Below are 125,851 nucleotides of genomic sequence, written 5' to 3'. Positions count from 1 at the left end.
CTGTGGGAGGAAACCAGAGAACCCAGAGAAAACCCCCACACACACAGGGATTTTTTCAGTGCTAAAAACAAAACTGCAAAGTGTTACATCATCATACTGGTGAAAATGGCTAAGGAAAAATGTAATGGTCTCTAAAAGACAAAATATTTGTATTCCAGGAGAATTCAAGAAGAAAAGCTTGCAGAAGCTCAACATGATCTGCCATGTTGTCACTGTTGTGTTCACTTCAGGCCCACAATTAACGAGGGCTGGAAAACTGGTTTGGTTTAGCTGGTGTGAACGTGGGCCGGACACGTGTAGATCCCGAAAGAAAACCATGCTGGTGCTTGCCAGTGTGAAAGCACTATTTGTTTTCTCATTCATACTCCAACTGTACACATTCCGACACAGGAATGTTGCCTGGGGACACGGGATCTAAGAGACATGCAGGGAGTGTGTGTGTGTGTGTGAACTAAATTGACAATGGTTTAAATGTAACAGTCAGTTTTAATATGGACAGAAAATATAACACAGACTCTGGCCTTTCTGCATGGAGTTTGCATGTTCTCCCACGTGTGTGCGTGGGTTTTTTTTCCGGGTTCTCTGGTTCACTACCACAGTACCAAAACATGGGGATTAAGCAAATTGGACCATCTGAATTGACAATAGGTGCGAGTGTGAGAGTGAATGGTTGTTTGTCTCTATGTGGTCCTGTGATTGACTCGCGACCTGTCCAGGATGTACCCCGCCTTTTGCCTTTTAGCCCTATGTCAGCTGGGATTGGCACCAGCGCCCTCCACAACCTTCATGTGGAGATAAACAGAGGGAGTGAGTGAGTTTGTAGACTGATACAAAGCTGTGTCCTGTTCCTTTAAGAGAGTAATACATGATGGCAGCGGAGTCAATGATTCATATGACAAATATTATTCTTTATAAAATATAAGGAAACTAAAATACCACACAAACAGGTGCGTCCTGTTTGTCTCAGAGAATATCATGTCTGGGGTGGGTCACATGACATGGAAGACGTTTGGGGGAAAAAAAGGTATGATTTAATATCAGTATTCATGTCATCTAAAAGAAACACCAATATTTGTATTTTTAAAATACACTGAATCACTGACATTCAAAGCAAAGACGTGGGTCCAATTCTACATGGAGAATAACACAATGGAAGCTATTAAAGTTGTTAACAAATTACAATACTCGTAATATTAGCATCTAAAATATCCTAAAGATGTACATACAAGCACACAAACTGTGTGTGTGTGTGTGTGTGTGGCAGTCAGCTGGCAGTGAATGACCTAGATGAGATTGATTTAGCTGCAGGACACATAACCGTCTGTGCAGTTCATCCTGGTCTTGTAGATTTAGTACAAGCTCACATGTGCTTTTTTTTAATCTTTCTGGTCCCCAATCACCCTATTCAATCAATCATTCATTCATTCATTCATTCATCTAACATCCACAGTCACATATACCTGCGTTGCTGTCTGCCAGGCTGGATATCCATTAAAAATACAATTTGCAGTGGTAGCACATAAAGGGACAGCGGTGGTGTCATAAGTGTTCTCTACATGTTGCCATGTATTCGAATTGAATGCCTGTGTGTGTGTGTGTGTGTGTGTGTGTGTGTGTGCGTGCGTGTGTGTGCAGACTGTGACACAAGCCATTTCCCTCAAAACACAGAATCTAATCTATTCCATAGGGTTCCTGAACTGGGGCGAGAGTCTATGTGGAGCAGCAGGTTTCATGTGTGAGATCATGTGAATTAGAGCAGGTATGTACTGGCATTCCTGTCGCCTCACCAAGGAAATCACTGTTACAAGCGATTGAATCATTGTTGAATGCACCTGTTTCTTTTTGTTTTTTTTCAGTGGCAACATTTCTTTAAATCTGCAACTGACGCATTTAGTTGCAGAGTAAATCTAAAATGTGTTCATTATGATTACACACCACTGTTTTTCCTGTAAGGGATGACATTAAATTACCCTGATAACATGCCAAGCATTGCAGTTTATTTGTAAAGACACTGCTGTCATGTCTCCTCAGAGAGCCTGTCGAGGCCAACATGGTTTGAAGGCACAGTGTTAAAGGATTTATTGTGGCACTTTTTCCACTATACAACAACTCGGCTCAGCTCGTCTCGACTCCGCTCGTTTTTTCTTTCCCCTCTGAGCATGTAGGAGAACATAAGTTAACATTTAAACTCAAAAGGGGTTTATTTTGTCCATTAAAAGAACTTGGTTGGATGTGGATTCCCACTGCCATAAAAACAAAAAAAAGTCTGATATGAAGAACAAGAGAACAAGAGGAAGGAAAAGAGGGAATGGAAAAAAGCAGGTGTGCAACAAGCAGGATACACAGTTGTGCCAATAGAGAGTGGATACGCGAGGCAATGTGCCATGCACGAGGTGCTGAGTCAGCTGAATCCTGAGATGCTCAGCTGGAAACGTGGAGCTGTAACTGACAGGAAGAATGAGAGACTGGGGCGACGGTAAAACAGTTGGGTGGATGATTTAAAGGTTGCTGACGATGTACAGAACTACATTTGCCTTTGAAACCGAATAGTGATGATTCTGTTCGGGCTCTGCTACATGGTCTCAAAGATGTCAAAATCCTGCATGAACAGGAATGATTATTTTTGGACACGAGGCACCTGACTGTCCCACTGGTCTCCTTGTCCTCTTTTTACCTAACATCCTAACACCTTAGCGTGAGGAGCTTTTAAATTTAAGTGAGTTCTGCAATAAAGAAAAGATTTTATCAACATTTAGCAAAAGGCCAACACTCCCTCCCCTCAAAAGACCTGAAGAGAGTAATCCAATCCTTGTATTTTGGCATCGACCAGTCGCTGATGCATCGTCTGCAGCTCGTGCAGAACGCTGCAGCTATTGGCCTCGCTCCACTGGCCACCAGTACATTTTAGGATTGATTTTTAAAATCCTGCTGTGTTTTCCAAATTGTTATAATTCAGATTGAGCCAGAACTCCCATTTGTTTGCTTTGAGTATGCACTGTATCGCTTTTATTTTCATGTTGTTTTTTAACGTTTTCTATGTTTGTGATTTCTATTGACGTCATTCTGTACAGCACTTCAGCTCCATACATAAAATGTGAGTTGGGCAAGGGAAACGAGGACTGCACTAGAGGACCTTTACTACATTTGAGACTGCAATGAATGACAAGAAGATGAGACTTGAGAGATGAGAGGATGAAAAGGACTGAGATAAAGAACTTGGAACTGTGATGAAGAACTTTGAACTGTGGAGGGCAGCATTGCACCTTTTAGTGTACACCCCTGCAGCAACAACAACAATAAGTACAGTATATTCATTTTATATTCATCAAAACCTTACACAGTTGACTTTTACCTCACAGATTTGGTGAGAAACATAAAACATTACAGTGTGCACACACATTATAGTGTGGAATCGGGCTCTTCTGCATCTGCATCAGTGGCTCCTGTTCAACTGCGCCTGCCACTTTGTGTGTCCTCTGTACCTAATAAACTGACAGATGAGAAATAGAGCATTTACATTGTCAGGTCATTGTTTGCATTGTCCAATGTAGGTATTGCATGCATATAGTAGATAAACACAGACTTCCTTTTTTTGCAGCATAGATGTATATAGGCGTTGGTTAGTGCACAGCAGTGTAAACACGTTTTGATTAGATCTTTGAACTTCAATATGAGAAACTGCGTTGAAAAAAAGACAAAAGATTCATCACACACTGTTCTGAGAGTGAAAGAACGACTGGATCTCATGGGATGCGGAGAGTGCGATGTGGATGGAGGGAAATGAAGTGTGAGGGGGAGCACAGGGAGAAAAAAAAAAAAAAAACAGCGAGAAAATAGACTTTCTACCACCAGCCTGGTGGCCATCTCCATCTCCCATCTAGCAAAATACACCCACACAACACCTTATAATGACCTCTCTGAGGCACACAGACCGAGAGAAGATGACGAAATGGTGCGCTCTAGTGGTCGTTAGGTGTATTTCTGATCTTATTTAACATCGCTTAAGCCTTATGGAAAGTTTTAGTGCATTTTCAGCATCTATTTTGCCCCATTTCCTGTGTTTCACACTCCACATTATGTACCATTGTTCTATAGTAACAGTAGCAGTTTGATAACCGTGCACTCAAAGACACACAATCCACATTTTCAGTGTTATATGTGAGATTTTCAGTGGTGGTGTATTTGTTTTTAACAAAGAAAACACACAGGATAAAAAAAAAAAGTTTGGAGAAAGGTGGCCAAATCCCTTTCAACCACTAGAGGGAGACAGGGCGACATAGTTAAAATGATTATAAATGGCATGCATGCATTTCTCGGAACTGAGGTTGTGGCCTAACAAACAGACTGGGTTAAAGAAGATATAAAAGTCATAATATTATTTATTTATTTATTACTAGCCTTCAAGATGACTTGCCAGGTCAGAATATCATTCACATAACAGTGGAATGACCTGCAGTGTCTGATCACTTATTTATTTTTGTTTCATTTTCAGTAGTTTTTCACAGAAATGACTATTATACTATGGAATCCTACAAATGCAAATTAGCCATACAGATGTTTTTTTTTCTTCCTCTCTCTAGAGCTGTGTGTATGTAATAAGTGGATTCTTAATAAAGACATTATCACAACCAACATTTTCCTTCAGGAAATCCCTTTCATCCAGTCTTTTCCAGTTATAAATAATGAGACACCATTGCAATAAAAGGCCGGGGCCCACAGTTAGGTCATGAGAGATTTGTTTTTAATAAGGAAGCCAATTAAATGTGCAATACATTGGTCTCCAGCTGTAGGTTTCAAATAACTTGAACGTTGTGATACATCTCCTGAAAATGGCTGCTTTGATTTCTCTATGTTTCTCTATGTTACAGAAATGGCAGTACAACCGGTCAGAGATGTAACATTATTATTGTTAGAATTAGAGACATGAACATGGAACATGAAACAGAGGATTCCCCTGCTCACCGCTCACCCTTTCACCCTTTTTTAGCGTACCAGGGAACTATGGGGGCTTTTGCATATCAGAAAGAATGTGTGTAAATGTTTGTGCCTTCAGGCTGCTGTAGAAACATGGCGTCATGTCAGGGCAGCCTCTGTAAAGCAAGGCCCTCACGTGAAGAACATATAAAAGACTTATTCTTTTAATTAAAAAGGAATTATACACTTGCACAAACATATATTATACGTATATAATACAGTATATTACATTTCCACCAACACTTTCTGCCAGTTTTTTTCTTCACACCAGGCAACACTTTTTCAGCATCACCACTACACTACGACCACACCTTTTCACAACAGTGCCACCACGTTTTTTGGAAGTGGGTGTGACTGATAGATACAGGAAAACAAAACTACTGGATTTGTATTCGGGTCTTCCACATGTATCTGTATTATTTTCTTTATTTAACCTTTATTTAACCAGGTCGAACCTATTGAGATCAAAATCTCTTTTCCAAGGGTGACCTAGCCACACTTTCACCTTTTCATTGTATGTCGTCTTTGCCACACTCATGTTTCAACACACTTTGTGTTGTCAGTCACAACAGGCATTGTTGTGCTAATGTCAGCTGTTGGAATAGACTCATGTTTGTTTTCTTAGGCAGCGTGCGTGGAGCAAATCTGGTGCCTGGTTGTAAGATGACAGACATCCACATTTCCAGTAGACACTGTCATTTGCTCGCTGCTTGTTTTTGTTTTGTGACTTATGACTGCTCTAGTTCTCATTTCTGTTCTGTTCTACCTACCCATCCAGCCATCCACCTACCAACCGACCGACTGACCGATCGACCGACCGACCGACCGACCGACCTACCTACCTACCTACCTACCTACCTACCTACCTACCTACCCATCCAGCCATCTACCTACCAACCGACCGACTGACCGACCGACCGACCGACCGACCGACCGATAGACCGACCTACCTACCTACCTACCTACCTACCTACCTACCTACCCATCCAGCCATCCACCTACCCACCTACCGACCTTCCTACCTACCCAGCCATCCATTCCTGTTTGTGTGTATGTGTCCGTACTTACTGTAAATGATTTACACAGATCCTCTTCTTCTGAAATACTAAGTTATGATCGAGAAGTCTCACTTCCCTCTTTCGGAGGCTTCGTTGGCCCAAACAAAGTCAAACACACTTCAGTGTGTCATTGTTTGTCTGAACAGCTTCTTTTCTTTTTTTTGTTTTTTGTTAAATGACTGGCAATGTGACTTTCAAATCATCATTCACTCTATTTGAAAGTGAAAGGCATCATTCCAAACAGGTTTCTGCAAAGATATATATATATATATAAAGCAATACACACCAGACTTGAATGAATGAATGAAAAAGTAACAGGCCATCATATAGAAATGAACACGTGATAGAAATATATGTAAATGTAAATAAATATCAATTATTCCTTTTATTTTCTTAATGTGTGAATGGTGTTTTTTTAGCTACTTCCCTGTACGTTTAAATAGGGGACAAAAAATTGTCAGACAGGACTATTCAGTTACATCAGTTGGGCCACATTTTCAAGCCAAGAAATTGAGCCAGTCTGGTGCAAAGAGTGTATCATAGCATGTTGGCAAGGTGATCCTGTTTTCTGTTGACATGTCGCGATTCAATCCTCTCTTTTTTTACTTTTGCTTCCATCAGCAGCTTGACTTCACTTCCAGTTTAATGTTGATATGGTCCATGTGTTCACTTTCGTTCTCTGGAAGTATACCCTGTTTCTTATTTAATTTTTTTTTTTTTTTTTAGAAAAAAAAAAGACTGCGTCAATGAAATATCTCACAGCAGACCAGAGACAAAAGAGTAAAAGATAAATCAGACAGAGATATCAGGTGTTTCCTCCTGAGATCTGATAATGACCAACATTGGAAACTATCTGTTCACACAGAGAGGAGATCAGGCCTGATAGTTGGGACGTGCTGTTCATGGTGCTTTACTGAATGCAAGTCAATGCTAGAAATAACCATTGTTACCGCTAACTGCTGTTTATGTGGAAACATCTCAAAATCAGCATCAAAAGCATTCCTTTAACTCAAAACAGCCGTCGCTTTACCTCAGTGTGAATTCATTATTCTTGTGACGGCGACACAGACTTTTCAAGGGAAATCATGTCCTTATTTTTCTAACATCTCACCAGGACCTCATAGTTCTACAATTTGACTTAAAAGGTAAAAGGTTTAGAAGATGAGAGCAGCATAAAGGAAACGAGCCAATCAGAAATTATTTCTGGGTCACATCATCTGTTGCTGAGCTTCACGGTGCAGCTTTCACTTTCACATTCCTAGAAAATGGAGCGCTTTACAGTGCAGCGGCTCAATGCAGAGCCACGTATCAGAGCATGCTGCAGCTTTAAGGGTCTGCCGCTTCTTGTGCTGCAGACCCTTTTCCAAGAAGGGAGAACAGGAAACGACAGCTCAAGAGGAATCATGTCCTCATTTCAACAAACTAACTGAAAAGCAGTAAACCAGGTGTGGCTCAATTTCTGTTTCACTCTGACATTCTCATCTGGGCGAGATGTTGTTGTTGAATCCACATTTGCACATTGTGAAACCCAAAAACCCAAGAACGCTTTGCAGCAACACATGTGAATCAAGGCAGGGTTTATATCGGCTGACATCTGATGAGGGTGGAGGAACAATTATGAGAGCGATACACTCAGGAGAGTGCATTTCCTTATTTACATATATACATATACTTATTTATATATATACTTTACCATTGATCGATACAAAGTCAGTCAGTAAAATCTAAATAAAGAACGAATGGATAAAACATTCTTTAAAAGTCTGGACAACAGTGAAAAAAATGCTCAGGGGACCAGAGTCGATATGTAGGAAATATAGAATTCCCACCCTCTGTGTGGGATAGCGGGTTTAGAAGGTGGGCCGATAAGGGTCTATGTACAATTAATCAACTTTTTAAACAGAATTCAAACCATTCTATCAACTTCAAGCACAATTCGACTTCCCATCACAGGATTTTTATAGGTACCTCCAGATAAGGCACTATATCACAAGCCATAAGGAACGAGAGCTGGTCAGCAAAAACCCAAATGAAATAGAAGAGTACGTTATTAGTGTTCTGGAGAGGCATTTCCCAACGAAAAAACACACATCTTACATATATAAGAGGTTAACGACGACATTAAGGACGAATGGGTATTATAACTGAATGTCATAATTGAAGATTCTACATGGATCGACGTATGGACAAGTTGCCATAAGGGAATTAGTGGTCAACTGTGGAAAGAATTTGAATGGAAGGTGAAGGTCAGATTTTTGAATACTCCCTTTATCATCTCTTCCTATGTGAAAAGCCCCAACGTGGCGTTATGTTGGCGTAAATGTGGAAACATCGGAGACACCACGCACATTTTTTGGGATTGCCCGGTTATACAAGGATTTTGGGATAATGTTAAAAAAGAAATTGAGATTATTTTGGAGGTAGAAAGTGTGGAAGCTGAACCAAGGGATTCAGTCTTTCTGAAATAGTGCAAACAATGTGGCTATTCCACATCTCAAACCGTTAGAGGAGGACTGTGATCGCTCAAAGGCGGCGCATGTTGGCACACTGTGTCATCTTCTGTCACTGTTGGCAACGCTCCAACTTCAAAACACATCTGGATGACGGACAAACAGGTCTGCGAACACGTTTAACCACTGCATGCAATTTGTCAAGATGAAACAAATGGACAATGATGACGCCCAATGTGCCAACACCCTGCACAACACAATCCAGAATTACCGAGTGCTACCAGGACAGGGGCAGGGGACGTCCCTGTCTCCTATCTAGTGGATTTCTTTCCAAGACTTCTTCAATGTAGCTTATTCCTCTTTTTATCAATCTCAATCTGGCACATTTACACATAAGACGTAGTTGCACTAATTTCACTAAAAGAGAGGATTAATGTCCCAAGTCCAAATATATGAGGTGAAGATGTTTTTAAAGTAGTGGAGCTTTAACAGTGATGTAAGTGTAAGGGAGAAGGAGTGTGGAATAACAACAGAGGAATTGGTGAGTACAGAAATAATACAATCGTCAACATACAGAGATCAAGAAATCATACTTTAAACAAACTGGAGCATTCGGAAGCCAAACAGGATAATGTTCAGATGAAGCATGAGGGACTCATGTGTCTTTCCTTAACTGTGAACTGTATCCTACTGTCGTTGGGCATTGGACATGTTCTGGCATGCGATAAGCCTCTGTAATGAAAGGATTTGAGCCAACGGGATCATATAGAGCAGGAGTACGTGAAGTAACAGGATGTTTAGTTCTGTCGGAGCAACTGCTAAGTAATTCACTCTGGGGGGCGTGAGAGGCAGGGCAGGACAACTCATACAGTGGTTTATATAGATAAATAAATAAAAAATATCAGGTTCTCAGGGGGGGAGCCAGAAAAATAATCTCAGCAGCTGAAAACGGCAAAAGCCAGGACATAAGATTACCACCCATTGAGAATCAGCGGGCCGAGCCGTCCAGGATCACCTGACTCACTCTACGTTAAAACACAGATTACATTTTCCAGAAGTGAGTCAAAGGGCAGAACACACGTCATACTTCTGCTGCAGACAGCATGACTGCAGCGACAGTGTGACACAGACCAAAAAAAATGTTATCAATCAACAGGAGTCTGACCTTATGACCACATGAAGAACATCAGAACTTATTTAAAAACGCACTGGTTTGTCAGTGTAAATAATACTCATGTGTCACTGTACACACGTGAAGCCAAGAGCAGGACACAACTCAGATCATCATGTAATACAGGGACAGTCACACGAGGCACAATTCTGAGCTGAATTACAACAAAAGCAACTGAAACAAGACACAGTGACAAAATAAAACAGGAAGTCTAGCCAGGGAAATATACAGGGAGGGGAAACTACAAAATAAGACCCTTTTCCTTTATCTTACTTTACTCTCCTATACCATTACATTTCAAAGTGTTTTTTTGTGATGTTTCAGATGTGAGTGATGTGTGAAGAGGACTCAGCTTTCAAGGGGAGTTCTGGCTACTCTCACAAACAACAAAAACTTTGTTCTAAAATAAGAAAATGAAAATAAAATGGTTGACAAACCATAGTCCAGGAATCAGCCAATTTTGTTTTTGTAAGCATTTGAATATTGGGCCAAAACATCTTGGCAAAGCGCCTTCAAACGTGTTCAGTCAGAGACAAAAACCCCACATCTGCAGCTTTAAATTAACAATAATGTGGACGTTGTCTTTAATCAGCAGCTTGTCACGAAGACAAATGTGTGTGAGACACTGTACTGTTCATATTTATTGTGCATCATTTCAATTTTAAGAATTACTGCTTCCTCTTTGAGCCTCACATATGTAAGTAGTTATTTCGCGGACATTTACTCCCCAAACCTGGCTGTTTCCATGACAACAGCAGTCTTTTCATTTGTATTCTTCAAACCAAACATTTAGTTGAGGTTAACTGTGAATTCTCGCAACAGAATCTATGAGAATAAGTTCATATCTTTTTCAGAATAAAAGCTCTGAACTCCATATGAAAGTCCGAGCCGACCACCAATTCCTGACCACTGCCATAGACCATAATACGCAAGAAGAAAATGTAGTCTTCCAGTTTGCTGGAGGGAGTTCATGGTCTCATTTTCTAGTTTTAGGTCTTCAGCAGAACATGATGTCAATGATGACACTGAGTGGACACCAGTGTGACTGACAGCTGGTGTCGTTCAGGAGCCTGGCGACAGGTGATGAACGTAAACATGGTGCTGGTCAAATTAACTTTAACATGAGAGTTCAGATTCTTAGGGGTGATGTAACGAGTTGCCAATTGTGACAAATTAAACAAAAAAACACACAAAAAAACAACTAGTTAATGACTCATGACAATGAATTAAGGTCATTCAAAGCAAGTCAGTTACACACATATAAAATAACATAAGTCTGAATTAACTTCATTCATTTGTGTGGTTGTTGTTTTTTTACATTTGTCAACCAGGTCTATTTAAAACTGAAATCTGGCTAATTTGTACTTTCACAATGTTTTGGCAACTGGGATACACTTGATATAAAGATGTGCCTTTATATGACGTATAAGTAACTGCATTATTATGTGTTCAAATCACGGCAAAGAAGAGTCTGTTATGCTGTGATGACATCTCCACCACAATAAACCCAAACAACACTATAAAGGAAAGTGCTGTGTTGTTTCTTAAAGAGGTTTTACATGTGTGACTGATTTTTACTGGAAACGGTATCACAGTATAATAGTAGACATTAACTCTTCCTCTAAAACTGGTTTTGAGAAGTTCTGTAGTATTAATGCGCTTAGAGGAAACTCGAAAGGCCTTAGAGAAAACTCTAAAGGCCTTAGAGGAAACTCTAAAGGCCTTAGAGGAAACTCTAAAGGCCTTAGAGGAAACTCTAAAGGCCTTCCCTGGAATTTCTCTCCTGCTGCAAATGACAGCCACGTGAATAATAACAATCAACAGTACTATGTTTAGCTCCTCAACAAGCCCAGAGTTGTTGGCTTGTTTTTACTCCTGAGTGTTGGTTTTTATTTGCCAGTGCAGCCAGTGAATGCTGCAATATCACCTGATCAAAACTAACGCCATCCCCTATGGCACCACATTAACAAGAAATGAACGTCTTTCTTGGACCCTGTAATTGATTCTTGACAAGATGTTTCATCAGAAACATTCCTGATGGGAAGTGATTGTGTTATTATTTGACTTTATTCTTTCACTTTCTGTGACCGTTCTACCATACGCTCTGTGTCTCAGATGTTAAGATGAACCTTTGCACCTTGTCTCAGCAACTGTTCATCATTTCAAAGAGCTTTCCGTCAATTATTTGTGCGGGAGATGACTCCAATTACTCATTCTAAGGAGTGAGACGATGAGCTCGAGAGAGAAGAAAACAAACACGTCAAGTCATTTCTTTCTTCATGTGAACAGCTGCATGTTGTCAACTAAGGGACAACTAAGGAGAGCACCAGTTTTTAGTGGACTAAACGTTTTTCCACATTTAATTTATACGTACATAATAAATGTGCATGAATTCAGGGATGAATGGTTTAAAAACATTTGGGTTTTTTTTGAGGAAAAAAAGAGTAAATATGTCATCTCTAGATTAGAATTATATATATATATATATATATAAATACATATATATATAAATCAAGAAGGTCACATGATTGGAGTTAACTGTTAAGATGCAACACTGGAAACTATTATGGCCTTAAATGATTCATTAACTCAAAGTCCCGTTTTAAAAGCCTGATATCCTTCCTATAAACATCAGGAGTTAAAGGAAGACGTGGTTTTTTTTTTTTAGTTTCACATTTAGCTTTATGGTCCCATTCCCTTAAAATGACTTTATATTATTGCACAACAGATTTGGTAACAAGATCTGTCTGTGTTTTCCACTTTGTGGATTTGATAACAATAAATGACCCCAATGCACATCCACATTTTCATTATTATAAGTAGGGACAATTTGCTGAAAGACAGCTTCTCATTTCACTGCAACTCTAAACTTCCACTTTCATCCGTAATGAATCATGTTTTGACAAAGGAATAAAGGAACGACTCGGCTAAATTGGGTTGGATTACAAACAAACCAGGTGCTGCCAAGTTCTTGTCAGTTCTTGTCTCGTCCTCTTGATACACTTTCACTTTTTGCAATGATAGAGCTGCAGTTTTAGGATCTGGGCTACCAGTTATTAACTGACTGAGTAGATTCACAGATGAAAACCAAGCAATGTCATTTCTACACACAAGCTCCAGTGTTTAACTTCTGTCACCAGGGTTAAGGGTTAACTCCTTAACCCAAATCTTTCATTTGTTTCACCTCACTCATGTTTCGTTGATCTCAAGTTTGTATGCATGCAGCTTCCTTCTCTCCATCAGTCAGTCGAGAGGTGAAATGCGTCACTCTGTGTGTCACCCGAGACACAAAAAACACACAAACAAAACACCGCTGCACTGAGAAACACACAGAGAGTCGAACGGCGCTGACAGACTTCAATCTCTGTTGTGGGAACTCACTCAAACTACGGTTTGATTCTGTTTTCGTGACACACTGAAGCTTTACTGGGATCCGAATAATATTTCTCATCTACTTTTATTATCTGCTGCTGGTCTATCTCTATCTCTTATTGTATCTTTGTGATGATTTCTCCTAAATTATATAATAAACAAAAGGTAAAAGGTCATTCAGAATAATAATAATAAAAAGTTTTATTTCTAAAGCGCTCACGAGGTAGATAACGCTGGCTGTAGTTTATCGTGTCTTAGCTGATAACACCGGAGAATTCCTGTAGCAACGATTCTTTATTTATCACTGTCAACACCAGTAATATAGCGTGAGTAAAGTGGCCTATAAAACAACCAGCAAAGTGAAAGTGAAGCGAGAAGAGAGAAGGCTTTATCTCATTTAAACATGACCCTGATGGTCATCATATTGAAAGTAGAAAGTATGTTCTGCTCTGCAGCGAGACTTCATAACGGCTCGCTCTTGGAGGAATGAAGCAGCACTTACTGTAATACACATGACCGCATGCATGAGTTTAAAGACAAGGAATGAGAATGAGGGAGAGGAGGTTTTCAGAGGACGAGCAACGACGCACTCGTTTCCCATCAGCACAAATGTTAATAGAGCAAAAATGATTATGAAGACAAACGCACGCACTGGTTTTTGCTTTCCCACGGGGAGGTGCAGACATGGCTTAGAAAACAAATAGAATGAGCTAAGTAACTGAATACTTAAGGGGATACAAAGGTTTCACATTACCATACACAAAGCCTCACGAGGACATACCCACAGAAACACTGGCCCTGCTCCGCATCATGATACGTGTCTGCGACCCTGTAAAACTATATATGTGATCTTTGAGACACTTCTTGAGTGCAAAGCAGTATCTCTGCAGAGAGGTGCGGGATACAATTCTATCTCTCCCAGATGTAAATAAAGTAGTAAAATAATCAATAATCACACTGAGTCATTTCATCTCCTACTTCTACACATTATGATGATAATAATCACATCTCAGGATGCACTACACATGCAAACATTGCTGCAGGACGACAAACATCAATGCTCTGCATCCATCCCCGAACCCTGCTACACTCAAATGATTCATGCAAAATCGAACTAAGAGTACTAAGACTTTGAAAACGACTGCTGAAATAACCTGTTTCACGAAATGAAACTGCTTCCAGGTCATCCTGGACACAGGTTTTTACGTAAATCTTATTTTTTTTTCATGCATTTTCTTTGCACAACACAGAAGAATCGCTGCATTCACACACGCACACGCACGCCTATTGTCTGCCGTCAGCAAGGATCTGCATGTATACACAACAGGCTCTCTGTTTATCTGGGTATGTTTCTGTCTCCTGTGTGTCTCCCTGTTTCACAGAAATGAAACTCATGGAACACGACACACATGTGCACCAGCAAATATGCGACATGCACAGGGGTACACGTCGCATACTGCGTACTCCACAGTGCTACATGATAGAAAATGTAAAAAAGATGTGCAGTGCATGTAAGAAAATACCAAACAGGAGCAGGGAGAGCAGCTGCAGGCAAAACAGCACCAATGTGTGTTTTTGATCAACTCTTCAGTGCAACACAACAGCACAGAAACAGAATCGAGCAGAACAGGGAACAACGCTTCACCCGCCTTACATGGATCAGGCAACACTGATCCGTGTGTCTTCCACAAGGACCATATTTGCATTATAAGCACGGCATTCAACACCCCAGTTACTGTAAAAACATGCCGGCAATCAGGAGTCAGGCCCCTGCGACGTTATACGCAAATCATTTCTTCATGAAGCGTTACAAAATAGAAATGAGTGAGTGTCAGGCGTTAGAAACAACGGAAAGTTAGTTGCAAGAAGAGACACACGAGTACACGAGCACATGTGTACCTATCATTTAAGACGAACATAAGACAAGCTGTGTCTATGTGGACATTAACTGAGATATGCAGTAAATAGAGGAGCTCACAGGTGGTGGTTAGTTGACTAAGTCCTGATAAAATGAAACTAACCAGGATGTGGACGTTATGACCTCACACAGCTTCTCTAATTGTGGCCCTCACCTGTTTGCCTGTCTGTGATCTTGAAGCAGTTTAAACATGAGCATTTCCTTAACTTTCAGTTTGTCTGACTTGCTCTTTAGTAACCCGACAGCATGACCAGCAAAGGCTTAGTCCACCTCTCTGTTGCTAAAACTGTGATGCCCATGTTTGCCAGCAGCAGCAGCAGCAGCAGCAGCAGCAGCAGCAGCAGCAGGCTGTTCTTAATTTTCATTTCTCCTGAACTTGTAAAAGAGCAATGCATGAAATATTTGGCACCAAACCCACAGTGACAGTCAAAATATAGTGCAGCCACACTACAAGCATATGCATCATGCACACATTACTGAATACTGTCTATATTAAGTATGACTTAACTGTTTTCTTTTCAGATACTATTTAAAAAAACAAACACGCAGAGGTTTTAATCCCGCATGAGTTCAGTGTACTTCATTCTGGTGCAAACCGATTGCACTTCATATAAATAGAAATCATTAAAAATAGATTTATGATGGCCTTCATGTGAAACAGATGACACTCACTCACAAATAAAGTCCGTCTCAGGAGTGAACAGACATAAGTCAAGTAACCAGAGTGGAAGAAACATATGAAAGAGTCTACAATGTGTCATCTGTCATGCCACTAAAACTCTGGGCTGCGTCTTTTTGGAGCTGCCATAAGAAAATAAAGTTCTGGTGCGTTGTTTTTCAAATGTTTCCCGGAAGTATATAACTGTGATATTACACAAGATCCATGCATTGCAGTTCTCGGCAGAACTTGACACCTATCAGCAGCACCCAGTGACAACACAGTGCCATTTTCATGTAAAAAGGAACATCTTCATTTCAGAAAAAGAAGGACTATATTATGGAGACACTTAAAACACATAATGCTTCTCTCAAATCTACAACATTCAATAAAACGTGGCAACCATTTCTGTCCTATTTGTCGGGCGTGACCTGGGGAGCTTAAATATGCATGTGTTTGTATCCTGTACATGTTATTACTACTATTAATATTAGTATTTTATTATTTGCTTTGTGTTTTTCTCCACCGTTTGTTTCTGGCGTGCGATGAGGGGTGGATGACTCTGCGGCGTGTATGTTGTTTGCATTATTTGGAACCGAAGTTGCATCAATACACTGTGGAAATGGCCCAGCGAGGACATGTGATGAAATAAAATGCTGGAAGTCAAAAGAGTGAAATGACTGTCACGATGTCACAAGATGGCTATCAGAGAGAAATTGCCCCAAATGTGCCATGAAACCCTATTTTTTTTTTTAAAAAGTCAAAATAATTAAACACTGGGTGCTGAGCAGGACCGAAACATTTACAAATAGCTAAAAATGTCCACACACAGGAACTTAATCATCAAGAAATTACTCAGAGGGAATTACATGAGTGGACGAGTCGCAGAAAGTGTCAGCACCCTTTGAGTAATCTGATAACACATTTTCTTATTAGAAATTAATCTGTCAACTGTTCCATTCAAACCACTGAGCTCACACAACACCGATTAACCCTATCAGCTCCACATGACTCACTGTTTTCTCAGTATAGCTGTGTTTTTTTTGTGTGCCACGACCGCGCGGGTGGGAGGAGGATTCAGTTGGACGATCATATCTTAAACAGAACCACAATTTTGGCCTCATGTGAACATGATCGCGTAATACTGAAAATGTTTGCCAATCACAGCTGCTGCTGTTTCGTTCACCAAGCAGCTCCAATGTTTCAGGACAAGTAACTGTCGGCCCTAGGAGCAGATTATCTGGCCAAATTATCCTGTAGTGGGAGGAGTTAATGGCTGAGATTTTGACGCCATCGGACGCATCCGACTCTTCGCGATTTCAGATCGTAAGTACTGAAGATGTTTGATGTTGACCGGGAAAGGGACGTTGCGTACTTCATCCACAGTTTGTCATCCTCCATGTCTGTTTATCTTCTGAAGTCACGTTAAATCACGCACATTTCTGCGCGATCCCAAATCCCTGGAATCTCCTCCCATGAAATGGTGCGATTAAAACGCCTAGTGTGTGGTCCTGTGTCTTGACTGGATCGTCTAGTCTGTGATTTCTCAGGATTACTCACTCATCTTCTACCACTTTATCCTCCACATGGGGGTCACGGAGGTGCTGACATAGGGTGAGAGGCGGGGTACATCCTACATACAGGTCGCCAGTCCATCGCATAGAGACAAAAAAACCACCCACTCTCACACTTACAGTCATTTTAGAGTGTCCAATTGACCTAATCCCCAAAATATGCATGTTTTTGGACTGTGGGAGGAATTTTTAAGATTAAACCTAATCTGGTACAAAGTTTATTGTGTCTGTGGGCGCCCATGTTCTAAAAACAAGTCAGATTTGAAAATCGTCTAGTGTGGGACAGGCGTTATCAAAGTTTCTTTTTCTCTTCTCTGTCTGTGTGAGAGAGTAGGTAGAAGATCGAGGGGGAGAGAAAACTAGGTCATGCACCGGGTAATACGTTCTCTTTTGGTAGATACTCAGAAACCAACAGGGGGCTGAAAGAGATTCCACTGTAACTATTGTTTAAAGGTCTGTCTAGTATCGGATTATTATTTTAATGAATCAATCTGGAAAGTTTTTCATTTAAAAAAAGCTCCATCTACTTTATAAACTGACAGAGACGTCAGATAAGGACCTTTAACTTTGATATGTCAATCTGATAAAGTGTCTTCTGATGTGACAAAGGTCATCCCACGACATACCGGGCACAGTCTGTTCTCGTTTGCTTTGATTGACGCATGTTCATGTGCGTAAATATTTAGAATAGAAAGCTGAAATAAAACGATAAGGAAGAAAAAAAAGAAAAAAAAACATGATGTGAGAATGCTTTATTGTTACCTTTGAGGGCTCCGCGATAATAAACGTAAGCAGGATTAACTAAGTCGTTAATAAACGCCTCCAAGAGTCGAATCTGTCACCTGTGTTTCTGTAAACGTCCCGCAGTCATGTGGCTTTGTGGCTTTCTTGAAATTCTCCTAATAATAGGAGTTCAAAAGAAGTGAAAAAGCGCACGGGACGATCTGAAGCTCAGAGTTTCACTTTCGGTTCCGTTTAAGAGAAACTGCCCGTCTGTGGCGTTCGAGGAAGAGCCAGAGCCGCGAATGCTCCTCCTCCTCCTCCTCCTGCTCCGTCTCCTCCCACTGTGCTCTCCTTTAAAAACAAAGTGTTTACCTTTCATCCAACACTCACTCTCTCTCACACACGGTCACAGCATGTTCGCACAGCCTCAGTGACGGACTGTAAATCATAGCCAGCGGGTGTAACGTGTCCTCCGGACGGTCAAACGTGACCCGCGACACTGCGGATTATCTCTGCGCTGCACGGACACACCGAGTTTGGCGCTGTGGAGTTAATACACACGAACGGATCTTTAAAAAGCGCCGCTGTTGTTGCAACAAAACGGTAAGATTTTATTTATTTATTTTTTCCAAAATGGTTGATGAATGATGCATATGCAGTTTTGCTTGCAGGTCAAACTTGTTAGTGCATTCGTGGCTGTATTCGTTGCAGTTGTTTCAGGCCCAGTGCAGAGAGAGAGGAACGTTATTTGATCTAAAATAATGTCAAGGTTAATAAAGGGTGAGGTGTTCATATAATCCCTGGTTTAATGTCATCAGAAATGCAAGTGTCAATGACAGACACGTGAAAAGAACTGATCTGAACTCACCGATATCAAATTTCATTTGAATTTGAATGTGGTTGCCATGACTGACCATGAGGGGCGGGGGGAAACCCCCAAAACAAACACACACGCACACACACGTCATCGCCTAATCATTACCAGGTTTTTTGGGAATCATAACTTTTCCTTGAATTTAAAGCAGGTTTAAAACAATTAGTTTAAGGAGGATTGCGCCGTTTTATGAACAGTCATCTTTGCAGGGTTTATGTGCCCTTTGGTGCAACTGTTTCTATCTTTAAAAATAAAAAAATATATATATATATATACACATATGTATATATACACATATAGTATATTTATTATTTATTCTATTATTATTCAGGAATTGTTTTTATTCTACTCCAGTCAAAAGAGCTTCTAAAAGTTTGATTAGAACCTGGCTGTTCAGTTATTGTTGCACAAGTCACTAAGAAAAATACAGCTGTTAAGCCGTGTGTGTGTGTGCGTGCGTGTGTAGACATACAGTAATTACGCTGTGGCTGACATGTTGTATTCATTCCATTCATAACAAAGTACTACTCACTGGAACAGACACACATCCACACACTCACAAAAGTGAAAGACCATTTACTTCCATTGTCTTTGATTTCCATGGAAATGACATGAGTAATGGCACCTGTTGAATGACGACTGTATTCTGGATGATAATCCTTCTGTCTTCCTCTCTGTGTCTCTCAGGATGACAGTGTGGTGGTCAGAGATGGGAGAGGGTTTGGGGCCACTCTCCCCTGTAGGATGGTAGCCGACAGCCCAGTGGAAGGTCATGACAAGACACCCTTGTCCGGCTCATCATCATCAGCGTCATCCTCTTCATCAGCGTCATCCTCCTCCTCCTCCTTCTCCTCCTCCTCGTCCTTGTCTTCGTCGTCGTCCCTGTCGTCGCTCCGCGCAGAGACCGAGCCGCTTCCGCCTCAGGCTTCTCCAGAGCCGGGTCCGAGACTAGCGTCCGTCCTGTCTGTGTATCGGACTCACTTCCCCACCTTCACTTGCAAGGAGGACTGCAAAATCATCACAGACACCGCTGCTAAGCTCGAGCACAGTGGCTTCTACTGGGGCCCCCTGGGTGTAGAGGATGCCCACCGCATGCTGCGGGACGCACCACTGGGCAGCTTCCTCATCCGCGACAGTCGGCAGAAGGACGTCTTCTTCACTCTGTCCTACCACGCCAAGAGCGGGCCGGTCAGCGTGCGCCTCGACTATAAGCAGCAAAAGTTCTCATTGGCAGGCAACGCGCGCTCCTTCCCGACGCTATTCGCCCTGCTGGAGCATTACATCAACTCCCCCAAAAAGAGCCTTAGTGTCCCGTACAGGAAATGGAAGCCAACGTTGCAGGAACTGTGCAGGAAGCGCATCATGGAGCTGTGCAGTGGTGGAAGCAAGGTTTCAGAGCTGCCGGTCACGCACGTCGTCCACGGCTTCCTCTCGGACTTCCCGTACAAACTATGATCGGCTTGCCGTGTAAAGTTCTGACAGTACTGTTTCTTATTTCAAGAAGTCCCAGTTCACTGGAGCCGTGGCTTAAACCTGTCCATGATGGGACGCAGGTTAAGACTGCAGTCGTGTGGCTACATCATAAATCAGCTCCGTGTTCCGAGCTGGAAAGCTGCAAAATGAGACACTTCCACAGACGAGCAGAGGCGGTCTTCGGCCGGACGGGGTCCATACCGGAAGTTTCACCTGACATTACCTCGAGAGATTCCTCTTGCACATGGACACGTCGCCGTTTGATCACGAGAAGGCACAAACAGTTGGAAAAAGTTGCATTAAGTGAAAATCTAGTAAGCAATAGAGAAATAAACTTTTGCACATTTGTGGCCACCTACATATTTAAAAGTGGATTGTGGGAGGACATTAAGAGTAAAAGAGAGGACTTTAAGGCGCGTGGGGGCCTTTTGGAGATCATGGTTGAATCTGTCACCGGCCGTGGTACCAGCAGGATTTATTTTTGTAGCAGATTATAAATACTCTAATGTTGTCGGAAGTTTACATCCCACATGAATGTTTGCCGGCACCGATGGCTCAGGAACCACTGTGATATTGTTCTGAATTCTGAGGTCTGGCGTTATTGTACTGTATGTCGAGGTGGGTCTCACCTCGCGTTCAAAAAGTCTCTGCCAGGCAGATAACATGTTTGTCGTTACAGATTCATTGATAATATTTTTTTTATTATTATTGTTTTCTACCACTTTATTTGAAATAAAATATATTTAAAGTGACCTGGTTGGATTTGCACTTCTGTTTTTCATAACGTGGAGGAGTCGGCGAGGGTGGAGCAGGGGGGGTGAGACGGACACACGCCTTCACTCGGTACACACTGTGTCTCAGACAAAAAAGACAGACAGACAGACAGACAGACAGGAAGCGTTATAAAGTAGAAGTACAGTATTTTCACCACAGTGATTCATCTCTGGAGGGTGAAGTGGCAGGTGGGTGGCTTTTCTTTGGTTGTAAATGGAGTTTTACACTTAGAAACACACACACACTTACCAGAAACAGGCGCAGAGGTGACACATAATGAGGCATGTGATTGTTTCTGTGTGAGTGCGCGCGTTCGTGTGTGTGTGTGTGTGTGTGTGTGTAGTAGTGAGTGCACTTATCTAAAGGAGAACCCAGTAGAGATTAAAATTTCCTACCGAGGAAGTGGGAAATTTTTTTTTTCTATGAGTTGGTGGTTAGACAGAAACATTTGAAATCGAGGTCAGGGTTACAGTCACAGATCACATCTATATCTAGAGTTATGAATAATGTATGATGTACGTAAATTACACTCATTTAAATAAGCGGAGTGGGTTTCAAGTAATGCGGGCGATTAAATGTAAATGTGATAACATAGGATGTACAAAAAGAGAGGCAGTACTTGAAGAGGAAGTTCAGTGCTGTCATTGTTTATTATACAAAAGGCTGAAATATCAGCTTTCTGTTCTCGGCATTGTGACATATGACCTTCCATTGTATGTGTATGAGTCATACACGTACAATGGAAGTGTTTTAAAAATTACAGGCTGCTATTTCACAGTAGGAGCTTCTCAATTGTGTAAGAAAAGCTTGAATGGGTGGGTAAAAATAAGCACGCGAGATGCAGGAGTGTGTTTAACAGCAAAATACGCTCATCTATCACACAGGGGCACGTGTACAGGGGCCTCTGAGTGTGCCCTCCTCCCCCCCGTACCAATGGATGATACATTTCTGAGTGTGCTTATGTGGAAGGCAGAACCAGGCTACACGGTAGTGTGATGCCTCAGGGTGTACAGTAACAAGAAATGGTTGGAAATTAAACCTTTGAATCATGTTGTCTCTATTGTTTTGGGTCAAAGGGTGCCACTACCCAATAAACTGTGGTTAATTGCAGCCTAAAATCAGGATTATCCAGTTCAGACAACATTAAATTGGTACAGTTCAGGACGGTACAGCACAGCCTATTTTCTTTTTTAAGGCCTTTCATGAACACAGGTTGAACTCTTTATTTACATTTGTTTATTTGTACGGATTAAACCAATAAGATATAACTCCACTAAGCAAATAAATAAGGTTCACTCTAAATCTTCCAGTAATTTATTTAGTAATAAAAAGATGCATTAGCATTAGTAACAAAATTAAAACTAACACTATCAGAAGACCGGTGTAAATATAGAAGGCTGAATCATTTTGAAGTTTCATGACATAATTATGAGACTATGGGTCACTTTTTCCTTGTTCCTAATCTGAGGTTATAATCTGAACTGGCCACTAATCCTTCCCTCACACCAAACCTGAACACCGATGCTCTAACCAAACCTTACCATCAGGCTTCTGATCTTTTTCTTGGGGATTTTTTTACTTCATTCTCTTGGGTCTTGCCAAATGTAGCTGACATACATGCTGAGTCATACTGAGTATAATACTAAGAGCCCGATTCAAGTAAAGTCTGACTAGTTTGAGGATATAATTATCTTGAGGAAGAAGGTGACAGTGGAGTATGAGTCAGTGATGCAATGATTACAATATCTTTTTTTTTTTTTTTTTTTTCAACCATCACATTTTGAAGCTTTACCTAGAAACTGAGATGAGCGAGTTAAGTGTTCTTCAGCGCTCTGTGTTCTGAAGGGCATTCCTGACTATTTTGAGAAATGAAAGGTGAAGTGCGCCGTTTAGAGACAGCTGATTTCTCTAGAATCTTGCACCACTGGGATTTTTGTGTTCTTTAAACACATACACTCACACAAACAAACTTGTCTTTATACCTTAGTGAGGACACAGCATTAACATCATGCATCCCTGAGTACCTTACCTTAACATCACAACTAAGTGCCTAAACTTAACCCTTAAACCAGGTCTTAACCCTGAAAAACATTAAAAAATTGGACAGAATGTCCCCACAAGATCAAAATGTCCATTTTTTTTGGCACACACACACAAACACAAACACAGACGAGACCTCATTACTCAAATTTAATATATAGCATTGTCTCTATGTGGCCCTGGTGACCTGCCCCGGTTTTATCCCTATGTCAGCGTCCCCCGCGACCCTCGTGGAGGATAAAACGGTAGAAGATGAATGAATGAATGAATGCATGAATATATAGCCTTTCCACAGATGATTCACTCTGTATCTAGCAGTCCACTCTTGGACTTGCTTTTCTTGGAGATGTCCTTCTTATGATCTATGCCTGAGTTTCTTGTAAATGAGGTTATTTGCGAGTAATGGAGAATCAGACTTCCCTGTATCCCATCATTAGTCACCAGATTTCTTCAGGTTAGTTCACAGGATATCTTTAGCCACCAATTCTTGTTCAAGGGACTTTTCAGAAAGTACAGAATGATGACCAAGAATGAATGGGAGACAATACAATTTAAAACAAAAACGACAGTCATCGTATAAAAGGAGTGCTTTGTATGAATAGAATAGGGGTAGTATTTTTGAAAAGTTGCACTTCCCAACCTCAGTTTCCCCCGAATTTCCCCATTTTTTTGTTACGCGCCCACCAGTGACACTTGACTTGAAACCACAACACTAATTCAAACAGCCATCTTTGCAAACAGTTATGCTAACAGGACCAAGTGTCACTGGTGGTCACGTTACAAAGAAAAGAAGGAAGACATTTCTCAACTCAGGGGAAACTGAGGCTCATCAGTGAAGTATTCCTTTAAGCTTAGTTCTGAGGAACTCCATTAGCTACACAACTGCAGCAGCTGCTCCTTCTGGGGAAAAAAAAAACCCTTTTAATTTTAGAATCTTTACCATTACAACAGACAATGTACGTAGTACAAACAGGGATAAACAAGGATTGTAGGTGTTAAAAGAGTCATTTAGATCTGGTTTCAAAAACCTCATCAGCGACTTGAACAAGACGACGACACAGACAGCCCTACTAATCAGTCTAAATGTCAATATGATGCTTTGACAGTGGTTTGTCAAGTGTGCAGATGCGCGCACGCACACACAAACATAACCATATCAGTGCTGTGGCAATACCAGGAACCCATACACATTTACGCACACAGCGGCCAGACTTCCCTGAAGTGAGAAACCGCGATAAAAGAAACACTTACAGACCATGAGATGACAGAGGGGCTCCTGCAGCAGCCACAGACACACAACTCAAGAGGTAGAAAGTGTAACATCAACATCCTGATCTTATCCTTCCAACCGTCTGGCAGACACACTTTTATTTGGAGCCAGATGAATAAATGTGTATCATTTTTACACCTTCAAAGTCACGTTTGAAACTCGAGATCACAACTGCAGCGCAGGAATTGACAGATGTTACTTTGGTAGAGTTTAAAGGTTTTTTTTTGTCTTTGTTTTTTTTTGTTTTTTACAACCCCATTCTAATACTGATTAAAGTGCATCAAACTAAATTCATTTTTAATAAAACTTTGATATACTCAAACCTTCTGTTAATGTAAATGCATTGAAATAAATGCATTGAAATAAACTATAAATAACAGTAAACCAAATGTGAGGAAGTTTGCACACACTAAAAAACAGTTTTCTAATATTTCCTGTGGTTTTCTTGCTCACACACACACACACACACACACACACACAGGAGAACCTCGTCTGCTGTTACTACTGGAGTGTGATTGTGTGAAGAAAGGGAGGAGGAAAGAAAAACCCTATACTGTCTGCTAACACAATGAAAATGCCCATGCTGTAGTAGCACTGTTGTTAAGTAGAATAATTTATTGCAGTTCTTTATTTATTCCTCTGTTTTAGATCATTAACAATAATTACAGTTTTAAAAGCCAAAAGCATTTACAGAGCATAGATACAAACAAAAGAAAATATCACATACATACACACACACACTACAATCCGAGACCTAATCGCTGAAGCTTGTCGTGGCGTGTTTGCAGAGGTGAAACTCAGGCACGTCGGAGCACAACAACGGGTCGACGCGTTCCTACAACCCCTCACAATCAGCTCTACAAACGGTGCCAATGGATTCTCTTCAGCGTATCAGCGAAACACCACTGTCATTCCTCTGTTATTTACAATAGCGGGATGGAAATATGAAGGAGAGATTGTATTGCTTTGAATTTCTCACTTATAAAGTTGTCGATGACTGTACAGTGTTAAGAAAGTAGAATGACCCATCGTTAAGACTTCAGCTGTACCACCACGGCACAGAAAAGAGTGAGCGAGCTGGAAAACAAAGGCGGAGGCGAGAAAAACAAATGAAGGACTGAAAAAAAAGACAAGTGGACAAACGGTCTGCGTGTGCTTTGTTTTCCTACAAGTTAAATATCAAGTCAGAAATGAAGGTAAAATACACTGACGGCATTTTCTCTAGGTGATCAACTAACACTGCTGTTCTTAAAGATAAGTTGCTCATTACATTCAACCCCCCCCCCCCACTGATTAGCTCTTAACATTATTGCAGTTGTTAAGCTTAATTTAACTGATCAATCTAATGAAGAGGAAGAGGAAGAGGAGAGGGTTTGCCCCTAGTGGCTGACCTTAGTTCTTAAAAATTGAACTTTCTTTGGGTTTTTCCCTCAGTATCACACAGCCGTGGGCTCATGTTGGGATTAAAACTATCATCCACACCTCATGCTGTAAAATGTTTGAGGGGAATTGGCCACAAACTTCTACTTGTACTGATTTACCGACTGGAGCTTAGAAGAGTTCATCAAATTCTAGAGAGGAGGCTGACATTTAAACACATCCCCATTTACATGGAGAGTAAACATAAGGTCAGGTCAGTTCGGCAGCACCTGAGAGGCAGCCAGCAGGTACATTCAACAGTGCTGTTAAGATGTTACTTCTCGTGGTTTGTCGCAAGTCTTTGAAGTTGATAAACATCACAGACTCCACACGAGTTTCACTCAATCAAGCAAATTAACGTTTCACCCATTTCAGAGAAATATGTCTGAAACGTCCGCGTTTTTTTCAAACTATAAAAACATGCATAAAATGAACAAATAAATGAAGTGACTGAAGAGATCGCCAATCTCTACTCAATGAACTCATGTGTTAATACTGTACCACTTACTTAGCAGCCTATGCTCCAGTCGGCTCTTTAAAACCCAATTATTTTGCCGGCAATTCTGCTGATTATTGAGTCACTGAATCATTTCTGTGAATGCGCGCACGCGATTTTATCTCCACAGTCATTCCAAAACCTTTCGGTTCTTGGAAACCAGGGACTCGTCTGTGATGGGAGCAGAAATAGAAGCTTTTACACACTTCATGTCACAACTGCCCACATATGAAGAAGCTATTTAGTCGCAGGACACAAGATGACCACCTCCTCGCTAAAGGTGTTGCAGATAATTTAATATATAATCTATGATGGGCACCGATTGGAAAATAAGAAATAAGCAGATCATTATTTTAGATTTACATTACACACACACACACACAAATCCAGCGGCAGTTCTTGGTGGCAGTAACTGCTAATGGGTGTGACATGCAGAGAGAATAAAAGCCTGACTGTGTGTAGCTGACTGTGTGTGCACTGTATACTTAGCATTATAGCACTGTTGCATGAACATAAGTTGCAAAACCAGTGTGTGTGTGTGTGCGCTTTAATAAAGCTGACAATCGATCAGGATGAGTACAAAACATTGCTGGTTGTGCGCTTTAACACGCACTAAAAACAATCTCACACGCGCGTGCACACACACACACGACAGGACACACTCGAGTGCACAAAAACCCAAATGGGCTTTGAGCCTTCCTTGAGTTTGACCAGTGTCCGTTATCTTGCGTTCTCTCTGTGCATAAAAAAACGAGTCTCTCTCTTCATGTGCAAAGACAAATGTTGAGAAAGACGCCTCCACATCACACAAGTCCAACACATCGCAACATGAAAATATACCGCAGCCAAGCAGGATAGTTACACTACCTCACTTCACTGATGCCCACTCCGAGTGTGTCGGAGACGATTTTAAGTGCATAAACATGAACGTGTGTGATGTTTAACACGTTTAATCCAGCTCAGGTGAGTCTAGTGTTTCAGTGTGCGGCTCTGTATCTTCTGCGTTCTCTATGGAGTCATCGCTCGCCTGCAGCTGTGCGGCGGAGATCGAGTCGCTATCCACCTCTGAATGTGTGTCCTCACCTTCTGCTGCCTCGTCAGCGGGTGTGACAAACTCTGTCGTCGTGGCTTCCTCTTTTACGGTCACGTCTGTCTCCGTCTCATCCGTCAGTGACTCCTCTTCTTCTCTTGACTCTCCTTTCCTCTCGCCCTCCTCCTCCTCTTCCTCCTCTGCGATGGAGGCATCTGGTCTCTGGAGGGAGTGCGTCGCTGGATGGTGGCTGGTGCACGGGTGCAGATGCGGCGAGTCGGCAGGCGGCAGCAGCGTGAGCGACTCCACACTGAGGTTGTCTGCGTTGTTGTCGGTGAGGAGGGAGATGGTGGGCTGCGAAGCTGGCGTGAGGCTTGGGGCGAGGGCATGAGTTGGGACAGGGGTTGAAGGAGTAGATGAGTAGCCTAGAGTTACTTCTCCACCCCTCCCTTCCCCTCCTCCACCTGAGGATAACGGTGGAGTGTGCTCCAAAAATGTGCCATCATCTAGTGGAGAGGAGGAGAGGACAGATTGAGGCACAGATTTGCATTAAGGACTCGCACAACCTCAAAAGATATGTTTCTTTTTCTGAATAGAGAGAAGTGAGGGCTTCGTCGTATACCAAGTTTTAAAATGATCAAATGTGAAGTAGAATTACACAATAATGTTTATACCTTGTTGTAAATCCATGCACGCGTTTGATTCTCTGCAGAGGAGAGGAAAGCAAAGTCTCCTCAATGTAGAGAGAGAGCGAGGCTGACCTGCTCTGCTCCAGGTGGAATATTCAGCAGCATCCGTATTTTAAAAATGTGTCACTACCACCAATGTATTAACACTATTCTTGTTTCCTGACTCTAACTATAATTTAAATGAAGACTACTGGTCCTGACAAGTCAGTATTTAAGCCAGAAGAGTACAAGTACGAGCACTAACAAGTACAAGTACACACACACAGACAAACACATACCCCAACAACAGACACATCTGCTGTCAGACTTGTTAAAACATGCTTCAATTGGTGAATGCAAAGATGCAATTAATGAGCATGACAAAGTTTCTGGAGCAGTCTGCAGTGGCTGTGTGTGTGTGTCTGTGTGTGTGGTGGTTATTGTTACCAAGATATATTGTGTATACCATCAGTCATTTAACAAAGGAAAAAGTATGGTTGGCTGATAAGTTGGACAACAGATGACATGTACCAATTTATGCAACTGAAACTATTTCAAAATAAACCAGTCAACATTCCAGGGTAAAATAAATTTCCACATCATCTTCAGAATTTTGCAAAACATTTCACTTCAGGAGAACTTAGAAAGCCCATTCATTCTTTATAGTGTAAAGAAGAAGGCTGAGCTTGTTTTGTGTCATCAGTGTACAAGAGAAGCAAGAAGCAAGAAAAGAGTTAGTGGGTGGACACGTTGCACAAGAGTAAGACACAAGAAGCGGCGGCAACAACAGTGATACTAGCTATTATACTAGTTAAGCGTAGTTTGTGAGGAGCATGACAACAATGTGGTATTGCGTCATGGACCATGTAAACATACTGTATATACTTCGTCGGAGTAGAAGGGTGCAGTAGAAACTACACAACACAACCTTTTTTTTTATACAAACTTAGAGCAAACCCTTCACTGTTTAATTTAGCTTTTTTCCAGTTATTAGGCAAAGACCATTTAAAGTGAAGATAGTCCCTAAAACAATGATTGACAGTGATTGACAGTATTTGAAAAGATCTGGCTCCTGTGAGTACAACCAAATAAGAGTCAACTCAATAAATTAATTTAAATGTGAACCATTGTCTGAAACACTGTCTTCACAACACACTGCACACCAAGTACTGCTCATGTGCAAGAGGTTTAGCACTTAAAACTAAAAGATTCAGGATTCCAGTTCCACTGCACTTAACTTACTTTAATTTTCACCCTCTTGGTATAAGTTTACTCATTTACTCCAACACATAAGAGTTAAAACAACACAGGCTCTGGTAGTCAGTGGAGTTAACATGAGACTGACAGCTTCAAACTAAGTGTTGTGTACATACAGTATGACCTGAATTATCAATGGCAGTAATCTGCTGTGATACAATTTTCCTCTATAACCAGTTTAACAAGTGCAAACATGTGTGTGAGCATTTGCATATACAAAGGAACAGCACAGGTAAACACAAACACTTGCTTACTCCTGTAACATGCATTTTTGGCAACCTGGGCTAATAAATGCATCTCAAGTGATTACTTGTGAATTTAATTTCAAGTAATCACTGGTTGAGTGCTGGAAGATAACCACATAGAAATGACTGTACGATAGTGACGGCCAATACTCGGGTGTGTGACTGTGGTATAGTGCTGACGTTACATTTGTGATGTAGCCATCACAAGGCTCTTCATTTTTTTTCTGTGAGATATCTGTTTTTCCAAAAAACTGAATAACTCTTTAAACCAGAATCTGTGTATTATCATTAGAACACACAGATTCTGGACTATGACGCAGTGAGTAGTTACCATATGTGCTTCTACATGTAAGTTTCTATCAAAGAAGGAATTTAGTCGGGGCAAAATGCCCTTGAAATGTCCAAAATAGCCCTTGAAAATTTGCAGGATAGGGGCTTTTAATGCCCCTGAAAAACAGATGAACATTTATAAAACCTAAAACCAGGCCAGTATATATATAGTTTCAGAACTATAATACTTTTATAATAAGATTCGAAGTGAAACGAATAATCGAATATTGGTCAATGCAATTCGACTTTCACTTTCAGTAATTTCAGGTTTAGAATCTATACTGTTACTATATTATGTCCATATTGTTATGGTAGTGCAGGTCACATGGAAGTTTATTCTAAATCAGAGACATGGTATTTCCCAACATTTGACAAAATTGCGCTTGAAGCATTTAGAGGGGGGCAAAAAAAAAGCTAATTTCTAACTTTGATTTCTATAAGAAGGGACTGTAGACGTAACGTGAGTGTTACCTGTGGGGCTTTGAGCGGATATAGTGCTTGCAGTTACAGAGTCACATCTTCCTGTGCTTCCACTACCACTGGAGGGGGGCGAGGGCGAGGACAGGGGCGAGGGACTGTGCTGCGACACACAGTGAGCCACCGCAAAACCTGGGGACATATTGGCTACAAATAAATTTGGATAAACATTGACCAAATGAAATCTCCACTTCACCCAGTGCTGAAACTTGAACTTGAAAGCAAGATTTTCTTTCTGTTTAGAAACGGCAGCAGGTAATGTTAAGCAGAGAGAAGGATTTGTTAGGAACTGACTGCAATTTACACCTATTGATATTTGACATCAAAAAGGGTAATGTCATTTACAAAAAAAACTAACTTTAGAGGACACTACAGATCAAATCACAAACCCTTTTCCACTTCACTTCCTCCATCAATAGTTGGTTTGAAGATAAGGGAACATTTCTGACTAAGTTTCCTCTAAAACTCATGATGACAATTCTTAATACAGTAACATTTACCACGCATGAGTCAATAAGGGGTCTAAAATTAGTGCCAATGCTTTATTGTACTATTGACTATATTGACTGAATTAGACTCTGGTGATCTGGAAGTTACCTGGTACTTTATCCACGGAGGCAAACACCGATCTACTTGCTGTGGGGTCATTCGGGGCTCGTCTTGACTGCTCGTAGAATCGGAAAGGCAGGCCACTGGGTGAAGCGCTGGCTGTTTGACCAAAACCTAAAACCTCTGTTGAACCGGGCTGCACTGGCAGATCCAACAGGGCTGCATACACAGAAAGCACAGGAATATACAGAACGTAATTTAAGTAGATTAAGGGGAAATGTCACAGTAAGGGACTAATTGGAAGAGCAAGTGTAATTGGGAGAAAAATGGTGATTAATTAATTACTTTTGTGTGAACAGAGAGACGACAGAGAAGGACCAGGGACTTTGGGGACAAATGGGTCAAGAAAAAAGATTTTCTGTGTAAAGTTGTTGCTCACCAGCGATCCTCTGCATCTTCATGCGTCGGGCCTGGATGCGACCTTTGGCCAGTCTCTGTTTGGCAATGATGCAGCGGATGTGGTCAGCAAAGATGAAGTTGGCCTGCAGGATGGGCAAAGGCTTGGCGTGTGGGTTGGAGCTGGGCTTATGGATGACGATGTTCAACGCTCTGCTGTCATCTTCTACACCAGACACCTGCATGTCCTGGTGAGAGAGGTGATACGGGCAGACAGATGGGGTTTGTGAGATGGAGCAGCAAGTAAGACATGGAGAGAGAGCGAGAGAGAAGGAAGAACATGAGATATAGAATGTAAAACACACAGAATATAGCAGAAAATACATAGCTGGGGCAGGAAATAAGGTACATTCACAAGTTTAGGAACAATCATAAATGTGACATTCATGAAGAAGAAAGGGGAAAGAAACACTAATAGAACAGGTTCAAAACACACGGGAAACATCATGACAACACTCACAATATCTGGCTAACAAAAGATGGCATAGTCATTGAGAAACTGATTTAAAAAACAGAACAACAGCAAAATTTTCTCTTACCTGCAACAGTCCAGCAAACTTGACCACACCCCATCCAAGGCGTTTGGTTTCTGGCTCGACCAGACTCATCTGGTACACATCCACAGCAAGGAACCTCTGGGCCTGGCCGAAATCTTTACTTACCACCATACAGGCTATTAGGTCACTATTATCTGAAAAGCAACGACAGAAATAAATGTAAATGTAAATGCTATGTAATTCAGGTCATGGTATGGCTGTGAGAGAGTTGTTGCATTAGATACTGTATCATAAAAATTACTAAATTTCATTAGATTTATCTGGGTGTTCTAAATAAACTGCCAAGTAATTATACTGTATATAAATATGATATAGAGTATGTATATATATTTTGCGCAAATGACAGAGAAGCATGATGTGATGATGAAGTGATGAGAAAGAGAAGCCCACACCTCAGCCTTTTCACTTCAGTTTACCATGAAATATGAAACAGAATCAAACATAAAATATGGAAGTGATAACAATCCGTTCCGAAACCACTGGTTTTGGTTGAAATATCACGCAAGCGGTTTTAGTTACAACACACTGATGTTCAAAACCCCTAATTTAAGTCTTGCCAAGTATTCCGGCTAATCAAACTTTAACGCATTACAATTGGGTATTTTGTTAAAGTCTTTTTGCTTTGGAAAAACACAATTCTGGTGATGTCAGGCAGCTGTTGGAAGACACATGGAGGTATAAATAACACATGGAATTTTCTCATGACTTCATCAAAACATTTAAATGAATGATCAATGTGTTAACCAGGAACTTGACTTTAGACTCAGAAAAAGTACCACAGCTAAAAAAAAGAAAAAGCTAGTCCGAGATTCACTGTGGCAGCATAGGGACACTAATGGCTAAATACTCATAAAGAGGGAAGTTTCACAGACTGAGTCCCCAGACCAGCTGAGAAAAAAACCCTCCCTCCTACAACTTCTGTGTAACTTCTGCTGACAAAATATGGGGGTGGATCAACTGGCCTGGTTAAAAAGGCGTCGAAATGTGAGACAGGCAAAAGACAACTCGTTGACAACTATATCAAGTAGCATCTTTGGTCAGCTGATCCACATAGACATACAGAAAGGAATGTGGAGTCTTTCAAATTCCTGTAAAAGACTTGTGTCGGATGGTAGACAATAGCTCCAAGTATTAGTCAAGTTTCCTTCAGATTCACTCCTTTCTCCGAAGACAGATATGAACAGAAACAGTGTTTATGTTGGAGTAAACAGGAAGAACATGCAGACAACGATTCCAGCCTCCAGCTGTAAGGCTGGTTTTTCCAGCTTTCATACTTAATCATCATTCAGACTGTAAATGCACAGAGAATATTATTTATTGTGAAATAGTGTTTTCTTTTAAACAAATCTCCTGTTCTCCTTTTTCAACTTTAGCCAAGCGAGATGTGACTTCAACTGTTGAGGACAAGCACAGAACAGGCACCAGAGAACAGTGTAATGAGCAGCTGTCAACGTCAAGTACACGGCACTCCCTCCATCTAAGTCTTTACTCAGACTGCCACAACGCACAAACCTCACTTAGGGCTGTCAATGAATTGAGCATGTGTGAGAAGGAAGAGACTTCCTCTTCAGGTGACTCACATTTTCTTTCTCTGAAACAAACTAAAATAACTCAACAGTGGGCTTTACTAAGTCATAAATCAACACCACTGTTTTACTCAGCAAACACCCTAATGCAGTTGCCCCATGTTCAACAGTAGCATTGCAAATGAGTGTTTTTGAGTATGTGCACAACCACAGTTAGGTGCCCTTGCTTGATTAGTACACTTTCACAACTGAGGACAATTTCCTGCTGATGGGAATACTACCGTATTCCCATCAGCAGGAAACTGGTAGAAACTGGTAGTAGTCACCAGTTGAGAGATCCCACAAACTCAATACTTCACTGTCACAACATACAGGTACACACTGTACAATATGCTTAGTGATTCAACACACAGGTTGTGGTGAAACAGGACCCGATGGGTAGAAAGAGAGTTTGTGGGTTGGAAAGTTCAAATGTCCCAACCCATGAGGAAAAACCCTCCCTCTCCCCACAATTACTCTGCAATAGTGTGTTCTTAGTCAACTACTTTACTTCAATGAAAGTGATAGTGACTCGGTGAGGGAAAAAAAGAACCCAGAAGAGGAAAGGCAACAAAGACGTCTTTCTAACCACAAATAGGTGAAGTCAAAATGCAAGAATGATAATAGCTTGAACATTACAACTGTCACAGTTTCAACCACTGACTGATTTGAGAGACCGTTTTAAAGGCAATTGGTTTCAAGAGGTATGTTCCAATTTCTCTGTCAGGTGATATCTTCTTTTATGGATATCAGAAGATTACCTCAGCCAAGGAACAGGTTATAACTCGTAACTGTGTGCCAGTTTGTTTATCTCACAAACTCATGAATACAGTCATAGAATAAAGTCATTTGCACTTCCTTTATCACTGTGAGATCTATAGCTGTTAATTGCTTGACAAATCGTTTTTTAACAATTCATGTTAATAAAGCAGTAATGGAACAACTTGTGTCAACTTCACTGTTATATTAATAACCCAGTTACAACAAACAATTTCACTTGTGCATGTTTCTAAGAAGTGGTTGTCATTGGTACACGAACGCCTTTTATACATTTGAAATACCAAAGATTAAAATGGACAGTACTTAAAGTAAGAATGTTCTTGGGTGTGTGATTTTCAAAACCACTCATCCTGATGGTCCAACAAACTACCAAATGGTGTAAAGATGGAAAGTGTCAAAAGAAGAGCAAATTAAGTGTGAAAGAGGAAAAGTGATTTTCTCTTCTTGCATCAGAGGACAAGTCGGTCTAATTTAGATACTGCATTAGAATTTGTGGTAAACTTCACTTTCCTTCTGAGTGATTCTGCTAATTAAAATGTATTATATTATTATTATTATAATATTATAAATTATTATTATTATTATTATAAATTTAACAACTTTATTCTTCTTCTTTTTTTTTTTTTTGAAATTTAGTCAACACTATTAAGCTAAATCACATGATTTCTAATGATTATTATTTGTGTGAGACTCATTGTAGCAGTGTCCCTAAACACTTGGGAGCGGCTTTATTAAAACCTTTTTGTCGTCGTACACTAATTGCACGCGAACTCCGTTGCTCTACAACATTCTTTTCATGGTTGAAGAGGAACGTTAATGTGCACGATATACACAAAAACGTAATGTGCACTCCATTTAACAACTTTTATAAAAGCCTGTGCTTAAATGTTGCTGAGAAGTTTAAACAATTCTTCCTGAAGGCAACCTGATAAATGATGGGATCTGGCAAAGTCAAAGGAGATGCAACAAGGATGTATTTTAATGCTAGTTGAGTTCATTTATTTGCAGTCCTATTAAAGGCTGTCCGCTTGCAATTAGATCACTGACGATGGATGTAAACACAAGGTCTGAAGGGACCGAAACATTCAGAGCAAAGGTCGACACTGACACACCCAACCATGATGCTTGCATGTGTCGGTGGCGCTGTACAGGCTACTTGTATGCCTGTTTTGCATTAAGAGTATGTGCATGTGCGAGTGAGAGAATGAGCTAGGGAGAGAATAACTGGTTTTTTTTTGCATGACATCCATGTTGTAATCGCTTTTTGGGAAATGTTGGTGGTAGTTATTGTTTTTCTCCTCTTTCTTTCTTACAGCTCAGTGTAAGCTTGATTTTATGACCAAATAAAAAGATTTACACTGTACATTTGTGTCCATATATGCGTGAATGTGTGTGTGTGTGTCTTAGTCTTACTGAGGTCTAAGACATCGTCTGTTTTGATGAGGTCTTCAGGTCTGGTCAGAGGAAGCTGTGTCTCAGGTTCTCCCTGAAGCTGAAGCGACAGCGACCGCAACATGAAGAACACGCGGATCGCCTGTACAAGGATTAGAAAAGTTCAAACACATTGACACACGCATGCAGACGTGCGCACAGACACACGCAAAGAAAAATGTGATATTAAATTAAGTTTCCTGTCTGAAAATACATATAACAATAAACAACAATAAACCACTTAAAATAACAAAATAATAGCATTCCAAAACATCATGACCACACAGTGTTTTCATGACTATTGGCCTTATGTTAAAACATATTATCTTTTATATCTTTATGTGAGCTTTATTCCGGACTTCAAAGGTCAACATTTGTTTATGTTTCAAATACTCTTTTTGGCAGCCAAAAACTTAAGGTGGATCTACTGTGAATGAATGAAACAGTCGACAACAGTTTTGGACATGAATTATGGAGTGTGAGTGGACGCACCCTGCGTGTCTTCTCGACGTCCCCACATGGCAGCCTCTTGACAAAATCGATGCCAGTCAAAGGCGTGCCGGTGGGGGGCAGCAGTACGGAGGCATCCATCATTAGATACTCGACATTGAGAGGTTTACTCTGTGACAAACACAAACATGAGCAACAGTAAAGACAAGCCTGGGCACAGCAGCCACACACCATCAACAAAAATGTCAAAGCTGAGGTTCATCAGGCTATATTTTTAAACAAAAAAATGTAGCCTGATGAAAAATCATCAAAAGAAGAATGACTTACCATCATGCTCCTGTATTCATCTTCAAACATGTCCAAGAAGATCTCCTCTCCCTGTGATAACGTAACAAATGGAAAGCTTGTTAGAAATTATAAATAAACAAAAGAATGACATTCCACTCCACTATTCATAAAGTCATCAGAGATACTGAGTGTTTGTGTGTATAATCCCACTAGAAAATGAAATCATTATTAAAAAAAAAAAAAAAAGGTGCCATTTTAAATTAACTCGTTTTGGCTTGACTCAACATTATTACCCACATTTGGTTAATATAATACTCAAACACTTTATGTGAATGAGTAGCTATGAAAAGACATATTCCCTCCCTTATCATTCTCCTCTTTGGTCATATACTAACATAATGACTCCTCTCATGAGTGCAGACAAGGCACTTGGATTGACAGGTTCCCAGTATAACTGTGTTCCTGTATGTTGCGCACAACAGACCAGAGATTTGCTGGACAACATACGGACTGCAGTTTCCAAAAATATATTAAAGATCTCATAGGACAGTTGGCACTACTTCTTCATAAAGAGTCTGCCACACTTAGATCCTCTAATTGATTAGAACTGATATCGAGGGAGACTCAGAGTGAAACAGAAAGCGTTAACTGAACTCTTTTAATTATGTGAATGACGTTGTAAAGTACTGTAGACTAATAGGAAACACTTTCAGTTCCACCTATTTTCAGGGAAATGGCTTCATTTATAATCAGCGCACGCAGACGCACGCACAAATAAATATATAATATAATATCAGTGCATATTATTGTTAACACTCACCTTGTAAAATCGCCGCAGTAAATGCAGACTTTCTTCTCTTGCACCCTTGAGGAACAAACATAAAAACACAAATAAGATGATGTCATTTATATTTATTTGAAAGCACCAAATCTATGAAGCATTTTTCCTGTATTAATATTGAGTAAGGGAGTGTTTGACACTCCCTCTTCTAAAGTTGGCTCCTTCTCAAACTGCAAATTCAACAGTAATAATTCTTGAGTAATGAGTTAGCTCTTGGAGAAAATTGATTGTTATACCTGTTTCTGTGATTATAAAATGTCGGTGTGTAATACATGTATGTTACTTGATGTAGTTGTTTGTATGGTCTGTACCTCCAGGCAGGCCAGATGAACATCTTTGATTATACAGTGGTTTCCAGACAGCACAGACTGCTTTAGCAAAAGGCAGCTCAACTCCAGAGTGGCAAGACGCACTCTACCGTCTATATAAAATAAATATAAAATATTGATAAGTTATGAGAACAAATACTTTTAGTTCCATAGTGGCTTTACTTTTGCATGTGTCTGTGTTACCTGGCTGCGCAGCATGGCTCATAACTCTGATTAGTCTCTCTACGAGTACCAGGCTGTAAGAGCTCCTCTCCTGGTCAGGGACTGGAAGCTGCAGCCGCTCCAGAAGATCAAGGTTTATGCCTACGGAACACATATGGAAGATGTTGCATGTCATTTGACTGCAGAGAGAGAAGAAAGCCCTGTGCTGTTGCCTTATTTAACATGTCACTGAAGGAGACATCCATCATTCTGCAGGTCTCTAAACCGAGCAACTTAAACCACAAAAAATGAACACAAATTATGAATAGAAAAAACGACAACCTTTGCTGTGTGAGACAGCATAAAGCAGGCAGAGGACAAACAGGGCATGATAGTCATCATTGTTGCAGTCAAGGGCACTGTACACCATGTCTAAGAATGGTCTGCAAACAGAGAGGAAAAAAAACAAATCAACAACCCACATTTTTAGCATGGAACACCAGCTCAGCATGTTCAGCATACACATACCTGCTCCTCTGTGCACGTGTGCGAGTGGCTGCAGCCGTCTTCTCTTCATCAGTGATGTTCTGCTCTGTCAACTCAGACACCTTACACTTCTCCATGACCACCATCTCAATCTCTGTGCACAAACATATACACACACACTTAGTACTTAGTGGCACAACATTAGGTAGCATATTGTCTAAGCATACATGTGGGGATTGTTCCGTTTATTTTTATACATATTGACATTCACGTCACACATGCTCAACATAAGGAAATGTCACAACTGTGCTCATGATTATCGTGAACAGTCTAAAGTGCTTCCTTCCCACACTACATTATTTAAAAGTAATGAAAAGGATTGCACTGATGTGCCGAGCATTAACTCAGTGTCTGACTATTGATTGACGTGAAGAGAGAAATGTTGATCATTTTTTTTTTCATTCTTAAAATGTAGCATGTCTCATTTTGAAACTATGTTCTCATGATGCAGTCGGGAACTCTCCTGTGCATCTGAGCCTTCACAATCATTGATTTGTGTAACGTCTCCTCTCTGCATAAACAGTCAGGAAGGAATCAACTCAGAGTGAAATTATCACATTTCACCCACACACACACACACACACAGACCTGGACATGGATATGAACATAAACACATGCACACAGAACAAGAGTGAGAGACAGGCGGAAAGGTGAGGAGCACAGGATGGATGGTGTGTCACCGTGGAAAAGGACAGTCAGCTGCCATGAGGGTTGAGGTGGCCATGGTAACCGTGGGGAAATTAAAAGGTACTAACATGGAATGCAGCAAAAAGTGGGAGGCCTCATCTCAAAACTAGTCAAGGAGGAATTTCATATTAAATCTGCTTTTTCTTTGAGCTGCAGTTTTTTTTACACTGCAGTTAAAGTTATTACTTTTTTAACAGAGTTTGATGCTCTCTTTTCTGTTTGGAGACAAGGGCAGCTGCTGTGGCGGTCTGTTGGGCAACCACTATGCATCATGGGAGACGGTGTCTGATTGATGGTAAAGAAACACTCACAAACACACTCCTGTACTGCTGTGTCCAAGGAGACACACACTCACCTTCCGCTGTCTCCCCACTCGCTCTGTTTCCCTTAGAACTCCCACCTCCTCCTCCTACTCCCTCTGTACCTTTTCCCTTCTCCCTCTCCCGACCTCCATCCCTCTCTCCTCCTCTGACATTATCATCCCAGTTCTCCTCTCCTCCAAGTCCGCCACTTCCTCCCCCTCCCCCAGCCCTTTCATCATCCTCCTCCTCGCCCAAATTCTTGTAGTTTGGCCTCTTCTGGGTTTTCTTGCGGCCACGGTGGCGGGACAGCTCCAAGGAACGCTCCAAAGACTCTGGGGGCTTCGTGAACCGACGCATCCCTCCTGCACTGGCCTGAACAGTAAGAGAAGGACACAGAGGAAATAGAGAGGAAAGGATAAGAGATGATATCTGAAAAAGTTCAATTATTTTATCAGCTTATCACAAAAATCCTCAAAGATATTTCTGGTTGAAATACAGCAGTGGACACTTTGTGCTGCGTGGTGTTCCCATCTATAATGGAAGTACAGTAATAACCCTGCACCATACGACACAGTTTGGCCTCAATAATTCAAACCAAATGTATGAAAGTATGAGGGGTGTAATTTGTCGGAAAATGATTATCGGGTGTATATGCGTTCAATAGTAACCGCACAGTTTCACCAGTGCTAGATTTCACTAGTTGATGAGCAGACAAAAAAAGACACACATGACCACGCCTGAGAAATGTATAGAAATGTACCAAGTTGAGGTAAATTCTGCAGTGCAAGGCCATACTGGAACCCGACACACTTCGCACTTGGCCCTCGTATGTGAACAAAAATATAGATCACACACACATACACGCAAGCACACAGGAAACAGCTGCTATATCATAAATGCTGAGCAAAGATGTGCAGTAAAACTGACAAAAGAAATGATTACTTTGATGATTGAGTTACCTTCATCTTCCTCTTTGACTTGTAAGTACTGCTTAATGTCTTAATTACTCTATATGTATTACACTATATGTATTGCATTTACAGGAATAATATTAATAGGACTGCGACTAAAAATACATTGTGGTTGTCAAACATTAAAATATGTTTCAATGGTCTGTGGTTCTGCTTAAGTCAGTCCTATTTTCTTTTTAAATCTTAAATCCTCCAAATAATGCTAATAGCCTAAGTGACTCTTCGCTCTAGAATAACAAGAGAAGTGGATGTCTTGACTATCTGGTAGCACACTGTGTCACTGTGTATGTTTTAGCAGGACTGGATTACAGCTGCTGCTGAAAACAGTGTTTGTGTCGTCAGGCAAAAACCACAGACTAGTATCAGTGTGTGTGTTGCACCTGTTAGCTGACTATGTTCTGGTAAACCGCTCACACTCTGAACTGATGCTGAGAAATTAATGGAGGTCAGGGAACATGTGAGACGAACGCGCGTGAACACACACACGCGCGAACATACACACGCGCGAACATACACACGCAAACACACACACGCGAACACACACACACACGCGAACACACACACACACGCAAACACACACACACACGCAAACACACACACACACGCAAACACACACACACGCAAACACACACACACACGCAAACACACACACACGCAAACACACACACACACACACGCAAACACACACACACACACGGCAAAGTTGAAATAAATGAAAACAACTTTAGTCGCTCACGTCATGCACCTGTAACTGGTGCATTTGCAAGAGATAGATAGAGAGAGAGAGAAAGAAGGAGAGGGGGAGAGAGAAAAGAGAAAGACAGAAAGAAGGAAAGAAAGAGAGAGAAAGAAAGAGAAAGAAAGAGGGAGAGAGAGAGAGAGAGAGAGAAAGAAAAACTTCTTCCAGGAAAAGAGATCAGTGTTAGGTGAGCCAGCTCAGTGTTCCACCATGTGACCTAATTTCCTGCCACATCACAGACAAACAGGAAGTGCCATTTGACCACCTGCACAGAAGCAGCACCCCTGCCTTTTCTGATTCATCTACAAAAAAAAAATATCAAACAATAACATAACAGTAGTTCTATCGGATGTGGCAAACACAACCCAGAAAGCATGCACCCAACTTATTATTATTATCCAAGAAGACATCCTCAGTAAGAGTCATTTTTTTTAAATAAATTGCAAAGAAAATAAAAAAAAATAAAAATGGTACATGATGGTTTCCACCAAGAATTGCTCAGAGCAGCAAAAAACAAGTTAAGTCAAAAACACAGGTACTTGCCGAGAAAACAGGGCCGGATCAACAGCCATAGCTGGGTAAATAGCGAGCACACGCTAATTATGGTCCGACTACCACTGTTGTGATTGGCTGGAGAGGGAGACCGTGGGTTTAGCACTCAAACACACATGTACAAACTTGTTTTTATATATTAGTGAGAACACCTCATAGCCATAATGCATTCCCCAGCTCATTAATCTAACTTAAACCATCACAACTAACCCTAACCCCATGAAAAAGCACCTCAAATTTGTGGGGCCCAGACAAAAATAATGTCCCCACAAGATCAAAATGTCCTCTCACACATAGGTTTGTATGGTTTTTGGATCTCGTAAAGACATACATACAAGTATACACATAAGTTCCATTTAAAGACTTGCACTGACTTCCATTCCATTCATATGAACAGCCTACACAAAGCCTTACCCCTAACTGTAACCATAACCAGTTAATGACTAACCCTAACCTGACCCTAACCATAGTTCACTTTTTCAGTAGGACCAGCTTTTTGGTCTCCATGAGGACTATTGGTCATGACAAGGTCACAGTTAATGCCAGAAAAGGTCCTAAAGAACTATACATATCACGCGTATACACACGCGCACACACACACCACCACACGCACACTCACACACACACACACAAAATCACACACACAGAATAACCACAAGGATTCTCAGAAACGCTCACTACCTCAAGCACACCCACCTGGCTTTACAAACAGTTGAAAAAAAAAAAAGAAGAAGTGGGGGAAGGGTGACGAGGGACGAGAAACTGAATCACAGGAGAAAGAAAATATGAAAACGACTGGTGAGGGGACTATGATGGGGAAGGTTAGGGGACAGAAGAGGGAGATACAAAGAAGACAGGGAAACAACATCATAGACAGTGAGAGACTGTGTGTGTAGTCCTTTTCTGGCCTTAACAATGACCTTGTAAGGACAACTAGTCCTCATGGAGACCAAAACCTGGTCCTAATTAGGCAGAACGTTATTTCAAAAGGTTTAAATTGTAGTTAGGTTCAACATTAACTCTTTATGGTTAAAGTTAGGGATATATTGATTTGTTTGGGATGTCCTTTGTAAACCTGTGTGTGTGTGCGTGTGTTAGTATTTTACCATGCTCTTATGTGTGCTTTGTATGTCTGTCTGTGGGATGAAGACAGACAGGTCCCCATTCAGAATGACATCAGCGAGGGCGTTGACCAGTGGCTGATAATGGATGATCAGAAACACCTAAAAAGCACCAAAAGATACTTTTATTAAACCTTTGTAACAGAACTTCCTTTGAAACAAGACACTTTAAAACAAAACTGAAATTATATGTGAAACAAATACACATCAAAGTCAATTCTGTTAGAATTCTTGTTTCGTGTCTGAAGTATTTGTGTGTGTTGCTTACTTGAGACAGCAGGTAAAGAGACACCTGTGGGTTGATTTTTCTTTCATCAGACTGAAAAAGTGAAGCACATGAAGCACTTTAATTGAGTAAAATGCTTTATGAGCAGAGAGTGGAGTGAGTGAGGAAAGATATTTTATTCATTTTAAAGAGTCATAACTATGGTTTTTCAATTTAACAGTAAACTTGGGACAAGACGCTAAAGCTGGGATAGCTTGTTAATTAAATGTTTAAATTTATTTGACATTCGTATTAGATTTCTATTGATTACGTTTAGTGTGTCATTTATCGCAAACAGAGAGCGATTTATGTCCGTCTCTGCCTGTTTTCATCAGAATCCTTGGAAGTAGATGTGGAGGACATAAACCTATCTTTATGAAGCTCCAGGCCGGTTTCTGAGCACACGACACACACGTGATTAAAAAGAAGTAAATGGTGTATGTAGGATCCGTGTGTAATAATATATTTAAAAGAGTTCAACTCTGTCTCAAAACCATGTATATAGGAGGGTGTGGTATTGAAATTCTGACACGTTTATCAAAGGCTGATCAGGTGTAAACCAGGATTGGGTAGCATACGCACGTTTCATGAATCACACGTAAGACTTACGTTGCGTACCGTGATATTTACACCTGAATCGCAAGTTTTATAAATCAGGGCTAATACCGCTGGGATTTGTTTCTCAGTTACAAATTAGCAAAAATATACTGGTGAATTCCAGTTAAACTATATACAATCATTTCCTGAGAGATAGAAAAAAGCTTTGCCAGGACAGACGCTTTATACTTTGACTTGATCAACTGCATGCCATGCATGTAAGGAGAACATACCGTCTCAGGACTGACCAAAGAGTACACGTAGAGGGGCAGGAACAGACGATTGAGGAGGTGGTCTGTCAACACTTCATTAAGAAATTCACAGTTGATGATGAGGATGTCATTCAGGTAGTGCAGGTGGTCAAGGTGCTCTGCTACCAGGTCACTTAACTTTCCCCTGTTCCTATGTCTGGGACACAAAACAGACAGACAGGCAGGCAGGCAGAGAGAGAGAGAGAGAGAGAGAGAGAGAGAGAGAATACTTAATGAACAGCCCTGCAGAGACATGTCACCCAATGAGCACCTGGATAATAACAACTTTCTCATTGAGAGGTTACAGTGAGAACTCACTCTTCATCTGTCTGCACACACTTGTCCAGTTCGATGACATGGCTGCCAATAAACCACACCAGGTTGCTGAAATAAGGGACTGCTGTCTTATCTCGGATATAGTGCAGCATGTGCTGGTTGTCCACTGGAGAGATAGAACGCATGTCGTTACCAAGGCACACATGCATGCATACAATCAATTGTTGATTGCCCAACCGTGACAGTTAAATGTGATTTAAACAAAATAAATACCATAGAAATTAAGAGACAAATTAAGAAAATTAACAAACCATATGAAGTCAAATAAAGTACAGGAACTGAGTCAGCCAATCACTTATTTTGATGCAAAGTAAAGGAGGTACCGTGTGGAAGAAAGTAGATTGATTTTAAAGTGTGTCGCTCTTCATGTGGCGTAATTAGACGAGTACACTTTTACAAACAAACTTCACATCACAAGTCACAACAACCAATACATTTGCATGAAAAGCTATCTCTAGACTAGAGTGTGTTCAATTGCTGTAAAATGACCTGATGTCAGAGTGGACAGACTTATCTGTTGTTTTGGATAAAGGATAATTTATGGAAAGGGACTGCAAGACATGTATAACATTTCTTCAAACTGCCTAAAAAACTACTACTAACTACTGGACAAATAAGAAATGGTGGAAAACGATGGGAGATTCCTGAGTGACCAAGTCTGAAAATGTGAGTAGTCCTGGTTTAGTGACAATCCTAATTGCAAATAAAAACTTGTTGTAATTTTACGGCGCTAATCCACACTGTTCAAGCTGAGACAAGTAATGAACGAAGTGAATCGATTACATCATAGGAGAAAACAAAGCAACAAATTGCAACAGAGTAACTGTGTCATTCAAACTTTGCCCATTAGTGGGTGAAGTAAGAAACAATGCAGGAGATACTGGCTCCATAACCACAGTGACCAAGACTATCAAACCCCTCACAAGTACCGTGTGGGGCTCTGATGTAATTAAATCTGTGCAACAGTGAACCCAAGAAAATACAAATTAAAAAGGCATGCATACAGGTTTTTCTGAGTGTTCATATACTTTGTAAGCGGGTGATTAAGAATGGTCTAAAATTAGAATTGCAAATTCATACCAGTACATTTATGACAAACACACCATTATATATTAATAGGGCTGGGTATCAGCAAACAGATATGTGATACTTAATACCAACTTATTTTAAAACCAAATTTTGTAATATTGGAGGAATCCAAATCAATCCATATGACAATTTTCACAATAAAATCAGCTAACTTTAAAAAAACACAGACATGAGCTTAAGGGTTGACGACTCTTTTAGAATTGTAACTGTAATTTCTATTGTTTTTGAACAAAAACAATAGACCTGTTTGAACAACACTATGTATATATATATATATATATATATATATAATAACAAATCATGTTTTAACAATACCCAGCCCTAAGATAAACACTTAATGAATGGAACCAACTTACATGAAACTGGAGTTAGGCAGATGGGGCGCGTAGAGGGAGGAGGGAGGAGGGAGGATGGAGGAGGAGAGAGACAAGAAAAGGAAGAGTAGGAGTGGTTTTTGAAGAGGAGGGAGAGGGGGGGGAAACAGACACAGGGTTAATGTAAGTAAGGGGGTGGCTGTGTGAGGTGGGGAGGATCCTGCAGTTATCTTAACAAATAAACAGCAAACAATAGCATACCTGGAAATGTCACCTTGATACTTTGCACCTTTGCACTAAAATTACTTTTTTTTACTGTTTTTAAGCATACCCAACATGGTACACAAACAAAATGATTATGAATGACACCTAAACAAAAGCTGGTGTACAAGTAACATAATTGGAGTTAAAAATATCAACACAGTCTGGGTGATGAGAATTTTTTTTCAGGTTGTCATTTGTTGTAGTGCATGTTGCTGGTAATTAGTAGGAAAGCATCAGTAATGGGTTAATTTATGAATTATTATGATGCCCAAAATATCAAATTGTTTCATTTACAGGTTGACCAATAAGAATTTTTCTGTGCCAATGCCAGTCTTTAGAAATCATTGCAGCAAATGGCCAGTGATATGATGATACGGTTGATATGTTGCTTCATTTCATAAAAATAATAACAGTTTTATAATTACAAATGATACAAAAAATTGCTTAACATGAACAAACACCAATCCACCTTATTCCTGTGCGTGAACTGAGTTAATAAAGTGGCTTAATATGCTAGTGTACACAAGCTTTGGCCAATGCTTCAAGTCGTTTTGGTTTGTATTTCTTAAATGTATTATTTTAAGAGATACAAACACGGTTGTGTTCTCATGTGAATTACATGAACAGTAAAGCAGTCTGGCAGTGTTAAAGTAACACCAACAGAGTCAATTTAACTTAGTGCTATGTTAACACTAGTTGAATTCACACTTTTAAGGTTGTTTCAAGACTGCAAAATTGCAAAATTTATAGTGTAGAAGAAGGCAGCAACATCATTCCGTTTGAGGTGTATCAGGTGATAATCCCACCTGTTAACATTCATAATCGTTGTCCACGTTACGCTGGAAAACACCGGTTTCATTTCAGCGACAGGACGCGGTGGAAATTGTGCCCATAATTCACACAAGGTATCACTGGCCACAGGAATAAGGTGGATTGAATACAACTTATGGAACGTCTCTCCAACATGCATTTGTCTGCACTCCACTGCACTGATGTAATAACTATATATCAAATACATGAAACACATACTCCAAACAATTCATTTCCCAAGGCTAGCCTAAAATTGATAAATGAACATTCCATATTGTTGCTTCATTATTTGTATTGACTTGTATTTCTACTACAGATAGAGTCAATTGTGCCATCTGTAATTATATCACTGTTGGGAGGAACAAGAGTCAAGACATAACAAAAAGTTGGACTGTACAAAATGTTACATGCAGAACCAGTTATACTACAAACAAAGCACAAAGCTACAGTCAATATGCTGCAGTGACGGTATGTTGAGGCAATGTAATGTTACGTAATAGTGGAGCATAATGTACAAGAGAACCCATCCAAAGCACCACCCATCTGCAACTGCATTTTGCTCTGAGTCTGTGAGGAGCTCAGAGACACGGCAGGGAGGAGAAGCAGTGGCTGACACAGCACAGCGTTAGCTCATTTTTTACAGATATTAACATGAGAAATATGGGCTCAATGAATCTGTGAGATGCTGAACTATGTCGTTACAAAGTGAAATTCTAAAAAAAAAAGCAGGAATAACAGAAAGGGTGAGAATAACAGCATGGATTGTAGCTGATTTGTTAGTAAAAAAGAAAAGAAAAAAAGAGTACATACTCATAGTGTAGATGTACATAATTGTGAAATGCCGGATGAATATCCTTATAACTGCACATAAAAACAGATGCAAGGGCAAATGTTTGAATAATTATTCCAAATGTAGGCATAAGAAAGGATTATTTCATTTCATCTTAACATATCATGTCATGAGAAATGTGTATAATAAGTGACATAACATCAGTGATTCCCAACCCTGGTCCTCAGGGAACACGGCCCTGCTCCAACACACCTGAATCAGATGAACGGCTCGTTATCAGGCTTTTGCAGAGCTTGATGACGAGCTGACCATTTGAATCAGGTGTGTTGGAGCAGGGCAGCATCTAAAACATGCAGGGCAGTGTTCCCTGCGGACCAGGGTTGGGAAACGCAGCATTAGATAATAAATACACTTATTTGTGTTCAAAATAAACATTGGCCAATTTTAACTGTAAATATTACAACAAAGCATCTGCAATTTCAGCTGAGAGGTGGAGGTTTACAGTGAGTGCAGAAGACCTGATGTCTGGGGATATCCCTTGAAAAGACCTCTACCTTATGAAAGACGGTGCAACAGTAACACAAAAACCCAGCATACATAAATGTGGCTGCCTTAAAGGTCTTATGTCTTTTCATGTTGCTTTGAATGATGAACAGAAAGATGGAGGACCCATTGAAAATGTCAGAAATGGGTAAAATGATGCCTTATAAGGCTTAGAAAAGTTGTGGGGTGTCACTCTTCTATTAGACTGTAGTTTAATAACTCACAAAAGGCCAACACATTACCTGTTAGTCATGCTCATGCACCAGAAGTAGCAGCAAGAAGAGCAAAAAAGTACAAGAGGAGGTGGCAAGCAGTCCCAGCATCCAGTGTGTGTGCGTGTGTACGTCTGTGTGTGCATGCGTGTTCCTGGCACTCACCTTTGTAGACGTTGAGTGTGATGGTGCGGACTGCGATGCGGACCATGCTTTCTGGGTGGTTGAAAAACTTAATGGCCTCGGTGTACAGGGCAAAGTCATTAGTGTGCTGTGTGTGGGAGACAGAGAGGGGGTGCCAGTGAGCAAGGCATGACGTTGCACTGACGTTGCACTGCCAGGCTCAGGCCTCAAATGAACACAGCGAGAGAAATACAACATATATTTGAACACTGTAACTGTTAGAGAATCAGTGTTCATTCAGTGTTCTTACCTTATGGAACAACTCAAATCCAAGTTAATAATGAATGACTTCTGATATATGGACAAATTCATTTACCTCTCCCATTTATTGTTTAAGTGGATGGACAAGTGAGCATGTTGCTGACATGCAACATTTGTATGCCAGGTATGTATATAGGTTAAAAAAAAAATTGTATAAAGTTAAAGAACAAACAGTCATTTTGGATTTTGGTCTACTGGGCGCATTCTGAAATATGACTTCCTGCAAGGACAGAAGCTACAAACAATCTAACAATACACTATTGGCATGTATTAAAACAGCATCATGCTGCACTTAGTACTTGAAGGACCAAGTGACAAATGTGCATTTTCCATTGATCTCTATCTGTGTGTCAGTGTCTGTTTCTCTACCCAAAACTTCCTTAATGACTGCGACTGTAACCTCCACATCCGTGAACGAACGGTCCCTCAAAGGTCACAATAAATGAAGAAATCTGAAACTGAAACTGAACCCAGAGTTTAAACACTAGTTATGAGCCCACTAGATCTGACAGAGGAGAGTCAATTTAGCAACTATCAAATGGCGCCCTCTGGAGGAAATCTACCTATAAATCACCAAATTTCTAAATATTATAATTAATAAATGAAGAGATAATTGCGGGACTTCCAACACATGTTATTAAACATCTGAGGTAAGGAAGGTTGGAATGGCATTTTAAAATATATTTGCATTTAAACTGGTCAAATACTACAAAGGTTTCTGTAACAATGGGCTCACATATTTTCAACTCAAAAGCTTCAAAACAAGTCAGTTGCCCTGATCAATTACTCAGGGTTTATTTAAATAGCACTTTAAAATACCTGCCATGTACTCAAAGTGCTTAAACATAAAAATAAATAATAAAACCACATAATAATTTAACATGGATAAAACATACAAGAAAACATATTCGAAACAATATTAAAAGCTGTTCAGCAAAACTTTACTTTTAAACCATTATTAAGAGGGATGTAGTTTTAAGTCAGATTTTAAAATTATAATATCTAAGATATATATACATATATGTACATATATACACATACATACATATATATATATATATATACATATACACACATACATACATATGTAAAGATATTAAAAAACACATGTTATAATTTCATAAAATAACATAAGCTCTAATATCTATACAGCTGGGTCTGGTTTGAGCCTCATGGGTAAAACTACCATCAACAGTACACCAATAACTTTGCCCAGCACACACAGGCCAATGAAGGGACTACAGATACTGCTGAAACAATGAAGGGCAACATCATTTGAGAGGACACATGTTCAGTAGTCTTTGGTAATACCATCCATTACAACACGTAAGCAGACGCCCCCAGACACATCTGCTCACACTCGCATACATTTTCTATGACTGATGTATGATCATACCATTGGATAAACTAATGTCTTCAACATTACTGTAACAAATTAAACGTTTCCTTGAATAAGGGTAAATTTGAATTTTTTAGTTACTAATTTGGTTGTTTGCCTGTTGTCTCGACAGGAAGCTGGTGTTTTGACACAGGAAATGTGTGCAACTGAAGACCAATAAATACCAGCAGTCTGATAACTTCAAACAAAGGTCGAATGGCAAAAAAATGCAAGAGACAGATAAGCATCTAGATTTCTCTAGACAATTTTCCTGGCTATAGGTTATTTAGCACAACAATTTACAAGAAACGTACAGCTGTAGGATATCATGAGTATTAATGATGTTGCCTAGAGATGGCCTCTAGAGACCATTTTGTGGTTTTACTAATCTGTTCCATCAATGACTCTCTTGCTTCTAAGCCTATCTTCCTTCCTTTGTGTTTGTCCCTCACAGAGAGTCCATGATAAGGGGTGTTGTCAGTAAGCGATAGCTCATTTGCCTCTTTCTTCCGTCTCAAACACCAATGGCCTTACCTCATTATAGAAGAAGTGCACGGTGTGGTTGTTGAGCTTAAGTGACAGTGTCTTGAGGAAGGAGATATAGTAAGCCATGATCTCTTCATCTGAGAAGTCAAACTTGTGGACAATGATGGAGTTCACATGGTTGTTTGACAAGAGGTAATCTGAGGGGAAGCGAAGAGAAGAGAAGAGAAGAGAAGAGAAGAGAAGAGAAGAGAAGAGAAGAGGAGAATTCACACAGGACATAGGTCACAGCTGTGACTTTTTTCTTTAATATTACTCCAATTTCCTAAATGTAAACTTGGCCTACTTTATACAAGATAAATGACAGTGTAGCATCTGCTGAGTCATCTTTTACATAGCAACAACATTAGGTGCTGCTATGAAATGTAGAGTTTAACAAAGACGGAATAAACACGGTAAAGTTTAACACAAAAAACTTACTAAATATTACTATCATTTCAGCACTAATGCATTAATTCCATAATGAATATTTTTTTTAAAGAAACAGTAAATGAACTATTATCTTATATAATGTTGAAGCATCGTATTTAGCAATATCATTTAAGTACAATATGTTCAAACAAAACAGATCTTATAATAATGTACAGTATAAGGCACATACATTAATTTCATCATTTAGTTCTCAGTCATGTAAAACCAAATACTCACATAAAGACGTTTCATGGCTAATGTTCTCAAACAGTATGTTGAGGGTCTGGAGGAGCTGGACACAGACGTAACGTCCTGATTTCTGACGCAGGATGTTCAGGAAGAAGGCAAACATGTTCTTCTCCAGGAAGAAGCTGAACACAAACACAGACACACAGGATTCATCATGACTTGATCTAATATGTATTGTTATTATTATTATTATTATTATTATTGTTATAATATGTAATCACTTAGATGAAGAATGTTTTTTGTTCAGAGCATAACTGTGGATAATTTGTTAAAACAGACATGTATATCCTTTGAGTCCCACATTTGACTCCAACAAAGGAAACCTTACTTTTACATCTCCAAATTACAAGAGACGACACGTACCACATGGGCACAATTGCCAAGTGAGTGAACTTATTCCCCTAAAATACGTTTTACCATTTTAAAAGCAAGAACACTTTAATTCCTTGTACCACAGAAGGATGGATGATGTTCCATAATGGATGCATTTCAGTTCAGCTCTTTAAAAAAACTGCCATTGTACGAAATTATTTAACAGCTTAAAGCCTAAAAATTTAGCGATCATCCGTTGCTATTGCAACAATATTGTCTGTGGCTTCTCTAAAAGCCATTTCCTGTTTTATATTTCAAAACCAGAGGTAGATACTTCTGATCAGAAATGAGAGAATCACTATGCTTGCATGGAATTATAACGAAATTGCTTGTATTAATAGTTGAACAGTGTTCAACTTTTCTCTTGAAAATGGCATGTGAACTGAAGCATTCTGCAGTAATGAATGCTCAGGAATCTTCAGAAGTGGGACTCTGATATGGTCTTTAAGTGTAAAACAGAGAAGGATTGTATTTCCAGATTGGCTGATTAAACATGATCAACAACACTCACTTTTCCATGGTTATTGTTAAAGAGGCCATAGCATGATCCTATCTCACTTATAGGTGAGATATTGAGGTGTACTTACAAACATGAAGTTGTTTATATTGTCAAAAACCTCCTAGTCGCTGCAAACGAGCCGATGTAAATGTCTCATCACTGACGCTCTCATCACCTGCGCTGTTTCAGACCAAAACCACACCCCCAGAACACGGACTGTCTTGTGATTAGCCAGCCAACGAGAGCTTTCCCACTGTCTTGTGATTAGCCAGTTACCTGGAAGTGACGTAATTGGCACGTCGGCTCTCAGACCCGCAGCTCCCCCTCTGGAAAGGCAGATGCACCGCTAGCAATTATCAAAACATTGAGTAATGTTGTCGTCACGACCCCTCGCCGTAATCTCTAACGCATTTGATCCGGAGTCTGACCCAGAGTCAGAAGACAATTTGACAAGTGAACCACCTCTATCGCAAAGACTGCTGCAGGACACCTGTAGCTTGGATAACGTTGTGGTTACCGAGATGATAAACACACATACATGCAAATGAAACACGAGCAAACGTGTGTAGCTTAGCCTGTAGCCGACTATCGCTAATGCTAAACGACAGAACAAGCACACAAAGACAGTTTTACGGTTTGTAAATATTGTAATATACGTATTATTGGCACTGCTCCTTCCTTTAGGTGACGTTTGGTGCTGTGTCCAGCTTCATATTGCCCGAAGTTTGTGTAACAATCCTACGTGAAGTGGTTGCCGCATACATGGAGGTATTTGGGAAATGTAGCAGGGATATTCCCATCAAATATGAAAGATATCCACTGAGCTTCTCTTTGCTCATTGGCAGGGAGCTTGTGGAGCATCTGGTATTGTTTATCACAACCCAGAACAGAGCAAACACTTGCTGAACCTTTTTTTCGACATGTTCTCAACCGATACGCTCAGCAGCTACAACGAGAGTAGTTCTTCTTCTTCTACGGTTAAAAGTACGTCACCGGATGTTCCCGGACTCTAGTGGCCGGACTAGGAGGCGCTGCTGTTTACAGGAGTGGTGAGATTCGCCAGTGACGTCCAGTCAACGGAAGTGCCTTGCCGCTTTGTAGAGCTCAGGAAAACAATAAAACCCTGCGCACTCAGCAGTGGCTGAACTGATGTTATGAACTTTTAGGGCCTCATAGACGAGGTAATGACGCAGATACTCACCCAAACGCAGCGTTAATTGGAACTTCCGAGCTATGGCCTCTTTAAGTCACAGAAGTGGTAGATCATAATATCAATCATGCAATATCAAAGACTCACTCAAACACAGAGCTGTCATTCTGGTCCCCCCAGATGAGGATCTCTGTAATGGAGCGGATGGTCTCCACCAATAGGTTACGGTTGTGGTCTGTCACAGTGGTGTTTTTGGTTAGGACCTGGTACATATACCTGATAAGGAAAGACAGTAAGTAAGCAGTAAATATATGAATCCTTGTAATAGGTGAACTTGCACATATCTGCTTTTGAACTAAGACTCTTGGACAAAAGATTGTGTCACCTTCAACAAAGATCAGAATAATGAATCAACTTAAAGGATAATGATAGCATGAGCTGTGATAATACTGTGATATATAGATATTTTAACAACTTTAAATCCTCCATTAAAATAATAAAAAAAAAACAATATGACACACAAATGTAGTCTCTAAATTTGAGTCAATTGTTCATCCCCTGTTTATGTTATGAAACACTGTTACTTTGCCTTGGGGGGTATCAGAACGCTGTAGTCGTGTGCTCATCGACCACTCTCTTGCAACCTTTGACATATACACCTATAACTTTTATTATGATGCACTGAGACATTTTCAGATTGGATTTTCAGTGAAAAGCTAAAAAAACGAGCTAGCTAGCGCAGTCTATTAAAGTAATCGCGCAGGATACGGACAACACAAACACAGGGGTCGCAGCTGTGATGCATAATAACTATTAAATGGCTGCTGATGATTTATTTGTTGTTAACTGGGCTAACGTTAACGCTGACAGTGGTTATCAACCGGTTATCACAGAGGCTAGCGTTAGCTTATCTGATGCTAGTTACTCACTTTAAATGGTCCAAGGAGTGAATGTTTTTCGTTTTCCCCTGCCCTCCAACCCAACTCCGCGAGCGGCCGAACATGGTTAATATTGTAAAGGGGCTAATGTTTATGCCAAAGCGCGTTTAGTCGCTCAGGTTAGTGTCCGCGACTCTCCATTACACCCACTTTCACTTACTGGTGGCTACTTAGCAAACAGAAGGCGATGGGCGGCGATAGCAGGCATTTCGTTACAGTCTGGGTTTAGTTTAAGTGGGAGTTGTAGTTTTTTTTGCTACGACAGATTCGTTTATTGCACAGACAAACAAGCGCAGAGAAAACTACAAAGTGTACTTTCCCCTTTAGCGGTGACGATTAAAACACGCGACACGTTCTGCGAGATCAGAGGGGCGGTGCCGATTTTAATCGACACCTTCAAAGGCCAACCACGGCAGAGCCCGATAAGCAAAGGTCCAATCACAAGCCGAGTCTTCGTGTGTCGCTTTGTGGTGAGGAATGTTTTGATGCAGTTAGCAAAAATGTTAGAGGGGTCGTTGAGCAACAGAAACAACTGCAGGGCTATATGTCTATGAATGTTTTGTCACAGTGTGGCTGTGTATACGAGTTTTTTTATACATATATTTTTTTCCCCTAAGTGTTGTCGTTTGCATCTGCTAGCATCGTATACGTCTGTTTTTAGCCATATGCTAGATGGGAATGCGTGTATGCGCCAGCAACCAATGTCGAGAATGCGTTGGGCTTGCTTGATAATCTGATACTCTTGTCCCAAACACTGTCCAGGTCAGGACGAAGCGAAATGGACACCATAGCCTCATCACCGCGGTGACCGTAGCAACTGGAGTGCGCCACGTCCTGTCCACACGCACAGTCATAAAGAACCCAACCCGTGGCTGTCTTTCTTTTCTATGACACAACAAGTTTATGCCCAATTAGATTCGGTGGAATCTCTATTGGACGATATCCCATATATGTTTTATCTGGGCTTGTTCTTTGTGAACGTCTTGATCCTTTACTATGCCTTTTTAATGGAGTACATCGTTCTGAATGTAGGGATAGTATTTCTGCCTGAGGACATGGACCAGGCGCTGGTGGACCTCGGAGTGCTCTCCGACCCGGCCTCTGTCCCCTACGACACGGACATGGAGCTGGATGTGTTCGAGGGATATATTGAGTGACATTACGGAACTGGAGGAAGGAGCATCTTCCGATGATGATGATGCAGAAGTGCGGGACAGGTGGAGGCAGCGGGATCCATCCCTGACTGCTGATGTGGATGGGAAATATGCTGCTGTTGTTGCCTTCCTCTGACACAGATGAAACTGTTAAAAAGTGAGCAGAGCAGACACGATACGTGTTTAATTACATAACAAATGGTTAAGAATAAGCTACCTGACACAGGGCACTGACGTACACTCACTGGCCACTTTATTAGGTACAAATAATAGCAAATAAAGTGGCACCTGATGAGGTCTGCTGCTACAGGATCACATCTGCCTCATAGTCAGTTAAGTGTGCTTTCAGTTAGTCTGTGTACATTGGTCACAAGACATGCATTAAGCTGCTGCTATGTGATTGGCTCATTGAATAGTTGTGTAAACATGCACTGAACAGGTGAACCTAAAAAACTTGTTTGCAAGTGTACTCTTCTCTGCCATAACATTAAAACCAGTCACCTGTTTTATTGTTGTTGCTGACTGGTGTAAATCCATACATTAACTATCTAGACAGACAGCAAAAACATCAACGTCAACTGGTGTTGAACCAGGTTTATTTATATTTAATTTATGTTGTTTTTGACACCCATTGGAGACATTTTCAAAGCATGTTTTCTTGTGATGAACTGTAACACCTGTGCAACTCTGTGTGTGTCCTTTACAGGGTGTCTCAGCTCAAACTAAGGTACCTGGAGGAGGAGCTAAAGCAAGGTGGCTGAAGGATGACTGTCCCATGGAAAGAGTGCACTTTGCACTGGATCAGTTGTCCATCGGTCCAGCTGACTCGGGCCAGACACCGGAGACATCACACTGCGTTTGCGTCCCTCACTGTGAACACAACGAACAATAATAAGGAGGCACAGTGTGCTGCGGGTGGAGAGAGACGGCTGCTCACTGTGGAGTAGAACGGAGTGTTATCAGACATGTGGAGCATGTGTAACCCTGGATTTCCACTGGACGCGGAACGGCCGCGGAACGGCCGCGGCGCTGTTCTGCTTCGTCCTCTCCCAAACGTCAATCCCCACCGGGCGCGTTACGGCAGCGGCGCGGAGCCTTGGGAGCCAGCGGTATTGACGGAAGATCGCGCGATAATCTCGAACGGACGCGAGATCCCGCGATAGACTGTGTGTATAAAGGAAACAACAACAACACAGCTTCTTTCATTTCTCCACTTCCATAATCAGTCTCTCGTCGTCCATTGTCTCCGAGACCCTCGAATCAAATGACTGTTGACCTGGGAGCACCGGTTATGACGTAACGTTGAGGTGAAGTTGTGACCTGCGTATTGTGTTTTATTTTGAAAGGGGGGCGGAAGTGTTTTACTTTGATACTGTGTCGGACTTCCTGTCTTGTGCGATCTGCTTCGTTGAAATTTACGAGGTTCAGCAGCGGCAACGGAAAAAATAGAACTGATTCCTATCGATAGCGCTGCGGCGCGGCGAGCCGCTTCTGGGCCGCTGCTGATCCGCGCCGCAGCGCGGCCGGTGGGAATGCTCACATTGATTAGAATTGAAGCGATTTGCAACGGCTACCGCTCCGCGGCCGTTCCGCGGCCGTTCCGCGTCCAGTGGAAATCCAGGGTTAGACTGTCGTGCATTGCAGCCAGTTCAGGTGCAGCAACCTTTAGTTGCATTTATACACAACAGTTCCCCAGGCAATTGCAAAGACCTGGTGGCTGACTGACAAAGGACATGGAATAAAACACTTTACAGTAAAACACAAGTCGCAGTGTGATGTGCTCCATAGAAGACGTCTCAGAAGTACTGTTAAAGTGCGGATGTGTCATTTTATGTCCGAATACTGAATTCATTGCTGCTTTGCAGGATCACACATACTCAAGGCATCATTTAAAATGTATCTTTTGAGGCCAGTAATGCATACTGTGTTAGGCTTTAGAGATATATGTACACTTGGCTTAGGAGTGCAGTGAAACTCTAATAACACTGACACTGGACAAAGGATTTAAACCCATAAATTATATCTGTCTTCAAACTCCTATAAATCAGAATCTACTAACCACCATTCATTGTAAGGCAGAAACCATCATAATGTCTTCGGTTTGACAATTTGATTTTCCACAGAACATGAGTTTAGCCAGCTGGCTAAATGTGCCAAATTTTATCAGTATAAGAAATATCTGACTGAACCCTTATTTTTTTTAATAGAAATATAAGGGTAAAGATGTTTGATGTGTTCATCTATTGTATATATTATTTTACGCATGACACTGGTTGTGTTTTTTTTTTTTATTGTCAAATTGTTTTTATTGATCTTTAATAACTTTGCTAGCAATAAACCGGTTTTAAGCAACAGGGTAATTTGATGGTAATACGAAGTAGGTTGTATAAACTGAGCAGGTTGTTAATACATCTGCTAGATCAGGTTGTGGGTGGATGAAAGAAAACCCCCTCATGTCAACGATACTTGTGAAGGGATTAACCAGATATTTGTAAGCCTTGTACATTCTGTACTGTTGGTTGCTGAAGAGCACTAGAACACAGTTAAAAGAAATTCAAGAACAGTGACTGAACAGTTGATGCATTATTTCACTCATTCTATATCCATCCACCACTATAAGCAAATTGTGCATAAATCACTGACAACCAAAGCCATAGAGATGAAAACCATTTCAAAATACATGCACATGCTTTTTTCACTCCATTTGTATTGCCAGTGTTCGATCAACGATCAAAAAGCCATAGTGAAACAAACAGAAATGTAATAAAAACGAATATTTTTAATATGTGGATGACAGTGCAGTCAGGTGGTACAGATATTTTTGACTTTGTATTCCATCCAAAAAGACTCCCTATATCAAAAGTTCAAGAGGGGATCAATCGCTGTGAATCACTGGTGGCAAATTATTTTTTCTTTTTGGATTATGGCTGCCATTAAATAACATATAACATATGATGAAATAAACAATGTTTGCATTTGCTTATGTAAATCACTATGTCCCTGAATTTCTCTGAAAGTGTTTAAACCACATCCCACTGAAGCTCAGGATACGAATATCCTTTACATTTGTAAGAAATCCGATCAACAGAATCAGGTAAGAGCTTCCTGTAGATGAAAAATTAATATTAATACATAATTGAGAAAGTATGTAATCAGTTTCCAAAAATAACTTTGTTGTTACAACTAATTCTTTAAGTTATTGGATGAGTTAGGTGATTTAAATCTAAAAGGAACTCCCTGTATTGAGGAATCAGCAGCAAGGGAAGCAGACGGAGAATTCTTGTTTTTTGTTGTTAAGTGATTATGAATTACTAGTGTGGTGAGAGGGCAGGTAGGATTAAGGGTCAGGGTCAGGGTCAACACTTCAATCACAGTGTCTTATTCCATGAATTCACTCTGCGTGAACATAAAAAGGAGCAAACCTCTGCTGAGTTTGCTGGATGTCATCATCAAAACACAACTTTTACCCAGTGCTTGTGTGATTTTCCAGTGAATGCTACCTGTATTATTATTTTTTTTCCAGAAATGTTTGTAGATCATCCTGGCTTAAATTCATTTGATGCAGGTATGGTCGTCTCTAGACTTCAAACTTGTAGCCATGTGTTGCGTTGTTGTTGTGTCAGTTTTAGTCCACAAGAGAGCGCCACAGAGCAACAGCAGCAGCTTGTTGGAGAGTACAGTTCATGCTTGTCAACAGGAAACCCTTGAAAAATCAAGATTCAAAAATCTAATCTTAATTTCTTTTGCAAGAGTGTCCTGGCCAAGACAAGCAGCAGTACTTGCACATTAAGGCAAGGATACGACTATTCAAGCATACAGCATACTCAGCACAATGTAAAAATAATAACATCTACATCAAAATGTATGTACAATATAGAAAACGCAAAATAAACTCACATAATCAGCAATTCTTTGGAATACAATCAATAAAAGTGCATTCAGGCAAAACTTCTACAGCCAAATATTTTGTTGTAGACATGTAACACTATTAAAGGTCAGTAGTCATCTATAAAGGGAACAGAAACCTGATGGGTAGGAAGTGAAAATAAGTTCATAAACTGATACATTTAGTAAACAAGTGAAATGATAAGTAAAAAAACAAAACAAAAAAAAACAACAGAAGACGTGTGTCCAGTGACAAAGTGGTAAAGTGTCAGATATCTGTTAAGTTACTTAAAAGTTCACATCATCAACAATATCGTCATTATCTCAACAAAAACACACATATAAAAACAACTGTAGCAAATACATAACATAGCCAATAAAATCAGTTTTTTGTGCAAATACGCTTCTTGAATGTCTGCTATAGCATTACCACACACTCGTACACGCTTTACTGTTCAACGCTGACCGACTGATCATCGATTGATCTGTCAATCACTGTGTGGAATGAACAGAGCAGCAACTAATTGTCCATGCATTGTTTCTTTCATATTGTTTTAATGCAAGAGGATGCGGCTGTCTTGCTGCTGGAGACGCTCAAACACTCCGTATGGAATACACTGGTTCCACATTCTGAGCGTAAAAGAAGAAACAAGGTGTGAAAAATGATATCTGGGGGAAGAAAGTGTGCAGTAATATGACATGATGAGAACAAAACCAGGTGAGAGAGACACTTTTCTCACCTTAAAGTTTTTATCTTTTGACAGTTTCTCAGACTGGCTCCGAGACTCTGTGCTCCAACATCTGTCAGCTTGTTGTACTTCACACTGTCAAACACAATAAGACAAATGAGCATTTTCATGAACTTATAAACTCATCATTTATTGTTTGTTACACATCAGCTACTTCTTTTGTTTCTATGAGAATCCATAGTTGGAGATACATTAAAAGATAATAATCTATACTTAGACTTACTCCAGGTCAGCGAGAGAAGACATGTGTGGGAGAACAGCTGCCAGACTTTCAGCCCCTTCATCAGAAATCACATTACTGTAAAGACTGGAGGGGGAGAGAGAGAAGTGAAATTCTGAGTGTTTACAGAGTGTGTCTGTGTGGGCATAGTGGGTGTAGTGCGTAGACATCTGTGTGTATTATTAACCTTAAACGGTGCAGTTTGGGCAGACACTTCACTGTGTTTGACAGTTTTGTCACCCCTTGGTCTCCTATACAATTCTGAGATAGACTGGAAACCAGAAGGAAGTAGATGATGTTAGTTCGACACAAGCACACAGTAAGATCTCACTACATTCAAAGCTATTGTATACGTTCAGTTATTTAGATTCTAAGCCAAAAGAAGTTGCACTCACTTCAGTATTTCCAAGGAACAAAGTGACGTTAAAGCAGCAGCCAATTTCTCTGATCCTTTGTCCCCTATCTTACTATTCTCAAGACTGAACAATAATAATAAAAACAGAGAGAGAGCAAGTGTCAGACACCAACACAACACACAAAGACTGAAAGAGAGAATTTGCTATGAACTTACTCTAGGTGCCGCAGGTTATGTAGACCTGGCAGGAGCTCCCACAGCTTGGGAAGACCCAGTGGACCTTTCTCTGGGCCAAGCCTAGTGAGATCATCATCATCATCATCATCATCATCATCATCATCATCATTATCATTATCATGTTAAATATTGTCCTGTCTTACTCAAACTCCAGCTTGTGTAGTTCCTTGACGGCTGGTACCCCTTCTGCCAGGATGGAATCTGATTGGTTGCAACTACAAATAGACACGCACACTTCAGCAAAGCTGCAAAGTAAGGATGTAGTATGTGTATGTGTGTGTGTGTGTGTGAGAGAGAGAAATTACCTGCCCTGCAGCCTCTTGTGCATATGAATGTCCACCAGCTTTGCCAGGTGCTGCACCTGACACACCTGTGTGACTTTGAGAGGGTGGATCTTGAACTTGGACACCGCCCCTCGTAGGAGCCCCTCCTCACCACACTGCACAAGCTGCTCCCACAGGGTAATTACATCGGAAATACACGCCCTACAGGAACAAGCGAAGATTCAAGATTCAAAGGGTCAAACATCTGTATTAAGAGACTATGCGTACAATGATGAGGGAATAAATGGACAAAAAAAACCCACTGCTTATCTTCAGTGTTGTAATGTAACAAAGTACAAATAATTTGTTACACTACTTTAGAACAAAATTCACATATCTGTACTTGTTATTTATATTTCGAGCAACTTTTTTCACTACATTTCCTCTAACTATCTGTGTTACTTTTTACTACCAAATAAAATCAGAAGAAAAAGAGTTGTTAATGGCCTGTAATTATATAGAGCTTTTCTTGTCTTGATGAGCTGCCATACAGTATAGTTTTCATACCCATTCACATGCTGCAACATGGGGTTAAGTGTCTTGCTCAAGGACACATATAGACTAGCACTGCCAGAAGTTGAACCCACAACCTTCCAGTTGAAGACAACTCGCTCTACCACTGAGACACCATGGCTCAATACTACTCACTCTTTTAATACTTTTCCTTCGAAAACTTAAGTACATTTTATATCAGAAAATGACTTTTGATACGGAAGTACAGTAAATGTCATATACTTTAAGACTTTTACTTAAGTAATATTATAAAAAAGTGACTTCAACTTCAACCAAGTCATTTTTTTTCTGGTCAGATACTTTTAGGTACATTTTACAAGACTGCTTATCCTTATATGAAGTGAATTATCCCATATGGTCTGTATTTCTATCTCATTTTTCTAGTCTTAATGAACCGCTGAAAAGTACGCCATTCACCCATTCGTGCACATATTCATGCAGTACATATACATTTAGAGTCATACATCTTTTCACACCCTCAACCAATTTAAGGTGAATGTTTTGCCCAGCGTCACATCAGCATGTAGACTGGCTGAGTTGGGGATCAAACCCCACCCTCAAATTAGAATCAGCATCAGAATTAGCAGCCTAAAGCTGAACAGCCCAAGCGCCATATTGGAACTGTTATGCAATGACTGCACAATGGCTGTTTTGGTGGAGGAAGTTACTGATTTTTGAGATAAGGGAGGGAAATAAGTACCTGTATGTGTTGATGTTGTTGAGCCCCACCAGAGTCCTCAGTCCAGAAACCTGAATCCCAGAATCTTCCAGATCCAAACAGAAACTTCGACCTTCCGTTTCACCCTTCCCTAGTATGTTCTGCACAATGAACACGTCTGGCGGTTTCAGCGGAACCCCACGAAATGACAAAACCTCTGGAAGATTTGCCGCGAGGTGAGAAACCAGTTGTGTGTTGCAAGTGTCACTGAATCCATCGCCGCATGTGAAACTCGCTTCATACACATAGTGACAGGCCTCCAGGACCTGCGAAGGACTCAGGTCACCAAGTGAAAGACCTTGCAGGTGTTTTGCCACGACAGCCTGCTTGCTGACCAACATGTCCCTGAAGGACGTCTCTGTGTGTGAGTGAAGTGTCTGCAGCGCTGTTCTGTTGTGAAACAGGAGGCCAACTGCAAATCGCTGAGTGAGTTCTAGTTCCTCCCTTTGTGGTCGCCGACGTCCCTTGGAGCCTGACTGGAAAGGCAGGGTCTGGAGGAAGGTGCGGTCCGACACATTCCTGAAGGAACAGAGAGTGAGAGTGGGCCAGTTAAATTCCGACAGGCTAAAACACTGAAAAATAATTTCAGTTTCAGTTCCCAACATTTTTTTAAATAAAATAAAACATCTGCAGAATTTTGTATGATAAAATGTTTATTTTTTACCTGGACAGAGATAGATGTACACCTGCCAGGTAACTCTGGAGAAAGGGGTTGGCCCAATACATGATGTGGTCAGTCGTCTGTTCATTGTCTGTCCTTCCTCTGTCCTTTCCCTTGTCCTCTCTTTCTTCCCCATCAATATTAGTGTGTGATATAACTGGCATCCTCCTCAGAGGGTAAGAAAGGAAAAGCCTTGACTTGAGGCCAAAAGCCTGGAGTTTTTCAGATGAGGTCTTTCCTGTGGGAAGGATAGGCGTATTGGCTTTGACCCCCTCCCAGGCCAGAGAGCTAAGCTGCAAGAGCAACTCTGTCTGCTCAGTTCCACCAGTCTCCCTTCCAACACACTCTTCTTGATCCACTTTATTCACTTCTTGCTCCAGCTTTCTCTTCCCTCTTGATCTTAGGCTGCGAGAGTGAGTGCCATTGCGACCACGAGTCTGTTTGTGGCTCTTTTTCAATGGGCCATTAATTGAGTTTTGTACCTGGGTTTCTTCTCCAGATTGCAGGGATGTTGGTGTTTTAGCTTCTGAGTTTTCCCCATGGGCCCTTTTTATTTTTGAGAGAACCACTTGATGGCAGAGCCCTGTCAAAGTTTTTGATAGGTCGGTCATAGTTTTGGACTGTTCCAACACCAAGCAAACAAACCGACATAGTCCAGGGTTGGAGCAGAGGAAATGTAGATAGCTGGAGTTCTTCAAGCAGTCCAAAGCAGATGCTGCGAGGGCAGGATCTGTGAAGTACTGGGACAAATAAGTCTCGACATCTGCGGGAGTGAAGCCACAGACCTCCAGAAAGCTATCCACGCGGCGTAGGAGCTGATTGGCAGTTCCTCTTGGCCGTGTTGTAAGCAGAAGAGTGCATCCAGGAAGAAGGACCCTTTGAAGGATGGCAGAGTACAGCTGCCTTACAGTATAGGTTTCTACTTTACTGTCCTTCTGCATCGATGTTATCAACTCTTTGTCTTGAGTCTGGAGCAGGGATTCATAGTTCCGCAACTCATCAAACCCATCAAAAATGATGAGCACACGCTTAGAGGCTGCAAGGATTTCAGCATAGACGGCGTCTGGGTCCATGCAAGAAGGAACAAAGGAGGAGAGACTTAAAAGAAGGGTCTGGAGACTATAGATTGGCCTCGTTAAAGAGAGAGCTTTGCCATCTAATAAGAAGACAAAGTCAAACTGAGGGACGCAGTCTGAGGACCAGTCAAGGCACAGTTTCTTGATGAGTGTGGTCTTTCCCATGCCTGCATTGCCAAGCAGCAGTATGTAGCGCTTGGAGTTATCTCCATTTACGTCTCTGAAGATCTGGGAGGACAGAGATCATCACAAAGGTTAGAAAGAGTAACAGTTAGTGATTTTAGCAGTGCTGTTGACCTGTTTCATATTAACAAGTCATAATACTTGGCTGCATACGATTAAAAGTGCTCTCTCACTCTCAATCACTCATCTTCTACCACTTTATCCTTCACATCAGGGTCACAGGGCCACATAGAGACCAACAACCGTCCATTCTCACACCTATGGTCAATTTAGAGTGTCCGATTTGCCACACACACACAGGGGAAGAACATGCAAACACCATGCAGAAAGACCAAGGAAAAAAAACACCCAATAACACAGTTCATGGCATTTCTACACAGTGGAGGTCAACAGAGAGAGCAAAGAACAGCGAGCTGCTGAGTGTCAAAAATATTGGATGATAGAAAACCTAGTAAAAGAAAAATGAGGGTCTGCAGCGGACATGGATTAAAATATAGACGGCGGAAAGAAAAGAGGAAGTTAATGACAGACATGCTGGTGTAAATCATTTTCTAACAAACAGGGAAACAAAACGAAACAGATATGCCAAATATGCTTGAGCCAAGGTTGGTTAACACTCTCTTTATTTATTCTCTCTATTTTTAACGGTCAGTTATTGTTGCCCCACCGTCTCCTCTCATCATGTGGTAATTCTCCACCCCTGCTCTCAAACAGACTCACTTTCACAGCTGGGAGGGACACGTGTGTGTGTGTGTGTGTTTGTGCACGAACACAGTGTAACAGGAACTGTTACTGGGCATCTTATTCCCCTTATTTTACAAACATTGGCAGCCTACACTCCTGTAATGATTTGAACTGAGATTGCAGTAACCATTTAAAATACTTAAGGACACTTTCAAATGTAACTGCGTACAGTTAGATGAGTTAAAAAAAAAGAGCTATCCATTAAAAGTGATGCTCTCACCTGTCGATGTCCCAACAAGCTTTTTTGCCGATCTGCATCTCCCATGATGATTAGCTCTTTGTCCAGGTTTCTGTTTGTGTTTTTCCCAGAGCGAAGAAACTCTCTCTGGCTCACTTGCACGTCCACATAATGAGAGGTCAGATTAAGGCCATCCTCTATATCCAGGCAGGAGTGACTCATGTGGTCTTTGACGTCTTGAATGTAGTCTTTTACAGCCTCTGAAAAACCAACACAATTGAGTGCCTTTCCTTTTGCCGCTCCATGGAAGCATTCCTTTTGACAAGCATGGGGTAACTTACGTGGAACATCATGGACAATGGGAGACTGAGGAAACGGGGATTCTTTACATGGGGACGTCTCTGAAATGCACAAAGTCATGATCATAGCAATACATCTACTGGTTGATTTACTCACAAGAGGGAGAAATTAAGCAAATAATACTGATACACACCAATTTTGGGGTCGAGTGGTAAAATACGATGGGGAGACATTGATCTGCTGGTGGAGTCTGACAGAGATCCTGGTGGCGATGAACTCATTTGGACTGGTGCTACCGCATCATCCACTGCAGACAGGGAAGAGAGGAAAGAACGTAGCAGTTGGTGGAGGTGTGGTGTCCATGTTGGGATCCATAATCATTATGACATCACCAGATGTCTTACTCACCTGGGGAGAGTGGCTGCAATTGGCGTTTGTAGAGTGGTGAGGCAGAAGGGACTGTGTGAGGAATAGAGATTAGAGCATGAACTGTCAATACAGTACAATGCAATAAATGACGACACATTATACTAATCGAGTTACCATTATGACATATACACAGTAAATAGTACGACAGTGATGACAACAGACTTTTAACACAACAGAAATTAGAGCAAAAGAAATTTCTAAGATACTCTCAAGTCATTTTGGGAATCTGCAGTTCCAAAAACTGCAGATTGGTGTGTCATTTGTATTGTATTGTATCACTGTCGTTTATAAATGAACGACAACAATGGAATTTTCAACAAAGTTAACAAATCAACAAAGACATAGAGATCCTGCATAGATTTAGTCTATTGCATTATAATCGTGCTGCATGTATAACTGAGTCAAATGGAGGATAAATAAAAATGACTGCTGTAGCGGATTCATTATTCCATCATTCAATTTTACATTCAGACACATTATTTACAGTAACAGCTATTTTTAGGGGGAATTTGTACGCCAACTAAGTTTCATTTTCCTCCACAATCAAACACCTGTCACAGAATGTCAACAGCAACTAAATGCTATAAGCTTTCGCAGAGCATTCTATCGGAGAATGACTGTATATTTGAAATGGTGCACCTAAAATGGTAACAAAGTGTGAGTAAATGTGCGACTCACCTAATATGTATGTAGGTGGAGGAGATGTATTGGGCAGTGGAAGACTAATAACAGGAGGGGGGAACCTCAGCGTCTGAATGACCCGACATCCCGGAGCATCTGGGATGGTGATGAGCTGAAGGGAGGGATGGAGGTGAACAATTCTTGGTGGAGTGGTTGTAAGGCATGTCGTCTCTGCAGGACATGGCTCTGGTCCTGCATCAGTCACTGTTAAATAGCCAGAAAAAAAACCCATTATTTTATTAACATTGAGATATAAACATGGGAGAATGATCATCAATAACAACAAAAACAAGCGTATCGTTCAGTTTGTCTGGAAATAACATTGGATTAAGAGTCAAAATACTTTTAGAATTTAAAAAAATAATCCAGGTGTCCCATTTCCCTTTTTTTCTTTTTTCACTGCCTCTTTAATTAAACCATTCAATTTTTCTTTGCGACACAGAATCTCAGTTTAAAGGCAAACATGTTTCGGACACATAAAATAACAATCAGTTACAGACAGACGGAACTGAAATGCAAGTAAAAGAGCCAAATGGAAGCAGATTTACATACTAAAAACAGGAACGAAGAGGCTTTTTCGACTGACCTTAAAATAACTTTAAAATCCCCAAGTGGTTGCAAAGCTTTAAATCATGCTGTTCCACGTTAAAGGGGCAGAGAGGGAAAATGTTTTGTTTTTCCAGACTTTATAGAAGGGGGGTAAATATTGTAAGTTGGCAGCAGACAGGATGGTCAGAAACTATGGTCTGCTACGTGTGTGATGATGACCAGATGACATGGTTTGAATGACGAGCTTGGCTCCGTGGTTGTAAGACAGTAGTGAAATGACGTGACGCGTGAGAGAGAGAGAGAGACACACATTATTTTCATAGTACTATGAAATGACCACGCTGCCACACACTTCCATGTGACATATTTAGTATTTAGTACACCTAGGGCTCCCACGAATGTCAGGGTGGAACTATGCAATAGTGAGTGAGGGGCTATACTAACAGAAAACAACAGATTATACTGGGCTCACAACTGTACACGGAGTGAGAAACACCTTATCTTGAATGACAAACAACTATAGTGAATACTCCAAAAACTAACAAATGGAGGAAGTCAGGCGAGGTAAGAGTTCTCCTTTTTTGTTGATAGATGCGATCTCATAACAGATATCTACAAAATTAAAACTTCCTTTTTCTTGATCTGGATTTCAGTGCCAAAAAGAACCGATAAAACAAGGAAGACATGAAGGTCGACATGTGCTTCAACCGCGGGTCAATGCATCTGAAGAAATGTCACATTCAAACCATCGTCACAACGGTGACTTAGTCTGTACTTTCCAGTCTAGTGGTGTTTAGACGTCGCGCAGCCAGGCAAATAATCCCTCACTGCACTCGAGAAGCGATTTGTTATACATCAAGAGAGACGGAGGCCACAGCAACATGGCGCTGGCTGAACTGACATGGCTACAAACAAGTTGGTGCAAGGCTGAAAACGCGATGAAGCGCCCACAGAAAGCTCTGCTGCTGTATGAACACAAACACTCCCTCAGTCAGGTCTGATTGTTTTGTTTGACGGAGTCTGATTTCCAAACGAAGGACCAGCAAATAATGTTACATTGTTTCTGTTCACAAAGACCAAACCAATAAAAAAATCCTCAAAAGTTACGCACTACAGCTTTAACTTTGTGTGAATATACTGTAGCTCAGATGTTTTGCTCTGTTTAATGTATTTATTTACTGTTACAACTGTTGATTCTCCTAGCCCCTGTTTTTTTCATTTTAAAATGTTTAAATATGTATATGTATATGTATATATATATATATATATATATACACACATGTATATGTATATGTATATATATAGTTTATATACTGTATGTATATATAAACAGTTTACTTAAGGGCTGCATCAATTAGCAGGAGTAAAGAAAACTTACTTTGGTTGAAAACAGCTTTATCCTGCACCTCCTTTGTTTGTGGTTTATCTGCAAAAACTGAAAAAAAAAAACAAAAAAAAAACATGAGAACATCGTAGAGTGAAGAAAGCAAAAGAAAAAACCTGAAAGCTTCAGTCCGTTACTTCTGTTGCCAAAACACTTTTTTTTTTTAGCATTTTACCTTTGATAAAAGTTGTTTATGTTCAATTTTGGAGTGACTCAATGCCATAAACTAAACACAGACTCATAAGATATCAAACAGTGTGGGCAGATCACCTGCTGCTCTGCGTCTTTTCGGTCTGGACGGAGTGTTAGTGTCAGTGCACTGCTGTGACCGGGCAACTGGAAAACAGAAACAGAACATTAAAAATCCGTCACAAAGGCAAAAAGTAAATAAAGAACTTAGACGGCTGTATTCATTCAAACGCGAGGTTCCCTGTAGCTGCACGTAATCCCCTAATTACATTTTGACAGCAAAGCACAATGTTCACTATAAATGAACAGCACTTGCTAGAGATACTAGTTAGTTAGTGACCGGTTATTTACCCCTCTGTCTTTTTCTCCTGTGGATTTTTTGTTCACTTAGTTCGTGCCTCTGCCTCTGCTGGTGGTTGCCTGGGCATGGCAGATCTGTTGGCATAGCGACGTCACCTGAAGAGCACAAAGGACACAAAGGAGGATGTCGACGAGTCAGCAGAGCAGACACAGAAACCAGTCTTTATTTAGTGTCGAAGATACGAAAACAGAGAAGAGGCCCAGTCAGTGAACGTGAATCACCACTAGAAAAAGTTATACTAATATCCCGTCAATGAGTAAGAGCGTGTTCTTTGTGTTCCCAAACCGCTTGCAACCGTCTGCCTTTACTATACTGAGAAACACAGAGTCTTGTGCAACTGTGAACTCATTTGACAGTGGTATGAATGTAACAGATGTGTTTGTCTATACTTCAAGGATATGCACTTCACTACACTTTGAAGATGTCATGGGAGAGTGAAATCATCCACAGCAGCAGCTTCAACACCTTTTGAGAATGCGATTTCATTCATGCCCTAAATGATCGTCTAATAACAATACTAATACTGCCGAATAAAAGCTGAACCTCAATGTGTCCATGTGTTATTTATCTACACTGACCACTGTCACACCTCTTCTATTTCTTCTTCTTCTTCTTCCTCTTCAGTATTTATCTATTTTTGCTATGTGTTGATAGTAAAAATGTAAAAATGGAAAGAGAAGAGATTCTTACTGAAGTTGCTGGACTCCTCACTATTCATCCACAAATCACCAAAGAAAATGTCTGTGCCTGAGTGAGAAAGTGAATAAAGTGAATTAGACAATAGATCACTTATGCATTCATTCTTGGATTATAGTAATGTCATTGTTTGGAAGTAATGCAATTATTACATGTTTTAATTATGTTATCTATCCCTGTGTATTGTGTATTGTGCAGCTGCTCCCACAGATCAGTGCAGCAGACGTTTCCTTGGTAAATTGCCGTGGGAACCTTTTATAAGTGACACATTCGGGCTTTACAAAATGCGTTTTTCGTCAAAATGCGTGTTGTTGAGTCAAAGTTATGATTCATCTTGCATTGCATATTTTTCTTAAAAAAAAACTGGAAGTAGTGATAGCTATGCAGAAGTCACGAAATAGACATACTTTTTATTTTGTTTTTGTGAACTTTGAACAGTGACCTATTTCCAAATTTCAGATTTTAAACGTTTTGAGAACTTTTTGTTCAGGTGTGTTTAATGAAAAAAAGAATCACTTAATCGGATTGCCTATATGTTGTGCTGGAAAAAAAGGACATAAGACACTCAATAATTCACATTCTTACAGCCTCTGTATATAGATTTTAACATAGTAATGAAAAAAGGTGTTCTAAGGGTTAATGTTATGTGTGCTTACATGTTGATGTTATTCTTCTGTGTCATCATGTGCATGAATATAAAATCCCAAATCATTTATGTTCCAGTTTATTTGCAACTTACCCAATAGGTAATCATCGTTCATGAATTCAGATATGTCATCTAAAACACAAAGAGTCGTCATCATGAGACAAATACAGTAGACATGACAAGATAAGATAGTGCAGCGATGGATGGACAATGTGACACCTGAAAAGAACAGTCCACAAGTCACAGCCCTGGTGTCCTATGGGGACATACACTCACCAGGATCATAGGCTGTCTTTGTGTTTCAATAAATAACAAATACACATTTCAATTTTTAGCTGTTTGAAGCTGTTATTCGAAGCCCAAAAGGTCACATGGTGTTGCTTTAAAAACATTATATTTCCTTCATGCTGTATCACGACACAGTATCTCACACTATCTCGTATTATTTATCACAGGCGGAAGAGATTAGTGTCATGTCCGAACAGGGCAAAGGACGTCCGACATGTCGGAGCATTTCTAAATATTAATAAAATATATTAAAAAAAACTTTAACAACTTGATAAATAAATAAACAAAGTTAAATAATACTAACCGGGTAGCTCCCCAAAATCAAAGGGGTCCTGATCTACTTCATGCATCTTGGCATCTGTTGACACACAAACAGGACAATGTGAATACATAAGGATTGAAGGCATCAAGTCGACTCCACCATTGCATCTACAAACTAAACTGAGAGGAAATTGCTTTGTCATTGCCACAACATTTATCTGTGACCCAGCTTTCCACATCTGCTGTTCAGTGCCACACATTTTGTGCATGTTGCCGCTTTTCCGCTACATGGTCCCGGCAGCAACAGTAGTACTTTTTTAGTTACCAGCTCTGGTTAGCGTCCACTGAGTGTCGTCACTCGAAGAGTCATGAGCAAGACGTCCAACACAGTAATCGCACCAAACAGTGCCAAACTGTAGATCAGTGAAAAAGCCTTAAAAAGCCTGAAAACGTGTGTTTATCTCCAACATTTAGCAAGGACGTGTCTAAAACCTCAATATTGTCTGGTGCCTGCGAGCGAGGAGCCGCATCACAACCCCTGCCGCTGTATTTGAGCTCAGTGACCGTGTGAGTCGCAGTCTGTGTTCCGGTCATGGAGGAAGTACTGAACGATTCTGTGAAAACTTTTTTAATTAACTGAGTCTAATCCTTCACCACACATGAAAACAACGGCTTCACAAGTCACTAGTTTGTGTGCGTCGCGTGTAAAACGAAGTCACGGCGGTTTCACGCAGCCGTGCTGTGATGACGCCGCCGACGTTGAGGAGGAACTACATTGCAATGGAGAACCAACCAAACCGTGTCGAGTCAAGCCGTACATTGAATATTGTCTCACCTTGTTTGCTCTGTCTCATCTTACATGGAAAAAACCCCACAGTATACCTGGCAGCTGTGTCAAGCAGACATGGGACGATATAAACATTTCGAGACCAAAATAATTGCGATTCATAATATTATTACAATAACTGAAAAAACATGCGTTAATATAATTCTTCTGCACCGACAGTGGCCGGAAACATAACAGATAGATCACCAGGACTGTATGCAGGGGAGCCAGGAGACAGGACTATTATCACGACAATCGAAACTCACCATGATTAACTTTAATTGTAAGTGCTTTTTATCACGATAAGCGATAATATCCTTTATTGTCCCGTTACTGTCGTCAAGCATTCTCAGGTGTTACATAGAAGGCAGGTGGTGACTACTTGGGTGCGTGGGTTTTCACTTGGAACAGAACTTGTACTGAAGCTGATGACGTTTCACAAGTACGGGAGTACGCAAGTATGGATATTGAGAAACGGCCTATAATTCATTCATTCCTCATCTACTGCTTTATGCTCCACATGAGGGTGCTACTAGTGCCAATCCTGGCTGATGTAGGTGAAAGGCGGGGTATCACAGGTCCATCACAGGTCCACACCAATATAGAGTGTCTTTTGGACTGTGGGAGGAAACCGGAGGACCTGGAGAAAACCCAAGCACACACGCTGGGAGCATTATGATATGTTCACTTAATTATTTGAAACTATGGCTGGACATTAATTGGTTCCATAACAAAAAAGGTCACAGTCAAATTTGTGACATAAAGGTTTGATATCTGTCGACATACTGTTTATGGCTTTTTGCAAACACTCGTTGCCAGACTCAGAATTGGGACTCGATATGCTAACGACTCGATATAAGCTTCAACAATAGCTCAAATGAATTGCACATAAAAAAATGTGGCTTTAGTAGCATAATGTTGATGTTGTTTCTGTCTGTCTTGCCATAAAACAAATAACTTCCTGATAGTCCTGTTTGCAGGGTGGGGATATCACCAGGAAACACAATAAAATCTTGTTATATTGAGAAGCACAGAGCTCATAGGCTTTGACAACACTGTGTGAACTGATCTGACAATGGTCTGAACGCAGCTGACGTTTGTTTATATCTATATCTTTATCCTCGTGGAGTAGTTACGTGCTACAGCTTTAAGTTGCTGTAAAATCTGTAACTGACTTGGTGAAACCAAATCACAGTTGTCCTCCACATTCCTGGCACGCACGCACACACGCACCCTAAATTGATAAAACTCACCAGACCACTTATTAACAGGTGATTCACTAACCAACAGAGACCTTTAGACTTAGATCTCTCTTCATTGTTTGTGTAAGAACCAATGAATCTCTTAAGTTTACCCAACAGTGGATGAACAAACAGCCAATAATTCAGACACTTGTGTTTTTTTTGGGTTGTTTTTTTTTTGTCATCCATTAGCAGTCTCTCAACGCTTGACAGCTCACAGCACAAGGAGGCTCAGTTATGAGGAACTTGCCATCTAAAAAAAAGCATCTCAGCGTCTCTTTGTCACAAACACGACAATTCATCCGTGAACACGATCAGCCATGACCCACGCTACCAGCGTTCTCAGTACAAAGCGCGTAAAGTGTTTTCCACGAATACGCACATCCATCCGCTGTTTTCTGTGCGTGCGTAAATGTGCCCCCGTCAGTTTTTTTCCAAAAGTCACACAACAACATTACATTATAAGATTATATTTGGTAGAATTATGAAGAAGGAAAACCAGCGAGCCACATGTCAGAAAACAACTTGCTTATGCGCATCACAAATAATACAAATTAAATAATGTGTGTACACAATAAAACATTTTTACTATCTTTTTTAAAAAAGTACGAATAATTACTCGTCTAGGCTGTACCAAACAAACGTGGATGACAAAGAAAGCACCGATATCTTGTGCTGCCCATGCCTGCGCAATTTGGATAAACATGCCCATGCCTTACTCATCAGAGCTGGAATAACTTTTACCTGCCCTGTTCGGCCTCTCATGAATGGATGATGTTCAGGTCCCCTGGACTCCTGCAGTAGGTTCCCTGTGTGATAAACTCGGTACTCGGTAAATTACAACAACTACTGCGTATGCGCTCATACCTAATCAGTGCGCACGACCTCCTGCACAGCCTAAATATGGATGTCTCTCTTTTACTTTCACTTTGGACTGCTGGGCCAATCTGAGGCAGTTCGGTGGGGGGTATGGCAGCAGTCTGCTTATTTAACAAACAAAAGTGACAGACTGTGCAGAGACCACATTACTCTCACTTTCTCTACATCGGCTCTCTATAAAATGCTTATCCCATCATACACAGTAATCAGGCCCAACCAAGAGTGCTTTATAATAACAACAATAATAATAATTAACTGGACACTCTGAATTGCTTGTAGACGGACCCCGGCACCTGCAGCCCTTCGACCCTCATGTGGAGGATAAAGCAGTAGCCAATGGATGGATGAGGCCTTAGCCTTTGTAAAGCGCCTTGAGGTAATGTATGTTGTGATTTGGGACCATACACATTTATTTGATGACAGGTAGCCTTAGATAACACAGAGGCTACGGCCTACTTGTTGATTTTGATGATCTCTTCACTGATATTATATTTAGTAATTTTGCACACACATCACTTCATGATCCAGTCCAATCCAAGCCAGCGTTATTTATAAAGCACTTTAAAATACAACCACAGCTGAAACAAAGTGCTGTACCTAACAACAAACAATAAAACATATAATAAAACACTGTACAAAGTATAAATGCAACACAAATGAACAAGTCATACACTAAAACTATAAAAAACATACCGGGTTGAAAGCCAAAGAGTAAAAATGGGTTTTAAGATGTGTTAAAAGTGGACAGTGAACTCTAAAACACTAAAACACTATTACTTCCGTCTTTAAAAGTTCAGGGTCATCCATGCTTTTATCTCGTCAAGACACTCAAGAAGCGGATTGAAAGAGGAGGCCTCCTTTCGCTTTAGAGGTACATAAATCTGGCTGTCATCGGCATAACAGTGGAAGGAGATACCGTGTTTCCTAAGAATGTAACCCAAGGGAAGTAAGTAAAGTATAAAAAAAGCAGGGGCCCTAAAATTGAGCCCTGGGGGACCCCGCATGTCAGGGGAGCAGATGAGGATTCTGAACCAGCAAGCCTTACGCACATGGTTCTATCTGCCAGATATGACCTGAACCATTCTAGTGCAGTACCACTAATGCCCACTAGGTGCTGTAAACAAAACAGTAAAACGTTGTGGTCCACTGTATCAAAAGCAATGGTCCGGTCAAGCAGGTCAAGCACAACAAAGTCACCAGAATCAGTAGCCAGTAGGTTGTCACTGAAAACCTTTAACAATGCTGATTCTGTGCTATGAAGGGTTTTAAAAGCAGACTGAAACACCTCTAAGATATCATGCTCGTCCAGAAATAACTTTAGATAGTGAATCTGGAGCAGTGGGCAGCACTTATCTGCCCCCAGGGAGCAATGGGGGATTTGGTGAATACGAATAGTTTGGATGTGCTGGATACTGTACGTGCTGGATAGCTCTTTTACCCTAAAGGTTTAACAATTGTCATTAATGATAACAAAAATAATTGTTTGGTGGTCTAAGCCTTAGAATAAGCCTTTCATTGTGTACGTCAGGCTTTACATTACAGAGGCTGTCATCCTGCACCACCATGTTCCCTAAACAGACAGATTGTTAAAGATTTTTACGCAAATGAAGGAAAAGGAATTCCTTTCTAGTCCCTTTGCATGCTTGGAAAACGTAAAGGTATAAGGGGGGAGTTTTTAATTCATTACAGTCCGCAGTCTCATGATAAGATGCCACTCATTATCACACACTGTGTATTTCAATCTTAAACAACCTCCCTTTAAAAGGTGAAGATTACCTCACCAAACCTAATACAGACAGAGGCAACAGCAACATTGTGAAAATGAAACTTGAAAAATTAAAAAATGTTGCAAATGGGTAAGTGAGTACGTTTCTATGCACAGTTAATTGAAGCTACAGCTTTAAATTGAGCTACGCCATTTAATTGGACACGTATCCATGTCCCGCTACGCAAGCACTAGTGTGGAATCCATTTATTGCTTGATACGTGTTCGCCTCAGCTGTGCTAGGTGGCGCTATGCCCCATTTTCTGGCTTCATAATAAACTAGAGTGTTATTAAAAAAATACAAAGAGGCCAAAACCAGTCATCCAGCAGTTTGATGGGATTGTCCCTGCCCATCCCTGCAATGTCAGTACACACACAAACAAACACTCCCTTGGTCAGGTCTGATAGTATTGCTTGACAGAACGTGTTCTCAGATGAAGGGCAGAACACAACTGTCACAAACCAAGGCAGAAGGATAACATCATCATCATCATCATCAACAACAAAAATGCTGTCATGTACTTCTCCATGTAAGTCTGCATTGGAGAAAGCTCACAACCTGCAATGTTGATTGCTCTTTGTCACCGAGTCATTGATTCTATCTGTGATAGCAACATGTGAGAAAGCACCACTTTGTTATGGACAAGGAAATGTGGGGAGTTGTGGTTCCACGGTTTTAAGTGGAAAGTACCTGCTCCACCTATTTTACTCTGCCAAGTCATTAGGTCATCACAACCAAACCAGTTATTACCTGTCTCTAACACCAGCATGTCACTTCTCTCTCTCACACACACACACACACAGGTTTCCACGACTGGCCAAAGCCAAGTCTCCATAATGTGACTGTGTAAATAGATGTAGGTCTCCACAACATAACTAAATACCCAGTGTAAACACACACACACACACACACGGCCTATTAAACTAGGGGTTAAAAAGAAACTGAAAGTGTACATGACCCGTCATTACTGTCAACAAACGGCTACTGAGAGCGTTCCCGCTGAAAAGCAACAAAGGGACATTGGAAAGCACCTAGAATTCTACGACACAAAAACTGGTCTAAATAATTGACAGTGTGTTATTCAGCAAGCAAATCTGTGCATAATATAACGTTGACTTTTTTTTTTTTTACTACAAATTTGAAAGCAACTCATGTTATTCCAGATATATGTTTGACAAATGAACTGCGATACTCATTTTTGTATAAGACTGGAAAAAACTGGGTCCTCCCGACTACTATGTAGCATTTGATTAAAAATAATGTACATGACATCATGACTACTGAGTGCAAACTTACCCCAGTGCAAATCCACTCTCTCCTCATCCTCATGTAAATCTGTTCTGCGGTCAATGCTGCATGTCGTCGTGCTATAAGCAGCCCTTAAGACATGTTCCAAATTGTCTCGGACACCCAGTGACCTGCTGTGATCTCTTGTTGAGTAGAACGAGCTATGGTCCTGTGCGTTATTGTGAGAGCAGTGAGCTGCAAGTGCAGCATCTGAACTGTATCCTGCATCTCGGCCTCCACGACAGGTGTCTGTGATGTTGCAGCTCGTGTCTGCTGCTGCTGCTGCTGCACAGGACCCATCAAGAGAAACTTCTGCCGTCAGTCCAGAGGTGTTGAAGGGCTCACTGTAGAATCCAGCGTTCAAAGCAGAGTAACAGTGGTTTATTAGAGAGTCAGCGTCTCCTTCTGTGTACATGGCGAAGCCTGTGTCCGTCATCTCAGTTTCTGGCTGTGTGAAACGGCCTCTGGACAAATCCAGTGTCCTGTGACCGACTGCAAGCTCGGTGTCCACTTCCATATTCATGTCAACATTTTTCCTCATACAGTTTCACTTGCAGTCATACAAGGAAACAGAGGCAATAACATCCTCTGTCTTAGTGCTGCCAGAGGGACAGCGTTCATCGTGGTCACCTCCTCTACCTGCTCTAACCACTCCTCCTCCTCAACCCTCTGAATCCTCATCCATCCTTTCACTATCGCTTTTTGGCGTCTGCGTTAATTCAACACTTGTTCAATGCCTGCCTTGTTCTTTATATAGCAGATTCTGCTGACTTTGACGGCCCTCTAGTACAGCGGTTCCCCACTGTTTTTTCTTTGAAGCCCCCTTGCTTGTGTCCAGGACAAACCAGGCCCCCCCCTCCGACCCGAACCCCTGTCCAGGGTATGCACATCAAAAAAGAATAAAGTAAATAGTTCATATGCAAAAATAAACAGCAGTTGTAGGTTTTTGTTCCTATTCTCACAGTGTATATAGATAAAAACGGTCCTGTGCTTCCATTAAATCAAAACCAAGGCTCTAGTATATATGATCTCTCATTTGTCTGCACAGAAAACTGGCCAATTAATGCAATAATACAATTTCAGGGATACTTCCTGTCACGACTATCCAAAACACTTTTACATCAGAGTAGGTGACATAAATCTAATCATTAAAAGGTTCTGTTATGAACTGGAAACCACTGTCAGCAAGTCATTAATTCTGAATAGCAATTGCCATTAATTATAAATAAATGAATAATTATTCAGTTTTACTATCAACGATCGATTTGGCAAAAAAAAGAGAGAAAAATAAAATCACGTGCTCTAATGACGCAACAAATGTATTTGTTAAAATCCCCTTTTATTCGTGGAAAAATTATAGACGGAAGCACAGCAAAGGTCTCAAATACCAAAATATACATGATGACATGACCATTTCTTTCAGTCTTCTTTTTTCGGAACCGGTCCTTGAATCATCTTCTTCTTATTCTTAACACGCTTGTATCTCATTTGTACTTTTTATTTTAATGTATGCTGTATTCATTATTGTTTACTTTGGTTTACATCTAAGCCTTGACGCTTTGGGTTTATGAGACCGAGGTGTGATCACCCCAGTGAGTCCATGCAGACTCTTACTCTTTGCTCCTGGTCCTTTACTTTAAGAGATGTCCCTTTGATGCTCAGCAAAACAAACCTCTACTACTCAGAACCATTTGACTCAGGACTGGACATCACACTGCGTACGAAAGCATTGTATGTAAAAGAGACGTTCCCTTTGTGGGCAGAGTGACGTCCTTTATCATTATGAAGAAGTGAGGGTGCATGCTTTCTCTGGAATAAATGATTATAGGAGAAGTCTCACAGTTTCACCTCATCATCAAATATTGCGTCTTACAAAAACACTCCAGCAGTTGTTTTTTTCCCCCCAGACTCAATACATTGAATGCACACAATCACACACAATGGACCAAACTTGGACCACAACCTTCAAGTTTGATCCTGACTACACAAATAATGTTTTGTGACTATAAACCGACATAAAGACACAACAACACTTGCCATTGTACGACTTGTTTTTATATTTCATATTTTATTGTTTTACTGTCCGTTTTATTGGTTGTTTTCAGGTCTTACGTTTGTCTATTTTATTTAACCCTGACGTACCGCACTTTGTTTCAGCTGTTGCTTTATAAATAAAGTTGGAGTAGATGCAAATAAATGCATGTGATGTGTGAAAGCCTGTGACACCATGAGGAGTTAATACGTCCATCTACTGTATCCTCTTTTATATCGACGGTAAGGCGTTAGAACTGCTTTGGCAGGATAATACTTTACTCTCTGCTATAACCAGTATTCACTAGGCTTCTTTTCATATAGAGCAGTGAGTAAAAGTTCAGCTATGAATGAAAGATGAGTGGAGGAAAAACTATTTAAGAAAAGCAGCATTTCCTGATGTCTCATGTAAGCCTGTGGTATCATAAACACATTACACTTTGTGTAGCAGAAGTACCTGTTTCGGAGTGAGCCCTGCACACAAGAGAATTCACCATGCACTTACGCACACACGCAGATTTGAAGTGAATTATTTTGGCATTAATAAGCCCATAAAATAACCTACGCAATAGAAAACTCACTAGGTAATTTACAATTTGGTCATTTACTTAATAAATCAGTGAACACATACACACGTGTGCAAAGTATATTTTTTATAAATCATCTCAAACATTGGTATTCAAATTGTTATTTTAAAAGAGTTACAAGTCTCTCAAATTACAAATAAATATGATGTTAACTTGGCTTTGGTTGGACGGTAAATATCTAACCAAACTTGTAAAGATGGAATGAAAACAATCGCACGGGAAGCACAATCGAGTGAGAAGTTGAAATGTCACGCTATGCTCTGTATTTACGAGAAACATGTCCATCTCATTCTATTCACTATTGATTTAGAGCCAGTGGATGCACAAATACAATTCACAGCTGCATTGAAATATGATCTAACGTATCGACTTCCCCAAATACCAGGTAGTAATTGAAGAAGAGTATTCCTTTCTTGTAAAAAGAAAATAAAGAAACGTGTAAATGAAGCAGAGGGAGTCTTCGACACTACCTGAGTTTACACATGAATATGAGCACAATCAACAAGAAACTCCACACACTTTCAAGTGTCGGTGCAACCCAATGTCGATATAATGTACTCCAAAAAACTATTCAAAAACAGGCCGTTATGTTCCTTATGACCAGTTGAGTCAAACCTGCAATCACTATTTTGCTGCTGCAAATCCTTGCTCATGCAAACTTGTATTAATCCACGGCTGAAAACGGTCCCAAACAATTGTATTGTACTGTTATTTATTATTGCCCAGTTCTTTAAAAACCTTCATACATTTATAAATTTGTGACCAGTTTTCAGAGGTTTACACGTTGAGGAATGGCTTGTATTTCAGGAATACGCTGAAACGCTCATTTAAGTGATATTAAAGCCGGTTTTTGTCATGAATTGCGTGTCAATGATACTGACCGGCTTTGATAAACATAGCATGTTCATTTGATTCATGCGTTTCACTCTTGTCTGGTGGTGATGTCCTGCTGCTCGGTCGCACTGTTGGAACAGTAGTCCTGGATACCTGAGGGAGCGAAGAAGAGTGGTATGGTGATGAGGTGGCATTTTGATGGAAAGCTTCATGAATAGACTGTACCTGCTTTTCAATGTCACTGTAAAATCGTATCTCTTAAAGAAAACCGCATTCGATTCCTCAACTTTGATCCCGTGTTTTAATTTCGATACAAATCTCTTTCTTCCGCTTAACTTAGCAAGTTCCCATTTGTCAAGTTATCACTTCTCCTTTAATTTTGGAATTGGGCATCAAGTAAACCATCGAGTCATCAAAAACTAGGGGACTTCGATAGAAACGGATCTCTGTCCGACTTCCTCACTATTAAAATCCACAACCGTCTTGAGTGCGCTGATTGCGAATTCCTGTTTACACTCACTTTGCACAATTGTCTGGTAGACTTTAGCAGCAGGCGAGTCGGGCACTTCACTGAGGAAAGACTTTCCCTCGTCACAGCTTCGAGCGATCCTCGGGTCTAAAGGTACCTTTCCGAGGAGAGGTAGATTTAGATCGGCACACATTTTCTCAGCACCTCCGCTGGAGGGGGGGAAGATTTGTGACGTGTTCTGCAAAAGAGAACAAACAACACATTTTGTAGTACGTTAAATAAAAAAAAAAAGGAACCGAGTTGAGTCTGAAGGCGACTATTTTCCATTTTATGCACTTTGATCGCATGCTTGTCAGACGTGTGAATGTGTCAGTGACCTTGCATTTAGGGCAGACGAAGCCGCTCATGTTCTCCACCACTCCAATGATTGGCAGCTTGACCTTCTGGCAAAATCTGATCTCCTTTCGCACGTCCTGCAACGACACTTCCTAGAGAGGGAAAGGATGTGCACAACAGAGGACAGAAGAGAGACGGTGAGGAAGTGTTGCTAACGAGAACAAAAGTGGAAAGATTTGTTTTGATCATTTCCCTTCCTCCATGACAGTCATCGGTGTTCCTTTGAGGAAAGCTGTAAGACTTCCCATGTTTGAATGTGCAACAATGTTTAAAGTGGGACTGAAATACCAGTTTAGTTCACCAGTCACTACAAACAGGATAAAGGTTTATGATTTGGGTAATTCCCTCCTCTCAGGTGGTTAATTTTGATTAAGTGAAAGCCAAAAGAATGAGGAAGTGATTTTTCCATTGTCTGATTGTACCAGTTGTGGTTGTCCAACTCAGGCACCAGGAAACAAGATTAAAAATACCAAGAATGAATAACAAGAATGCAGCCTCTCTGTGAGAGTGTGGAGAGAATAGCTGTTGTTAAAAAAGTGTCAACAGATTTCAAACATGGAAGCTCGAGTACAGTGAGCAGTTAACCTCACAAAACAGGAAAATTGACATTATTTTTGACATCATTTCATGTGCCCACTCACGTCTGATGGAACGGTGTTGCACATATACATCTTCAAATTGAATACATATATGTATACTAACTGTAGATAATACAGAAAAGAATGTATTATGTTAGGAGAGGACACCTGCAAATTGACAGGATTTATTTTAAATTTCTTCTGTATTTTATCTTGGGGGTATTGTATATTATATTTCCTTCTTTTCTGTATTTTATGTGTTGCTCTCATTAACCCTATTTGGATGTTTTAATGGCTGATGGAGATTAGATCTGACTGAGACAGATAAGACAGGTGTGAAAGTGAGAAAGACATTGATGATTTTCACAAGACTAATGTAAACCTCAGAAGGACAAACTGCATTATGGTATGACTCAGCTCTTTTAGTCATATAGTGAGGAGTTTTTTTTGTATTCCCCCAAAGTGCAGTTTTGTTTTCTGAAAGTGTTCTTCAACATCTCGTCTTAACTTTCACAAGCCCTCTTAAAGCACATTGCTATTTAAAGGCATTAGTTGTCTTTGTCTGCTTCAGTTTTGGATCCTTAGTTGCTCAGCCTTAGCGTTTGTTACCACAAAAATCATCAGCTGACTGTTTTTAGTGGCGGTTCTGCAACTCATTAAATGAGTTCATCATATTTCAAGGCTTTACACATACAGTTGTGTGCTAAAGTGTTTGCCCCCTTCATTTCTTATTTATTTGCATGTTTGTCACACTTAAATGTTTCAGATTATCAAACAAATTTAAATATTAGACAAAGACAACCCAAGTTAACACAAAAAGCAGTTTTTAAGGGATGATTTCATTTATTATGGGGAAAAAACTTCCAAACCTACATGGCCCCAAGTGAAAAGGTAATTGCCCTCTTGACAATATCAACTTCTTGATTCTCGTAAAATCCTCAGGTCACTGTGGTTAGTCACATTTTTTAAGTAAAATTTGACTTGCCACACCCAGGCCTGATTAGTGCCAGACTATCTGCAGAGATGTGTGGGCCAAAATTCCTCCACAGTGTTGTAAAAGACTCATTGCAAGTTATCAAACGCTTGATTGCAGTTGTTGCTGCAAACGGCGGCCCAACCAGTTATTAGGTTTAGGGCAAACACTTTTGCACACAAGTGTACTAGTAAGAAAGAATCAAAATGTATCTTGATTTACTGCTTTTTATTTTGCAAAATATGCAACTTTGAAAGCTATTTTCTTGTACTCTGTCTTATGTACGTCACCTCGCCAAAATTACTTTCCTTTTGCCCCCATCAACAGTTGATACGTTAGTGCATCTATCAGATTAGAGGAGGAGCTGGTGACAGCTGCAGCAGTGGAGGAGTGAGGGGTTTTCCTGCTGAGATAAATCAATCTCCAACCACCTTAAATGACACTGTATAAAGACCTTTTCTTCCTCTCCTGTTGTAATGAGTGGACATACTCTGGTGTGATGATCGAAACATCAGTTCTTTGCTTATAACTTTTGAAAGAGATTCCAACAAATGCTTAGCAGAGACGGCTGCAAAATCGAATGCAGCTGTAGCAATGGTGCGTTCTGAGTAAAGTGCCGTTGCTTTTAATCCCCCTCCAGCAACTCCCCTTTGTTGTCGGTTAATCTTGTTGTAGTTTTACTCTCACTATTACTCACATAAAAACCACCAGCTACACGAGCCACTCCAGACGGCGGTATGAAATCTCCAACTCGAGTACAAGTGGAATTTACCGTTAAAAGAAAGGAGAACATTTAAATTTCCCTCAGGTTTGATGTTTGAACGTGTGTGCGTACCTGTGGTGTGGTAATGATGACGGCTCCATCAACGTGGGTGGAGCCAAGATACTGGACAATCGACAGGTGCTCGTCGGAGGTGCCAGGGGGCGTGTCCACAATGAGGTAATCCAGCTCCCCCCAGTCAACGTCCCTCAAAAACTGCTTGATCATCCCTGACGGAGACGGAAACCACACGTGTTACAGTCGCACGACGCGTTGAGCGAGAAGTTCAAACACGCATGCAGACATACCATTCTTCTTGGGTCCTCTCCAGATCACAGCATCATCGGGGCTACTGAGGAGGAAGCCGATGGACATGACTGCTAAGTTGTCCTCCACATACTACAACACACACATACAGTATTTATGATAGGGATAATAATTTGAATTCAACACTGGAGTTTAAAAAAGTACACAGACAGCACACTTTGAACTGACTCACCACTGGAGACCAGCCTGAGCCACTCTGGTGAACCTACACACGAGGCAACACGATTACAAAGGAGCAGAGGAAAATAGGCATATATAAATATAAAATTATATATAAATATGCAATATGCTTGGAAAAACAAAAGATTATATTATACTATAGGTGTTGACAAAAACTGTTCACAGACTTAGCTGCTGAACTGAAGAACGTGGACTTTATCCTTGGACAGATTTGTAATATTTAATCATTACTATATGTGGTTCTTTATGGTTCAACTGTTTATTTTTCTTCAATATTTACTGACTTGTTCTCCCTCCAAGCCCATGATCCTCGGAATGGATGGACCACAGATATCTATGTCCAGCAGGGCAATCTAAAAACATAAAGAGAGAGAAAAGGCAAAACATTTTGGTAATCCTGTTTAAATGTCTGCTTAAAAAAAAACAAACAAAAAAAAAAAAAAAACAGAGCATGAACATGTGACCTCTTCACATTTCTCAAAGGCTCCACAATGGACAACTAGTTTTGACAGTTGATATGTATATACAGTAATGTGTAGTGACAGAGTGTCAGTGGCCATCTTGGCTGTGGTTTAATTAAAATAAAACCTTGTCATGTCCATCCTGGTCACGCGATCAAGAAGAATGCTGCACAATAATGTTGTACGTTCACTTGCAAAATGGTAATAAATGATACTGGCATTTGCTTTTTATTATCCAGATCACAGAACAGATTACACTATTAAGTCCCAAAGAAAAACATTAGAAATACCTCCGAAACATTATTAACTCATCCTTGTTACACATCAGTATTGAATACACAAAGCGGACAGTGGAGCATTGAGCAGCACACATCTGCACCCAGTGAGCAACAGATGTTAGAAAACACCATTTCCACTTCCATTTCCACAAAGACACCCTAACTAAACCTCCCACTGCACCACCTACTTTACAAATAGAGGTCCAGGTGCAGGCCTCAGACAGTTTACAGCAGACATCTACAACGTAGGTAAGGATTTTTATTTACTGACTGATTATCCTCAAAATCTTACTGAAATAAAATGGTGAATGGATTTAGTCACTTGTTTATTATATTATTCGGCATATTGGTATTGAAATATTCATGGCATTTGAATTTGAAAATATTAAAACATAAACTTAAAACTGAATATATGATTTACCTGGCAAATGTGTTAATATGTTATCTGTTTTAGAACCACGGCAATCACAGCACTCATCGTCACTCCATAACTGTAAAATAAACATTTGAATGAAATCCTTGATTCCTGGTAACTTGTGGCTCAACTTAAATCCGCAACAATGTGGGCCAACTTCTGTTCTCCTGAGAAAATGTTTGTGTACCCGTTTCAACATTCTTCCACTGTGCAATCTGCGATATCTTTTGATACTCCCACAACACAGTACACACCCGCACACTGATATCTCCCGTTTCTTTCATTTTAAGCCAGCCCCTGTTCCCATGCTCCTCAGAGAACATCACATACAATGTTCCGTTGACTTTCCCTCTTTCTTGCAAGTTATAAAATCCCACAAACACCACTCTTGGTTTTTCCAGACTACTATTCAGTAATAATTTCTATAACGGGTACCTTGCTCTGGGGTATCTCAGCCCTTGACCCGGGGTACCTCAGCCCTTGACCCTCCTTGGGATCCGAACCAGCAACCACTACTTTCTTGATACAGATGTGGCATCTGTATCCACATCTGACCCCCGTCTGTGTCAGTCTTACCGTCTTGTCTTTTATTTCTTGTTTTATTACTTATTTTTTATTGGATTTTAACTATGTACTAACTTTCTGTATGTCTCCTTCTAAGATTTTATGATGTTAATGCTGGTGAGCCGAAGGCAAATTACCACCTTGGTGAACAATAAAGGTCTATTCTATTCTATCTTTCAAATGTGAGTATGCAATCTAATTAAAAACAAATGCATTATTGAATCATATAAAGTTGAACTTTTTCAAAATGAGTGTAAATTCAAGTCATCCACAGTACTTTAAACATGTAAACCTTGGAGTGGAAACCACAGCTCTAAAGAGCACCGCCAGGTGTCGATTCCTTCCAGACAACATTGGTTTGCTGCAATTTGGTACCACCAACTCTTTGACCCCAAGTTTCAAAAGGTATTGGACAGCCTTGTTTTGCTTTATGAACTACAAAACTACATCTACTACATTTGCATGGCCAAATATGAAAACTAAAATGATACCTCCTTCGTGCCGTCTCCTGCCAGGGCGTGGGCCAGGTGAGCACTAAACGTGCTCTTCCCCACGCCTCCTTTTCCAGACAAAACAAGGATCTTGTGTTTGACTGTCGACAGCTTTGCCCCTATTTCTGCTATGGCTGAGAGAGAAGTAGAAGGATGTTGATGTTTTAAACAGCAGAATGAGATCCTCAAATGAGACAATAATCCATTTAACATTTTACTTTAATACTAGTCCTTTTTAGACCTCATTTTGTGGTTGAGTGGTTGACTTTTAGTGCATGTCCATAATGAATTTCTGAAACAATTGTTTTGCTAATTGCTGAACAGTCATTCATTTATATTTAAAAAGTATCCCCTATGTCTTTGATAACATATCTAGCTCTTAATATACAGTACTTTGCAAAAGTCTTGGGTCACATCCAGAAATAAAATTGTCATGAAATTGACAATGAAAATCATTGACAACTTTCAGTCACATAATTCCAATCCAAATGTCAGTTATCACGGCATTTGACAGACATGTAAACAACACAGCTGGTGATGCCCTGAGACCTTTGCACAGTACTTAACAAATAACCATAACAGCCATACCAGGGTCAGGAGCCTTGGTGGCTCCAGATGCACACAGCGTCTGGTTGGGGCAGCCCTGACATGTCGATGACTTTCCTGCTTGCTCACTTGTTGTACCCGGACAATCTAAAATGATTTTAAAAAACAAAACACAACAGTACAGTTAGTGTGCTCAAATACGTTTGGAAGTACACTGAATACATGGAACAGGGCTCTGGGAAAGTGACTGAAAGTGTAGCCATCAAAACTCCTATAACTTCAGTTTCAAATTTAAAAAAAATAATGAATTAATCAAAACTGATAACACAAGGAAATCGTTCAACAACCTCACGTTGGAGAATAGTCACCATTCACATTCTGACCAAGGAATGACTCAGCAACATTTCAAGCGACATTGTGGCATTAAGGACAAAAGGACATATATCTGCAGTAACATTAATCATATGGCATTTATTTGACTTAATTAACGCTTTATGGAGCTTCATTATTCCGTTTTAACACAAATAACTGATAAAGTGATGAAACAGAACAGGTACATTATCACTGCGACACAGAAGCATTCTATAAGACAACACGCATTTGGGACAGTAATACACAAATCACCAGACTTCTAAACGAACTGTAATTGCTAACATATTAAACGCACCTACAAAAATGTAACTTTAAAAAAACCTTACGTTCTGGAACATTATCTAGCACCTCTGCCATGTTTACGCCACACGCGTCCGACGGTCAAAGTCGTCCGTCTTAAATGGTTCCGCATAGGCGCAACATTCCAAACTCAGTGCCGTCTCCCTTATTTGCGCCTCTGGCATCAAATATGATGTGACTGCACTGCATATTTGATGCAAACGTGCAAATCTGGCAATAGAGAACCTATATTTCTTGTTTTGTTTTTTTGTTTTTTTAAAGACATTGAACGCTACGAACCATATCCAAATTACTTTTATTTTCCTTTTTTGTTATGTTCATGATTAAACTATCTAAACAATGTTACAAAGTGTCGAACAGTCAAATCAAACCCAATTGAATGCCTATGGTAACTACAACTACTTTGGAGACAGCAGGTTGATTAATGACTAACTGTGCCCACTAGGGGGTAATGTTGATTCAGTTATGCCAGAAAAAAATAACAGTTACCATTGAACACACAGGAAAAGACAATGACAGAGAAGGGACTATATTGTTATAGTGTTCAACACCTTTGTTTCATAATTCTGACCGATCATGCATGGATATTGATATGTTTGTATACAAATAACATCCAAGGAAGTGAGAAACCCATGAATAACCCATGATGCTTCAAAATGTATCACCTTTAATGGATCACTTTTCTCACCTTTTGTCACTCATGAGACAGGTCTCCTGTATCTGTATGTGTGCGCTGCATATCATGTTATGTGGGACTTTACAGTCCACGGCTGTCTCCATTCAAACTCATTTAAAATGTGAGAACACGCTGTTCTACTGGTTCACTGCCACATTAGGAAAGGCTGATTGGCCCAAAGAGTATCATTGTTTAGCTTTGCAATCAGAGAACAGAAGAACGCATTTGTTGTGTGTGTGTGTGTGTGTGTGTGTGTGTGTGTGTGTGTGTGTTTAAATGCACCTGTGCTTTATGCATAATCAGTCTTTTGAGTATGTACTTGTGTATTAAAGAAGCTGCATAAGTGTGCCGTCTCCTCAGCCAACTGTTTGCCCAGTCAAGAGTGTGTAATGTGATATTTTCTTTGTGTTAGTCCATCCATCACTGCCTGACAAACCTATTCACACCAGACATATACAGACTTTATTCACAAACATTTAAATCTGGATTGTCCTATTGTCTGGACAATGATATATACAGTGAACAAAGACTAAGACAAATGTTGTAGGTGGCAAGGGGAATACAGCGAGTCTACTTTATATTAGTTAACACAACATCACCTTTCTATTAAAGTATGTCTGATTTGTCATGGATGCATGGGTTTATCTTGGATCTGCAATTACAGATGAGGCTGATTTAAATGGACATTGTATTGACTTAGGAGGGGAAAAAAAGAAGAGAAAAGAAAAGTCCCCAAGAGGCAGGCCTGACGGATAAAAATAAACATCAAAAGAGAGATAGGGACTGACAGTGATACATTCCCATAAGTAGGAATGGGTGGAGAGGGATGAGAGAGCCTCAGTGCACAGACAACACAAGTGGACTGGTGAAATTGAATGAAATAAACTCAAATTCTACCATGAAAACTAAAATGAATAAAAACTAACATGAATAAATGCATGCGCAGCATGTAGAAAAGATGCCTCAGAAAACAAAACATGGAAATAAAACAAATGACCTTGTTAGCTGACAAGAGAATGCTGGAGTGTTCCTTTCAGGTGTCACAAAAGACGAGATGCATCTTCCCCTCACTCAGTTTTCTAAATAAAAGCACACAAAAAAAGACATATTACACAACTCATTTATGTGATCAGCTGCTTGGAATAAACGAGATACAGAGGGGGAATTTTACACATGTACAAAACAAACAGTAACACAAATAGTTTGAGTAGCATTTGTTATTTATTTTAGCCATTACATCAATCACTTCTCATCTGATGTAACCATGGCACTTACAGATCTATGTGATATGAGCTGGTTATTTGACACTGTAACCTTTCTTTGACCCTGTGTTGTTTTTACCTTGAGAATATCAATCTCATCACATCATATTCCATTTAATTTGGCACATGTTTGAAAAGCAGATTAAATGAATCTCAGAAGCTGAGAGAATCTCAAATTTACTTATTTTTAACTTATTTAAAAGAAATCTTTTTAAGCCTGTGTAAAGTTGATTCCTCCTGTCACTCCTCTGTGTCAAACACTCCCCTTGTCCCTCCATCCTCTTCCCTCATTTACTCCCCTTTCTTCTGTTATGACATTCTCAGCTGTTAAGGTCACATCAGGTCGTCCCTTTTATCCGCACCTTGTTGCCCTACAGTCTGGTGTCTGATCACACAAAATGTGTGCGTTCAGAGAGAGAGCGAGAGAGAGACAGTGAGTGACAGGGATTTCAACATTTATACATAATATTTAAGATATTCATTGACAGGGATGGACTCGAAAAACAGTCCACATGACATGTTGTCAAGAGAGAGACTCTTTGCCTTTGTTTATGCTTCTTTGTGTGCTACAGAACCTGTAGTGTTTGTTCTGTCCACACATAACGAAAATGCAAAGTGACACACGCCCACAAGCATCAACATGTGCCATGCAAAATCCTTATATCAGTGCATCTGTTTCTGAAATTATTAAGTGTGTGTGTGTGGGAGTGTACTGTACTCACACACACTGAAACCTGGTCCCAATGAGGAAACCCTCATTTTTTAGGAACTGGTTAAGTTTAGGGCCAAGATTTGAATTTCGGTTTGGTCAACGTTAGGGTTAGACATTAACCGGTTATGGTTGAGGTTAGGGATAATGCTCTCTATATGAATGTAGAGTCACGAGGAAAAGCTGAACTAACCCCTGTTCTTGTGTGTGTTTGTGTACATGCAAATCAATATTAGTAACTCAAACAGCAAACAGTGTACGTCTCTCCACTCTCTCCACTATGAAGATATAGAGGGACAAAAAGCCTGCAATGGAAAAGCTCCCGTCGAAAGACTTGGAGTGTACGTAGGTTTAATTTGATCACGGTAAAATGCTAAAAGAAGCACGGTATTCACATAAAAGTGCACTATATACAGCATGAGACAGCAGGTGTAGACGGCAGTTGTGCTCGTGCAGCCAAAGTGGAAAAGGAATTTCAGATGCTTCTTGCAGTTATTCTGGTCAGGAATCCCAGCCATCAACTGCATGGGTCTCCATGCCTCTGGTCCCCCAGTGTCCATTTTTAACAGCCCACAAATTGAACCTGCAACCACAGCTCCACTAAAGTTTCTTTGTGTGAGTTTTTGGAGTGAGGCCTTTTCAGTTTACACGATTATTTCCTCATTTCACATTCAGATTTTGCAACTCTGAAACCTGCCCTCCCTTCACAGTCTCCTTTCGACTCCCGCTCAAAACGAATCATCTGTCCTCAGAAATGCTGTCGCTTCACAAATGTGCCTCGCTGACTCATTTCTCTTGCGTTCCCATCGAAAACAATGCCAGCTAAGACACTGACCGAGTGATTGTGACGTTTTTAAGCAATCTAACGTAGTCAGAGGTCATACGGCTGGACAGTGACCTCAGATGAGACGGTGTCTTCCCGACTGTCCTGACTCTATGAGAAAACTGTCGCCCCAGAATAACTATTGTTATCTTTCTCTGACTCAATTGTGTGTGTGTGTGTGTGTGTGTCAGACTCCAACAGTTGTTGGACAGTTGTGATGACAATATCTTGGTTCAAAGGAAGGCATTCGTGTGTGTGTGTGCGTGTGTGCGTGTCCTCGCACGTCAGTGTGTTTATGTAAAGGAAGGAAGATTAGCTCAGCTAAGAGCCTATTTCTGGTCACACAGGGTTAGATAAAAATGTTTTCCTCTGCATTTGTGCACACAGTGGTTTTTAAACTGTTGCGTCACGAGATGTACAATAGCCAGCCTGTTTCTCCTGCCACAGAGACTTAAAGTGCAATATTTCCTATATAGTAAGCTTACAAACAAATGAATTATTCATTATTCCTTACTCACTGATTCATTTTACATTTTCAATGGGGTTTTTTCTTATTGTCGAAGTGTTGACATAGGTGTTCTGTGTTATGGGATATCATCATGTTTGAATCACTAATGTATTACTGTGAGTTGATGTCAAGTCTTGACTATGCACTTCCAAAAATCAGCATTAAATGATTACTAACACAGTATATGTCAAACTAAAAGAGGCTATATATCAGATATACTGTATATCAATGGCACTTTTATGTTGTAACTCAACGGGAACAACACGTGACCCTCTGTTTTCACAGTGCACAATTTCACCTCTTGAACTTCAGTTGTCCTGTTCGGACGATTTCGTTTGTGGCACCGCAGAACAATCACAAACAAACTTGACTTGTTGCGTTACAAATATGAAAAAGATTATTTGAATTCATTAATGGTGGGCCTGTATTTCATGAGCAGAGAGAGAACGCGCTTACAAATCGTGATGACTGTGTTCCCTCATACAATGCCTCCTTATTAGCGGCGCTCTTATCAGTGTAATACTTGTGCCAGGGGTAATTTCCTTGTTGACTTGTGGTATTTGGGCGGCACTGCCCTTTTTGCATGAGTGTGTGTGTGTGTGTTTGCTGGTCATGACTTGTCACTCCCAGTTTCTTTACTTCCCACATTTTCAATTGAAGATTTTTTTTTGTGTGCAACTTTTCCTCCTGTTGCCACGTGTTTAGGCAAATGAATGAAAATACGAGGATGCAAATGCGATGAAAAGTAGCCTGTGTTTGTGTGACTTTGTGCGAGATCTTTTATCTTCACCCTCACGCACACACATACAGACGTCCATTACACACCCTTGAATTCGGGTGGAGAAAGACAATTGTAATATAGAGAGGAGAGAGTTCCTCTTTTGTGTTTGCTACAGTACTGTTTCTCCTGCAGGCTGTTGATGCAAACACAGCTCTTCCAAGTCAACCTATTACCTGGTAAAACAAGACACCTTTTTAACTTTCTGCTTGTTTCTGAGGCAGTATCCACCATAAATACCCTTCAGGACTCTAGTTCCTCTTTTTATTTGACTGCCAAAACTGGTTTTTCAAAGTGGATAGATGTTAAGGCAACAGGGGAAACTCTGGTGCACGAGTTAGCGCTGGTATTTCAGCAGGGACCTAAGTGGAAAAAAGTGCAACCAACACATTATTAATAATTAAACAATCTTGCATTTTCCTATTTATTTATTTATTTATTTTTATGAGGAAACTCTCATGCAGCTTCTTGACAAGTCTCGACAAAATGACTGCGTAAAAACAATTAGCGTTGTTTAAAATGGCAATTTTTTGAGCATTATTATGCACTTTTAATTGAGAATTGATGCGGCAGGTTATAGAAAAAAAAGCGCATACACTAAAAAATTATTTTATTTCCTTCCTTGTCACACGGGGCCAAAGAGTAGGTGTTTGAGCACCGTCTGAGGTCTAACTGTGCACGTCCATTCTCTGGTATGACTGTGCTGCACCCTATAGAGCCGCTACCTTTCACCCTACGTCAGCTGGGATTGGCACCAGCGATCCCCATGACCCTCATGTGGAAGATAAAGTGGTAGAAGGTGGATGGATAGATGGATAAAGCCACTATTTCACACGTGGACATGCCTTTGATGTCAACAAAAAGGATGTGCTTATTGTGCATTCTTACAAAAACTGGAAGAGATTTAACAGTAAAAATACAATGCAAATTTGGAGTCTGACACACCCACTGACCCATTTCACCAGAGGGGAGGAAGACTGAGGGGGGAGAGAAAACATTTTGAGTGCCAGCATTGTCCCATAATCACATCTTTGGGACTTAGTCACACTCTGTTTCTTTCTGTGTCATTTTCCCTCTCCAGTAATAATGCCTCTGTTCTCTACAACCTCCTGTCTAAGTATTTTTTTTCCCTCTCATGTGCTGTTCAATCTGCCTCCTGGTGATTGTCAACAGTAGTGGGTCAACAGTGGCCCCTTACCCCTAACCCTTAACCATCACACTTAAGTGCCTAACCCTAACCCTAACCCCAACCATAAGCCTAGTCTAAACCCAACAAAATGTCCTAATAGAGATTGGTTTGTATGTTTTTTTGGGACCTCACAAAGATATAAATACAAGTACACACATACACACACACACACACACTGTGAGAAACAGGAACAGGGGAGGTGGGGGCTGCTTCCTGCCTGCAGATTTCACTCCCCCCCATCTGTACATCCAGAAATGCTGGAGGTGCCTCTGAAGATAAAATAAACAGACTATAGCCGTTTTCAGCCTTTTTTCATGAACATGAATTTGCATTTGTTTTTAAATCTATGTCAAAAAGGAAACGTGATTAAAAAACAACAACAACCTCAGAACACACATTGAAAATATTTTTCTCATGTTCTACCTGCTTCTTGCACTGGTCATATACACTGGATATGATGGCATATTATTTCTCTTTAACATGATAATACAAAGCCATGGAAGTGGGCATTTTGCATAATAAGCACTCTATTGTGGACATAAAACGTAGAACGTCTAGCCAACGTCTATTTTTCTTAATTATTAACTCGGATATAGATGATTATGAAGACACTGCTGACTATGTTTGATGTTGTTATGGACTGTTGCAGCAGTGAGGCCTTTTCTACATTTATTATGTCATAGTCACTTCTGATTCATTCAAAATGTTATGTTTGACTTTGCGCTGGATAAAAATAACAGAGAATACAATTTGGTTTAACACAGAGTTATGTCTTCCTAAATGTGAAAATCAGAAAGAAGAGAAAATCTGACCCAGGTGAGATAATGCACTGTGCTATAAAGACTCATTATATGGATATTGTACACCTTATTATTTCCATATGGGAGCATAACAATGAAATGAAACTGATATGTTTTGACAGTGATGTACAGTGTAATGTGTCAGTGTGTGTGTGTGGCTGGGGTTGGGGGTTGGGGGGGGGGGGTTCTCTAATGTTTGCTGTGTGTTTATACCTGTGTGGTGGACACCTGACACTTGACACCTGGCAGAGAGGTTAAACCTGTTTCCCCCCCCACTTCCTTTGTGAACATTTGTGTAGAAAAAGTGTATTTGAGTGAGAGCAATACTGAAGGGGGGGGGCAGATGGTCATTTGCCTGAGGAGCTGAAGATGATGGGACTGATTTGTGTTTAAACAGGCACTGGCTGTGGGCCGATACACTTGTTATGTGCAGCGATGCAATGTTGAAATGAACAACAAGGCAGCATGCTGACACATAATAAAACACACACCATGCAGCTGTGGTTTTATGGTGCTGAAAAAACGAGGGCCTGAAAATTTGGAATATCACCCCCAGGTCAAGATAATTCTGCCATCTTTTGCAGATTAACAGACATTTACTGCACGCTGATTATGGGAAATAGAAACAATAACACATTGAATGTGTTTGAATGTGTGCACGCACAAGGGCGAGCAAGAGAAATCATTGTATTAAGTCCTTCAGTGTCAGTGTCATCAGCTTAACGTGCTGACTCCATCCATTCCTGTCCTGAGTGCAAACCACAAATATGTGTGCATTGCATGTTGTGCCTCTGCTACTTATATGCATATATGTGTTCATGCGCACACGTTCACGTTTGTATAACATCGACCCTGTGCTAACATTCTGAGAGTGATTTGTGGTCTAACGAGAATTTTTGACCGTGGTAACCTGCTGTTAATGCACAGCAACGCGAGCACGGTGTCCCGAGGCTACGTAAAGAATCCTAATGACTTTTCCTTCCCGCTGTCTGTTATAGGAGTGTGTGGCTGTCAAGTAATTGATTTTTGAAAGACTATTTATTTTATTTTTTTTAATCTAATGTTTGAACTTAAGTGTGGAAACCTGAAAAATTTGTCCATCAACTTCATCAACAAAAAAACACAATAGTAAAACTAGGCAGTCCAGTGCCATATGGTTGGCCTATGAAGTAGAATTACTTTTGATCCAGTTACACAGATGTCACAGACATCAGCATAGACAAATACACAACAGCAGTAAACAAACACAGACAGGAGCAAGGTACTGACACATCCTCCTTAAATACAATTAAAGAAGAAATATATCCATACATACAATAGATGTTTACCTGAATATGTACACATAAACTCACTTACATATGTGTATACACATACACTTTATATTTGCTTTCCTGTCTTTCACTTTACAAAATACATTTTGTAAAATGTCTAAAATTGAGTTAGCTTTAAACATAGCAATAATAATAATAAAAATAATATGAAAAGGAAGAAGGCTAAAGTCAAGAGTTTAAAACCCTGTTTTAACTTTAAAATAAATTGAAAATGCAAACACAGGGTGGAATAAAAAGGAACTAGTTGGAGGCTAGAGTAAAGTCTTTTAATTGATTTTTTATTAGATTAGATTAGATTATTGAATTGATTAGTAAAGCAAATCATCACATTTCAAAAGATGGGCATTTATGAATAATGCACTTGTTCTGTCATAATAACCAGTCTTATTAATATTGCGAGTGAGCTACTATTGCTTTTTCAGACAGAACCATTCAAACGTGTTCTCAGTGTAACAGTGCAGTGTTGCAGCTGCCATGATAATGCAAAGAATTATGGGCTGCATGTGCCTTGACAATACACTCTTCATCATGTCATGCCAGCGCTAACTAACCATTTCCATATGACCTCACAAAAGAATCCCATCCACTCACATGTGACAAAGAACCTAATGTGCTGAAGTCACAGCGTGAACTTTGTCTGGCACGGCATACTTATTCAAACGTGGTCAGATTTGGTCGAGGATACAGTTCGTGGAGTGGTGATATTTCAGTCAGAAATGTTATATGGCAAGACCTGATGGGACAGCTATTTGTCGACTCAGCCCTCGAGCTGATTATGCCTTCAGAGCTGGGCGTGGTATTATGTAAACACAAGTCTTTTTACACTCTCACTGGCAAAATAATGCAGCGACACTGAGAACAGTAAAACGCACCCGAGTAACTCACATGGAATGAAAGTGTTCTTTATGTCTCCATAAAATGACAGCACGCACCTTTGCACCATTCCTGTCAGACCCCTGTTTATATAGCCGATCTTTTAAATGAGCCTGGTTGTACTGACGGAGAGTTAAAATAATAGTTAGGCATTGGGAATACAGCTTTATACAAATCCTACACATCACTTCCTTCATTTAGGTTTCCCCAGTCATTGCCATGTACACATTGGTCTATTTGTTCATAGCTCTCCACAAATAGCTGCTCTCATTTTAAACTTCCTTATCCCTTTACTTTCCAGTTCTGGGAACTGGAAAATAAAGTTTAGTACATATTTCTGAGGATCAGACATTTGAAACTCTCTCCCTTTACATTTACATAATTTACACTTAAAACAATTCAAAAGAGCTCTATTATTTTTATCATTTTACTCCCAAACAATATGGCCTGCCTATAAATCTGTATATATATATATTTTTTATATTATTTGAATTTCAAAAATGGATGAATTGTAAAATATTTCTGGTTTTAGGACATTCTTGTCCATATTATAAACTGTGTCCTAAGGACGAAAGAAAGAAAGAAAGGAAGGCATTTTTATGTGTTTAACCAGTTGGAAAGAAAGCATATTTAACATAACTATTAATAGAAGTTAGTGTCAGGGACCTCAATCTAATTATGCACAAAAACTAGAAGCAGTTTTAACTGAGAAGCAGTTTTAACAGACACTAATTTTGCACAGGGCAGAAACAGGATTTAAACCGAAAGCCTCATATCCATGACGTCTCAGAGATTAGACAGAGAGCATGTCAAGTCTGGGACGCACAAGAAATCCCTGACCAAATATGCTCCTGTGTGCAGGAATGACTGTCGAAGCTGCCATAAAGAAAATTTAGTGCAGCAGCTGGTAGAGCTTGACTGTGAGAAGACAGAGGGTCGGAGTATTACTGCGGAAAAGCAGAGACATGGAAGCAGGAGGGAGCGTAGAGTGGCTTGATTCTCTGCTCTGATCCTGGAAAGCTTTACATTCTAGACATGCAAGGCAACTATGTGGCTCCCATTAAGTACGAGTGATGTGAAAAGCCACAATTTATGGAGAGAAAATCAGAAAGGGAGTCCGATTTCAGGAACTGTGCCGCTATAAAAACGGACCAATCCCAGGTGAATAAGAATTAGACGGAATACAAACAGAAGTCAAGGAGTCAAAGGTTATACCAACACAGGAAAGTGACTACTCCAAAGAAAACATGTGTGAATCCAAACTCATTCTCTTTTTTTTTCCACCCACGTTTTCATCCACTGCTCCTCAACTGACTCCATATTCAGCATTTGCTTCATTCTTCATGTCTTCCTCTTCTTGACTTTTTCATCCCTTTTTAATTTCCCTTTCTGTCTCCTACTCTGGCTGACCCAGCTGTTGTTTGTTTTCCTCTCTCCTTTTCAGTCCGTCTGCCATGTAAGGAAACAGCCTTTTAACCCACCCCCCCACCCCGACTCCCATAATGGTTTTTTATAGGCACTTTTCCCGCCAAGCTTTAAACCTTTAAATCTTCTCATGTGTCACTCCTACACAGAAAGAAGAGAGAGATTTTTTCTTAGAAAATCAACATCCCTTATTTGTTTAAAAACAAACATAAAGACAATATAAATAATAGCAAAAACATAATTAATCAAGAATTTACCAAAATAGAGCTTGTTCTCTACAACATTCTGAGAACACCATATACCGATGATGTCAACATCCACAACATTCTCTGTATGTTTCTTCTACAGCTGTAGATGGACCGTTTTGCTTGACCCATAAGAAAAGCTCAATAACTGACATTGTTTTCATTTAATTTAAAAATAAACATCAATTTGGTAAACCTCTCTCTTGGTCCATGGTCCTCAAACTGTGGTATGTGTACCGCCAGTGGTACGCCACACAAATGTGGCAACAAGTCACATGCGTGCGTTCACATGTAGGTTAATAGTTTGTTTACGTAAAACACATAAACGCGTAAGTCTGACTAAAATCGAGCTAGTCTTAGTCAGACTAACGTACCTGGAGAATGTGATTCATAGTCCGATTACTCCTGTATGTATACACATAGTCGGACTGGAGTCGGACTTGACCAAAATTTCCTCCCCGGTCTTTGATTCTGAAGTGTAAGAGAAGACGTATATGCTGTTAGTGGGAAATCTTTCTTCGGACAACACAGCAACCACAAGAGTCATGCTCCATCTAATTTGTATCATGATTAACATGTACAGCAGGTACGAAACATACCTGTCCTCCTTTCTTTGTAGAGACTGCCAAATGTTCAAAATGTATTGTTTCTAAAGGACTTTCTAGTGGAAAAAGTTACCCTAAAAGTTACCCTTTGTTTGCTTTGGGTGCCCTACTAATCAAAAAGAGTGCCTTTATGAGGTTCCCTACTCTCCCTACATGACAGTGTCCCGCAGTGGTTCTCAATCCTGGTCCTCACACACCTGATTCAAATGAACGGCTCGTTATCAGGCTTCTGCAGAGCTTGATGACGAGCTGAACATTTGAATCCGGTGTGTGGAAGCAGAGCAGTGAGAAACACTGGCTTAGAGGACATGATATTCTGTGGTGTATAGAAAATGCCCATCGCGGTGATAGAAATTAATTAAACAATAAAGTGTGGAGGTCCATATGGAGGTCCACGAGAAATTCAATCCACAGAGCCGGACTGCCTTTGGCCACAGGTCGCTCTTTGGACACGTCTGCATTAAGCATACCAGAGGTGCCTGCCCCACCAGTGGTGCCCTTTTAATCCCCCCCCCCTGACCTTCCAAATGTCTGTGCACACCACTGATGTGAAGTGCACTGTAGTTCCCTGACAGTGAGTGACTGAGTGGAGGAGTCAAGCTAAAAACGTATTCAGTGTAAGTTGTGAAGATATAGCTCTCTCTCACACACACAAGCATATTTAATTCCAAACCACACCCACATCTCCAGCTCCAGCCCTCCCACGCGCGATCCCGATAGTCGCACCCGCGCGCGCGAACGTGCGCTTCTAAAAAAGTTTTTTTTTTTCAACTTTAGCGCCGCAACAGAACTCCAGCTCCCGCTTCGTCGCTGCTGTGTTAAACGCTTACTTGTAGATTTTCCACCTTATTTATTTGATTATTTATTTTAAATTCCACTTCCGCTCTCTGCTGCGTCCCTGACGCTCTCAGTCACATCTGGAGCTCCACACAGTTTCCATCTCTTCTCCAAACTCGGTGAGTAAACGTCAGTATTTTCATCAGACTCATGTTCCATTCAGAGTCAGTCAGTTCTCTTATTAGGACTTTTATTGAGTGTTTTCCCCCCCCATTGAAGCTCTATTTATGTACTAAACACTTCCACATATGTTTAGTTTATCATTTATAAACAATTCGAGCTCTGTAGACACACGTGTATCTCTTTAAAAAAAATGATTATCCAACTATTTAGTTTGATAGTGATTTAGTGTTGAGTGTTTATGAGCTCTTATTGCAGTGGTTTATAGAATAATTGGTTTATTTGAACTATAACGTGCCGCCTGTTGCTGGAGAATTCTCCGGACGTTAGGAATGAAAGGGGCGTTGTCAGTCACCAAATGTGTGCGTGTCTCTGTTACTTACATTTATTTGTCTGTGTGCGCTCAATGTGCGAAATAACATCTATGTCATTTTCCCCGTGAACACAGGGGACGTGTTCCTGCGTGGGTCACTTAAATGCTGTGTTTCTCATTGCGCTTTGCGTCTGTCCATATGGAGACACCGCATCCACTGTATTTGAGTTCGTTTTCGCTGCTATACAAACTTAAATGATTGCACTTTATTGATGCTGTTGCTTCTTTTCCTCAGTGACATTAAGTTTGAATTCAAAGAACTAAACGCGATCACTCCTTCGTGCGTGTTAAAGTCTCCAGGCGCTCCTAACGTGTATACTTTCCACTTTACTCTTTAAATACCGACGTTGACTGACTTGTAGTTTGAAGTTTTGACGGATGGCAGAATTCCTTCTGTGGGGCGCCCTCTTGTGGTTGACAGTAGGGCTGCAGAGAAGCGTGTCAGGTCTGATTTGGAATGTGTTGGGGACGTGACAGTTGGCAGGAGGTGTGGGCTCTGTCACACTCTGTCTCGGTCTGTGGAGCTCTGTGACACCTGTGTGTGTCAATAAGCAACAATCACACATCTGTCAGTGCTTTCAATGAGGCACAGAGGAAGGACGGCTCTTTCTCTCCCTCTCCAGCTTCTCTTGCTGCACTTTTCTTTGCTTCTGTGTCCTCCAAGCACAGAGCATCACTTGAATGAGAGTGAAGGATTCATTCATTCATTCATTATTAGTTTGATTACTCTTGTACGTTTATGTTTAGATGTAGCTGTACCTATCAGTTTCCACAGGCAGTGTTGTAATGTAACAAAGTCAAGTTACTGTACTTAAGTGCAAAATTCACGTATCTATACTTTACTTTACTTTTACACCACTACATTTCCTCTAACTATCTTTGTTACTCGTTACTACCAAATAAAATCAGAAGAATTAGAGTTGGTAATGGTCTGTATTTATATAGAGCTTATCTAGTCCAGATGAGCTGTTTCACACTACAGTTTTTGACATTCACCCATTCACACGCTGCAACATGGGGTTAAGTGTCTTTGCTGAAGGACACATATAGACTAGGAGAGCCAGGAATTGAACCCTCAACCTCCCATTTGAAAGACAACTCGCCCTACCACTGTGCTCAATCCTAACTCCTCACTTTTTTTTAATACTTTTACTTCTAAAACTTAAAAAGTACATTTTATATCAGAAAATTACTTTTGATACTTAAGTACAGTAAATGTCATATACTTTAAGACTTTACTCAAGTAATATTATAAAAAAAGTGACTTCTGGTCAGATACTTGTACTTTACTTTATACAAGACACAGGTGGCAGTATGGAGAAGTAGGGTGAGGTTATATAGGGACAGGTGGACAGCTCGTGTACCCGGCACAGATTATGCGTGATAAAAAAGATAATTTACCGCTACCCACTCTCAGGCAACTGATGACCTCGATTATTTTGCAGTTGGAGTTTGTTTGTCATGTAAACACAGAGCCTGCATTAAATGGGAACCTCAACCAGATCATTTAAGAAATCTCCATCAGCACCTGGAGGAGTGACGACATGTCACAACAGTTAGAATGAAAGTGTATCAAGATCGAACCATTGTATGAATACAGAGGGGTGAAAAGGCTATTCTAACATATAAGTATATAATTGTGTTTTCCTATGATCATCGTGATTATAAAAAGCGATGGGAATCGATGTAAAATCAGATACAGTCCAAAATTACTATATATATATATATATATATATATCACATGCTCCACTATGCACAGACTGTAACAATTTAAAAAAATGACTCTCTTTTTCATGTAAGCACAAAGTGGTGACATTAGTGACATTAATGACATTAGTTTAAAGTGCACCATGCATATATGTGAGCTGTTAGTTAGGCAGCTACACATACACCTTAGTGAATGAATGGATGAATGCAATTTTAAATCTCTAGCAGATATAATGCTCAAATACTGTTGTAGCCATGACAGATAAAAGTATCTTTAGTTTTTCTTTTGTCTTCTCGCTGTCACTGCTTTGACGAAGTCTGACGGCGCTAATGTGAAAGTATTCGCAGTGAATGCAGCAGGAGGAGGGAGGTGTGTGATCGAGGAGAGGAGCGGGATTAGACACGGGCGGGTGGGGGCACGAAGGTACAGGCAGATGAGGTCTGTCAGAGAGTGGCAGCAGAGGCGGGACAAAGAGAAGGAGGAGTTCTGTGGTGGAGGATGATAAATTGCTGAAGAAGGAGATTCTTCTTCTTCTTCTTCTTTTTTTTTTTTTTTAAAACCTTCCCAATCAGGTGACCGTGTGGGAGTCGTTACTCTGCGCTGTCACATTAGGAATGTGTGAGAAATCATAAATGTACAAGTTGCAACTGTCTGTCTGTCGTCACCTTAAAACAGCTGCTAACCCAGCCTGTGTGGTGTTAACTTTATTATAACACAGGATATTTACCCCGTTATAACACATGTGACGCTTGGCTGGGAAGCAGTGGCATTGTGTCAAAGTCATAGGCATTCCCGGAATTTAAAGATCATGTTACGTGGAAAGATGTTTCCATCCTCACTTTAACCGACCATTTTACTGACACGAGTGTTTCCCAGAGGCAGAGAATTTCCTCTGTGAAAAAATGTGACTGGAGTGCAGGAAGGAAGGAGCCTAGTTTAGAGGTGCAGAGTGTTCCCAGTGTGTCCCTAAAAGGTTACTGTGGTTAAGGACAGGTATGTAGGCAAAAGAGAGAAAAATAAGTGTTTTAAACTGGGCAGCCTGTTCCATTAGAGCCCATATAAATATAAAATAAAATACTTAAGTGATAAAGATTGTTTTCCAATGTTCAATTGATTGTAAAAAAAAGACCTGTAGTTCCCTGACAGCTCCTTTTCAGCTTAAACTCTAACATCCATCCTTATTCATATTATATTATCACATTATCATTGAGAGAAAGCTCAAACACATTTTGTTTACAGAACATGACTCTGTCATTACTTCAGAAAACGTTTGATTGTAATATTTGCACGAGGCTTCATCACATTCTTATCTCACACGGCTCAGAATAGCTCAGTGTGATGCACTCACTCTAATCACAGAGCCTGTCAATAAGCAGAGTTTCTCACTCAGATAGATTGACAGATAGTCAAAGGCAAGATAGTTGTACACAAAGCAAACGTTCTTTACTGCAGTCCAAGTGGGCAGCATAGAGCATAGAGTGTGCAGTGAGTTCAGGGTTTGACCAAAAGTCTGCATAAGTTGAATGGAAAACGGAAAACTGTCCTTTCTCGTTAACCCTGACTTTCATCCAACCCTGATCCATTATGATACAAATGGAACTATTTATGATATAAGGACCACTGCAGCTCACAGTGTCTGGCCATAACCTTCGGTTTGTCAACTGAGTCATGAAAGTCATGAAATATTAAAGAGGCTTTCTGAAAATCTGCCACCGACAATGAACCAAAACAATAATTAAACGGTAAAAATGCTCCAACCCACTTTACTGAGCTCCTCGGTTCTTCTTTTTGTGGCCAGCTCAACAGCGAGTTTTTCTCGCCTCTTATCGCCTCTTATCATCTTATCAGATGTCGCTGCTCACACCGGCTCCGTGCCATAACACCGTGGGCTCCTATTGTTATTCTGAATAAAAAAAAAACTCAGTTCAACCAAATATTTCTTCAGTTCAGTTGTTTTGAACTCAGCATGTGGACTTTATCGAATATGCGTCTGTGCAAAGAGTGAAGTGACAGATCCACACAGCTTGATGTGATGTGTGTCACAATAACATCAGATGTTATCACGGCCTAAAGCCAGCAGGCGCAATGGAAGCTTGCTTCTGCACCATTTGCAATAATGATATAGCACAATTTTATCGACTTTATGGCAACGTATTTCAAGTCAAACTTTGAGCACTTTGACAATTACTGCTACAGAAAAACGTCTGCTGTGCGTCCTCCCGAAGTCTCCCTAGGTCAGAACTCCAAAAGAACCACAATATTTGATTTCTAACCTCGTATGGAAAATGCAGTAAACGTTTAGGTCGGAGGCTTCCGTTGACGGCAATAAGACTCCTCACTCACGACTCCTCCGTGATGTCAAAAATGTCGATGTTGCAGCACTTATTATAGGTTTGTAAAGATTCCAAAGATTCCAGACACTCGGTACAAGCTTAATAGTATTGTCTTAACACTCGAATCCAGGCATGGGAGCTATAATAAAGTTAGAATTAAGTCATAAGCCAAAAAAATGTGGCGCTGGAGATGCATTCTTGGGAGCAACAGCTGTGAATCAGTTGAGTGTTATAATGAGGTGGTCTAACCTGACACACACCAGGGATTCATTCTTTATGTCCAACAACATTGTCTTTGTTTCAGAGTGTATTTGCAGCCTTCTCCTCTCTATTAACAATTTCACTGAATGATGGATATGTGCCAAATCCCAACAGTGTGTGTGTGTGTGTGTGTGTGTGTGTGTGTGTGTGTATACAACGTTTTATTTAGTTACTGGCGTTGTTCCAGGGAGGATGCACCTTTTGTGTTCTCTCTAAAAATAAGACGTAGTTTTACTACACATTCATACGTCATGTCCTTGATCAGACTAAACTATGTGGGTCGTTTAAGATTCATTGTAAGTCAAGCTTTAGTTCTGTATTTGCTGTGTTGATGGCGCTTTTCCACATGAAATGCCATCATATCTAAAAATATTAACTGCCAAAAACCAACAAATCCTCAGCCAAAAGACAAAGAGTTAGAGAGAGAGAGAGAGAGAGAGAGAGAGAGAGAGAGACAGACAGAGACACAGGAAAAAGAGAGAGTGGGAGAGATGGGGGACGTGAGAGTCAGAGGCCCAGTTAAGTCTGTGGCTTTGTATTTCATGAAAAGAGTATAAAAAAGGATGTTATAAGTCAGCATTTTCCACCAGGCAAGGGAATCCGTCAGTCAGCACAGCGCTGCACTCTTGCACCGAGTCCCCCAGTCTCCTATTATAAGGCTGAGTGGAGAAGAGGTATGGCAGCATTTGTGTCTGTCTGTCAGCCTGAGTGTCAGAGGAGGAGGAGGAGGAGGAGGAGGAGGAGGAAGAGGCTACAATCTGACACAATCTACACTCATTGTATTTGTTCTTATCTGAGATTTAGGGTTGTTTTTTTTCCCTCACCAAAAGTCAAACATAAAAACTGCAAATCACGTTATACTAGTGAAGTTATGCTGTAATGTTGGATTATATTAAAAAAACCTATGAATTAATGAATGTATTGCACAGCAGATGAACATTTACTCATAAATATGCCAGATTATAGTCAATGGCTGATGTTAACATCTGTACTGCCAATGCAGGTTGGTGAAATAAGTCAAAGTATTACAAGTGCATACACGAGAAGGAAACAAGAAAAAACACATATATATTAATAATCAATAACAGTATGAACAAATCAGCAGCAGAGACTGTTTTGAGTGCAGCAACAAAATAATTTTTTCCCATTGCTAGTAAATGAAAATCCTCTGTGTCCATGAACACAAATCCAGATATGAACCTGATTCATGCACCACAGCTGGGAGGGGGGGGGGAATATGTCAATTAAGATATATTAGGCATGAAGATCTGTGAAATATCAATGTTATGAATACCAGAGCAGCAGGGCTAATGCACACAGTGTGTATGTGGACATATGTGAGCTTTGTGCATCTGTGTGTGCGTGTGTGCAGCTGCTGCTGTGTGTCAGAGGTGAGGATCAGTGTTTTCACACTTTACTAATGGTGCTGAGTGAAAACCTCTGCGAGGCAACGCCGTTCCCAAGGATCCCTGAGGAATCTGCATTTAGGTTAATGTGTGTCTCTGTTAGTCTGTTTGTTGAATGGGGGGGGGGGGGGGGGGGGACATGGAGACATGCTGTCAACACATGTCCTCACACTGAGACATGTGAACTTACACAAAGTAAATGATATATTATATACATTATATGAGCCTCATTAACCTCAAAGTATTCCTTTTATAACATAAAAACACATTAAAAAAAGAGAATGTACATACATACAATTTAGACAAACAGTAAAAATGACTCACTAGACTTTTATATCCGAGTCTACAGCAGTTTTAATTAAAGTGCTTCACTCTTTCATTTTCTTTTATGAGAAACGTCACATAACAATATAGTCGAGGTTTTGCATGTGTCGTATGAGCACATACGAGTTTGTTTGTACGCTTACACTCGCTCGTGTTTTTGTTTTTCTCTCTCTTCCCTCCATTTTCTCACCAATGAGGTTCCCTCCCTCTCCCTCTGTCTCCTCCCCCCTTGACTCCTCCACCCTTTCCTGCACTCTTCACTGGAGGAAAGAAGGCAGCTACAGTCAGAATCAGAGCCAGCTGTGTGTGTGTGTGTGTGTGTGTGGGTGAAGGAGATAATTTGCTGCTTCAAAGAATGTCCCCACAGGTCAGATTAGATTTATATACCACAGAGATGCTTTGTGTTTGGAGCTTTACTCTTCGAGGTAAAATGTGCAACACGATTGGCCACTTTAGATCTAGCGATTACGATTTACTGTTTACAGTATACAAGCACATTCTGTATTGTGGGTTAACGATGATGGCTATTTTATGCAGACTTTTATAGAAAAGCTCATAGTGGATTTTACATGGTAGTGCGTTAGAAGTGACAGTTTACTTATGCAACATGTATTTAAATGCAGGCTTACACGTGTCCACGTTCACATCCACTCGCGTCTTTCAGTGTTCAGTATGTTATTATCTACTTCACTTTCATTCCCAAAAGCATTACGATGACGATGATGATGATGATGATGATGAACATTTGGTTTGTGAATCTTTTTTTTTACTATTAAAAAAAACAAACAGCCATGTAATGAATCAAAGTGCACAGCTCACTTTAAATGCCGTTACCCCTTCCTCAAACTCAGACAGGGAGGGCTTATCCTCTGGCACACCCGCACGCCACAGCCACATGCTCACACACAAAAACTGTGGCCTGCTTCCTGTCGGCTGGGAGAGGCTGTTTTCACTGTGACTCCATTTTGGCAAAGGGGGTTAATCCCTGTGCTGTCTGGCTCAGTGCATGTACTGCATGTGTGTGTGTGTGTGTGTGTGTGTGTTTCCGCACTCACATGTGCTTTTAAACATGTTTATGTTTCTGCCTGCTCGGATTCTGAAGCGTAGGTGGTATTTTATCTGGATCCAGATAGCAAACTCATGTGTGGCCACACGCATGCAAGTTTATGTTGTGGATTAACCCCACGAGACAGTGAGGCTGGATTTAATGTGTGCACTGTAAAAAGTTCAGTGGCATCAGAATGAAAGAAAAACGGTTGTAAAAGGGTTTTGTTGGCAAGAAATTACACTCGCAAATGGGTCTTGTGTGACAATTTGTAGCAGAATCATCCTCGCAGGGTTTTTACATGCTGAACTAAACTCTTAAACAACAACCACATGGGTTCTTGGGTAAGTTAATGGACGAGGTATTTCATTAAATTTGCCATTAGAGACACTTCACGGGATAATATAACTGTCAGTTTTAATGAGATGGCAGATGAGCGCGTGTGAAAAAGAGTCGGCACTAAACAACAACAACAAAAGAACTGCAGCAAAAGGAGGTTTTTCAGAAACAGAGAATTACACCAACAAAACCAGGTTTCAACAGATGTTTATCTCTTCGTGAGGAGTTATGAGTGTTATGACTGCCAACATGCTTTTCTAAAGCCACATACCTCTGGACACACAGTTTTAGTTGACTTTGTTTTCTTGCCGAGAGTTATTTTGTGTCATAACGCTACAAATGCCAAGGATAAGCTGGTGTTTGAAAATAAACACGTTTCTTTTACAGCACGCAAACGTAATGCAAGTGTATCCGGGATGAAGCATCTGGTTGTGGAAGGCATATTTTTCTTGGTATCACTGGGTCACGTTGTCTGCTAATGCTGCCGTGTGTATATGTTCGTACTGAAGAGGGAGCGGAGCACAGGCTGCCGCTGTGAAGGTGTAAACAGTTGACCCGTTGGTACTATCAATAAGTCATAGTCAGGATTAAGGCAGTTAATCACCGCAGAGTAAACACTGCATTCCCACATGCCGTAACTGTGCACACACACACACACACAGCAGAAAATCTGGGTCTTATTTAAATAGCATTTTCTATCATTTGTAGACTCTGTGGGAAGAATGAACATTTGTGTGACTTTTTCATGTTGTATTTTGGTTTTGGTTCCACGTGCACGTGTCGTCACAGTTATGAAAATCAACAAACATGTACAGACTACAGAGGCTGATGTTACGTTCATGTTAATATAATGTGACAATTATAAAATAGATGAGAACTTAAAGAAATAACAGAACAAAAAAAGAAGTTTGTTCAATAACAGAACTTTTTAAATACTGAAATCTTTTACTTTAAAAGATCTAGTGTGAAAAAATGAGTGACATGTCAGGCTACAGTGGCCATTTACAGGCCATTTCATGTCTGCTCACACATGCAGTTATACAAACGTAATTATGGGTTATATATTCAATTTCTGCCAATAAATCCTCTTCATCATCGGACCTTTAAAGTGAAGCAGAATTGTCATATTTATAAATATGAATATTTTTGTTCCTGGCTGAAAAGTAAGAAGGATTGTGTGTCCTTAATGTAATGTGTTTGTGTGTTTTATCCAACAGACTTATCTCCTTGTGAGAGACCTTGGTCCACTCCTGACCGCCGTCTCACACTTAACATACCACGCTGTTAGAACGTGAGCGCCGCGTACAGCCACTGAAACACCCTTCAAGACAAGTTAACTGGCCTGACCGAGTGCACCACACAGACGGGCAGCCATGTTGATCATCCTAGCCTTCATCATCCTCTTCCACCTGGCTGCAACTGTCCTGCTCTTTGTTGCAACCATTCACAATGTGAGTATGAGCCCGCAGTGACCTTACACCGTGAAACACGGCAGCACCGGACGCTTTCATTGTTCTTAACAACGTCTCATGCACCTCCCTCTCTGAAGGTGTGGTGGGTGGTGTCGCCACCTGGGATGGAGGTGATCTACAGTGACCTGTGGTACTCCTGTAACTCCACCTGCTTCCCTTTGGCCGGCAGCCATACGAGAGATGCAGGTAAGACTGTCCACAGCTCTGAGAAGCCTTTGCGTGTGCGTGTATGTGTGTTTAAGTTTGTGTTTCTCTGTGTTAACACCTCTCATCCTCTGCCCCTCAGCCTACCTGCAGGCCGTCCAGGCCACTATGATCCTGGCCACCATTTTATGTGTGGTCAGCCTCTTTGTCTTCATTCTTCAGCTCTTCAAGATCAAGCAAGGAGAGAGATTCATTTTCACTGCTATTATACAGCTCTTGGCCTGTAAGTGACACAGCTTTTGCCTTCTTGTTTGTTGTTCTTTCAAGCTGACCCGCCAATAATCCCTGCATTGTCCAAACTGTTGCAAGATGAACGTCTATGTAAAGTTTTAAATGCCAAGATTTGACCAAAGAGCCTATGCACATGTGGCTTGGTCTCATTGAAAAGGATTATTCTGTCATTTAAAACCAGTTACAGACCCATAATGTGCTAAAGTCTGTCACTGTAATTTAAGATTACTCAGTTTCAGTGTTTTCTTACTTTGGCTCAATATTGTTTGGCCTTCTGCTTCTTACACCTCTGTTCACACATGAAGGTGTAGGGTGTTGTATGCTGATTCTTGTCGAGGGTGAGGTAGAGTGTGCCCTTGGTTTTGGGGGGGAGGGCAATGTAAGATCTAACTGGCCCTTAAGCAGAGGTTTTTGCAGGAGCACATTTCAAACTAAAGGCTATGAGATTTTGCCCAGATTAACAGACTCCAAGAAAACTAATGTCATAAAGCTAATGTTGGTTAGGATGTTAGGCAAAGAAATCTCTTCTTTATACAATAAACTGGTCCACCAGTATCGCCAAGTGCTGAAGATGTTTTCCAGCATTGAATATAGAATGCACTGTTACATTTTAAATCCATAAATTTCAGCTTCAAGGCAGAGTGATTTATTGAATTTGTTACCTTTTGGAGGCGAACTGCTTTCCTTAGTTTAGGTAGGTAACAGGCAGATATGAAAATGGTACTGATCTTCTCATATGTCCCAAGACAAGAAACCAACTAGTCTTCTCTTAAACGGCCCAACTGGCTGCAAGTAACTGAATCAAAACTAGAGTTGAAATATTAAGTCATCAACTACAGAGTGTAATTTTTCTCCTTCTCCCAGCTCTATGTGTGATGATCGGTGCGTCCATCTACACGGCTGAGAACAAGTCCTTCCACACACCGAGTCTTCAGGAAGGCTCCTACGGCTCCTCTTACATCCTGGCCTGGATAAGCTTCCCCATGACTCTTGCCAGCGGCCTAATGTACCTGGTGCTCAGGAAGCGCAAATAAGATGGGACGTGAAAGTCTCACAAGCACCGTTCCTATGTATGTAATAGGAACACTTTTCCTCCACAAGATGTAAACTTTTCCTCCACAAACATGGCTGCACGTGCTCTCTCTGTCTAACCTTTAGAATTTATGATACAATTGCAAAAAAATATTAATAAACATACCATAAATCCATACAGTCTCACCACACTCAGACCTTCAAACAGTCTCATACCCTTCTTCCCTCTGGTGCTGTGTTGTTCTCACTGAATGTAGTAAAGATGTGTTAGGACTTCACAAGCTCCTGAGCGTGTGCGACAGCCGGTAACATGACATCTAAGCACCGACGACAGGAAACACAATCGTGATTCATCACACAAGAGTATACCTGACAGGCGTATTTGCTTAAAGGTCAATTCAAATCGACTCCATGCAAATGCACTCACTGCTCTGCACAAATATTAAATATGACATGAGACTTTATCAGTCCAGCTGAGACTACACACACACACACACACACGCACGCACACTCAGCCATTACATATGTTCCAACATGTCCATTTCTCCACTGCTCATGTCTCTCTGTCCACACACCGTTCATATAAACTTTAAAATATCTCATCTGAAGAAGAAAAGTGGGGACACAAGCCCCCGGACTTCCCAATGGATCCTTACTCTTTTTTTTAGTGAAGCTATAATCATTAGATATTACGTTGTACATAGTGTATTTGCTGTGTATGTATATTTCAGGCACTTCCCAAAAACCATATTTCTACGACTGCGCTACAGTCGCGGCGTGTGTGTGTGTGTGTGTGTGGTAAAGTAATAGAGAGAAGCTTGTGTTAACCGTAGCATATAGGAAGTGTAGTGAAGCTCTAGTTTGAGGTATAATATGTAGGACTTTAACCCTTTTGTTTGTAATCTTATGTTACTGACTTGTATTTTATTGATGTAAAAGGAACCAATGATGTGCTGTGATATTTGGGATTTAAAAAAAAAGAAATGACAAAACAGAAACATGCAAACTTGAAATAAGAATAAGCATCTCTTTGTCATTAGTGTTTCTTTTGTTTTTGTTTTTTCGTTCACTGAGAGAAAAACAAAAAAGACAAACGCTATCTATTGTTTGAAACCACTGTTCTTTACTTTACCACGTAACAGAGGGTGTATGAAGTAGATTAGTCTTCCCTCTCTGGTCACGCTACTGTTTATTCGGTCCAAACATCTCCAGCAGTAAAGAGAGGTTTGATCCCAGTTTAGCCACCGACCACACAAATTGCTTTTCTTTTCCTTTTCCTTGTTGCTGGTTGTGGAAGTCACATACGCACAGTGGTGCACCTGGCTGTTTCGTGACAGACATTATGCTCATGTTGGACAAACTCCGGACCACAGAGGCTGGTTAACATTCGTCAGAAGTGAATATTCAGGGAAGAGAAATGGAAGTGAAGACTTAGCTCTATTATCTCCAGGTGATACTTGAAAATGATCAAAAGAGACTATCGGAGGCCAAGATTATGATTTTTGTTCATGTAGCATTTTGTGCAGTTGTCATCTTTGAAAGTGTTAAACTGAATGATAAGCATCCTGTTTGCATGCAAGCTTCTGTCTACCTGTAGGTGAGACGCAAAGTAAGTTATTGTAGTTTCAAAGGCTTTCAAAAATACATGTTATTATCGATTGTGTAAAGATTATTTTCAAATTTCGCTTTGATTTCAAAATGTATCTTAAACAATGAATGAATGAACTTGAACATAAAGAGCGTACTCTGTTGCAGACATTCAACCGCCTTCTGTCTTAAGAGTCGAATATTAGAGCTACACTTGTTTTTAGGATTGTTTTAACATTGTGATGATTTCCCTGTAGTGTGTTTTGTGTCGATGTAGATGTACTGTATCTCAATCAGTGTCGATCTATTCAGAGAACCATAGTGCCATGCTGACATTTTAGCCAAAATTCTATTTATAGGGATTTTATTTTAACATTTTACTTGCAGCTGAAATATTTCTGTTGCTTATTGAAGTATTAATGACCCATTTTGTGCCGTTGTCTCCCGTTGGTCACAGATTTGAGAGTGAAAGAGAATTCATGCTTGTTGCTTTGACTCTTTTAGGCAAATTAAACGACGTTGTGCCATGTATTTTGACCTGTGTTTATGTCATGTCAAACTAAATTGTTTGTTTGCTACTGACACCTAGTGGACTGACAGAAAACAGTTCAGGCCACTGAACAGATTTGCTGCAAGCTTCTGTCAGGAAGCACAAATCAGGCAAAGTCTCATCTCCCCTGCAAGAATTTTAGAAGGAGCTTCATCCACATCAGATGTAGAGCTCAAAAAAATGTATTTTACAGTAAATAAAATGTTTTTGTTTGTGCCAAACGTGTCTGTGGATCAAGTATCATTGTTTACTCATTGCACACTGATCAAAAATTCAGTCAACATGAAGAAAAATATGAGCACAGGTCATATGGAGATTTAATTCATAGAAGTTAAAGTATAAGTAAAACGTGTTAGCAGCTGAGTGGTGGATTTGCCCCTCTAAAGAAACAACACATTTGCCTATTAATTCTCTTACAGTAATATCCTGCAGTGTTATTGAATGTAAAGGTTTGCAATTTTAAATTCTGACAATGATAATGTGAGGATTAAAGTACTTTATTTTTTCTAAATTTGGAAATCCATGAACAACAACAATAGTAATTATACTATTTTAGCATTGGGTTAAAAAGCTTCTACATACTGGTGTATTAACCATTGCATAAACATGAAAAAAAGATAATTTTGATAATTAACAATGCTGTTCATTTAGGGCACATTGGGTAGTGGTTTAATAGAATATACAGTATATAGACGTACTCCATACCAGGTGGTGGCGGTAGTGCGCCGAAGGTGAATTGGCAACCGCCATTAAACACCAGGAAGAAGAAGAAGAAGAAGAAGTAGTATGAAGAAAAAGAAGCATCATGAAGACCCTCTGATGTATTTACTCCCATGAATTGAAATGTAAGCTTCATATTCTGCTCACTTCTAACGGTGCGGGTTAAACTATTAAGTGTAGTGCTCTACTGAGACAAACTTTTTCCTCTCCGGTTCACAAGCCCGAAAATAAGCTGTTGTTTTGTTCACTATGACAGTGACTCTTTAGCGTAGTTCACAAATGAGTCTCTGGTTTTTACTTTAATAACTGTTGTCCATCCATAACCCCAATGATTGTGTTACATTACATTACATGTAATTTAGCAGACGCTTTTATCCAAAGCGACTTACAAGGGAAGTTAGTACAACCTGCCAGGGGTGGAGTTGAATTTGCGACCATCATGTCTTTGATGATGTGGGACAGCTCAGGTCTTAACCACTGAGCTACCCCACCCCCATTGTGTGTGTGTGTGTGTGTGTGTGTGTTTCTGTTGAAACAGAAGTTCGAGTCTGATTGAACACAAACCAAGCCCAGCAGAGAGGAGTCAATAATTACACAACATAAGACAACGAGGTGAGACTGATCATCTCCATGGCAACGTGTACGTGGATTAAAAAATATATATTGTTCATTTTAGATTCTAAAATGTAAATGGGCTAAGTTTTCTGTCTGTAATCTACTTTACTCAGAAAACATCAATCCATAGTTGTACACTTAACTGATACCGATATTTGTCCGATACTGTCATCTTTTATGAACTGTGAAGCTGTTAACAACACATTTGTGCCGAGTGATTTCAAAGACACAATTCTCCAACTGTGTAACAAACATTGTTCTCCCAAAAAAGAGTGAAGCGTGCCATATATAGGATTTTTGGATTGTCCGATATCTCATCTCTTCATTTTGACCAGTATTCCCATCACTAAATAATAGAGATGAAATGCTCATTATGAATGTTACAGAAAACACTGACGTCGTCAACAGTGTTAACACTGTTAAAATTACATTTTAACTCATGTTATAACAAGTTACTTGCATTACAAAGTGGAACACAAAGAATCTTAAATAATATCATTACTGTATAAATCTTCAGGATCTGAAATAACTGGAAAGAAGCAGGAATCTCCAGGGTTGCATTACAAACAGCGAGCTAGACTAGACAGCATTTTTAATTCACTCAAATATAATGTATATAACTTCTTTACTCCATTCACTGATGATGAAAATTCACATTAATCAGCTGATTGTGGAAACATAGAGAAAGAAAGAGTCAAGATGGTCAAACACCTCAGAGAAAATGCATAGTTTTCTCAAGTCATGAACTTATCTGTGCTGCACACAAAAGGCGCTTATGAAAGGAGAAATATGGCCTTGGGTCTCGGAAACAGAGAGATTAGTCAATCAGTTCCGTGTGGGCATTACCCTGTTTGGTGCGAGACAGTAAGTATTAGAACTAAACTATGCAAGAAATTTAAGGAATAATAAGCGTTATTTTCCATTACAAAGTCACTGTCCCATTTCTAGATTGTGTAACGGTGTAATGTTGAGTACATCACTAAATCAAATGCTATTATTACTATTTTAATATATATATATTTAGCGATTTTCACCAAACTCAAAGCAAAAAACAAACTATCAAAATAAACCTTTAGTCACTGAATAGATTCCCAGTGCTTGGTTTTAAATGTTTTAGAGTTTTTGTCTGTATAGTTTACCTGTTAATATATCTTGGCACAGTTTGGAAGATGATATTGTTGTGGTTGTCGTAACGTCATTGTTATTATATTATATTGAATAATTTGAAGTCCAGTAAATGAATAGTGGCTGTTGCTCTTGCCAGGTTTCATGATGTCGTCAACCCCGTGATGACGTCGGCATGCAGCTTCAGCTTCAGCCTTGATTCAATTCGGGTGAAAAATGGCAGAGGTTCAAGATCACAATGAGAGTGGCGTGGGCTTCAAAACACCAAACCATTCCACCAAGAAACGCAAGCGTTTGTCCCAGAAGGTAAAGTGCCGTCAAAGAGATTGTCGAGTGGCAATTGGAGAAGCGTTTGAAGAGTGGCGTGCACTGAAAGCAGCGGAAGGATTAAGATCCGATGCAGCTCTGGCCCGGTGTCTTCTGGATGAGTGAGTTCACTTCACAGTCCCATATTTGCAGAACAAAGTATTATTCTGTTAGAGAGTGTGTCAAAGCTTTACCAGTTTACCATCCACGTAAACTGGAAGTAGTTTAAGGAAACGTGTGACCATATTCTTGAGCTGCATGAACACGGTCCATCCCCAGGACACATCAGAGACACACGCACAAACATCACTGAAAGTATAAAGGCCAGGGAAGCCAGGAGATGCATCCAGGATGCATTTTAAAGTTAGCCAGTATAGTTGCACTCAGATCACGGAGGATGGATGTCACTAGGTCAGAATGTGGCCAAATATCTACTTGAATTGTCAACTCTTTACATTTGCCGTGACAGTAAATACCTCACTGTGTACGTTTCAATTATGCTTAAACAATTACACGTTAAAGTCCTGTTAAAGCCTTCTGTGCCACTTAATCATTGCCTTGGTAAAACATGAGGCAGCTTTATATTCACATAGGTAATGAGTCCAAAATAGCTTAGTGTCACGATACAGTAATCACCTCAATCACAACGTAGACTAAAAAATAGTTTTTTATTGTACTAAACATGATTAATTGAATGTATATCGATGTCCTGTTTTTGTGTGTTGGTATGCATTTTGCATGAAGAAAGAAGAGGACGCTGTCCTTGACGCCTTCCCAAGGACCCAGTGATGAAAAGATAAAACTGTCCCAGTCTGAAGTAAGGTTTCTTTGCACTGTGGTTACATTTACTAATGTGTATCTGAAATGACTGAATAACCATACTAATGTCCCTTCCATTTTGTATTCACAGGTTCAGCTACTGATAGAGCAGGAGGTTTGCAATGCAGTGAAAAGGAATGAAGCCAAGCTGCTGGGTTTAATAGAAAAGATTCAAAATGTAGATCGTGCGGTTGAAGATGAACGCTCCATCCAAAAGCTGGAGGTCAGTGAAAGGAGTTGTGCAATTTTCTTTTTGCTTATTTATTTGTTCAACGCGACACATTTACTAGGGCTGGGCATGAATATTTGATCATTTGATTATAAAAAGTAGGATTATATTCATATCAAACAAAATACATTATTAAGAGTGTGGCGATTCCTCCTGGTTTTCACGCTGAGGTAAGCCCATCGTAAAAGAATAATTCACTAACAGGACCAAGTGTCACTGGTGGGCACGTAACAAAAAAAAGAATGAAGATAAATAAATACTACCCCTATTCTAGTAATACAAAACTAAATGCAAATCAGTGACGTATTCCTTTAAGATCTGAGAAATATCATCTGCTCTGTGGGGGTTTGTGTGTGTGTGTGTGGGAAAGACACTGTGGGCTGGAAGACGTGGTACAAAAATACACACTGAACTGAAATGAAACAAGTGGCTGAGGTAACACGGAAACCATTTATAGAAATGATGGGGTGGAATTTTAGCAGTGTCCAGCTTAACCAGTTTTTTCTGCTTTTTAATTTATGTCTAATTTACTTATTTATCCTTTATTTAGGCACGAAGGTTCTTCCAGGGATTCCTGGATATTAAATCCATCAGAATTTTCCGTGTTTTTGTTTCTCTGACATTTATCTGTCCCTCAGGTGCGAATCAACATGATGTCGAGAAGAGCAGAATTGGCTCTTGCCCACATGATGCAGAAAAAGGTTTAATCCACAAAAACGCACATACAGTACCTGTACATACGAATGTACATGCATTGTGTATGAACTGCCATCCTATACGCACACACGCGCTCATTCTTTAAATCTTTTCCTCTCAGCGTTCAAGCCCATCTCTCAGTAACACGGACATCTTCAGGTATTGAGAGCTAGGTCCGGTATTTTGAGTTCTCTGTGCGAACTATGAGAAGCCTTCATGTAAATCTTTTTTCCCTGGCCGTCTCTGCAGGTTAAATCCTGAGAATGGAAATGTGGACACTGCATTGCAGAGTAAGCACATGTACACAATGTATAAATATGTATTTGTTAAACGTGTATTAACAATAATGTTTTTTCAACAGATAAGAAGTGCCTGGACAAGAGTGGGAAGCTGTTTCAAACTATGGTAAAAAAAGAGATTTTTAGTGGCCAGTAATAATATTGTCTTCTGCATAAGAATCGATTTGATTATTGAGATGAATTTGTTCAAAAGGGCTTATAAATGTTGATTCCTGTAGTTTAATGTAAATTAAAAACTGTGAGGCTCCATTTGATTGGTTGTTTGTTTGCTCCAGGAAGCGACAAAAGAAGCCCTACAGAAGCTGCATGACGATAATCAGGGTAAGATGATTTTACGCAAGTGTACGTTTGCATCGTCTGTGATCAGTGCGCCAACAAATAACCACATCCCTTTTGCTGCTCTGCTCTTTCCTGTTTCCTCCCCTGCTGCTCTCGACTTTACATAATACGTGTTAAGGTTTGAAGGCTGCGGATTTAAGAGAGGATTTACCTCCGGTCCTCACTCCTTATAACTCTCCTCCAGAGTTTATGGTACGATCCATCATTATTTAGATATATTCTTTTTCAAAATGTGCCATGTGACAATAATTACGCCTACAAATGTTGTGTCCTGTCTGTATTCACTCATTTTGCCATGTGTCATTCAGCCAAATGGAAATGTGTCAAAGAAAGAGCGGAACAATCGGCAGCATCAAGAAAACGATGGCGACCGGTTCAACGATAGCGTGAAGCCAAAGGCTGAAACAAAAGTGCAGTGTCTCTCTTCCACTGTTAATAACAGCCCCAAGCGCACGGTCTCAGAGGAGGTAAAATAACCACCAGCGTTCATAAAGCACTTGACTGTGTGTCTCATCAATTTCAGCGTTGTTCACCCTCTCCCCGTAGCTCCCGTACCCTCCGCTCCCTCCCGTCTCTTTTCCCTCCACGCTGAAGATGGAAGCCATGTCTTACAACATTCCCCAGAGACCAGTGGTACATCTGGCTCTCATCAGGGAACCTGCTGGCCTTTCTGTGCTGTGGAAGGTGGAGAAGGAAGATCCTTCTGCTCCAACCATGGAAAGCTACAGGTGAGAGGCCGCACAGAGCAGGTGATGTTTGAAGGACATGTTTCTGCCCATTTAAAGTCAGTGATTTTAACTGACACTCTCTGTGCCAGTGTGTGCACAGAGGCCGTACTGGTCTGGCTCTAACTGCATTTGTGAGGTTCGACCTTAAGAGTGAACCACAACATGTGTGTGAGTAGAGTGCTGCTGTTTGGATTTTGGATGTGGTTTCATTTTTGTTTATGTGTTGATTTGATTTTGTGATAATCTGGTGTTTTGACCACAATTATATGATTATCAATGATAAGGATTTGAAGAATCAGGGAACTGAGAATGGGCCACATGGTCTCCTTGGTTTCCTGCCACAGTCCAAAAACATGTAGATTTGGGGATTAGGCAACTTGGACACTCTAAATTGAACGTAGGTGTGAGAGTGGATGGTTGTTTGTCTCTATGTGGCCCTGTGATGGACCGGCGATCTGTCCGGGATGTACCCCGCTCTCATGTGGAGGATAAAGTGGTAGAAGATGGATGGATGGATGGAGGAACCTGTACACTGTTTACTTGACATTAATTTAATTTCTAATTAGTGTAGATACTTTTTTTTTCATTATCACTCTGCTTCTAAAAAAACAGCCACTCTCAGCAACGATGATGACGGCTATTTCACTTAATACAGCATGACTCATGCCAACATATTGCCAGCTTGATGGAAGCAGAGTTCATGTAATGGCCTTCACTCTAACTGTTTTCGCCTTTTGTTTTTCCCTCTTTCTGCCTCTTTCGCCCTCCTGCAGCATCTACATGACCACTGAAAAGGTGAAGGGTAGCGGCATCTTCCCAGACTGGTCTCTGCTGGGTGAAGTGAAGGCCTTTGCATTGCCCATGTGTGTGATGATGACAAAGTACAAGTGTGGGCACAAGATATGCGTCACTGTGGTGGGCAAAGACATCTTTGACCGGTACGGACCCTACAGTCAAGTAGTAACTACAGTCATTCCTGGCTAATTTCAAAAAGAAGATGTGTTTTCAATGAAGAGACAATACAAGCACCAACTTGAAGTGGGATTTTCTCAGGTTTACTCATTCATGTTTGTTACTTTGTCCCACAGTTAGTAACATGGAGACATGACATTTTATTTTTCTCTTGTGCCCTCCAGCGGTGATCATATTTTATTGCATTCATTTTATTATTTGCCTGCTGTTACTCACCAATTTGAAGAAATGTTATTTACGCCAATAAAATGATCTATTTTAATCTTCATCTGTGTTTATTAAGCGTAGTGCTTACCATCAAATATCAAATATCATTCATTCTTTCATCCAGTCATTCCGTCTATTTGTAATTCATCTCCACCTCAAAGAAAGACATTATTGGAATCTCCTCCCTGAAATTGTTTGATTAAACGCCAAGTGTGTGCTTTCTCCGAATTAAGACACTGAAAAGTGGTTGGAAAGTTGGTCTGTGGTCGCCTACATTATTCAAATCAAGGCTTTAAGCACAGCTGCAGTGGCTCATCCAGGGTACATGGGAACAAAGATCATTTGCAAAAACTTGACGTTAGTTTGACAACATGCAAAAACTCTTGCTGTCAGTTCATCGTTGATATTTCAGGAGACACACGGTCAGAAACAAACGCTGCAGAAGGTAATTGCATTTTTTTTCAGTTCACATTTTGAATTCTAAGGTTTCCGTTGATAACATCTATGGTTTTCTTCACTGATCTGTGTAACTGACGACACTTTCTATGACAATTAAAGTTTCAGGAGTTCAGTGGAGAAAGAAAATGCTATTGAAGATGAAAGAAAAACAAGTAGAGACTGATAAGCTGTGTCTGAATAGTTCAAAAGATGGTTGTTTATATAATACTATAATATCTTTATAGTATTATGTCATTTATACAAGCAGCAGTTTGACCTGCTGTAAGAATTTATGCAGATATCAATTTTAATCATAATAAAAAATGATAATGCCATTATAACAATAATAATAATAATAATAGTAATAATTATAGCCTCGTAACTAGACCTGTAAGGAAACATGTAAATTGACTAGGGTTGGGCAATATTTCAACATCATTTTCTTCAAAATTAATATAAAATAGTTCACTATCAATGACAAAATAACAAAATTCTTTCCAGTGATTGAGTTTAAAAGTTTAAAACCATAATTAACAAGCATCAACATTAAAGCAGAAGCCAAAATCTGTATATAACACATTTGAGAACCCTCAATGTGTGTATTTTAAATAATAATTAAAACAAGTTCAGATATTTCAACTCCTGAAATGAGTATATGTTTAGTTTATTTGCTCCATATAACAAAGCATGACTAAAAGAAACACCAAACAACAAATTCATTAATTTAATTTAATTGCAAAGGGAGCTGAAAACCTCTGGTAAATTTCCAGAAACTTTCCATGGGAATTCATGGGCCTCAATGAGAATAAAATGGAAATTAATTCCCATGGAAACATTCAAATTTTACAACCCTAATGGGTAGAAATTGTTTTTAACTAAAACAAGTTATCTGATTATTCAGCTTCTTACATGTGTATATTTTCTGGTTTCTTTGCTCCACTTGAGAACATCATTTCTAGCTTTGGGAAAACACTGATCAACATTTTAATTTTAAGATTAGGGGAAAAAAATTGTTAATTGCAGCGCTAATTGTTTGTTTATCATGACAAAACTGAAAATCTACTTGTTATGTTTGTTTTCAACATAACCTTTATGGCGTGTCGGTTATTTGTGATTAGGGCTGCAACAATTATAAAATGATTGGCCAACTACTTTGATAGTTGACCATAATATTTTGTAAATAGGATTTTATATTCTCACATTTTTCACCTTCTTAAATGTGAATAATATTGGTTTCTTTTCTCCATACCGTGCCCCACCTTAAGTGTCGGTCCTATTCGTCTCTTAACCAACAAATAAATTATTACAAAAAATGTGTTATGAATCAATAACAATCTGTCCTATTTCTGAGGCTGTTTTCTCCTATTTCTCCACAAAAGCAACGTCACGCAAACCAAAATGACAGCCAACTCTTCTTCCTCTGACATCATTTACTGCCACGAGTCTGAGGGTGGAAGAGTCATCACCACATCCCTTACTGCCATCCACACCATCCTCTTCGCCCCTCTCTCCATCTTCGTTCTCTACGTGGGTTACCAGCAATGGCGGCAGCAGCGCTCCTTTGCAACAACAAGCCACTCCGACATCTTTGCCTACCACTCCGTTGTCCAACAACTGATCTTCACTTTGGGAAACATCTTGGAACTCTTTGCCTTGTACTTTGATGTTTCAGAGATGTTTATTCCAGGGTTAATTATGACAACTGGGTATTTTCCTTCACTCATGCTCTTTCACGTGCTGACATGTGTGGAGCGTTATCTGGCTGTGGTTCACCCCATCATCTACTTGGGGCTGAGACAGTCAGGAGGTGTCAGGATCAGAAATATTAGCATAGCATGCGTGTGGCTGCAGAGTTTCGCCTGGATTGGTATTACTTATCTGTACACCGCTACAGTTCCTCATATCCCATATTTCGTCTATCTGGCCGGGTCCTTGCTCATCATCTCTTTCTGCAGCATTTCTGTCCTCTGTGTTCTGATTCGTCCTGGGCCAGGAAATGTGAGTGGGGATGGACAGCGGGTTGACCAATCAAAGCGGAGGGCTTTCAACACCATCACAGCCATATTGGCAGTGCTCTGGTTGTTTTTAGTCCCTTGTATGGTCAATCTCGCCATAGAAAACTCAGAAATGCTGAGTCGTATTGATGGCTGTTTGACGATGATGAGTTCTTTTGGGTTCAGTTTACCCTTCAGCCTGGTGTTGCCTCTACTGTTCATGCAGAGATCGTGGAAAATGCTCAGTTGTCCTTGTTAATGTTCATTGTTTTTTCTTTCGGCTGCTCTCTCTCTCTCTCGGTGTTGCCAAAGCAGATGATTAGCATTTTAGATTTGGCAAAAATGTTTTACCCTGGATGCCCTTCAAGAATCAATAATTTTGTGTTGTCATTATGAGGACATAACGAGATTTTGCAGCGACTTAAAGGCACACAAAAATAACAAAAGCACTTCAATAAGACACAACAAAACAAAAACAAAACCTCAAGTAAGTGAGTAAGGTTTAAAATATAAGACATATCAGACTTCAAGTAAGTACGGAATGTAATAAAATGCAGTTTCGTGCAAGAACAAGTCCTGACACCACCCTCATTTGTCCTGGCTTGGGATTACAGTTGGCACTCGGAGGACACTATGGCTGGGGTCAATTGAGTGTCCTGTTAACAACGAGCAATACGGATTGGGTAGCATCAAACCCACTATAAATTGTGAACCAAAGCCATGTGATCGGAAATGCCACTCAGCTATTAGTCAAATACTGTAAGTGGACTGTCGGTTAATGTTCATCTGCCCTGCTGCGCTGCAGACCATCTGCAGCACCCTGATGGCCGGCTGTGGTGGAGCGTCTAGGGCTTCAGTGTAGCCTCAGAGAGAACCCGGGAAGAGAACCACAGAAAAGTCGAAACACAGTCAGAGGATGTATGCCATTAAACGGCATCCATCAACTCTTCCTCCTCCGCCAGTACCGGCTAGCTTACCAATGGGTGAGAAGCAGCAGTTCTCCAGGCTAACGATGCTGGCTTTTTTGTTAGACAGAAATAGTATACAGTCTGCACTATTAAGGGTTTTTAAAGACATTTTTTGCCAGTGCCTCTGGTTACTGGGTTATCCTTGTGCTGCTTGATTTGACTGTTGCTTTTGATACAGTTGACCACAGCATTCAGATGTCTAGTTTTGAACACTGTCCTCTACAGCACTCCTCCACTGTGGGGTACTGCAGGGTTTGATTCTGGGACCTCTCGTCTTTTCACAAAGTACCTCTAATAAGAAATGACTCCGTCCACTCACTGTTAAAATGTGTGAACGACATTAAGGCGTAGATGGCATTAAACTTCCTGAGTTTCAATGACAAAAAAACATAAGTTACATTGTTATCACTCTGGGGTTAAAGTTAAAACATGACAAGCAGTCAAGACAAATGAGTAGGATTAACCGCACAGAGACCTGCCATCTACAGAAGTTCTCTGATGACTCTGCAGTCGTTGACATGTACATTACATTACATGTCATTTTATCCAAAATGACTTACAAGGGAATTGAGAACAATCAGCCAGGGGTGGTAGCGGTCTTAACCACTAAGCCACTCCACTGGATGCATCAGAGGGGGGTGATGAGACGGAGTACCGGGCTCCTTCATCAGCTTAACGTGACGAAGACTAAAGAACTGATTGTGGACTTTAGGAGGTCCAAGACACCAGTGACCCCTCTTTCCATCCAAGGGATTGATGTGGATGTGGTCAAGGACTACAAATACCTGGGAGTCCACATTGGCAATAAACTGGACTGGATAATAAATACACGAACCATCTACAAGAAGGGCCTGAGTCATCTCTACTTCCTGAGGAGGCTTAGGTCATTCAACATCTGCCGGACAATGTTCAGGACCTTTTATGAGTCTGTTGTGGCCAGTGCGATCCTCTATGCTGTTGCATGCTGGGGCAGCAGGCTGAGGGTCGAGTCTATCCTGTACACATTGTACATTTTTAGCATTTTGTTATTCTTCTTTAAACAAGGGCTTTGTGCTATTTTTATTTAATTTGAATCTTAATTCTTTTTAAATTTTTTAAAATCTTAACTTGTGTGCTGTTTTTTTTCTGGTACTTAATGAGTCTGATATGGAGCAACTGTAACGAAACAATTTCCTTCAGGATAATAAAAGTATTCTGATTCTGATGAAGTCTGTTCTGTCTCTTGGGGACTTCGAAAAACTTCCCGCTTTGAGATAATGTGAGTCTGTTGTTCTGCATTCTGGGTGAGATGTCATGTATACTCAGATGATTTATGCCCTATGTTTTTTATTTATTCATTTGTTTTTACTTCTATTTAGTTATTGTTTATGTAATACTACTGTACCACACTTTGGTAAACTGCTGTTTTGCTTTTTAAATGTGCTTTATGATTAAATTGGTTTGGACTGGAAATAAAGATTAGAGAGAGTATTTAGAATATTCAGTTCATATGAATTTCCTTTTTAGGGAATTCCAATTTTTCCTTTTCCTGTTTTTGTCCTGTGTGTATAAGTAAACTTATAAATGACCCTACTATTAAATAATTCCTTTATGAATATTTGCAGAATTGTCAGTATCTGAGTCGTAGAGCTTCTGTGCAACATACACTAAACCTAGATTTTTTAAGTTGTTGTAATATATGTAAATAATTTCCTACTTGTATTACTTACTTGTATATTGTTTGTCTGTTTATTATCTATTGTTGAGCTGCTGTAACGCCGTTTTCTCTCCATTGTGAGATAAATAAAGCTATCTTATCTTATCTAATTCCACACAAATGAGAAACAATGGGAGACAACAACAAACTCATCAGGACAAGCTAGAGACTGTAATGATCTTGTTATGGTGACAATTATTTAGCAATGCTTTAGACAGTCATAGTAATCTGCCTTACCTGACAGTTTCTGACTGTTCTAAAGTCTAATAAATGACAACTATAGTATTTAAAAAACAACAACAAAAAACTGATCTAGTTCTCCCATTGTTAAAAGTTTAAGATAAATGACACAACCAGCTAAGGTGAAATGGCTGCGGTCCCCCCCATCAAATATAAAAGTCACCTATAAGATATAAGAGTCACCTAAAAAGGTTTTAGAAACAGTGGAACACTTTAGCAAACTTCTGAATCACAGCAATTGATGTACTACTGTTCTACCAACAAGAAAAAAAGACTCCGTGCAAATTCAGACACTTCTCAATTCCTGGATTTAAAAATTGTGGGATATCAGATGTGATGTTAAAATATATATATATATATATATATATATATACATATAAACATATATATACATACATACATATATACATTTATATACATATATACATATATACATATATATATACACACACACACACACACATATATATACATATATATAAATATACATACATATATACACACACACACACATATATATACATAAAGAGTTCAAACAGAATGTACATTATGGACATTTTGCAGAATAAACACAGTATGGACTTGATATTTACAGTAGAAACAAAGGTTGACCATGGGAAATTATATAAGTATATTGCACTAATGTTAATTTACAGAATATTGCACATGGTAAAGAGGAACGAGTAGCCTGGTTATGTGTGGTCTACTGAGAGCAGTGCTTGTTGTCGTTTTAGGATTTAGGATGTCTTGGAATTATAACACTGAAAACCGGTTGGAAAGTTGGTGTCTGTGGTCTCCTACATTATTCAAATCATGTCAAATCAAGGCTTTATGCACAGCTGCAGTGGGTCATCCAGAGTACATGGGAACAAAGGCAGAGAATTTGCAAATATTTGACATTAATTTGACAACATGCAAAAACTCTTGCTACCATTTGTCATTCTGACACTCCGTCATTATTCTCAGACGTTCATCATTGATGTTTCAGGAGAGACACGGTCAGAAACAAACGCTGCAGACGAGTGAAGGTAATTTAATTGTTTTTTTCAATTCTTCCATCAA

General features: G+C 40.2%; 7 protein-coding genes across 14 annotated transcripts; 4 read left to right on the top strand and 3 right to left on the bottom strand.

Moving 5' to 3' along the window:
• Positions 1 to 18,198: 18,198 nt before the first annotated feature.
• socs1a (suppressor of cytokine signaling 1a) lies at positions 18,199 to 20,360 on the top strand. Its single transcript, XM_058653663.1, has 2 exons — positions 18,199 to 18,501; positions 19,460 to 20,360. The coding sequence occupies exon 2, from the start codon at positions 19,517 to 19,519 to the stop codon at positions 20,225 to 20,227; it is 711 nt and encodes a 236-aa protein (XP_058509646.1). The 5' UTR covers positions 18,199 to 18,501; positions 19,460 to 19,516; the 3' UTR covers positions 20,228 to 20,360.
• Positions 20,361 to 24,924: 4,564 nt separating this feature from the next.
• Positions 24,925 to 54,219, bottom strand: clec16a (C-type lectin domain containing 16A). Of its 3 annotated transcripts, none has more exons than XM_058652601.1 (23): positions 54,003 to 54,219; positions 53,221 to 53,349; positions 51,041 to 51,174; positions 50,384 to 50,532; positions 48,193 to 48,298; positions 43,988 to 44,111; positions 43,667 to 43,826; positions 42,825 to 42,875; positions 42,542 to 42,658; positions 39,227 to 39,545; positions 38,167 to 38,278; positions 37,981 to 38,081; positions 37,681 to 37,800; positions 37,480 to 37,589; positions 37,148 to 37,192; positions 36,367 to 36,417; positions 36,082 to 36,210; positions 35,572 to 35,692; positions 31,796 to 31,947; positions 31,240 to 31,444; positions 30,849 to 31,019; positions 30,246 to 30,383; positions 24,925 to 27,780 (listed from the first exon to the last, which is right to left on the bottom strand). In XM_058652601.1, the coding sequence occupies exons 1-23, from the start codon at positions 54,074 to 54,076 to the stop codon at positions 27,194 to 27,196; spliced, it is 3,405 nt and encodes a 1,134-aa protein (XP_058508584.1). In that variant the 5' UTR covers positions 54,077 to 54,219; the 3' UTR covers positions 24,925 to 27,193. The 3 variants fall into 3 exon arrangements, with proteins under 3 accessions (XP_058508584.1, XP_058508583.1, XP_058508586.1); XM_058652600.1 differs by having other exon boundaries at positions 43,652 to 43,826; positions 54,003 to 54,218; XM_058652603.1 differs by having other exon boundaries at positions 39,296 to 39,545; positions 43,652 to 43,826; positions 54,003 to 54,217.
• A 212-nt stretch (positions 54,220 to 54,431) lies between these two features.
• Positions 54,432 to 56,298, top strand: dexi (Dexi homolog (mouse)). The gene is made up of 2 exons (XM_058652604.1): positions 54,432 to 55,322; positions 55,872 to 56,298. Exon 1 carries the CDS (start codon positions 54,899 to 54,901, stop codon positions 55,166 to 55,168), a length of 270 nt encoding a protein of 89 aa, XP_058508587.1. The 5' UTR covers positions 54,432 to 54,898; the 3' UTR covers positions 55,169 to 55,322; positions 55,872 to 56,298.
• A 1,239-nt stretch (positions 56,299 to 57,537) lies between these two features.
• Positions 57,538 to 73,768, bottom strand: ciita (class II, major histocompatibility complex, transactivator). 2 transcript variants are annotated; one of them, XM_058652598.1, is made up of 22 exons: positions 73,603 to 73,768; positions 70,835 to 70,888; positions 70,336 to 70,374; positions 69,591 to 69,647; positions 68,891 to 68,995; positions 68,621 to 68,686; positions 68,345 to 68,401; positions 66,415 to 66,621; positions 65,716 to 65,766; positions 65,501 to 65,614; positions 65,349 to 65,408; positions 65,050 to 65,267; positions 62,830 to 64,130; positions 62,148 to 62,684; positions 60,917 to 61,096; positions 60,755 to 60,826; positions 60,591 to 60,671; positions 60,415 to 60,498; positions 60,207 to 60,290; positions 60,023 to 60,106; positions 59,791 to 59,874; positions 57,538 to 59,680 (listed from the first exon to the last, which is right to left on the bottom strand). In XM_058652598.1, exons 2-22 carry the CDS (start codon positions 70,878 to 70,880, stop codon positions 59,605 to 59,607), a joined length of 3,603 nt encoding a protein of 1,200 aa, XP_058508581.1. In that variant the 5' UTR covers positions 70,881 to 70,888; positions 73,603 to 73,768; the 3' UTR covers positions 57,538 to 59,604. The 2 variants fall into 2 exon arrangements, with proteins under 2 accessions (XP_058508581.1, XP_058508582.1); XM_058652599.1 differs by having other exon boundaries at positions 66,415 to 66,609.
• Positions 73,769 to 79,459: 5,691 nt separating this feature from the next.
• On the bottom strand, positions 79,460 to 87,462 carry nubp1 (nucleotide binding protein 1 (MinD homolog, E. coli)). Its single transcript, XM_058652470.1, has 10 exons — positions 87,379 to 87,462; positions 86,723 to 86,827; positions 86,135 to 86,268; positions 84,210 to 84,278; positions 83,918 to 83,950; positions 83,727 to 83,817; positions 83,494 to 83,648; positions 81,089 to 81,199; positions 80,763 to 80,949; positions 79,460 to 80,395 (listed from the first exon to the last, which is right to left on the bottom strand). Exons 1-10 carry the CDS (start codon positions 87,407 to 87,409, stop codon positions 80,331 to 80,333), a joined length of 981 nt encoding a protein of 326 aa, XP_058508453.1. The 5' UTR covers positions 87,410 to 87,462; the 3' UTR covers positions 79,460 to 80,330.
• Positions 87,463 to 99,307: 11,845 nt separating this feature from the next.
• Positions 99,308 to 112,623, top strand: emp2 (epithelial membrane protein 2). 2 transcript variants are annotated; one of them, XM_058654414.1, is made up of 5 exons: positions 99,308 to 99,532; positions 108,540 to 108,773; positions 108,872 to 108,980; positions 109,081 to 109,221; positions 110,094 to 112,623. In XM_058654414.1, the coding sequence occupies exons 2-5, from the start codon at positions 108,696 to 108,698 to the stop codon at positions 110,261 to 110,263; spliced, it is 498 nt and encodes a 165-aa protein (XP_058510397.1). In that variant the 5' UTR covers positions 99,308 to 99,532; positions 108,540 to 108,695; the 3' UTR covers positions 110,264 to 112,623. The 2 variants fall into 2 exon arrangements, with proteins under 2 accessions (XP_058510397.1, XP_058510398.1); XM_058654415.1 differs by lacking the exon at positions 99,308 to 99,532 and adding an exon at positions 106,291 to 106,305.
• Positions 112,624 to 113,154: 531 nt separating this feature from the next.
• On the top strand, positions 113,155 to 119,514 carry atf7ip2 (activating transcription factor 7 interacting protein 2). 4 transcript variants are annotated; one of them, XM_058652565.1, is made up of 14 exons: positions 113,155 to 113,243; positions 113,657 to 113,730; positions 114,998 to 115,286; positions 115,909 to 115,981; positions 116,075 to 116,206; positions 116,851 to 116,913; positions 117,030 to 117,067; positions 117,158 to 117,198; positions 117,270 to 117,313; positions 117,483 to 117,528; positions 117,665 to 117,738; positions 117,855 to 118,013; positions 118,093 to 118,274; positions 119,048 to 119,514. In XM_058652565.1, the coding sequence occupies exons 3-14, from the start codon at positions 115,075 to 115,077 to the stop codon at positions 119,256 to 119,258; spliced, it is 1,275 nt and encodes a 424-aa protein (XP_058508548.1). In that variant the 5' UTR covers positions 113,155 to 113,243; positions 113,657 to 113,730; positions 114,998 to 115,074; the 3' UTR covers positions 119,259 to 119,514. The 4 variants fall into 4 exon arrangements, with proteins under 4 accessions (XP_058508548.1, XP_058508549.1, XP_058508552.1 ...); XM_058652566.1 differs by having other exon boundaries at positions 113,657 to 113,758; XM_058652568.1 differs by having other exon boundaries at positions 113,201 to 113,243; positions 113,660 to 113,730.
• The last annotated feature ends 6,337 nt before the right edge of the window (positions 119,515 to 125,851 follow it).

Source organism: Solea solea, chromosome 16 (assembly GCF_958295425.1).
Source record: "Solea solea chromosome 16, fSolSol10.1, whole genome shotgun sequence".
Taxonomy (NCBI): Eukaryota; Metazoa; Chordata; class Actinopteri; order Pleuronectiformes; family Soleidae; genus Solea; species Solea solea.
This window is presented reverse-complemented; position numbering and strand designations above follow the sequence as displayed.

What these genes read in the sequence shown, in the direction of transcription:
- socs1a (XM_058653663.1), top strand. Translation starts at nt 19,517, where the DNA reads ATGGTAGCCGACAGCCCAGTGGAAGGTCATGACAAGACACCCTTGTCC.
- clec16a (XM_058652600.1), bottom strand. Translation starts at nt 54,076, where the DNA reads ATGTTCGGCCGCTCGCGGAGTTGGGTTGGAGGGCAGGGGAAAACGAAA. An exon ending in CTCTTTACCTGCTGTCTCAA is followed by an intron (nt 42,659 to 42,824) that starts GTAAGCAACACA and finishes GGTGCTTTTTAG; the next exon opens with GTGTTTCTGATCATCCATTA. An exon ending in GAGCCATGCTGCGCAGCCAG is followed by an intron (nt 37,590 to 37,680) that starts GTAACACAGACA and finishes TATTTTATATAG; the next exon opens with ACGGTAGAGTGCGTCTTGCC.
- dexi (XM_058652604.1), top strand. Translation starts at nt 54,899, where the DNA reads ATGACACAACAAGTTTATGCCCAATTAGATTCGGTGGAATCTCTATTG.
- ciita (XM_058652598.1), bottom strand. Translation starts at nt 70,880, where the DNA reads ATGCATGAAGTAGATCAGGACCCCTTTGATTTTGGGGAGCTACCCG. An exon ending in CACAAGAGGCTGCAGGGCAG is followed by an intron (nt 60,827 to 60,916) that starts GTAATTTCTCTC and finishes GTCTATTTGTAG; the next exon opens with TTGCAACCAATCAGATTCCA. An exon ending in CTACACAAGCTGGAGTTTGA is followed by an intron (nt 60,672 to 60,754) that starts GTAAGACAGGAC and finishes TGATCTCACTAG; the next exon opens with GCTTGGCCCAGAGAAAGGTC.
- nubp1 (XM_058652470.1), bottom strand. Translation starts at nt 87,409, where the DNA reads ATGGCAGAGGTGCTAGATAATGTTCCAGAAC. An exon ending in TGGGCTTGGAGGGAGAACAA is followed by an intron (nt 83,951 to 84,209) that starts GTCAGTAAATAT and finishes CCTCGTGTGTAG; the next exon opens with GTTCACCAGAGTGGCTCAGG. An exon ending in TCATCATTACCACACCACAG is followed by an intron (nt 81,200 to 83,493) that starts GTACGCACACAC and finishes TTCCCTCTCTAG; the next exon opens with GAAGTGTCGTTGCAGGACGT.
- emp2 (XM_058654414.1), top strand. Translation starts at nt 108,696, where the DNA reads ATGTTGATCATCCTAGCCTTCATCATCCTCTTCCACCTGGCTGCAACT. An exon ending in CAGCCATACGAGAGATGCAG is followed by an intron (nt 108,981 to 109,080) that starts GTAAGACTGTCC and finishes TCTGCCCCTCAG; the next exon opens with CCTACCTGCAGGCCGTCCAG. An exon ending in TATTATACAGCTCTTGGCCT is followed by an intron (nt 109,222 to 110,093) that starts GTAAGTGACACA and finishes TCCTTCTCCCAG; the next exon opens with CTCTATGTGTGATGATCGGT.
- atf7ip2 (XM_058652569.1), top strand. Translation starts at nt 115,075, where the DNA reads ATGGCAGAGGTTCAAGATCACAATGAGAGTGGCGTGGGCTTCAAAACA. An exon ending in GGAAGCTGTTTCAAACTATG is followed by an intron (nt 117,314 to 117,482) that starts GTAAAAAAAGAG and finishes TGTTTGCTCCAG; the next exon opens with GAAGCGACAAAAGAAGCCCT. An exon ending in GCTGCATGACGATAATCAGG is followed by an intron (nt 117,529 to 117,664) that starts GTAAGATGATTT and finishes ATACGTGTTAAG; the next exon opens with GTTTGAAGGCTGCGGATTTA.